General features: G+C 38.2%; 5 protein-coding genes, 1 long non-coding RNA gene and 3 other non-coding genes across 14 annotated transcripts; 4 read left to right on the top strand and 5 right to left on the bottom strand.

The window, feature by feature from the left end:
* Window positions 1–1114: 1114 nt before the first annotated feature.
* LOC121648225 lies at window positions 1115–10676 on the bottom strand. Its single transcript, XR_006011928.1, has 4 exons — window positions 10522–10676; window positions 8986–9177; window positions 7040–7326; window positions 1115–1482 (listed from the first exon to the last, which is right to left on the bottom strand). It is a non-coding gene; the product is annotated as an uncharacterized LOC121648225 (long non-coding RNA).
* Window positions 10677–14190: 3514 nt separating this feature from the next.
* On the bottom strand, window positions 14191–14263 carry trnar-ucg. Its single transcript has one exon. It is a non-coding gene; the product is annotated as a tRNA-Arg (tRNA).
* Window positions 14264–14508: 245 nt separating this feature from the next.
* On the top strand, window positions 14509–23227 carry polg (polymerase (DNA directed), gamma). Of its 4 annotated transcripts, XM_041997188.1 has the most exons (24): window positions 14509–14751; window positions 14842–14940; window positions 15068–15662; window positions 15813–16008; window positions 16099–16266; window positions 16374–16520; window positions 16609–16688; window positions 16809–16991; window positions 17155–17297; window positions 17434–17557; window positions 17662–17886; window positions 18345–18462; window positions 18911–18988; window positions 19122–19247; window positions 19351–19511; window positions 19602–19655; window positions 19736–19853; window positions 19966–20101; window positions 20191–20437; window positions 20537–20650; window positions 20725–20899; window positions 21196–21404; window positions 21489–21649; window positions 22284–23227. In XM_041997188.1, exons 3-24 carry the CDS (start codon window positions 15091–15093, stop codon window positions 22346–22348), a joined length of 3600 nt encoding a protein of 1199 aa, XP_041853122.1. In that variant the 5' UTR covers window positions 14509–14751; window positions 14842–14940; window positions 15068–15090; the 3' UTR covers window positions 22349–23227. The 4 variants fall into 4 exon arrangements, with proteins under 4 accessions (XP_041853122.1, XP_041853125.1, XP_041853123.1 ...); XM_041997191.1 differs by having other exon boundaries at window positions 14509–14940; window positions 15121–15662; XM_041997189.1 differs by having other exon boundaries at window positions 14509–14940; window positions 18911–18964.
* fanci (FA complementation group I) lies at window positions 21979–31860 on the bottom strand. Of its 2 annotated transcripts, XM_041997186.1 has the most exons (38): window positions 31800–31860; window positions 31552–31668; window positions 31370–31439; window positions 31080–31210; window positions 30603–30756; window positions 30450–30507; window positions 30277–30318; window positions 29953–30076; window positions 29724–29809; window positions 29489–29621; window positions 29339–29416; window positions 29117–29253; window positions 28736–28916; window positions 28544–28631; window positions 28320–28450; window positions 28173–28243; window positions 27900–28014; window positions 27675–27797; window positions 27417–27485; window positions 27228–27329; window positions 26968–27156; window positions 26362–26483; window positions 26107–26268; window positions 25793–25972; window positions 25528–25694; window positions 25370–25440; window positions 25111–25227; window positions 24987–25038; window positions 24777–24904; window positions 24219–24284; window positions 24012–24108; window positions 23747–23931; window positions 23605–23661; window positions 23464–23523; window positions 23284–23355; window positions 23000–23095; window positions 22756–22857; window positions 21979–22527 (listed from the first exon to the last, which is right to left on the bottom strand). In XM_041997186.1, the coding sequence occupies exons 2-38, from the start codon at window positions 31630–31632 to the stop codon at window positions 22462–22464; spliced, it is 3963 nt and encodes a 1320-aa protein (XP_041853120.1). In that variant the 5' UTR covers window positions 31633–31668; window positions 31800–31860; the 3' UTR covers window positions 21979–22461. The 2 variants fall into 2 exon arrangements, with proteins under 2 accessions (XP_041853120.1, XP_041853119.1); XM_041997185.1 differs by having other exon boundaries at window positions 31552–31826.
* A 912-nt stretch (window positions 31861–32772) lies between these two features.
* trnar-acg lies at window positions 32773–32845 on the top strand. The gene has a single exon. It is a non-coding gene; the product is annotated as a tRNA-Arg (tRNA).
* Window positions 32846–34527: 1682 nt separating this feature from the next.
* Window positions 34528–47764, top strand: ces2b (carboxylesterase 2b). The gene is made up of 37 exons (XM_041998225.1): window positions 34528–34668; window positions 36515–36707; window positions 36791–36932; window positions 37146–37279; window positions 37389–37542; window positions 37661–37765; window positions 37874–37972; window positions 38102–38245; window positions 38349–38426; window positions 38506–38653; window positions 38741–38890; window positions 38975–39047; window positions 39124–39287; window positions 40038–40230; window positions 40314–40455; window positions 40669–40802; window positions 40912–41065; window positions 41184–41288; window positions 41397–41495; window positions 41625–41768; window positions 41872–41949; window positions 42029–42176; window positions 42264–42413; window positions 42498–42570; window positions 42647–42810; window positions 44045–44237; window positions 44321–44462; window positions 44717–44850; window positions 44960–45113; window positions 45214–45318; window positions 45425–45523; window positions 45644–45787; window positions 45923–46000; window positions 46504–46651; window positions 46738–46887; window positions 46973–47045; window positions 47122–47764. The coding sequence occupies exons 1-37, from the start codon at window positions 34596–34598 to the stop codon at window positions 47306–47308; spliced, it is 4848 nt and encodes a 1615-aa protein (XP_041854159.1). The 5' UTR covers window positions 34528–34595; the 3' UTR covers window positions 47309–47764.
* Window positions 47765–47878: 114 nt separating this feature from the next.
* fbxo31 (F-box protein 31) lies at window positions 47879–55638 on the bottom strand. Of its 2 annotated transcripts, XM_041998226.1 has the most exons (10): window positions 55117–55638; window positions 52418–52489; window positions 51957–52043; window positions 51519–51595; window positions 51186–51353; window positions 50975–51049; window positions 50757–50866; window positions 50443–50596; window positions 49874–50250; window positions 47879–49633 (listed from the first exon to the last, which is right to left on the bottom strand). In XM_041998226.1, the coding sequence occupies exons 1-10, from the start codon at window positions 55535–55537 to the stop codon at window positions 49411–49413; spliced, it is 1764 nt and encodes a 587-aa protein (XP_041854160.1). In that variant the 5' UTR covers window positions 55538–55638; the 3' UTR covers window positions 47879–49410. The 2 variants fall into 2 exon arrangements, with proteins under 2 accessions (XP_041854160.1, XP_041854161.1); XM_041998227.1 differs by lacking the exon at window positions 51957–52043 and having other exon boundaries at window positions 55117–55636.
* A 507-nt stretch (window positions 55639–56145) lies between these two features.
* On the bottom strand, window positions 56146–56218 carry trnar-acg. The gene has a single exon. It is a non-coding gene; the product is annotated as a tRNA-Arg (tRNA).
* A 7674-nt stretch (window positions 56219–63892) lies between these two features.
* LOC121647575 (BTG3 associated nuclear protein) lies at window positions 63893–99441 on the top strand. The gene is made up of 13 exons (XM_041997117.1): window positions 63893–64174; window positions 65818–65896; window positions 66265–66374; window positions 66519–66718; window positions 66916–67005; window positions 67114–67286; window positions 68293–68532; window positions 70710–70868; window positions 73073–73194; window positions 74066–74137; window positions 77497–77541; window positions 91824–91964; window positions 97052–99441. Exons 2-13 carry the CDS (start codon window positions 65827–65829, stop codon window positions 97166–97168), a joined length of 1539 nt encoding a protein of 512 aa, XP_041853051.1. The 5' UTR covers window positions 63893–64174; window positions 65818–65826; the 3' UTR covers window positions 97169–99441.
* The last annotated feature ends 22455 nt before the right edge of the window (window positions 99442–121896 follow it).

Below are 121896 nucleotides of genomic sequence, written 5' to 3'. Positions count from 1 at the left end.
TGCTTTTAAGCTTGTCATCACCAATTCAAAAGGCATAAAATATGTTTTTTACAACTAGCTTAACTGTAAATTAAGATGTGTCAAACATTGATGCTGTATTTGTCTTTACAAACAGCCATGAGGTTATCAGGCTACAACACTTCAAAAAGTTCTGTATTGGTATATCTTGTTCCCCCCACATTAATAAAAATTAATAAATAAATAAAAGGCTATGCTGTATCAATTTTATAACTATTTAAACAGAAATTCACATTTTCCCTTTAACGTTAAATAAATAAATAAATAAATAAATTCAGCTCTCATTTGTAATAAATGCGCATTTTAGTTTATCCTGACAAATCTGGGCGTTTTGCTTGTTTATACACAAAGGGGCGGAAATAATCCCCCGTTGACCCCGCGCGCGTGTCCATCTGTTGTTTGACTCCGGACAACAGATCAGACGGACACTGACGGAGGTCCGACTGACACCAAGCCGGTAATCCCAAAATTAATCGTCCAAACTGCGCCCTGCTGTGCGGTGACACGTTTAATGGGTCAAAGTAAACACAACAATAAAAGCCAGATTAAAAATAATTAAAATATTTTTTCTTTTTCTTTTTTTTTAAAGAATATCTCGTCAAAGCGCAGCTTTTGAAATGCTAAAAAAGTCTCTCTAGTAAATAAAACTCAGACTGTTCCATTACATTTTACTGTGTTTTAAAAGCTGCAAGAGTTAACTATTTTTCCGTTAGTCTGCGGGGTTTTTTTCTACTCAGCGCGCGACTGTCTGCTCCTCCTAATTAAAACTTAATGAAGGGTCATTCTGACGCTTTCTCATGCCAGTCTCACGCACCTTACCACGTTAATCCTCCACAAAAGAGAGAGGAGTCCTGTCTATTAACTATATCTACACAATATAAATTTATAATTGTTGTTATTTTTTAATATAAACTGTATATAACATATATAAATAGGCTATGTTTAGCATGCAATCTATGTAATAGTCATGGACCGGACTTTAAAACTACATTTTACACACAATCTGTGACAATCCAAAGTCACAAACTGTTTATTTCTAATTAGTCATCTAAACGTAATGACTCTCTTACTTAGAAGTATCACTTAAACACAGAGATATATCCATAATTTTTATTTCACTGATATATCACTCATAATAGTACATTTTGTTATTAATACATTTATCTTATCAAAACATTTAACTTAACCATAGAAAGAGAAAAGGGTATTTATTTAAAAATTAAAAATACACATGCATTATTGAGTGTGCAATAAGCAGGAATAATCAAGTATTTATTTACAGTTTTTATCCAAACTTCCCTATTGTTTCAGTATCTTCAGACATATTTTGACTTGTACATGTCAGGGTACTACAGTACATTGGGATAATAATCTCATAATCTCAAATTCATGGTCTGCAGAGTCTAGCTAGACTGATGACTTTTGTTGAAGTTGGTCGTTGGTGTGCCAGCTCCTGGTCCAACCCTGAGAAAAAAAAGAGAGATCCATTAACATAAAAATAAAATTTAGCTTTGTAAACTTAGCTAACAATTTCTCACATTTTTGAGAAGATGGATAAAATGAAATACTGTAAAGATATTTCTTTAGGGATAAATTGCATTGACAATATGACATATTGGTTCATACAGAACCACAAGTTAAAGCTTTATTAAAGTAATGCATTTCCAGAACTTGCAGTCATAACAAAACAAACATCTACAACATATATATATAATATATTTTTAAAAGGCTACTGGGGTATAATGGGTCCTGAAAAGCATAAATGGTAACGGTAATTTAAAAATAATTCTGTCAGGAACAGAATAAAAATCTATTAAGTTTCTGGAAACTTAACCTCTTGGTTTTTTGCAAATGTCAGTGAGTCTTGTTTTGGCAATAGACATTTGTGGTTGTGTATGTTTTTTCGTCTTGTACATCAGACGTTGGAGGAAGTGTTTCAGCAAAACAAACTTCCTTTTCATGCACAGTTAAAAAAGGCCTCTGTGCTCTGCATGTTGTTCTTCTCCTCCATTTTCAGGCTGTATGCATGGAGGGATCTTAAGGCTTTTATCCCTACAGGAAACCGGCTCGAACTCTTTCTCTGTCAATTTTCACCCACTCCCCAATTCAGATGAGCCCTTTCTCCCACCAACCCCACAATGAAGGATTTGTCCTCATTCTCTTTGTCCACCTCTGATATCTTTTTTCGACTGCTCCCTCTCTGCAGACAGCATGCAGCGTATGCAAATACGTGCTCTTTTATTCGCCAGACTCCTCCCCTGAATGAATGCCACCTTAAATGAGGCCACACTCGCGCACGTTTACAGAGGGGCCATGGAACATGCACACATTACAATCGGTGGATTTGAATGCCCACTCTGACGCGCAGTCAGTCAAACATCAAACGCTGAGCAGTAAGAATGAGCAGACACAGAAATATATGGTTAACTGATGCAACAGCTTATTCTTATCGACATGTTCAGCCATACAATCTGGAGAGATCAGTAACGGGGGGTATGACAGGCAACACAGGACTGCACTCACTATAATTAACTGCTATTAATTTTTCTCTTTTATTTTAAAGAAAGAAGCTCTGATGACGTTAGTTCCATTTAAATTGCACACATATTGTCTTATAATGGTTTGGCTTATGTGAAGTTAATTTTAACCAGTGCTTCAATATCTCAGCATGCACTGGTACATTAAGTATCTTGTTAGCAATAGAAACCACTTTGGTCTTACAGAAGAGGAAACGTTTGCTGTGACATTTCACTATAGCGATATTAAGACTACTTCTGGTGAAATAGCTTCACCTCACTGCAAGATAACGAGACCTTTTATGTGTTTTAGGATGGAAGCAAAATGTAGCTGAGAAGCTTAAAAAAACTGTCAGCTTGCAACACAAGAAGTTTTTTCATTTGTCACAAGTGTTTTAACAAAGTAATTATACATTAGGTGAGACAGTTTTTAAGATGTGTGAGGCTGAGAACTGAGACACAAGTGGTCTAACAGAATTCACAGAGGAAGAGTTGCAGACTGTGTGACTCTGGATGAATTATGGCTGTGTCTGATGAACATAAAGTGTTTTCTTGCCACTAACATTCCCAAGCTGGCCCGTGCCATCTGTGAGTATATGTGAATGGGTTGGAGTTTGTGTTTTGTCTGTGTGTGTGTGTGTGTGTTGTTGGGGAGGGGTTGACGTCCACTGGACAGCTCTGACAATTTGGCCTTTTCAATCTTACATTACTGAACCGACCGGCCTCCTTTCCATAGCAACCCTAACAGAGGTCAAAGGCTATGTACTCCTCAACCACCTCCTTCTCCTCCTCTTCTTCTTGTGTTCCAGGGTGGCCACAGACTCTGCTAACTCCCTGACTGGCTGCAGATAGACAGACTGCACCCATGAACTTGAACTCGACTTGATTTCTGACATTCTTATCCAGATCTTATTGCAGAATAAAGGGAAAATATGCTTTTTCATGCACAGTCTCCTTTTAAGGCCTGGTATCAAACTCACATTCAGTAACACAGAATGCAATGACACACACAAAAAAGAGGTCACATCAAGGATTCCATGTTACTACCTCATCTCCTGCTATGATTACAAAGGGTTGCTGTATTAAAGGCTCAGTCACCTAATTCTCCACTACTTTCATTGGAGCATACAGGACCCCTACTCAGGGATGCCACGGCCAACAGACATAATCTGAAAAGCCTGGGATGTAGGAACTTCTCTCCATCTTTCTCTAAGATACTTAACGCTGGGCTTTGTGCTAGATTAGTCTCAGCCAGTGTTGCATTAAAGAGCCCCAATGAGCTTCGCTTGACCCACATTGGACCTCACCCAAGACTATGGGCAACCCATGAGCTGGGCTTTATATATCTCGGTAGAGCCGTTAAAACATTAATAGTGTCCACACATAGTGAGGAGGTAACCCAGGAGCTATGTGGTATTAACATTTTATCACTACTATGGCTGCACCCACGCAGAATGGGAAGTGAGCACTGGCTACTGTCACTTCATCATGTCATACATTATGATTCCCTGCCACTGAAATCCCACATAGCAAAAGCAATACATAGTTAATAACGAATAACAGAAGTAAGGGAGAAGAAAGGAAGGAAAGGTAATCATCTCTTTCTCTGCCATTTTCTTCAGGGGAAATACATTTTTCTGTCAAACGTAAAGTTATGTACAGGCAGGAGGGAGTGAAGAGTGAGGAATGAATATCTAAGTAACGGTGGCTGCAGTGTGCAAAGGAAGATTCAGGGGCATCCAGGTCCTAAATCCTTCTGTCATGGTGTCAAAGCAGCTGACCTCACTCTCCAGCCGCTCTGGTTTCAGACTGTCTTAATTGAAGACTCTTTGTTTCAGAGCAGATTAAAGACAGCCGTTAAGCAGTTTTACTGAGGGTTATGAGACGCTGCAGGGTATCAAAAAACAAAATTAAGAGTACTGATTTCTTTTCACTTGTTACTTCCTCCTAATACTGAATTTGAGTGAGAATTTCAGCTCTCAGTAATCATCAGATAAAAGAATCTGTGCGTTTGTGCACGTCATTCATTTTTACATCCCCTAAACAAATGGGTTTGCGCTTCTTGCAGACGTGTTACGAATGAATACATTTTCCTGACAAATGTGCTTCAGTCACCATCCCTGTTTGACCACGCTGTCTGTGCAAAATGCCGCAGCTACCGTTGCAAAGCGATTTCTGAACACACACATGCACACATACACACTCACACACGACTTCAATTTCCAGATTGGTATTGCAGGCAATGCACAAGCTAGCAGGAGCTGACTTCATCAGCAGGTAGCCTGACGCTGGTGGCTCAAACATGTCTGCCCATGTGCTACACCTGCTGCCTTTTTTTCATGCATATTCTCTTTAACACTTTCTTGATGAGCTAGCATTAAGCTTTACCTATCAACACCAACCTTCTTGTCCTCTGTTTTCCCTAATGTAGCACACACAGTAGCATGAAGAAGGCTACAGTTCCTCCAACATTAATTTCTTGACTTGCTTCCTCTCTTTTGTCAAATCTGCCTGAAGCAATATGCTGTACATCAGAGATGAGCAACACAAATGCAATTATAAAGACAGCTCTGAGTCTTTTATATGAATAAAGAGAGGGAATAATCCTTTGACATGTGGGCTGCACATCTTGTGGAAGCACACATACAGTATGAGGCCCATTAATAATCATTATCCGCACAGGTTACATCACTCAGATTCTCAGGGCGTACCCACTACCTTAGCTGAGTCATTCACCAATCGTCTTGTTGGAGTTTCATGATGTATGTCTTTTTATCTTCTGATACAAGTATGTAGGTTGTTTGCGTAAAGAACAATTTGCAACCTGATCGTAAATTGTGATAAAATAGACAACTACAGTGGAAATTAGGGGCACTGCAATGATTTAAATACATTTTTTAGTAAAAATGTGACCATTGCATTGCACCTCTGATGCAGTCCAGTGACAAGCCGTGATTTAGTGTGCCATACATATGAATGCATGCTTAATGCCTGGGAAATCCCTCTCATTTAGCAGAAAATGTAGCATCTCCATGTTTTTCAGACATGCAGAGAAGCTTGAATGGACTAATGAACAGTCAGGTGGCACTCCAGGGTCTGGACTACCCCCCCCGCCACATTGCACACATATCAAACACACATACACTTCCCCACACATTAAAACTCAGTGGCTCACCCGACCCCGGTGATCCGCACGACAGTCTAATGTCTCAGGCATCTGCTCATGTCTAGTCTGGAGGGTCTTTCCCACCCTGCCCCCCAGCTCGGGCCCGCTGCACCACCAGTTCCCACAATAGTGGGAAAGCAGGCTTTTCGAAGGGAATGGCTGGGGTGGGGGGTTGACGGGCGGGCAGCTATTGAGGGGGGTGAGTGAGAGAGTGCGGGGCTGAATGATAATGTATAAATGCACGGCACTGTTCATTAACACGCAAGCACTGCAGCTGCACATGTCGGCCGTGGACACACATGCTCACGTGTCTCGCTTTTCTGCTTCAGGTTGCTGCCAGAGTCGTCGGGGGTACAGGGCAGCTCCACACAACGATAAGGAGGGTTGTGTCTATGTGTGTGTGAGATTACAATCACATTGCTGGTAAAGATCTGAAGAGTTGATATTTGGCAATGTGATTTTGTCCATGTAAGATTTTTAAAGAGTGTGACATTTTGACTTTGTGATTTGTTCTCTATAAAGTAATAAATATTTAAGTATTGAAATGATAAAGCAGAGAGCTGCAATTAACATTTAAATGCAAAGAAAAAATGCTTGAAATTTTTGCTCAGGTTGTGTGTGTGCAGCTAAGTTGCTTTAGCAATTGTAAAATTTCACTTTCACCATGGAACTTCTGATCCACATGGCACACACATAGAGGCCTGCATGGATGCACACATGCAGCTGCAGATTGTACTCAAATAAATACCATAATTATACACAAAAGTTTGCAAAATTATAAGTAAAAATGAAAAAAATGTATGATTTCAGAGGGTTTCCTTTTAAAAACAATTATCCAAGCACCCCCATCGTTTTACTTTCAGCATCTGAAATTTTCAACATTTTAAGATACTGTATTAAACGTCACGATTTCATGACAGTTTTGCAGAAATTAATTGATTAAGTTCGTTAGGTGGAAACAGCATACATCGCTGCCTGGTGTGCATCAGGGAGAAAAGAAGCACCATGATAAGAGAGGATGGCAGATTTCCTTCAACCAGTGCCAGCTCATTAATTTTGTTTGCTACCCAGCCCCCTCCCTTACCCGCACCACCAACTACCAACACCCATCCTCACCCACCACCCCCCCACATCACCCCTTAACTGCTAATTAGCAGGAGCAGAGCACAGAAGAAAAGCGAGAGGCCATGTGTGACTGCAGGAAATGGAAAATTCTGCATAACCCTTCCTCATGATCCCTTCCCCCATCACACACACAGTCACACACTTCTCCCCGCCATCACCACCCCTCTGGCCTCCAACGCCACTGGTACCAGCAGAAAACCATGATGCAACTCACCTCCAGTGCCAGCCCAGCCATTTTAGTTGTCGCGGCAAACATCTCCCAAGATGGCTCCTCTGAGCGCGCCCATACTCCTGGGATCTGGAGAGGGTCTTTGTCCGCCTCTTGGCACGAGCAAAGTGTCTCTGTTGGCAGCACAGATGGCATCAGGAGCTCCCGGGTACAACGGGGGAGGGTGGGAGGAGGTGGCAAATCCGGACCAACCGTTTTCTTCCTCTCTTCTCAATTTTGTTTAATGGCGGGTCTGTTCAGGCATCCCGGATCTTTCAGTGTTATTAGGGAAGCTGTAACAGGGTCAGAATAGAGAGGACAGAGGAATACACAGCATGTTATACATTTCAGGGTATCAACACAGTCTTTTGATTATGAATTATTTATTCAATTATTTTTTTTCTTCCCTTAAAGAAAACACCAAATAGTATACACACCCACTGAATGACTGCACTATAAATCAGCCCATTATAAAACTTTTAAAGCTCTCGCCAGTCTATTCAAAGAGCAATTCCCTCTCGCCATGTTAGTGTTATTCAAGGCATGAGTGTGTATTCTGCTGCTATACAAGCACCAGAAGAATCCCTCGCATTTTAAAGGTACAAAGGTTAAATCAATGATGCCTTGGACTATCCCATACATAAAGCCTTAAGTGTTTTTTCCCCATTTGTTAAGAAGGAACCGCAGGTTCACACACTACATATAGCAGGGGAAGCTCTGGAAAAGACTCGGATCACAGCCTTTCCAACATCTGACTGTGAAACGACGCAATTAGCCCAGGTTGACAGCAAACTCTACTGCAATAAGTAATTAAGAGAATGAATGAAAACCCATCTCACGTTGTTGCTCTTTAAGCTTTAGTGGCATTCTCCAGGCTAAGCATCTGCACCGCTATAGTTCTGAAGTACCAAGTTGAAAAGTTCAGCTCCCATCCACAGGATTGCCCCGGCCTTCTCATTGAGATGAGACACAATGTATCCCAAAGACCTCAAGACTTGCTACTGCTTTAAATACAGATGCCAAATGTGTGTGTTTTTTTTTCTTTTACCACTTTACTGAGTTAGAAGGTCTATAGACCATGAACAAAGAATTGGCTTCCTCTTTCTTTCATCTAAGTAAAGTTACAATTCAAACTGGGTTTTCTTTTCTAAAAGCAAAAAAACATAAATCAAGAGCATTTGAGCTCTGACTAGGCTGGAAGGCAACATGCTAATGTGTCCTGAAAGAGTTATAGCTCCAGAAGCCTTTAAGGGGGATCCCGGAGGCTCAACATAATAGTTAGCCTACTTCACTTTCTAAATGTGACCGACTTAAACGAAGAGCTGTGACAGACCATTTTTAACTAAAGTAATCATGTCAGTGCAGGAAAAGCACAGGTGTAAATAATAAATTAACTGTATCTGAATTCCTCCCACAAGTCAAAATATTAAGATATTCACACCTTAAATTAGTTTGGGACTTTTGGAGTTCTTTTGGAGTCTATACTGATCCCTTCATGTTGCAGAGGGTGAATGTTCTACTGTGGGCCCTCATTCAATTTGTGAAGCTCATATAAATCCTTAGAATACACTGTACTTAGATAGAGTTAAGGTATTTGGGATAAGAAAGCAAATATAAACAAATGCATAACTGTTTTCTTAAAAAGACTCCTTCAGTCCTTCATCACATAACATGCACTGCTGCTGATGAAAGACAGATACATTTTGGTCATGTGAAGAAAGAAAACATTTTGCTATTAAAAAAATTAATTATAATTTTCATATATTATATATATCTCTATCTATCTATCTATCTATCTATCTATCTATCTATCTATCTATCTATATATATATATATATATATATATATATAAATGTGTGTGTGTGTGTGTGTGTAATGTTAGATGTTAGTCCACCTACATTTTGAACTTGCCATTTGGTATTTCTTGCATTATTAGCTAAACTTTTTCTTACCTTTTTCGGTGTAAATCCACCTGAGGAGCCTCGTTTTGTCTTGGTAATGAACACAACGGTATGGAAGTCATTTCTACTTTCGGTTATCTAGCTTTATGACAGGCATTTAACACTCATACAGCTAGATAACCAAAGACAAAAACAGACCCCCTTTCTCACATAAGCTGTGGCCCGAAATCATTTTGGTGTGATCTACAAGGAGGCAAAGCAGCATCAGAAGGCCTGTATCAGTTACACACATTTCCATTTCCTTCAAACTGTTTATTATTAAAATAAAATGGTGAAGTTATAGAAGAAAGCAGATGCATAAAAGCAAAAAAAAGATGATTATATAATTTGCTGGTTTTAAATACAAATGTAGGAAATGTATTATTATTCTATTATAACTTTAGTCTATGTATATATTAAGTAAAGACACATATTGAAGATAGGCCTCGTGCAGACACATAGCTACTAAATAAACATTTATATATTTTTATGCAGCTACCAAAACGGGAGCTACAGGCTTTGTCATTACCAGAAACTTCTGCATTGGATATACCCTTAAAGCAGACAGATTGACTTTTTTGTTTTTTCCTAAATTTTAAATTTAGTTTAAATTGTCATTTGAATGTTATTTTGCGCTCTAAAATAATAATAATAATAATAATAATAATAATAATAATATTATTATTATAAACCTACTGCACTGCAACATATTAACCACTTTGTGGGCCTGTTCAACTGTGTAACACGAACCTTTTACAGTCTTTTTTGTTTCAATAATATAAACTCTTTAATCAAAGGAAAACATGTCATCCAGAGGAGCTCATTACACATAAACGCTCTTAACGAGCGACTGGCATTCTACAATATCTTGATTATTTGCTCTAATATCATAAAGACGTTTTAAAGTTGAACATCTTATTGACCAATTTTCCAAAAAACGATTATTTTGTCTCACATGAGGCCAAACTGACGGCCTGAAAACATGACCATGAACCTGACATCGCAGAACAGGAGCCTGTTTGATGCAGCATGCTAAACGAACAGCTGACTTCTAAAACTAAATAAAAAATATACATCAATTCTTCTTAATTTAAAATGAGGTGGGGTTTAATATATTTTAATTTGCTCCTGGCTCTTTAGAGCCCCTGAGGGCAAAGAATCCCCACTTTTAATGAGAGTTGTGATTGGCCTACTTCTTCTAAAACTAGACTATTTCACATCACAAGGATTAATCCGCACAAGCCATTACAAAAGCAATTAGTTCCTAATCATAATAGAAGGACGAGGACACTTTAAGATTCTGGCAATTTATATAATAGGAGGTTTTGTCTATTTAAAGACCATACACATATGCTTTGCCTTCATTCACACGAACCATTGGGCGTTTCTAGCGTTTCAGTAACACCACTAATAGGTAAACTTAACATTTATCTTCAGTATCTTAAAATTCTATGCAAAAGACAAATAGACATAGCTTTTGCATAAAATCAAATCTGGTCAAATCTGATCATGTATGCCCACTTGTCCATTTCCAGAGGCGTTTCTTACCTGTTTTAGAAGCAGAGCAAACTCTGAAGGTACATGTCCTCAACTTTAGGTAGCGCTGAATGTTCCAGGACAATTCTTCTGCGTTTACATCGGGCCCTTGTTGAGAGCTAGCGGCAAAGCCCTCACATGTGTCCAGCTCCATCCTCAGTCATCCAGCTTCTGTCTCTCCACCAGTCTGCGCGCTTCCTCTACTGTCTGACATCCAGCTCCTGCACTGACGTCATGCCAGGACCAGGGAGGCAAACTGACCAATCACAGAGCCCTCCGGTTCCACAGAATCAGAATATGTGAAGACGTGTCACTTCGGGTTGTTTTACGAGGGTTATCCTTACATAGACTATAACCAAACAATGCAAAGATAAATGTTCTTTTCACCAGCAAAGAACAAAATTTCATTCTAGATAATGTTTGCTCTAACACTGAAGACAAAGACACCAATGCTATAAAATAGGGGGGAAAGTAGTTTTAAAAAACAGACAAACAAAAGAGTCCTAAATTACAAGTTTATGCCAGAATAATCCCTCCTTGTGTTAGTGTGCTAGCATGAGCCAAAGTCAAAAAAAACTTTATTTCTCTGTACAGGGTAATTCAGTTTGACAGTCCTCAGTTCATAAAACAATAACCACCTTTAAAACTGAAAACTGAATGTCACTAAAACCCCAAATTAGCATTGACACCGTATAAAAGCCTACCAGCAGGCCATTGTAGATTTACACGTTTCACAGAGCTTCACAAACTTGTGTGATGTGTGATTTCTTTCCAAATAAAAGATCTTTGAGGTCTGAGGCTTTTGTGGCAAGTGTGGCAAATTATCTCAGGGACCATGCCCAGGACTAGCATGACCAGTTCCCTCCAAAACTGTGGTGGGCACAAAAGAAAAAAATAATTTAAAATTAAGTCCAATTAAATATATTCTAATGTCCCCATGGATATTATCTTTTTTTTCTTTTACAAGCTGAAGTGTTATGGTGCTGCAAAAAGAAAGAAAAAATGCATATAAACAAAAGGCTTATCATGGCATGTATAAGGCACAGACTATAAAAGCTAGATTGATATTGTATTTGCCCTAGAACTGTTTAAGATAAAACATTAAATAAACAAAACAATATCAATAAGAAAAATGTACAAAAATTTGGCATTAAAACAGAAAAAAAGCTAAAATGTACTAAACTAAGTTCATGAAAGTTATAAAAAATAAACTGCATGGCTAAATGAGCATGAATCCTTACTTAACAGCATGATTCTGTGGGAATAAATTAAAGTTTAAAGCAATTGCTTTTGCACTTACAGGCTTAACGTAACTGGTCAAATTTAGAGAATGTGATGTGAAAGGGGTCATCAAGAATCCTATGAACTAATCTGAGCACAGTACACCTTTGGCCTTAAAGAATCATTTTAACGATTTAATTTGGACGTCCTCTTTACCCACCACCTTTATTGCTGTTTTTATGGCATTTACTTGGACAAATAAGAATCCTGTACCATCCTACCAGAAAATACTGCACCTTTAAGAATGAAAACATCCCTGGGACCAGTGATAATATATTAGATTAACTTCCAGTATGAACTCTAATAGCCTAATTAAAGTACATAATGACTAAATTTAAGATGCAAGATTTGGATAAAGCTGGGCTTCTCATTTTCTCTAAATATTCCATTTCTGTGGAGTTCTTACATTGTTGAGTTTGCAGATAGATTCCAAATGTTATTCAGCAACCATTTATATATGAAACGACTGTCTAGACCCAAATATGGAGTATGCAGACCTGCTGCCTGAGGTATTACAATTGCACAACCAGGGAAGTGAAAACGGGCAAATATTGAAAGACTGAAAGTAGAAAACCTCATTTTGGTTGTAATATTTGAGGCAAAATTGGGTATTTAAAGAAGCAGAGTGGAGTGTAATTTCAGAAAGTTTAAAATGGAGACTTTCAGCTGTCCTATATTTGAATTATAGTTAACTAAGAGTAATTTTTAAAATGTGTCCCATTCCTTTGTGTGCGTCCATGCTTGTATACCTGTTTATTCATGTTCACGTGGCGCTTTGACGCTACATGGCATATACTGCAGATTGTAACTGTGTATTTTCCTCTGGCAATATTAGACTGACATCGATAAATGCATGCTTTTATTGACATAACAGTGTATGCAACATGTGAAATATATAATCCACAGCATGAGACCGAGGCATGCACAAAGCACAAAGCATTTAAGTTGGTGTGGAAATTCTAAAGTCACGGCAGCTCTGCTTGTCTTTCTCACACACAGACAGAGCAGAGTGTCTGTAGAGACTCAGCGGGTAACCTTCACAGCAATCCAAAGATGATGTCTTGCTGAAAGAGAAAAATATATGATTGTAATGTTCCCTAGCATATTAACAGGACAAAAAGAGTTGCTGAATGATGTAGTCACTCAAATACTGGAGGAGGTGCTTCAGTCACTTAGGGGAAATACTGGTGGTAACTGAAGGAAGACAGAAAGATGCCTTTGAGAGGGAAATTCTGTGACCTGGCTATCCTAGATATAGAAAGCATGCATACAGACATCTCAGCAGCCGCTAAATCCACAGTGAAAGAAAAGAGGTGAAGAGGAATATCCAAAAAATGACAATATAGATCATGTACAGACAACATACAGCCTGGGAAACGCAAACTGTTCTCATCATTGTCTTACTTTTTTTTTTTTTATCTTAAACACCATCAAGTTTTTTCATCCTAAAAACACAACACAAAAGCTTGCTTTATAAGTGACAACAACAACAACAATAATAATAATAATAATAATAATAATAACAATAATAATTATAAAACTCTAACCAGAAATACTTTCCAGTAATATGAATTAAATTATTTCATCCCCTTTAACTTCATGACCTCTGGTTTAGGCTTTCAGTATGTTTCAGGCTTATGGCATCTCTCTCTCTATAACCCCAAATCCTGAAATGTGGCCATGTGTCTCAACTAACATTATAAAATTGCTAAATCAAAAAAGAACTCTGCAGGTTTGAGTAACTTTTTATTGCAGCTGTTTGCAAACTGAGATTTGTTTTCAATGTTTCATGTGATTAATAAGTTTAAGTTTATGTTCAAGCTTATTTATAAAGCACATTTAAACCTTGGTTGGTCAGAGTGTGTACAATAATAGCAAAAACAAACTAACAAAAACAACAAAACAATGGGAACAATAAAATAAATAATCATTCTCAAAAATTAGCAAATAAGACAAAGCTGGTGCTCAAGCTTGCTTTAGCTTGAGCAAAACAAAGCCAGTTCTAGCTAAACAAACATTTTGCATGACGGGGTGACAGCAGCTCCTGCAGTCTCCGCGCCCTCTTCTGCTCGTCAGTAGCAGTAATACGCAATCGTTTGTTATAAACAATTAATTTTAAAAAAGGTTTTCTGATTCAAGGTACTACAAAACATTTGTAGGTAATTAACAGGCTTTGTAATAAAATATATTCTATATTAAAACTGTCCAACATCCTTAACGGCAAGCGTGGTTGTACTACGGCCCTTGGGTGACCTGTAACTCTAAAATGAGGTCGACTTCCACACGTCCATTTTACATTTCCATCAGGAACCTGAATGCTGTCGGTCTGTATAGCTAAATTTTATTGCTCTATGCACAACAATAAATGTTGCGGCCAAGCAAAATGTAAAACACAAAATGCGACCGCGGCAGGACTCGAACCTGCAATCTTCTGATCCGAAGTCAGACGCCTTATCCATTAGGCCACGCGGCCATTGGTATAGCAACAACACGTCCCATTCTCCTTTTCACATCACAACATCACCTCTGTTTGCTAGTTTTGATGAAATGAAAGGGGGAAAAGTGGATTTGCAGATAATGATAGTTCTGACGAAGAAAGGCTGTACCGCTAAACACACAATATTCATCCCAATACTATTATTTCATTTATATTTATAAGTAGCTGAATTCATCCAGACCGCGTGGGGTCGCTAAAGGTTGGCCTCAACGCTATCGTCTGCTTCACGAAGGCCACTGTTTCTCTCTGGTTGTATTTTACTTACTTGTTTTTTTTATGTTAACGTTAAAGTCGGCCCATAAAACCGTGGCTGTTTTTTTTCGTTTTGTTTTGTTTGCATATACAGCATTGCTAACATAACTCGATCGGGCGGCTAAAATAGTTTGTTTCGTTGCACACAAATTAGCATGTGTTTGTAAACACGCGGGGGTTTGGAGGAAGAGCTGTTACATGGATGCAGAAAAGTGAGTCAGGTATTTTTCTGCCAGTGTAATTTAACCTTTAACTTTTTGAGTAACATTATCTGAATAACATATTAGTGTTATACACCGAAGGATGAGTGATGGAGTCTGAGACAAAATAATCAGAAGCCCACAGAACTTCTAAGATTTAATTGAACGTATTGTAAAATTCAGTCAGCAAGACTGCAACAGGTAAGTCACACATCATGAGATCATAATTTATTTGTAGTATAAAGATACAGTTGTTTCTCCTATTACTTCTTACTAAGGTGCAAGCTAACATAACAAAGCTGAATGATGTTGTATCTTTGTCTACCAGCTGTTGGGAGAAGTTTCAATGAGATGCTGCATTTATTACGTTGTCCTCTGCAGAGGACTTTTTACTCTCTACAATGGAGGTGCCCACGCTCCTTCTACTCCACCAAGCCTCACTCACTCCAGGGCGAGGACTCCACAGAAACTCGCCTGAACCCCCTTAACATCCAGATGTTGTCCAGAAATCTCCATGAGCAGATCTTTCGTGGGGTAGAGCCAGAGTACAGCGAGGAAGCTGTACAGCGCAGCATAAAGCACTTGCAGAAGCATAAGCTGTGGGGAAAAGAAGCTTCACTCTTGCCAGATGTTGAACTTAAACTTCCTCGAATGTATGGCAGTAATATAGATGAGCACTTTCGCATCTTGGCTAAGAAACAGAATATTCCCTACCTTGAAGCTGCCGCCAAGCTAATTCGGGCAGAGCTACCACCCATGCCTCAGGAATGGAGCTGGGAGATTGGCTGGACACGCTACGGATCCAACGGGGAGAGCCAGAAAGTTGATTTCCCAGAAGAGTCTGCATTAGTGTTTGATGTGGAGGTGTGCATGATGGAGGGGCAGTGCCCAACACTGGCTGTTGCTTTGTCTCCTACAAACTGGTAAGAAACAGAAGAAAATTGCAAATAATATGTAAAGTGAAGAAATTGTGGTCATGTGTTTACTCTAATGGGTTTCTGTTGTTCACTGTTGCTAAATAGGATGTGTATGCACAAGTGCGACAGTGTGATTATAAGTCTCTCACTTTTTAGGTACTCCTGGTGCAGTAAGCGTTTAATTGAGGAGCGATACACCTGGTCAAATCAGCTGAGTCTCGCTGACCTGATTCCACTAGAGACACCTTTCAACTCAGCCCGTCCTCCAGGTGGTCAGTGGAAGGAAAGGCTTATAGTGGGCCACAATGTCAGTTTTGACAGGTCTTACATAAAGGAGCAGTATCTTCTAAAGGTTAGTATCACCTTACTTTGATCATATATAGCATCTCTGGGTTGCACCTTTTTGGTATTATGTAGTTAACTAAAAATAATGTCCTGTAAGGGTTCAAGGGTACGCTTCATGGATACCATGAGCCTCCATATGGCCATCTCAGGGCTGACAGGGTTCCAGCGCACACTGTGGATGGCCAACAAGCTGGGTAAAAACAAGGGTCTTCAGGAGGTCAAAAAGCACATCAAGAAAACTGGACAGAAAAGGGAAGGCTCAATGGTTTGTGTCCTTAATTTAGTTACAGTTTACCGGCATTCCTTTGGATATCAGCTTCTATTGCTTCTGATGTTAGCTAAACTCAGTGTGACATTATGTTTTATGCCCAGATCGGCTCCTGGGACTGGGTGAATATTAGTAGCATTAATAATCTGGCTGATGTCCATGCTCTGTATGTGGGAGGCCCGCCACTGGAGAAAGAGGCCAGAGAGATTTTTGTAAAGGGAAGCATGATGGACGTCAGAAACAACTTCCAGGTAATATTTATACGCAAACATAATTAGACTTGTACTTTTCATGAAGTACAGTTATGCAAGATTTATTTGCTTTTGCTGCCATCTACAGGAGTTAATGGAGTACTGCGCTAAGGATGTTCAGGCCACACATCAGGTCTTCACAGAACAGCTTCCCCTCTTCATGGAGAGGTTGATAAATACCAACCCACAAACATTTTCAATATTTTCACTGTCTTGTACTGATTTCTGCAGTTAGGAATATGGCATTGCATGTGTGTCATGTTATTCTAATGTTCTGTGTTTCATAAGGTGCCCTCACCCAGTGACACTTGCAGGGATGCTGGAGATGGGCGTGAGCTACCTTCCTGTCAATCAAAACTGGGGTCGATACATAGAAGATTCTCAAGATGTTTACGAGGAGCTGCAGAGAGAGATGAAGAAGTCTTTGATGACTCTTGCGGATGATGCCTGCCAGCTCCTGCAGGATGACAAGTAAAATGTGCACTGATAATGTACCATGTTTTTGACTGTATTATACAATTAGACATTTTTTATGTCTGTGTGTGACAAGATAAACTTTTAGTTGTATTTATGCAAAATGTGCAGCTCTGTAAGTGATTTAGAAGCTCTTGCTAATGTAACTTGTGTTTTTAAGGTACAAAGAGGACCCCTGGCTTTGGGATCTTGAGTGGGATGTGCAGGAGTTCAAGCAGAAGAAAGTACCAGCTAGCAAAAAGAAACACTCCAAGGAAGGAGCTGAAACACGGATTACCACCCCTCTTCCTGACTGGGAAGATGGTATAAGCTCAGACCATGAAGCATATTTAAGAGGCCAATTTTATGTTATCTTTTTAAACTGGTGTATTAACAAAAAATAAAAAAAAAGAGATGATGAATTTACAGAGTGGATCAGTCATCTGAGCTCTAATGTTAGACCCAGGTCCACCTTCTGAGGAGGAGATGGCTGGCCCTTGTCCCAGGAGGCTGGCGGTTGAAAAACTAAAGGAAACAGTGAGTCGACTTCCAAAGAGAAGGCAGCATCTACCAGGACATCCAGGGTAAGATCACTCTGAAGCAGTTACCTGATATTTTTTGTCTTAGATTTTCCTCCATTTGCCACTTCAGGTGTAATTCAGTGCCTCTTTGTTGTGACGTCCTTCAGGTGGTATCGTAAACTGTGTGAGAAGATGTCTGAGGAGGACAGCTGGTCACCTGGAGCCAGCCTCATCAGTCTCCAAATGCGACTGACTCCCAAGCTGATGGGTCTGACGTGGGATGGGTTTCCCCTGCATTATACAGAGAAACATGGATGGGGCTATCTGGTACCAGGACGTAGGGATAATCTAAATCCACCAGAAGAAAATGTGGGACCTATGTGTCCACACAGGTATTTGGCTGACTACTCTGAAAGTAAACGTGCTTTCTGGTGAAAACCTAAGCCAAGCAGGATAAGTCATCTTCATACATGCACTGCAGCCATTAAAATCTCTAGAATTACCAGTAGACGTTGCTTTGTATTTATCTTTACTGGAAACATGCATATGGGAGAGATGCCACTTCAAAAAGTTATGTTTATGGGCAAGTTGGGGCCTCATTCCCTAGTATTGATATGTTGGAGTATTACTAATATGAAAGTACATCTCGGGTTGAGAACCACTTGCTGTCAGTTGTGTGTGTGTGTTTGTGTGTGTGTGAAAATGGTAACTGCATTCAAAGTCAGCATTTAATACACTGGACAACTGTTTCTTGTTTATGTTTGAAAGCAGCTATAGCTGGCTGGTGAATTCTGCTTATTATGTAACCTCAGATTTTAGGTAAACGCGTTGGCCTGTTGTCTTTTCACAGAGCTATCGAGCGTATTTATAAAGAGTACTGTGAGCAGAACAGCAAAGTGCAGCCTGAGTATCTGGACGTCAGCCCTTCAGATGACCTCATGTGGACTGACAGCACAGTGTGGGCAAAGGTGCATAACCTTATATGACTCAAGTATTGTTGTGCTTGGCATTATTTGCATTTCTTTGTACTTATATACTATATATACAGTACCAGTGAAATGTTTGGGCACACGTTCCCATTTAATCCATTGGGAAAGTGTGTCCAATCTTTTGACTGGTAGTGTAAGTCAAACCAAATAGAAGTGAGTTCCAAACATATGCTGATGGCAAATTATTATTTCCGCTTAGTGGTATTCCCATAATTAGAAGTAATTCAGATTTCAGCTATGTTTTCAATACAGATAGTAATTAGCAGTAAGTAATGCAGTTTGGTTTTATAGGTTTAGTTTAATAAAAATATAGCATATGTTTGTGTGACTTCAGGTGGTTTACATATTTTTTTTCCATTGAATGTTGGAAATAATCAGGCTTTGAAATATGCATTGTGACTGATATGTTGCTTTGTGTCATTTTAAGGTGGAGGAGTTAAGTTCCTTGGAAAGTCTGTCAGAGAAAAATGGTATCGAAATGGTAAAAAATGAGAAGCAAAAGAAAGTGAGCATCATTTCATAGCCCTAAACACTTCATACTGGATCATTAAAAGAGCTCCTTCTGCAGCTTTGTTTTTATCTGATCTAGCTTGGTTTTGGTTGTTTAATAATTCCTTGGTGCATGGGATACTTTATAGTCTCAACAAAAACCCCAAGATCCACACTATTTGCAAGAGGAGAAAAGCTGCCATTATCACCATGGAAACGGACCCTACAATGATGTAAACATTCCAGGTTGCTGGTTTTTCAAATTGCCTCATAAGGTGAAGGTCCATTGTTTACCCATGCTGCTCTGAATAAAAAGCACTTACCGCTACATAATGTTTATTGAGTGATTTTTATGGGACTGAATCTTTGTGTTCACAGGATGGTAATCACCACAATGTTGGAAGTCCATTTTCAAAGGACTTCTTGACTAAGATGGAGGATGGCACTCTCAGAGCAGGAAGAGGTGGAACTAATGCAACACGGGCTCTGGAGATTAACAAAATGATATCCTTCTGGAGGAATGCCCACAAACGTATCAGGTACCCGCCAGTTTCCACTGTAGCTATTCTGATAATCAATAGATTTATTTATGCTAAAAAAATAGTAAATACCTATCTTACCTCTTGTAGCTCTCAGATGGTGCTGTGGCACAGAAAGGGAGAGCTTCCTCGTAGTGTCAGCAGGTTTGTGGCATTTTAGCAGCAATCATGAAATCAAGTACTTTTTGTGTGTAATAAAGCAAGAAACGCTCTATCTTCCAAAGACACAAAGACTTTGATGAAGAGGGCCTGTATGGTGCCATATTACCTCAGGTCATCACCGCTGGGACAGTAACTCGAAGGGCTGTGGAGCCAACATGGCTGACTGCCAGTAATGCTCGGGTAAGAGGAACAGGAAAAAAAACCCTGAATGACTTATTTAACTGTTTGGATGTCAATCTTGACTTTTGACGATGGCGGAATTTAGTTAGCATTGCCTGTATTTTATCCTCAGAGGGATCGGGTAGGCAGTGAGCTGAAGGCCATGGTACAGGTACCACCTGGGTATCACCTGGTGGGATCAGATGTAGACTCTCAGGAGTTATGGATAGCAGCAGTACTTGGAGAGGCTCACTTCGCCGGCATGCATGGTAAAATGAATCTTGCATTCCAGAAATCAATATTATTTATTATTGGTTATAAATGCACTTAGCTATGTTGTTAACTGTCTGTTGTTCAGGTTGTACAGCGTTTGGTTGGATGACCCTTCAGGGAAAGAAGAGTCAGGGCACAGATCTGCACAGCCGTACTGCTGATTCTGTGGGCATCAGCCGGGAGCATGCAAAGGTGTTCAACTATGGACGCATATATGGTGCAGGACAGCCCTTTGCAGAGAGGCTCCTCATGCAGTTCAACCATCGACTCAATCAGACCGAAGCTGCCAGTAAGGCCAGGCAGATGTATGCCTTAACAAAGGGTATACGCAGGTAAGCTCAACAGTTTGAACACAGTTTAAATTAAGATATGTTTAGCTTGTTGAGAACTTTTATCTCTAATCCTGCACATGTCTGTTGTTTCCTTTTCAGATACACTCTGTCAGAGGAGGGTGAGTGGCTGGTCAATGAACTGGGCATAGATGTAGAAAGGGAGGAGAATGGAAGTCTCTCACTGCAGGAGTTGAGGAAGATCAATCAGCAGTGGTAAGACAGCAAGCAAAAAACTTAACTGCAACTTCCTGTTTGGACCCTTGTCATTTTCCCTGTGACCCTCATAGCTCCAGCTCTCGCAGAAGAAAGTGGGATATTGTTGGCAAGCGTGTCTGGGCCGGAGGTACAGAGTCAGATATGTTCAATAAGCTGGAGTGTGTAGCTCATTCAGCCCAGCCAGCCACTCCTGTTCTAGGCTGCAGGATCAGTAGAGCACTGGAGCCCAAGGCAGTAAAAGATGAGGTGAGAGAGCACTAACTCCTCTGTTTTTTTTTTTTTTTCTCCATAGTAAATAACCCACTTTTCCATCAGATTTAGGATTAAACCTTTCACTTACCTTTTAAAATTATTATTCCTAATTAATAGTAAATGTTGTGTAAAGCACTTTGGTCAACTATGTTGTTTTAAAGTGCTCTATAGATAAAGTTGGATTGGATTTCATAAACTCTCCTAACAGGATGAGATACATTGTTTCTCTGAACTTAAGAGAAACCATTACTGCTTTGTCTTTAAGACAATACTGCCTTTTTTCCCTTCAGTTTATCACCAGCAGAGTGAACTGGGTGGTCCAGAGCTCTGCGGTGGACTACCTCCATCTGATGTTGGTGGCCATGAAATGGCTCTTTGAGGAGCATAACATTGATGGCCGTTTCTGCATCAGCATCCACGATGAGGTGCGGTACCTCATTCGCAGTGAAGACCGTTACCGAGCAGCACTGGCCCTTCAAATCACAAACCTGCTCACAAGGTCTGCTTACAGCTCAGTACATGTTCACTCAGGCAGAAAATCTCCTGTAGGGTAATAGTTTTCATTTCTGTCATTGTTCTGCAGGAGTGTGTTTGCGCAGGCACTAGGCATGCGGGACCTTCCCCAGTCAGTAGCTTTTTTCAGTGCGGTTGATATCGACCAGTGCCTGAGGAAGGAGGTCAACATGGACTGTGTGACTCCCTCCAACCCCACAGGTCTGGAGCAAAGATACGGCATTCCACCTGGTGAGTTTGGGACATCATTTTTTTTATTAAATATTCACTCATTTCTATCAGTTTCGAGTGTAGTGAAATTAATTTAAAATATGTTTAATACACAAAGTGCACTGGAAACAAAAGGGGAAATAGTTGCAAATCCTGAGGATACTTAAAAAAAAGAGCAGTTATCCAACCATTGCCATCCAAAATAAAACTATACCAATCTCAGTAACGATCAATAATATTACTCCTGATATCAGACTCTGAAAATTCCACATATGTGTACTGTAAATGAACTGGATTGGAAGGATTAATGAAACACTTTACTCAGTTTGGGTGTAAATCTCTCCAGGATGCAAACATACACATTCTCCTGTTTAATTCAGCCATCTAAATCACTGTCTCATACAAGAACAACTGGTCTTTACAATTAAACTGTGAACAGTTTCAGACAAAGAAAGAAAAGAGCTTCTTCATTGTGATTCCTGATGAAACAGAGTCAGGACATCAAATTAGTTGATAAATCTTTTATTTTAATCTAAAGTAGAACTGCTTGTGTTGTATTCAGAAATGCATTTTGTGATTAATACAACTTTTCTTTTGAATAAAGTGAATTAAAACAACTAAATAATTTTAGTTAATGTGTGCCAACTTCCCACAGGAGAAGCCTTGGACATTTACCAAATCATCAACATAACTAAAGGCTCTTTGAACAAAGGAAGATAGCCGTTTATGGACCAGACTGCTATTCAAACACACAACTGCTGGGACACTGTTCATCCGGTCAACTTAAAGATGGAAGGAATTAGGATGTGTCAAATGGAGGAACCTTATTCAGTTCACTTTTTTCTCTTTTTCTTTTTGGGTTCCTGTGTCTCCTCTGTGTCCTGCGACTCTGTGGTCTCCTAAAAAAAAAAAAAAAAAGAACAAGCAGACACTAAGCACACCTAGCAAAAACAGGCTGCTCACACCACTTTGTTGACTTTTCCAGAGTTGAAACCAGGGGGTTTACCAGGAGGGAACATCTAAAAAAGTAAGCTCAGTCTGGATTATTGGTCAGCTTTATTAACTAATGTAAAAAGTTAAACTGTAAGAAAAAAACACAGCTATGGTCCTGTCGAGCTTACACTGACCTCCTGGCTGCAGTCCTGTTCCTGGAGAGCTGCATCCAGAGTAGCTGCATTGATGCGGAAATCTCTTGAGGTGCTCAGCTTCATGTACTGCATCAGATTTACCTGGAGAGCATTTGTACAGACATCAGGAAAGCAATGTAATGTTCTGTACAGACAGCATACAGGGGACTGTAAATTTTTGCTAAATACTTTTGAATTTTTACAGTATCTGTCAACCATCTTATGGATTTCAGCTAATACAGACCTTTGATTTCTTTGAGAGTGCGATTAGATACTTCTCATACTGTTCAATGCTGAAGATCAAGTTAGGAATGGCCTTTGTCTCACGCAGAAGCTTTGCCTGCCAAGACGGAGAAAAGGCCAGGTTTATAAGAAGCGATAACCTCGAATGTGCTTCACACAGATTTGTTCAAAGTTGACAGTTCTTTATATTTTTGCAGCTAAAATAAAAAAAGGAAAGATAAAAACTGCAGATGTCTTCTGATAATCTCCATAACCACTGCATTTGAAAGAGGTTACTGTCCTTACAGAGGCAGCGATGTTCACTTCATTCCTTCTTTTCTTCTTCTTGTCATCTGCACCTCCACTCATGTCTCCGCTCTGACCACAGAATTAAGCAGCTCTTAAAACCACAGTACAGCTCAGGTTGTTTCTCATGTCCATGAACGGCAAAAACTAACAAGATCATTGAACTGAAGCTGACTGTACCTGTGCGAATGTGATGAAGATGTAGCACTGTGGTGTAAGGTGGGAACCAGATAGTTTGATCTGCACAGAAGAAACATTAAATCAGCATGGCGTTAGAAATGGCCTCAAAATACAAACAATGGGACAATACATAAGACTTACCAGCTTCTCAAAGCGAGCGGGTAGCGCACCGGGCCGACTGGCACACCTCTGGATGTACTGAAGATGGAAAAGGGAAGAAACTATCACATCAATCAGTGTGTTCTGATATTATTCTGATATTATTGACTGAACAGGTACGTACATATTTGACCAAGGTGGTGAGGGTGGTGTAAGTACGACTCAGCTCTCTTAGTAGTGAAAGGGTGCAGGTTCCTGGCAGGTGGGCCGTCTGGACCAGCTCATTTAATGCTGTCAAGAGAGTTCCCAGCTGTAGCGTCACAGCTTTCTCAACTGCATCCTGTTGGTCTGCAGCCTGGGTGGCCTCACCTATGTATCAAAGACATAAACATCACAGAAATGTTCATCTCCTGATCTCTAATAATTAATCCATGTTAAAGGTCTCTTACCTGTGCCAAATTTATCAGAAACTGTCTGATTTTTCTTTGTGGCAATAAGCCAATCCACTTCATCAAGCACTCTGTCAACTTGAGACAAAACAAGCAGCTGGAACAAGATATTTAAGAGGCAATTAAAGAAGGTGAACTCTCTCAGCAAACAAATTCATGCAAATAATATTGAAGTAAATCAATCACCTCCAGTTAGAAAACACTTACTGCTGCTGCTGTTGCAGTTTTCATGTTGACGATGGCAAAATGGGACTGGTTTTCCACCTCCACTTCCTAATTATAGAGAAAGGAAAGGAAATTATCTTAAAAAAAAAGGCACATGAATGTTTGTTGTATTCTTGTTGTAAGATTGTTGTGAGTAAATCACTTATAAATATATTGTTTAAACTTCAAAATAAAGGGTAAAAAGTAGGGTGGCTGTAATGGTCATTACAACAAAGTTGAAAAAATTTGTTTTGGAAAAATCAGTTTTACTGGAATAAATCTGAGATAGCACGACATTCAAAAAGTGTCAACTTCTAAAGCAAACTAAAATAAAAAAAAAAATCATGTTAATAGCAAATTCACTTTAATCAATCAGCTATCTTATAAACAGATTTCTGCTCAGAGAAATACTTTGTAAGTTCTCAAAATACGGCCATTTCTAGTAAAAAGTAAAAAAAAAAAAAGGTGGGGATGGATAAATGCAGAACTCCACACTTTTAAACTAAGACACAAACCACAGTTGCTACATCATCTCTTATACAATGAAATCCAAATTTCTACCTGATCAATATCTCCCAGTTTGCTGTGAATGTCTTGGGACAACTCCAGTAAAAGGCTTACAGGACTCTTGTAGAGGACGTGCAGGTTGAAGAGGAGAGAGAGCAGCCCCTTACAGAATGCAGAATCCTCTAAAAAGAGAAAATACTCTTGAAAACACCAGAAGACCTCATTACACCCAAAACTAAGGCACAACAATAAGATGCAACTCACCAAAACTAGTCTCTTTGCAGATTTTTACAGTCCAAGTGGTCATCTGAACAAACTGTCGTCATAAGAAATCTTTTGTTAAAAAAATAAATAAATAAATAAAAAAAGTAACAACACTGCATCTTACCTGTTTGGAGGAGGGATTTAGTTGGCGTGAAAGGACACTTAAAATGCTGACCAACAGCTGAGCTTCTTTGCTGTTGAAGTCCTCCTCGCCTCCACTTAGCTGGGTAAACAGCGCCCTCTGTTGACAAGCAAAGAAAGCAGAAAATCCAGCTGCTTATACAGTGTCCACATTTACGTGGATTCTGGTACAGATTTATTTTTTTAAATAATATTTTATCTGATAAATGTTAATACAGGAAAAGATTTGTTCACATCTGGACCTGAAACTGTCGGATGTAAAAGTAGTTCATCTCTGTGGCATCATCTTGCTCTGGATCATCTTGTGCAATGTCTGTCAGAAACATAAAATATGATCAACTCCTGCCTCTTTTTCAGTTGGAAATTTAAGAGGTTACAGTTTTAACAGTTCATGTCCAACCCATAGCAGAGAAGAGTTGGGCCATCTTGTCCGGGTAGCGCTGCTGGCTGGTTGTGAAGATTCTCAGCAGACCCTCCAAACACAGCTGGGCCAAGCTGGAGCGCTTCTCTTTCTTCCCTGCCTCTTCCACCACACTGGGGATGTTGGTGTAACGCCACATCAGCACACTGGGAAGACATTTGGACAAACATGGTTACTGTAACATACCATCCAGGAAGTGTCACAGAAAACAAAACCATGAACAGTCAAACTGAGGGATTTCAACCTTGTCATGTCACAGAGGAAGCGGAAGGTCCTGTCTGGGTTCTGTCCATCTGGACCGTCTGTATGTCCAGTTTCCTCCAGCTGCTGTATCTTCTGTACAACTACACTTAGTGCGTAACGCACAAACTCTCCATTTGAGCGGAGCACTGAGAGAGCCTCCTCTCTGCTTTGACTATTGTCTCTGGAAAAAAGAATGTCACAATTATAAAATAATTAAATGTTTACATGGAATTAGAAAAAAATGTGTCCTTGCATTGTGTTGGTATGTAGTACTTAAAATATAAGAATTCTGCCAAAGCTGCAGGGAGCTTTTACCTGAAGAGCACAGTGATGAGAGTCGATATGAAGCCCATAGAAAGCAAACTGCGGGGGGTCTTGTGTGAGGGCAGTCGACCTTTTCCAGATTTCTCCTTCAAGATTTCAGACAGCTTGTGGTAGCGGCTAAATAACTCAATAATCTCCTCAAAGTGGCTTTTACTGCAAAAGAGAGGAAAGTTCATATATGTTTTAAAATAATCCCCACTGTGACAACATTGCTGCAAATGCTCCGGACAAAGAGGCTGTTGTTACTTGTAGTTGGCTTTGATGAAGTTATACTCCATTAGGACCTCATAAACGCCCATCACCAGCACAGCATAGATGTTATTCTTCACTCCAACGCTGGATCCCATTGAAAACTCTGCTGACTTGTCCTATTAGAAATATAAATAGCCTTAAGATGATACTTCCAATAGGCTAAGTGTAAATGTATAAACAACACACTGGATCTCTAAAAGCCAATGTCATGTTTGTTGTTCTAATGCATGGATGCATCTTTAGTATAAACATGCACATTTGAAATTAATCTCAAATTTCCCTTCCTCAGACTACTTATATTAATAAAGTAACAGATTATCAGCCCATCATACATAGTATTTCCATAGTAGATGTAACTCAAGTGAATCTGAGACGTGTTAATGTGTGAATAATGATATCGTTCAGTTACGGAGTGGATTTTTGATTTTATAGAATCAGTCATGTCCTGTTTGTTGATCCACTGAAACTGAGATCTGATCACAAGCTGTCGCCCAGGACACATGTGGGGATGGATTGTAATGTCAAGTGTGGACACGTATAATTAGTGCTGCCCACTTATGACTGGATCATCCAGGAAAGATGTTGGCCAAGTGTCCATACCAGTTCAAAATCCTCCAGTTCACACTTGATCATGCGTCGTGTTGTGCTCTCTAGGAGTGTCTGCAGGTCAGACTGATATCCCTCCTCCTCTTCCTCATCATCATCACTGTCACCAGCATTGGGGTGTGCAGACTGCCGCATGTTCTGCAGCCACAGCAGGCAGTGTACAGTACAGCTCACCAGATGAGCCTGAAGCAGAGCAAACAGTTGAAAGGGAAGCAACTACTGGAAAAAAAATCATACAGAGCAGACAAGAGTACCAGAGGCTCCTGGAGGTAGACCTGGTCTCCATGAGCAGTGATGCATGGCTCTAGTTTCACAGGGGGCAGGAGATCTTGTTCAGGCTCGTAGTACCGCCTTAGCTAAAGATGCAAACATTTGGCATACAGGTCTTAATGCAAACATAATGTATAGAGAAGTATTTGCAAAAACACTTTTTACAAACATACTTGTAGCAGGAGGGTCTGCATGATGGAGCTAGCAAGCTGAGAGTTGCGACGGAGAACATCATAGAAACCCTGAAAAGGACAAGAATTTCCTTCCTTAGTCTGAAATATGACAAGCATTATGCCCTTAGAGCAGTTCCTTCAGTCTAGTGAACAGCTGAACGTCAAATGTTGCTTATAGAAAAGTTCATTAAATTCTTCCAACATTTAAGTTTGAAAAGTATCAAAGTTAAAATAATCTAAAGAAGAAGGACCTCTGACCTCATAGAGCATCAGGCGCACATCGGCCTGCTGGCCAAGGCAGCGACGCAGGCTACTGAGGATCTCCAAGCAAAATGCTTCGTTAGCAGCGGAGTTGTAGCGAGAATGAACATCCACTTGGACCTACGCAAGAAGTGAGAAAGGCAGCGTTTGTTTGACTAAAAAGGTTTAACGCAGTACCTCAGGTGTGGACACGAGTTTGTAAGGATGATGTGGAGTTAATACCTGGCTGGAGGAAACTGCCTGACTACACTGACTTGAAGCCAAGCTGCCCAACACTTTGAAATTTTTCAGCAACAACAAGAAGCCAGTCACTGCAGACTTCCTGCCATCCAGTTGGCTGGTAAAGACATTTTACCGGATAAAACAGTGTTAGTAATTATCTTTACGAGGTTTAAAAATACCCTTTTTACATTAGGCTTTAAAACACTTTGATTAAACGTGACCGATTCATTGTGCCGATTAAATTAATCTGAATAAGAGCAGAGTAATACATACCTGGAAAACATGGCCTTGCGAAGAACCAGAATTAAAGCATCTTTCAAGGACATGCTGACTTTGAGAAGAGGCTGTAAACATAGGAAAAAGATTAAACAAGAAAAAGAGCTGCACTGTACACATGAATCCACCTGCCTGTTTATTTACCTGAACAGCTTTTAGCAGACCTTGAACAGTGGTCAATGGCAGGTACGACAAATTGTCGAATGTCTCGATAACCTTGGAGGATGACTCCAGGAGAATCATTGGTGCAGAGACCGCAATGTCTGAAAAAAGCTCTGGTGGTGCAGAAACATGAAAACATCATAATTATCGTCATACCACTGATTAGACACTTATTGAAACTTCAATCTGTTTAAAAGTTGTTTTACCTAAGTAATGACTGACAGGGGAGGCTGTCTTTGTGACCAGTCGATTTAAGACCTGCTCCAGTATCTCTCCTCTGATAGGCTCATGCATCTATTGTAGACAGAAACATGCCCCAGTAAGAAAGCATGACATCATGTGGTCGGTATCAAGCATTTACATGGTGATAATTATATCAAATGAACGCCAAATGTTACCTTAAAGCCCTGCAGGAGAACCTGTCTTCCCAGCTTACATGCCTGCTGAGTAGGGGTCCGGGCTACACCAAGTGGACCGTCTGTGCTCTTGCCAAAAGGTCCAGGTTTGGGTCCAAATGTGTCCATGAGGAAGAAGCCCAGCTGCACTAATCCCTGAGTGACATGATCCCATCCAAACACACTGCACAGGAGGAAAAAGTAGAACCAAGACAAGTGGTTAAATAATCAAATTGTGGTTGTGTTAAAAGTAATGGCTCACATAATGTCATTTCTTTTATTATACTGTCAAGGATGGATACTTTATTATTATTATTATGACCGGCATTTTGTGTTTAATTTTTGTTTATGTAAATGGACTGGTAGATCTTTAATTATGCAAACCTGTTCTTCACTGTATCGAGTATCATCTGAGCCACGCTACAGTTTCCCAGCAGCAGGCCCTGCAGGAACTTTGACCCTTGTTGCAGCTGCTCATCCTTGAAGCTCTTGATAACTCCTCCTTTCAAAAGATCAAACACCTATCCATAACGGGAAATGAGAAAAAAATATTAAATAAGGATAAGGCCTCAAATGAGCACAGGAAGAACATCAAAGCTTTCTCACCTGCTCTTCATAACGCTGGATACGAGCTACTGAGAGCAAAAGGGCAACACTGAAAGGACATAAATCTCCATAGGATGTCTGCAAAAATACATTAAAAGGTTTATGGCAAATACCAAACAACTTTTGTTAATAAGCACAATTGCAAACAACCTTAAAGCTTTTAAGGAATTCTCTCCCGAGCTCATGGTCCAGTCGTATGGCGAAGACTATATGGAGGATAACAGTGCCTTCCACGTGTCTTAGCTGGTCCTGTGGAATAGACTGGACTTCAAGATCCAAGCTCCTGAAGAAGAGGGAATAAAAAGCTCACAACCAGCAAATGACAAGTGTGTGTTAAGATTTAGAGTGAGTAAGCTATGTTATTTAAAGGACACAAGTTACTCACTCTCCATGTTTCTGCTCTTCCTCTTGGCGAATATCTTGATCCTTAAAGTAGCTGGTGATTCCATCCAGGACCTGTTTCTTGCAACCCTAACAAAAAAGCAAAACAAAAGCAACAAAAAAATGCAGGAGAAGTTTTCTGGTAATTATCAGAAAAATATAAAAACAACAACATAAAAAAATCACAGGATTTTATGCTACTGAAAATCAGGCTGTTGTCTTAACACACATACCTTAGCAGATAAAAGCAGCAGCTGGTAAACCAATGGAGGGATCTCCTGCAGATCCATTTTGGTGAACATCCTTAGTACTTTCTCCACCAGAAACTGCAGCTCCTCTGATGACATGGGGACATCCCTAAAATGAGGCAGACCCACAAAAAGTTAAGGCACAGAAAACAAGTAGTGGCAGATATTACATAGTGATATTTTTATGACAACAAAAACACACTAAACACTGTACAAGACACAAAAAGGGGAAATGATGGGGGGATGTTGTGATGAAGTCTTATTATTCTAATAGAAAACATGCAATGACCTTATACTGAAAGTTGTTACCTGAACATGGTTGTCAAATGTATAACACACTGTGGGTCCCATCTGAATGGACAGAAAACAAACAAGCAAAAAAACACATGACCTTCATTTTTACCTGCAATGATTTAAGCTTAAATTGGTAAAACCCTGTTGAGCATACATTCACAGACAGTTCAGATCTTATAAGCCCTCACCTGCTTGAGCAAAGGCTGTTAATCAGCTGTTTCTTGTATTCCTCCCCACTGAGTTCCCCTATAATTAAAACAAAGCATCGCTTTGTAGATGTTTTGGATTGCATTACACTATATTTGATACAAAATCTGAAATAAAAGTTAAATTGCATTTACCTTTGCCATATGACAAGGTTTCACAAGCAGCAAGGGCAGTAAGAATAGTAGGAAACAGCTCCAGGGATTTCCCACTGCCCATTTTCCCCACTTTAATAGCGTCAACAAACAGAGCTGCCAATTGTGCAAGAGATGGTCCAGACAGAGCATGAGTCTGTGTATAAAATTGATAAGCAAAAACTGTAATTAGATAAATGATCTAATTTGTATTGTTGCCCTACTGTACATGTGAAAAAGGGAAACTAAGCTGGTATTACTTATATAACTCAATAAACTGACATAAGATGAAAAAAATGACACTATTTCTTTGTATAATGAAACACTACAGTACCCTACTTTAATTTGAACATCTAACTTATGCATTATCCCCACTCATCAACCCACCTACAGTGGTGACTTGTGTACATATTTTAGATAATATTTTAAAAAATCAGAACAATCATATTATCAGTGCTTTTCCTTTTCTTTTTTTACTACCTCCAACATCAGCAGTCCGATGATATCAGCTGCCACCTCTGTCTGAAGGTCCCCTGACTCACATAGAGGGATGCAATGTTGATACACAAATAGTCTACGATTTGATCCTTCAGTGGAATTAGTTGGGGATCCTAAAAAAAAAGATGAACACAGACCTGATTCTAACTGTACACCATGCTTTACACATTACTTATTCATACTACAGATAAAAATTAATAAAATGAGATTAAGCAAGTAAAGGTGTGATGGTCTTGGAAACAAGTGACATAAAACAGTGCAGGGATACACACCTTTTAATATGCCTTTAATCACGGCCCCGACCTTGCCCTTTAGTGCGCTGTTGGTTATTACTGTAATAAGCTGGAGAAAGATATGATAAGCAATCAGTTAACTGATTACTACCTAAACCAGGACCGTGGCTTTTGCAATGACACAGCAAAATGCGTTTTCTCCAGATGCTAAAATTACTTACTTTGTCATTTGTCAGGGAGGATAAGTACTTCTGAAGTTCGGTGGTACTGTCTTCATCTGATAAAGAGACGATTTTATCCATTTTTAGCCCTCGTTGTTCCACCTAAAACACCGGTGACTGTTAAACGTAGAGTAGACGAAAAATCAGCTCAGTCTATTCTAAACCTCGAGAAGTTTGTCTGCCTCGCAAGTAGAAAAATGAACCATTATATTACTTAATCTGTAAGAAGAAATTGTTTTCAGTGTTACCAATAACAGCCATAATATTTAGCAAAATTCCCGCCAGTGGACACTTCCTGTTTTGCGTCGTGGTTGCCAGGTTCAACTTTGACTGTCCCCTTCACCCAGTTTTAAAATCCAGACTGTATTCGATCGATTGGCAACATTTTCAGTTAACTGAGATATTTAACAATATTTTTTCTGAATTGTGCACAATTTTTAAACTAAAGCGATACACACTGTAGTTAATATTTAATAATTATTTAAAAAGCTTGATTTCTTCGGACCTGCCAACCGCATTTTATTGGTACGACTCTTTGCCATCGAGTTATTACATCTAAATGTCCTTTCAAACATTTGCACTTGCTTATTTTATATGCTTTTCGGTCATTTTGAATGTTGTCGTTTATCACTGCTATTTAGTTTTGTAATTTATTATTTCTATTTATTTTATCTTTCGGTCTTTTCTAACAATGGGTCCGCACCATTCTCCGCCCGGGCGACTCGACATGTGTGGGCGGAGTTGGGTGGAACAAATGAGTCGGTTTGCGGACAAACCTAGAGGATGTTCCAACTTAATAAATAATGTCAATGTGTGGCCTTTATTTAAGTTCAGTAGATAACTTCGCATTAATATGATTGAAATCTCAAATGGATACTGTTTCACTTTGCAGATTACAACCTAAAAGAAACGTGTACATAATTATGGCTTTATTGCAAACTTTTTATTATTATTAAGATTATTATTATTATTATTATTATTACGAATAATATCGCCCTGAAAGATCCATGCCTCTTGTTTAGGCAAACGCCTCTTTCTACCGGCAAACGCTGCCCCCTCCATTTGAGCGGCGAACTCCTCCTCCGCTCGTCACCGCTTCTCCCCGGGTCATCGTCCGGCTAACGGTAAACGAGCGGACCCACTACAAACAAACAGGAAAAACAAACAAGAACATTGTAGACATTTATGAAAAATGTTTGGTGAATTATAGCTGTATATCCTGGGCCAGTGGCGCAATGGATAACGCGTCTGACTACGGATCAGAAGATTCTAGGTTCGACTCCTGGCTGGCTCGAATGGATATTTTTTATATCGTTTAGGCTTCACAAACTATCCAAATACAGTGGTTCCCAACCTGAGGTCCGGGTCCCCCAAATAGCACAGGAAGTCCCTGAGGTCCTGAACATTCAGAACCACTGTGATTAATGCCAACACAATGTAATTTTTTTTTAAAGAAGTAAGTCCACATTTTGTTATTATAACTTTGGCTTTATCATAGGACTCACAGGACTCAGCCAGAATACTTTGTTCATGGTGAGAATCTCACTTTTGAAAGCATAAAAGCAAACATTCTTTCAGCACGGGGTGGGCAGGGGATCAATGGCTTTTTTGTATTAGGGAGAAATGATGTCAAGCAGAGAGTTTGTTGTTCAAAGGTGCAGCGTGATAGTTGGTTCAAGAATCATTTTAATGTGCAGTTATCTACTGGTATGAGAATGAAGGGCCTAGACACCGTGGTGAGACAGAGGAGGGTAAAAGGACAGGAAAAGTATTCAACAGAATAAGAAATAAAATTATTATTAATATTGTAGGAGTCATGTTTTATTTTGTTTCCCCTAAACCACTAGGGGGTGGTGTTTAATTTTTTTGTGTTCTGTCTGTGGCATATAGTGTGACTGGGGGTTCAATCAGGGGTTTAAGTTTTTGTTTAATATAAATGTTGCTTAATGGAAACAGAAGGAAAGAAACTATGAAGAAAATAAGTAAATGTGTAAAATCAGATTAACATTTATTTTCTTATAAGAAAATAAATGTTAATCTGATTTTACACATCTGAAGGAAGCGTGATCATTACACCAACTGAGTTTATTTAGGAACAATGCCAAATAATTTAAACCAGCAGCGTCTTAGTGGGACATAGTCGCTACAAATATTATTTTTTTATTATTATTTTTATTATTATTAATAATAAGTATTGAATAACTTGTACAGCAAACCTACAATGTGGTCCCATGAGTGCATCACATCCTGTGATAGGGGCTGAGGGTATATTGGTAGACTGGAGAATAAATCTCCATCTCTATTGACATTTGGTTAAACATTTATAGGTACAGGGTTAGGGGACATTTGTTGCGCCTACAAGCAAATATTTTAAATATTTTAGCAACCATGTCCTCCCTAAACAAAGAAATGAAAAATAAGGTGATCAAAGTCAAGAAGAGTTTACACAGCAAGTTGTTTTAATTGGTTATTGACTAACAAAACAGGCATTTATACTCTCTCTCTACTGTAACTACAATGTAAAGTCAGCAGGATGAATTTAAAGCTGTGTGAATGTGCGTTCCTTCTAAACACAGAGGGAAGAATATCTGATGAATATCAGCCATCAGGTGAACAGATAAAATGCAGGATTAGAATCTAAGCCTCTAGATTCGGAGGTAAGATAAATATTCACAAACCGCACAATAACTTCCATCCATGCACCTTTAGTGGTTCATTATCTAGATATTTGGAAGTCAATAAATTGGAGCCTGCACCCTCTGCTGCCGGGGCTTAGAGGGTTAACATCTGTTATATATATATATATATATAACACATATGTACACATATGCCTGGGAAAGTGAGTATGGAGTTGACCTAATTACCTGTTGCTTTGGTGGAAAAAAAAGGTGCGTACTTACGTCACATCCACCGGATAACTCTCTTTTTTTTTCTTTATTGTGACATCGACCAAAGTTTAGTGCGCTTCAGTGGAGCCAATAGTAGTATACTCGCGGTTCTTGGCAGAAGTCCGCAGTGGCGCAATCCGCTTGCAGAGGCTGACCATGAAGCCCCACGCGAGACAAACTTGCTTCCTTATGTATGTTTTATTTCTCGGTGTCACTGCAGATCTGCAATGTAAGTAGGATTACTTTTCAACATTATTTATATCAGACATAACATGTGGAACTTTACGCTGTGGTCTTCTGATCCAGCGACGTTCGTGGCTGATTAAATGTGCGGTGAACAGAGATTGTCCTGCAGGGATCCTGCAGGGCATACATATTTCCCTGTTCTAACTCACCCGGTTCAAATTAAATGGATCCCAAAGTTTACCAAGTTCTGTTCAGTGACTTATTCATTTGAATCCAGTGTGTTGAAACAGGGAAACATCTTAAACTTGCAGGACTGTAGCGCTCTAGGGTAAGGCAAGGCAAGGCAAGGCAAATTTATTTGTATAGCACATTTCATGTACAAGACAATTCAAAGTGCTTTACATAAAACATTTCAGCAGGGTGCAGAAAGCAATAATCATAATAAAAAAAAAAAAAATAGGACTTTTATATCAGGTTTTACATTGCATAATAACAGGGATGATTGGATGGTTCTTTATAATACAAATTCAATACTCAGCTCTCATCTACATGTAACTCAAATGGTTCAAACCAATTAATTAAACCAGGTGTGTACAGACCCAGCCCGAGTAGGTGAAAGAGCAAATATGTTCGTTCACACACTTCAACCAAATGACCTGCAATCATGTTTGTTTGGCTCAGAACTTAAAAGTCTATATTAATGACATTATTATGTTTCAGAGTTCAAAGTTTTACGACTTTTTATTTTCCTCTTCAGCCAAGTCTGAAGTCATAAATTAGATCAGAGTGATATGGAATTGTTAACAGGATTAATGTAGTAGTTGATTAACTTTATGTTCAACTTGTGAATTGTTAATTTTACTTAGTTGCTGTGAGTTTTTAAGTTAATTTGAAAACACAGAAGACAGGGAACATAGTTTGTGTCCTCACATGGCTGGATCTAACTGTTCAAATACAAAAATAAAGGTGCCAACAATGGGCCTAAGTTACCAATATCTTAACTATGGTGTAAGATAGCTGTCAATTAGGGTTTGTGTGCACAAGTGCACGTCCGTGTATTTTTATCTTAAGTTATGCATAAATAAAAATGTGTAAATTCTCGCCTGTGTAAAATCACACATAAAATGTTTATTTTAATAATATTAATAATAATAAGAAAATTCTTAAGAAACATGAAGCTGATCAAAAACACGTTCACGTCTTTGTTCTTAGATTAATAAATGGCAATTTCCTAAGTTGAAAGGAGATGCCAGCTGGCTCTATTTGCAAAGGTGAACTCATGAAAATGCTGATAAAGAGCATGAGACTAAAGGGCACGGACACAGAGGTGAGACAGAGAAGGCAAACGTTAACAAACAGAAAGAAAAAAAATGAAACCTGGTTGTCCTTATTTTTAAAGTGTCACACACATTGTTATAAATAATAATAAGATCAGTTTACATTTATATTAAAGCAGAATTAATTGTGTCCTGCAGTCTGGTCCTATGACTGCGTTAGGATGCACATCCCTAGGATGTAGTGGCTGAGGGGGAAGTGGTACACTGTAGGATAAATTTCCATCTCTCTGGACATACCTTTTACAAACCAAATTGCTACCTGCTGTGTCCAAACATATCCAGTATCATTTTAAGATATCTGTAGTGCACTCAGTGGTGGAGCAAATACGTGCATCTGATGACATAAAACTGCTTGGTGAGGCTAAAGGTTGGTCAGTGGTGTTATTAACCCTGATTTCAGGGCACAACCAAAGTCTCTCAATTAAACTAATTATGATAAAAAAAAAGTCATGGTTGTAGAAAATGTTAATTATTTAAAGATATAAGATATATATATTTAGATTACAAAACTACAAAATGTTACATTTTGATTGATATTGAATATCCTGATAGCACTGGAAGTCCACACCAAGCTCGGGAGCCTGAGAGGCGAGTATGTGAGGGTAAAGGGAAAGAGCTCGGGGGTCCACGCCTTCCTGGGTGTTCCATTTGCCAAGCCCCCCGTTGGCCCCTCTCTGAGACTGACTGCACCTCAGCCTGCAGATGCATGGGAAGGAGTGAGAGAAGCCACCAAGCAGCCACCCATGTAAAACACGTGTGATTCAGTTTGGTACGCCACAGTCGGAGGAATTCAGTTCAGTGCTTACTGATAAAATGTGTCTTTTGTAGGTGCATTCAAAATGTGGAAGCTGTTCAAGATCTGCTTAAGAAAATGGATGCCGGGGTGCTAGATCTACCAGACATTTCAGAGGACTGCCTTTACCTCAACATTTACACTCCTGCAAACAGAGCCAACAATGCCAAACTTCCAGTAAGAACCCTTTGCTCCAAGTTTCTGTTCAGTTCACTTTAGTTATTTTGTTTCAGATTTAATTTTGAGAGTTAGTTTTTAATGATTTTGAAGAATTTGTTAAGGCAGAAGAAATGGTAATGCTCTGATTTCAACAGGATTAGTTCGTTGTATGTTTTAGGATTACAGTTGTTTGTCTGACACTGTTTGGGGAACCTTTTATTACTTTTCTAGGTCATGGTGTGGATCCATGGAGGTGGCTTTGCTATGGGATCTGCTTCTATGTACGATGGTTCTGCCCTGGCTGCATACCAGGATGTGGTTGTGGTTGTAATCCAGTACCGACTGGGACTTCTGGGCTTCCTCAGGTAACTGTGTTTCTAAGCTCAGTTAGAACATGCTGTAGTTTTATTCTGCTGTTTTTGATCAGATTTGTGCTACATGTCAACAAGAATTCTGTAACTGTGTTGTATCCAGCACTGGAGATGAACACGTGTCAGGGAACTTTGGTCTGCTGGATCAGGTACAAGCCCTGAGGTGGATCAAGGAGAACATCCACAACTTTGGAGGAAACCCAGATTTAGTCACCATATTTGGGGAGTCTGCTGGTGGAGTGAGCGTTTCCCTCCATGTAAGAATAAATCTGATGATAAAGTTAATTTTTAATAGAAAAAAAGTCACTTATGTCATTGCTTAAACTTATGTCATTGCTTAAACTTTTTTATGTTACCTGATACTTGAATCAACAGCTTCTTTCACCACTGTCTGACGGACTGTTCCACCGTGCCATTGCTGAGAGTGGTACGGCTGCAATGGATTTACTTGTGGGTGGTGATCCTGTCCCAATGATGCAGGTTAGTTATAAATGTTTATTTTTGTGTGTGGAAACACTCTTCTTGGTTTTGACAATATCACAGCGTAGATTTCTCTTTTTAAATGAATGAGATTACTTTTGCTCTCAGATGGCTGCCAATTCATCTGGTTGTAGCCTTGAAAGCACAAAGAAGATCAGTGAATGCATGAGAAGCCTTGATATCAATACCATCATCACACTTGCAAAGGTGAGAAGCTGTTAGAAACACTCATGCATCAAGACTTTATTTGTCTTGTGCAAGATTTTTTGGCATTTTCTCTCTTAGAACTGTTTTTGATGTGGTTTCTACTTCTGTTTTTACACATATTGTCTGAAGGATGTGAATTTGAGATTTAATATATATGTTGATGGACACTTCCTGACAAAACCTGCAAATGAGCTGTTTGAAAAACATGAACTCATCACTGTGCCTTTCATGACTGGCGTTAACAACCACGAGGGGGGATGGATTTTACCTCATGTAAGTACAATATAGCTTCTGATCATTGATTTCATGAAAAGTTGATCCATGTTTTCTTTTGCACATCTGACATGCAAATTGAATTTGGGTCTTCTTTGTTTAGTACTTTGGTCTACCAAACTGGTCAGAAGGGATGGATCGGGAGCACGTTGTGAACTTTCTGTCAATGTTATATCCTAATGTAAGACAAAGTCTGATATTAACCTCTGTCTTTACTTCATTGTGATAAAGTTTATTTGACAAGTGTTTCTTCTCTGAAGCCCAAAGATGCAGTCATGAAAGATTTGATTGTAAATGAATATGTTGGGACTGGTGAAGATCGTGTGAGAAACAGAGATGGATTCACCCAGGTGATGGGAGATTTGTATTTCACTATTGCAGCAATCAAAACTGCAAATGCTCACAGAGGTAAATTTTTATATAAGATTATGCAAATAAATCAAACAGTCACTATTTAATGCTAATGGTTTCAACAATCCTCTTGTCTACTACCAGATGCAGGCGCTCCTGTATACCTGTATGAGTACCAGCATCCTCCGTCATTCCTACGGTCAAAAAGACCAAGCTTTGTTGGGAGTGATCATGGAGATGAGATGTTTATAGTGCTGGGATCTTGTTTCACAACTACCCATGTAAAATTAACTGGTAAGTGAGCTTTATAAACACCATGATATCTGCATTGTGTATTTCCCTCTGGCGTGCAAAGGTTTGGCAACTTTATCATTTTAGATGGGTGCCCTGAAGAGGAGGAGGAGCTTAGCAGGACCATGATGAGCTACTGGGCCAACTTTGCTCGCACTGGGTAGGAATGACTCTTTTAAAATAATAGTATGCACAGAGTGAACATCGGTTCTTTGATAACTTGTTTATGTGTGCAGATCTCCCAACGGGGACGGCCTTGTCCACTGGCCAAAGTATGGAGCAGATGAAGAGTACCTGTCCATTGATTTAAAGGAGCAGGTAACTGCTCAACACCTGAAGAAGAACCAGTTCATCTTCATGACTGAAATCCTGCCAGAGAAGATCCAGCAGCATAAAGAGGGTATGAAGCACAGTGAGCTTTAGAAATAGGATTTAAATTACGGAGCTAAGTGGAGCTCGACTCCCCTGAAAAGCAGAGTAGATCATCTAAAGACATTCAGCTGATACTTTATGGGGGGAGCCCTAAAAATAGTCCACTTTCAGGTTACATTTATTTATCCATAAGGTTGATGTATCTTGGAAAGAATAGCATTAATTTGTCAGTGTTGTGTGTTTATTTACTTAATTTAATTTAATTAAATCTTCCAAACAACGCAGGTGATCCTTTCTGTTTACTTCAGCACAGTGGACAGCAGCATTGTTTGTTTGTTGTGTGCTTTGAGTGTCCAAACAATGGCCGCTTGATATGAAATGTAGAACTGAAGTGAAAAAGAAAGCATCCTCTGAACTTTCAACTCTTGTATTAAATAAACTTTAAAAAAAAATCTAATGTTACCCACACTACCAGTCTGAATAGGTGAGTGTGTAGATGGATGTTTTATTCTCTACTCTTCCAACCAATCGTCTGCATCAATAAATTGATAAATAGTCTATATATGAGGACATGATGTAATGTCCATGAATCCAAACATTGGTGCAAACCTACCTGTCACCTGCATAGATCTTTTGCTTGTTAATCATTCAGCAACAACCCCAATGTTGCCCCTTTAGAGGAGCTGTGTTTCTTTGCAAATATAAAACATTTTTTCTGGGAAGTTTGATTTCAAAACTGCAACATGTTCAATTTTGATTCTGTTTAACATCCTGATAGCACTGGAAGTCCACACCAAGCTCGGGAGCCTGAGAGGCGAGTATGTGAGGGTAAAGGGAAAGAGCTCGGGGGTCCACGCCTTCCTGGGTGTTCCATTTGCCAAGCCCCCCGTTGGCCCCTCTCTGAGACTGACTGCACCTCAGCCTGCAGATGCATGGGAAGGAGTGAGAGACGCCACCAAGCAGCCACCCATGTAAAACACGTGTGATTCAGTTTGGTACGCCACAGTCAGAGGAATTCAGTTCAGTGCTTACAGATAAAATGTGTCTTTTGTAGGTGCATTCAAAATGTGGAAGCTGTTCAAGAACTGTTTAAGAAAATGGATGCCGGGGTGCTAGATCTACCAGACATTTCAGAGGACTGCCTTTACCTCAACATTTACACTCCTGCAAACAGAGCCAACAATGCCAAACTCCCAGTAAGAACCATTTGCTCCAAGTTTCTGTTCAGTTCACTTTAGTTATTTTGTTTCAGATTTAATTTTGAGAGTTAGTTTTTAATGATTTTGAAGAATTTGTTAAGGCAGAAGAAATGGTAATGCTCTGATTTCAACAGGATTAGTTCGTTTTATGTTTTAGGATTACAGTTGTTTGTCTGACACTGTTTGGGGAACCTTTCATTACTTTTCTAGGTCATGGTGTGGATCCATGGAGGTGGCTTTACTTTGGGATCTGCTTCTATGTACGATGGTTCTGCCCTGGCTGCATACCAGGATGTGGTTGTGGTTGTAATCCAGTACCGACTGGGGCTTCTGGGCTTCCTCAGGTAACTGTGTTTCTAAGCTCAGTTAGAACATGCTGTGGTTTTATTCTGCTGTTTTTGATCAGATTTGTGCTACATGTCAACAAGAGTTCTGTAATTGTGTTGTATCCAGCACTGGAGACGAACACGTGTCAGGGAACTTTGGTCTGCTGGATCAGGTACAAGCCCTGAGGTGGATCAAGGAGAACATCCACAACTTTGGAGGAAACCCAGATTTAGTCACCATATTTGGGGAGTCTGCTGGTGGAATGAGTGTTTCTTTCCATGTAAGGATCAATGTGATGATAAAGTTAATTTTTAATAGAAAAAAAGTCACTTATGTCATTGCTTAAACTTATGTCATTGCTTAAACGTTTTTATATTACCTGATACTTGAATCAACAGCTTCTTTCACCACTGTCTGACGGACTGTTCCACCGTGCCATTGCTGAGAGTGGTACGGCTGCATTGGATTTACTTGTGGGTGGTGATCCTGTCCCAATGATGCAGGTTAGTTATAAATGTTTATTTTTGTGTGTGGAAACACTCTTCTTGGTTTTGACAATATCACAGCGTAGATTTCTCTTTTTAAATGAATGAGATTACTTTTGCTCTCAGATGGCTGCCAATTCATCTGGTTGTAGCCTTGAAAGCACAAAGAAGATCAGTGAATGCATGAGAAGCCTTGATATCAATACCATCATCACACTTGCAAAGGTGAGACGCTGTTAGAAACACTCATGCATCAAGACTTTATTTGTCTTGTGCAAGATTTTTTGGCATTTTCTCTCTTAGAACTGTTTTTGATGTGGTTTCTACTTCTGTTTTTACACATATTGTCTGAAGGATGTGAATTTGAGATTTAATATATATGTTGATGGACACTTCCTGACAAAACCTGCAAATGAGCTGTTTGAAAAACATGAACTCATCACTGTGCCTTTCATGACTGGCATTAACAACCACGAGGGGGGATGGATTTTACCTCATGTAAGTGCAATATAACTTCTGATCATTGATTTCATGAAAAGTTGATCCATGTTTTCTTTTGCACATCTGACATGCAAATTGAATTTGGGTCTTCTTTGTTTAGTTCTTTGGTCTACCAAACTGGTCAGAAGGGATGGATCGGGAGCACGTTGTGAACTTTCTGTCAATGTTATATCCTAATGTAAGACAAAGTCTGATATTAACCTCTGTCTTTACTTCATTGTGATAAAGTTTATTTGACAAGTGTTTCTTCTCTGAAGCCCAAAGATGCAGTCATGAAAGATTTGATTGTAAATGAATATGTTGGGACTGGTGAAGATCGTGTGAGAAACAGAGATGGATTCACCCAGGTGATGGGAGATTTGTATTTCACTATTGCAGCAATCAAAACTGCAAATGCTCACAGAGGTAAATTTTTATATAAGATTATGCAAATAAATCAAACAGTCACTATTTAATGCTAATGGTTTCAACAACTGTCTTGTCTACCACCAGATGCAGGCGCTCCTGTATACCTGTATGAGTACCAGCATCCTCTGTCATTCCTACGGTCAAAAAGACCAAGCTTTGTTGGGAGTGATCATGGAGATGAGATGTTTATAGTGCTGGGATCTTGTTTCACAACTACTCATTTAAAATTAACTAGTAAGTGCGCTTCATAAACACCATGATATCTGCATTGTGTATTTCCCTCTGGGGTGCAAAGGTTTGCCAACTTCGTCATTTTAGATGGGTGCCCTGAAGAGGAGGAGGAGCTTAGCAGGACCATGATGAGCTACTGGGCCAACTTTGCTCGAACTGGGTAGGAATGACTCTTTTAAAATAATAGTATGCACAGAGTGAACATCGGTTCTTTAATAACTTGTTTATGTGTGCAGATCTCCCAACGGGGACGGCCTTGTCCACTGGCCAAAGTATGGAGCTGATGAAGAGTACTTGTCCATTGATTTAAAGGAGCAGGTAACTGCTCGGCACCTGAAGAAGAAGCAGTTCATCTTCATGACTGAAATCCTGCCAGAGAAGATCCGGCAGCATAAAGAGGGTATGAAGCACAGTGAGCTTTAGAAAAGTCATGTCTGTAGAAAGAGATTCAATACATCTGTATTAATTTTTCACATTAGTGTGAATTGATGGCATTATCTTCAGACCATACTGATCATTTTTTACATATTTAGGATCTCCTCAGTTATGTTTATTATAATGGAATATTTTCACTTGTTAACTAGTTTGTATTCCTGAATGTTATTCTTATTCTTATTCTTATTCTTATTCTTATTCTTATTCTTATTCTTATTCTTATTCTTATTCTTATTCTTATTCTTATTATTCTTCTTCTTCTTCTTCTTCTTCTTATTATTATTCATTGTCATTTTGCATTTACACAAAATGCTGTCTATGGACGCATGAAAGGCTTGACATGGACTAGTTGACTGGTGTTTAAAAAAAAAAAAAAAACTGCATAAACCCTGATTCTCACAAACTAACCAGGTTTTTCAAATATCCAGTACAAAGCAAACAGCTTTTTATGTATATTCAGTAAAATGCTACACATTTTGGTTATTTCATTATTATCAAAATCTAAATGTAGAAGTGAAGTGAAATTCCTGAAAAAGAGAGCATCCTTTTAACTTTCAACCCTTGTATCAAACAACTGGTCAAAAAAAAAACGAAAGAAACTTATCACAATATTTTCATAATTTTCTTTGTTTCTTAATCACAAATTGGTTTGGTTAGAGATCAGTCACTATACCTTCCTGCAGGTAATATGCACACGCACAGCTTTCTAACAGTCAGAGGTTATGTGTAATTTTCTCCATGAAGGGCCATTTTTTTCTTTGTGCTTTTTTGCGGATTCCAGCAGTGTTGCAGTCCACTTCCAGATGAACGATGACAACACTAAGGAAACTCGCTTCCTCATGTCTGTTTTAGTTTTCTGTGTTATTGTAAATCAGCTACTGAGACAACTCATTCATGTCCCAAAATATCAACAAACTACATATGATGCTCCATTTGCAAGTTTGTATATATTAGACAAAAGATGCAAATCTGACTGCACTAAAAATTAAAATGTAAAGCAATTACAGCTGAAATTGTTAATGTGTTCTTGTCCTTTATCTGATCTTGTTTATGGGGGTTAATCTATAATAGACTAACAACAACCCTGTTGCACTTTTAGAGAAGCTGTGTTTCTTTGCAAATGTAAAACATTTTCTCTGGGAAGTTGGATTTCAAAACTGCAACATGTTCAGTTTTGATTCTGTTTAACATCTTGATAGCACTGGAAGTTCACACCAAGCTCGGGAGCCTGAGAGGCGAGTATGTGAGGGTAAAGGGAAAGAGCTCGGGGGTCCACGCCTTCCTGGGTGTTCCATTTGCCAAGCCCCCCGTTGGCCCCTCTCTGAGACTGACTGCACCTCAGCCTGCAGATGCATGGGAAGGAGTGAGAGACGCCACCAAGCAGCCACCCATGTAAAACACATGTGATTCAGTTTGGTACGCCACAGTCGGAGGAATTCAGTTCAGTGCTTACTGATAAAATGTGTCTTTTGTAGGTGCATTCAAAATGCGGAGATTGTTCAAGATCTGCTTAAGAAAATGGATGCCTGGGTGGTAGATCTACCAGACATTTCAGAGGACTGCCTTTACCTCAACATTTACACTCCTGCAAACAGAGCCAACAATGCCAAACTCCCAGTAAGAACCATTTGCTCCAAGTTTCTGTTTGGTTGTGTTGAGTTATTTTGTTTCAGCTTAGAAAAGTTTTTAGAGTTGGTTTGTCAAGATTGTAAAGAATTCATTAAGGCAGAAGAAATGGTAATGCTCTGATTTAAACAGGATTACATCAGATTCCAAAGTGAGATCCTGGTGTTTGTTGCTATTAGTTTTATGTTTTAGGATTACAGTTGTTTGTCTGACACTGTTTGGGGAACCTTTCATTACTTTTCTAGGTCATGGTGTGGATCCATGGAGGTGGCTTCAATATGGGATCTGCTTCTATTTACGATGGTTCTGCCCTGGCTGCATACCAGGATGTGGTTGTGGTTGTAATCCAGTATCGACTGGGACTTCTGGGCTTCCTCAGGTAACTGTGTTTCTAAGCTCAGTTAGAACATGCTGTGGTTTTATTCTGCTGTTTTTGATCAGATCTGTGACACATGTCAACAAGAGTTCTGTAATTGTGTTGTATCCAGCACTGGAGACGAGCACATGTCAGGGAACTTTGGTCTGCTGGATCAGGTACAAGCCCTGAGGTGGATCAAGGAGAACATCCACAACTTTGGAGGAAACCCAGATTTAGTCACCATATTTGGGGAGTCTGCTGGTGGAGTGAGCGTTTCCCTCCATGTAAGAATCAATCTGATGATAAAGTTAATTTTTAATAGAAAAAAAATCACTTATGTCATTGCTTAAACTTTTTTATTTTACCTGATACTCGAATCAACAGCTTCTTTCACCACTGTCTGACGGACTGTTCCACCGTGCCATTGCTGAGAGTGGTACGGCTGCAATAGATTTCTTTGTGGGGCGTGATCCTGTCCCAGTGATGCAGGTTAGTTATTTATGTTTTATCTTTGTGGAAACACTCTTCAATGATTTTGAGAATTTTACATAACATGTGTTTTACTGTAAGTGCATGAGGCTTTATTTGCCTTCAGGCACTTGCGAATGCATCTGGTTGTAGCCTTGAAAGCACAAAGAAGATCGGTGAATGCATGAGAAGCCTTGATATAGATACCGTCATCACACTTACAAAGGTGAGAAGCTGTTAGGAAATTCTGATATACTGAGACATTGATTGTCCTTTTTTTCATTTTTACTCTGAAAGGTGTCTTTCATGTACTCTACTTATCTTTTTACACATTTATTGTCTCAAGGATCCAAAATACATGCTTCCTTTAAATATTGATGGACATTTCCTGACCAAACCTGTGAATGAGCTGTTCGAAAAACACGAACTCCTCACTGTGCCTTTCATGACTGGCATGAATAACCACGAGGGGGGATGGCTAATGGCTAGTGTAAGTGCTTAAAACGTATTAATACATTTGTATGAAATGAGAACTTATTAACTCTGAGCAGTATATCACAATCAGATCTCATGTTTCCTTGTTCATATCTGACATGGAAATTTAATTTGGGTCTTCTTTGTTTAGTACCTTGCTCCTCCAAACTGGACAGAAGGAATGGATCGGAATAACATCGTGGACTTGCTGTCTATGATCTACCCAAATGTAAGAAAATTTCTTTTTATTTAGCAACACGAATCCAAAAACAACAACAATAATAATAACAATAATCGTAATAGTAATCACAATAACTGTGATAGTAATAATAATAATAACAATGGATGACACTACTAATGACAATAATAATAATAATAATAATAATAATAATAATAATAATAATAATAATAATAATAATAATTCAGAGTACTATGATGATAGTGTTTCCATAACACAAAGCTCTATATAGCCTATATGTCTATAATAATGCAATTATCATTAGCATTTTTTAATAATAGATCATTAGTAATAATGGTTATACTGGTAGAAATGGCTACACTTGTTAAAAATATATGCAAACAAGTACCCATTCATTTATCAGTTACTAACAGGAAATAGATACAACCACGCCTCTTCCTACTCTTCTTTTTTGTTTTAGTCTATTCAATAAATTCTTTTCCTCACTGTTTTGAAATTTCTTTTAACAAGTGTTTTTACTTTCTTTTCTAAAGCCCAACGATTCATTTATCAAAGATTTGATTGTAGAAGAATATGTTGGGACTGGTGAAGACCGCGTGAGAAACAGAGATGGATACACTGAGATAATTGGAGATTTTTATTTCACTCTTGGAGCCATCAAAACTGCAAATGCTCACAGAGGTATTTTTTTTAAACAGGATTATGTAAATAAACCAAAAAGCCACTATTTAAAGCTAATGGTTTCAATAATCCTCGTCTACCACCAGATGCAGGCGCTCCTGTATACCTGTATGAGTACCAGCATCCTCCATCATTCCTGAGCAAAAAAAGACCAAGCTTTGTTAGGAGTGATCATGGAGATGAGATCTTTATAGTGCTGGGATTTTGCTTCACAACTACCCATGCAAAATTAACTGGTAAGTCCGCTTTAAAGATGGCATGATGTCTGGTTTGTCTGTTTTATTCTGAAGTGCAATAAGTTTCACAACTTTGTCATTTTAGATGGGTGCCCTGAAGAGGAGGAGGAGTTTAGCAGGACAACGATGAGCTACTGGGCCAACTTTGCTCGCACTGGGTAGGAATAACTCATTTAAATTAATAGTATGCACAGAGTGAACATCGGTTCTTTAATAACTTGTTTATGTGTGCAGATCTCCCAACGGGGACGGCCTTGTCCACTGGCCAAAGTATGGAGCAGATGAAGAGTACCTGTCCATTGATTTAAAGGAGCAGGTAACTGCTCGGCACCTGAAGAAGAAGCAGTTCATCTTCATGACTGAAATCCTGCCAGAGAAGATCCGGCTGCATAAAGAGACCATGGAGCACAGCGAGCTTTAGAACAGTCAAGTCTGTATGTGGAGACTGAACACAAGTCTTCAGTGTACATTTACATAATTTTAAAGATGCAAAATTTAAGGCATTACTGTTGTTCACTGTTTTTATATCATCTTAATGATCTTGATTGTAATGTAAAATGATCACTTCTTCTATAACTTTTATTCAATACTTTTCATAATTTTATCAAATAAAAATACTACCAGACCCAGGTGCTAAAAACAAAACAAAAAAAAAACTATATGCTTTTTTCAGTCTTTGAAATTTCAAACCTGTTTCTGTGGAAAATCAAGTTATTTATCATAAACACTGATGTTCAGAAGTAATGTGATAACTTGTGCTAACTTAATAATCATTTCAGTTAATGATAGTTTTAGACAAGTAAGATTTTGCATTTTAATATCATTTAAGCTACTATCTTCATTCTGATTATGCAAAATTGTCACTTTTTCTTTTTTCTCAATAATTATACTTTTTCTTTCCTATATTTTACCAAGAAAGTTCAGAGTTGCCAGAGTAGTATAATAATAAAAAAATAAACCAAGGTGACAAAGGGGCTCTTTTCATTTTTTATATTTTTATTTTATTATTGAGAAGAGCGCTTAAGCTGAAAAGCTCCCTGAAGTCTGATGTGAGCAGTTCAATAAGTCAAACTTATATTTTCCATAAAATCAGGCATATGGCATTGATAATAGTACAAAGCAAAACATTTCAAAGGCAAATCACTCAGACAACTGGGTTTACAGACAGAAGAAAACACAAAGTTTAAATTAATAAAATGTGGCAAACTAAGATTACTTTAGCAGACTTTTTTCCCCTTTTTTTGCAAATGTTAGTAAAGCTGCAGTCTGGTACAAAAGTGCTGGCCTCTGATTTTTAATGATTCACCAAACTGCCCAGAAAAGTGCACTTGGAGTAGGAAAGCTAGTGGGAATCATCATCGGGCCGTAATGAGACATACAGACATTCACTTTGTACTTTGAGATACACTTTGAGCCATTAAAATACTGATCAGCTAGCCTTGTCTCAAGTTGGATATCAGTGGGATAACTGGCGGGGATCGTTTCACAGGTATTTAGCCAGGCAAACTCTGTGTCAGCCATTAAAGCAAACAACAAATCCACAACATTTGAGATTATTACAGAAGCACATAAACTGTATAAATATGATACTTTGATTAATTCAAGCTTATGTATAGGTACATCTTTCCAGCTTACATTACGGCTATTATTTGCTGAGTGTAGTGACATTAAGTGTGCCATGAGGGAGCAAGAGTCAAAGCATATCATAAAAAGATAGATCTTGAGTTCAAAGGGCAAAAACATATGAGGCAGCCCAAAAGTGGCTGATTTAACTGCAGGGTTTGATAAGACGGTGGGTTAGTAATGAGAAATGTGTCCAGTTGTAAAAAATACTCCATGTTTCTATTACATAGATTAATTAATTGAATGCAACTTCACACTTTTTTTTCTCTTTTGGTTATACATTTGTCCTGTTTTTGATCTGGCCAAGAGAAAGACCTGAGGTGGCTTTTTTTTTTTAATTCTGATGTCTCTACAGCAGAAAATTAAAAACAACTGAAAAGCAAAGCATGCTGCTTTATGAAAACATAATCACATAGAGGTTATGAGCACACAGTGATTATTAGAGCTAAATAAAAGCAACATGCACTTAGATATGTTGGGCATTGAAATGAGTGTGTTAGACTATACTGGTATCTGCTTCACGCGCTACTGAGTACAGAATTCTTTTTGGATTCACAGGCACAAACTGTCTAATCTTTATTAAGTGGGATCATTCTTTCTTTTCCTGCAGTGAAAAAAAAAAAAACAAAAACAAACATATATGTGACCCAGTATCACGCTAAACTGGAATATTAAGGCCATACCCAGGTGAGGTGACAGATGGTGACATGGTAGGCCCTTCATTGTGCACATATGGGAACAGATAGGAGTTATCCAGGTCAGGGAGATGAAAGCAGCTCAAGTTAAAACAGTAAAACCCAACATGAAACAGTTAAAAACAGAACCTGGAGAGTTAAGGTCATCAGCTATCATGTATGATGGTTGTGTTGTATTGTGGGAGGAGACTTAAAGCTTGGTGCATCAGGATGTCCATGACTGCATGTTGCGCAGCATGGCCTCAAATCGCTCCATGCACGGGGCATGAGCGTGGGGTAGGTGGTCCGTCAGGCGACTGTACAGACTGAAAGACTTCAACTCCAGCCAGATGAAACCAAAACGGTCCTCGTCAAACAGCACAAAGAGCCCCGGGGTGCGCTCTGGACTTGTAAAGCCATGCCCAGCAATCAAGCCTGTCCCATAGAAGCTGAAACAGAGATGCAGCACATAAGTAATTTATCAATATTTTGTTATCAACTTTCCTTATTAATTTAGCCTGGATCACACCTAGTCTAACAAACCGAGGGATAAAGACATATCAAAATAGTTTTATCAGTTGATATGTAAGAAAAAGGCACTTTTTGAAAACTCTTGCACCAATCTTCTAAATGGATATTATAGCAAAGTCTTGAGTAAATAATATAATGAGTATTTTCTCCCTCCTTACCATTTCCTGCAGGTACGAGGGTAGACCTCATTGCGAGCCATGACCCCCAGAGGCAAAACAAAGGGCTGGGATTCAGTGGGGTTGTTGCTGCTGCTGCTGCTTGGGCCAGACTGGCAGCTATCTGAACAGGCACCGTGGTCTAGCTCCAATGCATTTGCCACGCTAGCATCACCACAGACTCCCTCTGCTGCACATCTGACTGTATCTGAAGTGTCATTTGCCTGCTGTTCCTCCTCCCTCTGTACCACCTCATGTATCCCCAGAATGAGCCGCGACAGCTCTTCAATGTTGCGCTGCTGATCCAGGTCTGGCAGGACCACAGGCCGACTCAGGTCAACATCCAGTGTGAGTTGCCCAGCGGGAACGTTGGGGTCTCCCTGCAGGAAAGAGCAAAGTTACAGTCTGGGCCACAAATGTATGCGTTTCATCTGAAAAGATTAACAAGAACGAAGTCCTTCTGTAAGAATCATCCCAGACATGTTGAGAGTAGTGACTTTAAAACACAGGAATAACTTTCATCGATCATTTATGAAAGCACAGAGTTTGACAATAATTATCCACAAACTTACAGTGAGTTTGGTGGCTCTTGCAGAGGGCCCATGGAAACTGAGCATGACAATCTCCAAGCCATGACTGCCGTAAGTACCTTTAAACAAGCCTGGCTGCAGCAGGTCTGAGGGCATGGCAGGAGGCAGGTAGATCCGCCGATATGTCAAGCAGTTACTGTCGAGTGCAAAGTGCAAGAAAACCTTAGATTAAATTAACCTAATTCAAGACATCCCAGTCATGTTTATCTCGCAAGCTAGAAGCTACTGAGAGCATTACACTCAGTTACACTTGATTAAAATTACAGAGAAAGCTTAAGTAAGGAAAAGAGTCATACTCATATTGACTGGTGTAAATGAACTTCATCAGGATGAGCTCCTGCATGTGTTCATGGAAGATTTCTTCCAAAGTACGACCCCATTCTTCCTCCAACCATGTCCTGAACTCCTATAGAAACACATGCACATATTTACAAGGCTTTGAATTTCAACATTACAGAGCACAGAATCATTTAAACAGACCATTAACTGGTTTACTGGTAACAGCTTGACTGACCTCTTGTCTGCCTCCTGGCATCCGGTGATGATCAGTCTGGTTACATTTAGTTGAAAACTCATCCTTCTTTACTGTCTACAAATAACACAATAAGACATGCATTAGTGGATAACCTACTTTCAAACTAAAGGAGGATTGTTGTCTTTGTTGAGGAACATCTTCCAAATTCTTTAGAGTTCTTTTCTTGGTATGTTTTTCTTATTGCCCGCACCTGTATGTCTCCTTTGTGGGGACCTTTGTGCCCATACATACACTCCACAGTGGCTTTTTTGCTTTCCCACAAGTGGATACGGAAGAGGGGCCGTCTTCTCATGGGATCCTCCACACGGGGGTCGTGAGGTGGCAGATACATCCAGCCGATGATGAACAACCCATCCACCTAAATGAAAGATGATTTAAATAATTTATCCTGCCTTAGCTTCTGTTTATTTTCTGTCATAAATGGTCATTATACCTTTTTTTGTACCTTTTCACACAATCAAAGTCAATAAACGGTTATACTTTGTTCCTGATTTACTGCAAACATATCGTGAGAAGCACTTACCACAACATTGAGCAATCCACCATAAGGACCTATGTCAGGCTGCCAAAGCCCCAAAATATGTCTGTATGGGTGAAGCACTGCAGCACAAGAGCACAGCATACTTATCATCACACTCACTGTTTTCTGAGATCACTGTGCATGGATAAAAACACCAAAGGACGTGTTAAAACCGACTTATTCTACTTTTAATAAGATTTAAACCCAAAAGGAAGAAATCAGAACTATGTTCCTGCTAGCCAAGTTTCTAAGCAACACACAGCACACCAAGTTATCCCGCCTTCTATTTTATAGTTAATATGTGAGCAAACAGTGCTGAACAGAATGACTATAAAAAAAAGAAACTACTGCTGCTGTTTGTTTACAAATTCAATCAATAAAAAATCCTCCACACACAACCCGCCATGCTACAGCCATCCACTCGGAGGCTCATGTACATACAATGTGCGTACACGTCTCTATAGTCCATGTGCTCGTAGTCCGGGAGGAGCTTCATAAAGCGCCCAGACTTCACCCGGGGGTTGACACCTGCACAGGCACAACACAGGTATGTGTAGGGCAGCCATGGGGCAAGGCGGGCTCAGTGCAAAGCAGCACTGTGATGTATGCTCCAATGTACCAATAAAGCTCATTCAAATGAGCCTTTGGCTGATATGCTTTGCACAGCTGATATTTAAAAAGCACAATATACCCAAAATCTCTCCAAAAGCAAATATCAGAGAAAACACTGAAACTAAAAGTTACAGAAAGTATCACATGCTGTTAATCACAGTAAAAATATCCTCACTCTAACTGGACAGAAGAAAATGTAAGAGCAGACACATCATGACCTAAATGATAAGGAAGAAACCAGTTACTTCCCTGGATTAGATAATGAGTGACATAAGAGCTGTGAAACTGACGTTTTACATAGAGGTCCTGGCTGGATGCTCCTCCTGCTTCCAGCTTCCTCAGATCCTCCCCCATGCCAAACTCTGCAGAGCCAAAACCAGAGAAACAGCAACATTAAAGCCCAATCCCATTTCACCCCTTACCCCTTAAAACGGAGCTAGAAGGGGTAGGGCTGAAAAGTCGAATTGGGACACCCCTTAAATCTCACTACTAACTGTAATGGAAACTGCTACACAGTTAGTCACATTTTAAATAATTAGTGATATAATTTGCAACTAGAAAAGTGTTTTAAAATCCAAATAATAAAAGTGATGTTTTAACTTTGAAAAGGGATCAACTAAACAAGCAGACAAGCAGTCCAAAGTTATAAATGAGGATATTTTAATAATTCTCATCAAAAGTAGAAGTTGTTGTTGCCAATAATTTTTACTTTTTCTCTAACGGTGCATTGTTCTACTAAGTAAGGTTTAGTTCTAAATTTGAAAATAAGCCCCTAACTTTGTATAACTTACCAAACCTAACTAAGCTAACTAAAATATGCATTATTCTTCATGTTTTTATTCATGTATATTCATTGCACCTTATTGTTGCTCTGCTTAACGCATAGAAATGTATTTCCAGCTCACTGTACATGTCTTGAATCCTACTTGTTATGTGACTTTTCTCAACATTCCTCAGGTGTCTCTTATCTCAGATAAAGTCTACAGTGAACACGCAACCTGGTGGTGTTCTGATATTTAACACTCGTGCTGCAGGTCAAGTTGACTTTGGTTATAAATTAATCTACACAGTCACACATCCATTAAAACTGTGACAGTAAACTAGATGATAAACAATAAATGACTCAAAGTCAGATCATGCTGAGAGAAAAAAATGCCAAGTACATGGTGCGATATGTCATTTGTTGTTTTCCCTCTTTTTAATTCTTATTAGCCAAGTTTAATATATAGTCAGGACCAGACCAGAACAATGTGTTTTATTACATTCCCACGTGATTGATTTAATCTTAAAACAGTAATATTTAAATATGGAGTATTCAACAGAATATTACATCTATTAATTTAAAACAAAAAATACATTTGCTTTATTGTAAAGCAATAATAAATATTGAAAAGAGAAAAAAACAGGTTTCTTAACACAAACAAATCATTGGTTTCTTTAAAAAAAAATGCTAAAAATTTCATTAATGCACTTCATGTAAAAAAACAAACAAAACCAGTTAGTGCATTTAAATGAAAATGAAATGAAAAATAATTTATTATACTCAAAAGGAAATTGCAAGTTAAAATATTAAGTTAACATTAAAATAGTTTTTTAAAACAAATGTATTGAAATACACAACAACTTAAAAGTATGTTAATATATCAATGACATTAATGATGTGAAAATAGCCTTTACTGGCCAGCTTTGTGGTTCTACGTGTGTAGGATCTTTAATAACTTGGCTTTACTCATAGCCACTATTAGGACTGATGATATGACCCCCTCCCCAAAGAGAAAAAACCAACCCAAAAAACATGTCTGCCATAAACATTTACAATTCTGATATAATAGTATAACAGACCATTAGATATTTGCTTTATCCCTAATACCAAGCAGCTGTCAGGACTTAACATCTTCTTGCCAAAAATCTTGATAAAGCTTTATTTTCCCTGAGGGCTCTCCAAAGGGATTAATAAAGTATTTCTATTCTATTCTATTTATTTTTTCTTATCAGCAGCGAATCAAAAATTGAGACTGAAATAACAAGAAAGGCTACATCTTACCCTGCAGTTGCATGTCACATGTTTTGACTTTGGTTATGCTTTCATGTAAAATGGTTAAGAATATTAGTTATGAAAACTCCTCTGATGATCAGAAAGATGGGACAAAAATGAAAAAGTCACTACTTTTGGTCTTCACTAGCATCCATTGCAACTAAAGAGCCAACGGATTTATATTAACATGCTTGTTTTGCTCTGATGACTGGATGTGCACTTTCTGCTGAGGCGATGTTGCATAAACATAGTGGTAAGTTAATTTGGTTTCACAATGAGTGCACTGTACAGTTTGATATGGTCTCAAACAGAATACATTTTATTAATCGCAAATTTTTCTTCATCACACCACCAAATCAAAGCTGCAGCCTGTTGTGTGACACTGACATTTATCTGTGTGAAACCCTCTGATGCACAGAATAAAATTGTGTATTGAGAAAATAATATGCTTAGATTATTTTAATTTGAGTTACTAATCATCTAATCATATTTATTTGTTTATCCATTCATTTTTTTAAAGTAAACTTAATAGATTGTATTTTTTTCTACTCTCACAAGCTATTTTCAGCAGCACTATTCAACATAAAGTATTTAAAAAGTGTATGTGTTTAACTCTTCTTATAGCTAAATGAAATATTCATGCAATATGAGGCATTGCTGAGGGGAGGGGCCACTTAAATGATAGGACTGGGCTATGAACATGTCAGAATGGCTGACAGGACCCGTTACAAGTGAAAGGCAGTGGTCTATTTACTTCTTTAAATAACGATGCAGCTACCGTCTTTGCGTGTTGCCTAGAGACAGATCAAGAGAAATGCTTTCAGAATAACATATTTCTGTGAAACTGATAAACATGACTTGCCAACAAGAAGGAGTCATCGAGTCTAGTAAACGCATATTTATATGTGATTCAAGGTTTATATGTCTGTGTCATCGGTTTTAGGTCTGTATTACCTGCCATGCATCGCCTTCTCCAGATGGTTTCCGTATTGAGAATTTGTCTGAATTTCTTGCAGACGAGCGCGACATTAGGTAGAACTATTCCGGGAAGCAAGGAGAATATTTCCACTAAAAGCTCCGGTGGTAATTCGGATAATGACTGGGGGTGTGGAGGTCCTGTGCTTGTTCGATCCCGACAGCTTCCTCTGTTGACATGACCGCTGCCATATTCACAAGCGTCACTCGGCCCTGCAGTGGCGACGACGCGCTCCGGGCCTCCGCAGCTACCTTCATCGCCTTTCCCCTGGCCCTCAATCCGCTCCCCTTCTTCCTCGTCCATGTCGGAGTCGCTGCCTTGATCCTGCTGGTTGCTCCGCTGTCGCCTCCGGCACCTCCGAGACTGACCCACTCCGCAGAGCCTGGCACAAACAGCCATCCGTAGTCACCAAATAGGCAACATTACATCATTACAACATATCTATCAACTGCAGTCTAGCTCATCTCCTCCTGTCCTCGCGAGCATGGGCAGAGACATTTCTTCTGACGTCACACTATTCACCATAGAGCGTAGTATTCTTTATTTTCTAACTACCTTGTATACAGTAATGTATTACGGATCTTACAACAGGGTTCCACACTTCACAGCGTGACAATAAACCTGCAGTATTTCAGAATATGCATGAATATGCGCTTTTAGCTATTTTATATTATTGCTGTAAATTTTTACTGACATGCACGCATAATCAATAAAAAGATTTCCTATCTGGCAAAATCATTACCAGTAAACATACTGGGATACGCCAATAAGAAATAATATTTATTTATAAAATATTCCACATATATAAACGTAGAATACAAAATGTGCATTATAATGAATTCTCCAAATAAGAAGTTACATATTAAATAGTTAATATTTTCATAGGAAAAAATTGTTCTAATTGTTTACTAAATCAGTTTCTAAATAATTTAAACTGGCGACTTTGTATATTTATGCAAACTATTTACATCCTACCAAGTTACCTTTGTGGTAGGGGGAAAAAAATTCGAGCCAGCCAGGAGTCGAACCTAGAATCTTCTGATCCGTAGTCAGACGCGTTATCCATTGCGCCACTGGCCCGGATATATCATGACGTAGCCGTGACGTCATATATCGGACTCACCTCAGACGTTTACTTGTATTTCTGTAATAGCACTGGGTTTCAATGAATGCATCAAGTTAGTGGCATACTACCATCACCTCCAAATCTGCCCCCAATGTTTTTCAAAATAAGAGTCATGCATGATAATGGAGACAGACTGTCTTGGGAGCTGCACCGGAAGTGTCCCCACAGTGGAGATCTGCAGCCAGACTTTATTGTGGGATGTAATTCCCACAAGCATAAAAATAAATGAATAAATAAAATCAGAAGGAAATGGTAAAATAAATTAGGTAGGCTCAGAAACATAAACTAGGACCTCACGTTATATTGTATTATATAAAATGAATGTAATACGGTCACAAGCAAACCTCTGTGGAGATTTACAACCAAACAATGGCTGGGAGCCGTCTTTAAAGTAAAATAATCACATTTTAAAAGGTAGAACTTTGTGTAATAAGATATCAAGGAGTGGTAAAGGTACACTATTGCTGAGTCAAGCTCTTGCAATCCCATTCACAATCCTTGAGCCCTTGCCATTTTCACCAAGAGCCCATCTTGGAGCTTTCTCCCTGGCAAGATCACTTATCAAGTCCTTGAAGTCCAGCTTTCTATTCTATCCAGCTATTTTATTATATAGTATCTCGAATGATGTAATGTCATTTGTAATAATATCACAATCATTATTTCTGGTGGCCTCCCACTATTTTGTTTTACTTAAAGGTGCTTTCAGTGATTTCACCAAAAATGTCAAGGGAAATTGATTTGACTACCAATACTCCACATCATTGTCTCCCTCATGTAGCAACACCTGTCTAATTTATCTCAAAATCTGTAGACTCACAAGTGAAGGCATTAGATTACTGGGGAAAACATGCTATATGGTTGTTGCTAGTTAATCTTCTACAAAAATTAAATATTTCTCTGATTGGATAGAAAGCAGTCACCCAGTCTGCACACACTAAACATGTGCTCTGTTCTTACTACAAAGCAGGACGATGACCTAACCTAACATTACAGTGATAGCTGAGGGTTTTCTTAATCATTCAAATTATTCTAAAATAAATAAAAACACTTTTTAGTTATTCTTATTAATTCAGAACGATTTTTTTTTATTATATAATGTTTTTTCTCCACAATAATCTATTAATTCAACACTCAGCTGCTCACCTCTTTCCTCAGGGGCCACCAGGGCATGTTCAGGTGGGGCGGGAATGGTGGGTCTGTCGGGCATCTGCTTCAACTGCTCTTGAACAAGCCTAATTTTTTTTTCTTTTTTAGCAGAGCAGCTTGCTAATCGTTTGCTTGCGTTGATTATTTGACAAAAAATTGTGAAATTAATCAATTCCAGAGTTTTCTTCTGAAATGTGAGCTAATATGAGAGCAAAGTGAGCTAGCTTACATGAACAAAGTTTAGAACCGACAACAATCTGTTCCACAACTTTTCATCAGACAAACAAACTGACCCATCTTGCCTCTGAAAGAACTGGGTACTCCGTCTGCCCCTCTGTTCTCTCTCCAATCTCAACTTTTTTCCCCTTTTCTTTTAAACTTCCCGATTTTTGAAGCTTTCTGCCATCTTAGCATCCACTCGCTGTCTGCAGCTGACGGACCAGGTGGACTGAACCATTTAAGGGAAATAGGGGGGGGGGGGGCAGGCTCAGAAACTAAAATCTAACTAAAATGTTTGCGTGGTAAAATACGGAATTGTTCTTTATTTGACAATGAAACGTCTCCTCTCGACATTGTATTGGTTCAAAGGGACGGTCTATCCATCCATCTATCCTTGTTCCGTATTTTCATAAATGTCCAACAATACACGTCAGTCACGCAAACGTCAACACTAAATGGAACAATTATGGACTAAATAAAACACGGGGAATACTCAGCCCGCGAAATTATTGTGGCCGGAATCAGGCAGGACCCCCTCCTTGCTGCCTAGAGACAGACACCACATACCGGCACAACACCTGCGTCTTTTTAAAATGTCCTCTGCACCTGAGACTGATCGGTGTGGGACATCATGTCATGATTGATCCATGTCCGGAATTTAGGATGATGAGTTTTTAAAGTCGAGTGAATGATCACTTATTTAATATATAGTGTTAGCCATTATAAATATTATGCATATGTCCATTTAAAGCAAATGTCAGATTAATGGATTAACAGTTAATAAATAAATGTTGTTCAGAGAAAACATTTATTTTTAAAATATAACTTAACTTTACCTTTAAAAGTTGCATTAAGTTCTCAATGTATTTAGTTTATATTTTAAAAATTCATTGTTATAGATTATACAGTATCTCTTTAACTAAGTCTAGTGATTGTGCAATAACTAAGTTGTGTGCATATGGTATTTTATTATATATTTTCTTCTTGTATGTTAAATAGGGATGCATGTTATTACAACTTCATGGAGCCTAATTAACAGTGCTCTATATGCAGTAATGTTGCACAATAATCAATGTGTTGATTAATAATAAAGCATTTCAAACTTTAGGCCTAACTAACTGTCACTAACTAACTAACTACTAATAATAATTAATAATTAATAATAATAATAATAATCTCTAAGGATGGACTTTGAACAAACAAAATAAATTGCACAAATTTTTGACTTTTTTTTTCTCACAGCTCACTCTCAGAGGAGTTTGAAGGTTAATAAACAGGACAAGAAGCATTAAAGCTTCTGTATCAAATACTACCCAAATAGCTGAGCTGATCTACTTCACCGGTTTTGACATCTTTTTGTATATAATATGGTTCTGATCCATGTTTACTTAATCAGAGTCAACAGTCAGAGAATCAGAGTCAAACAGCTACCACCAGTAATCCTTGCTGCCATCGATAAGGTAAAGAAAACAGCTTTAATGGATATAAAAATCTCTGCTCTTGATTTAATAAAGATAACAAAAGCCAAATGTAAACAGTCCATGTGCTCATATACAGATACTTGTTTAAATGGAAAAGGGGAACTGATGGAGCTACACAGAACTGATTGTAATAGCAGGCTCAGTCATTTCAGCTGGACTTAAATGTTTTTTTTAATGTTTAATCCATTTGAAATGACTGCTATTACAACTTGTGCACTGCTGGACAATTCAGAATTTTACACTATGTATTACAATGAAAGTTTTGTTTTATTAGCCATCCTTCCTGTTTATAACTTTTTTTTTTGTTCTAAAATGTTCATCCAACATCCTATTGCATTGTACATGCATCTTGTTGAGTGTCACTACATTACAATTTAAAGTATTTTATTATAGTAGCTGTGTATTACGTATCTGTCTCCACCAGCTGCAGTTCTTTCAGGAACAGGCGCAACGGAGGCTGAAGAGCTTGCGGCTCTACGGGCAGAGCTGGCAGAAGCCAGCGGAAATCTGTGATGGAGGGTCTCTGGGTGTAATGGACAGGATGGCAGGAAAAGCCAAAGTGATATGCATAATCATAAACGTCACACACATGTAAATAGTTATTTTTTCATTGCTGTATTTACTATAAAAAATAAAAGACTGTGAAAAGTCAGAAGTATTCAGTTTATGTAAGTTAGGTGTGGTTTGGCCACATCTGTGAAATATTAGCTAATAAAAATATTAACCAATAATAGCTTTGAAATGTTAAATAATCCCTCTTTGCTCACTACGTTTTAAGTCTTTATCCTCAAGTGTCTGCTACATTACAGTTTATCAACTTTTTAAAATGCACCATATCACAGGATGAAGTTTATCATGTTTAACGAAGGTCTGGCATCAAATAGTTGTGGGCACTTATAAAAGTCCACACCTGTAAACATTTCACCACCCCTTTTTACATTTTAACCTTCATATACTGCTAATTTTGTGTGACTATGTCCTCATAATTCTTCTAAACCATAAGTCAGTCACAAATCGCCCCTTCAGTGATGCATTACTCCTTCACCTTTGCTACTGATAGATTCCATAATGCACACAAAGCATAAAAGCAGGTGATGAGATCTTTATTTTGCACATAAAAAATGAACAAATGATTTAATTGTGTACATCATGTATACATGCATGTTCTGTCTGTCGAACTTCCAAAACATGAGGCTTATTATGAAAACGTGTGTTGGGATTTGTTGGAAGGCACGAGGTAAAACATCAAGGCTGCACACACTCTACCTCCTTCAGTCTAATCTAATCTATCGGCAGCAGGTGCTTGTGTCCATTCTCTCCAGTGCAGCTTCAGGTAGCGACAGATGGACTGAAATGTCTCTCTGGACATGAGGAAATTCTCTATCTACTGCTCATCAGTAAAACTGGGAACAACCTTTTTTCACCAGCCATCAGTTTTGCTCTGGAACTAGCCAGACGGTAAGGAGTGTTGTGCAATGAGCCGCAGCAACGTCTGAAACGTAAACAGAACACGGCTTACAATAAACCTGCTGTCTGAAATATTCACTTAGTGTAATATGCTTAACGCAAACAGTAGAATACTCTCTGACATGTTCACAAAAAACATGGTTTTGTTTGAATCAAAAGAGGGGAATGGTGTAAGAATTTTTACTTATTATGCCTTATATACATTATAATCACACCAGTGATTATTTCCTTTTATTATTAATTCCTTCATTCATTCATTTGTTAGATGTATTCACACTGATTGTTCCTATATTACACTTCTTACATTTTTCAACATTTTATCCATTTGTGCATGCAGTGTATCTTCTGGTTTGTTATGAAGCAACCAGATCCATCAGGTCATCAGGGTCAAATCTACTTACTGTTCCCAGAGTCAGAACTAAACATGGAGAGGCAGTGTTCATTTTTTATGTTCCTCACATGAGGAACAAACTCCCAGAAAACTGCAGGTCTGCTGAAACTCAGCAGTTTTAAATCAGGGTTTAAAACTTTTCTATTTGCTGCCTTTGTTATGGTCTGTGTGTTTGTGGTTTAGTTTTACTGTCCTGTGTTCATTGTCTTGTCCTGTTTTATTTTGTAGTTCCTTCTCTGGTGTGTTGCTTTCTGGTTTATTTTCCTTTTCATTAGTACACCTGGTTTGATTTGCTTGTTTGCTTCACCTGCTCACTGTTAGTTCACCACTGTTTTTATATCCCTTGGTTTCAGTTGTTCTTTGTCAGATCATCCGTCTTCTTTCCGTTGTGTCTCTCGTGTCGTTTATGTAAGTGCTCAAAAATGCCTCCTGCCTCTCCGGCCTGCATTTGGGTCCTCACATCGTACAATCCATGACAGCCTTTTGTCAAAACAACTGTTAATTTCTCACACTGGAACCTTTATTTCTAGCATTTTTCTGTTTTATTTGAGCTTTTCTGCTTTAATTTGATTCTTTTTATTTCTTTATAAAGTTTGTTTTAATGCATTTTTTGATGCTTCCTGCACCAGCTGTAATGCTTTTAATGTTTTATGTAAAGCATCTTATATATGAAATGTACTATACTAATGAACTTGCTTTGCCTTGGTATTGGTTGATGGTGATGATGTCTTTTTTTCCCCATTTATTAGGTTTTGGTGTATCCAGCTGAGTTGTGGTGGCAGTACTTTGTTTGTGGGGGTCGAAGCTGTGCAACAAGTTGGGTGCCAAAAATTGCACAGGAAACTGGAGACGTTTGATAAAGATATCGTGGAATAAATATACAGAATAGTAATATGTATGCTTTCATGCTTTCAGCATTGACATGCATAATAATAAAAAGATTATTTTGATGACAATGAGGATTGGCTTAGACGGACCATATGGTGGAAATTGCCATCAGGCGACAGCACAGAGATTATAGACTCCCAAAAGCTGTAGTCGTCACCAAAGTAACCAGTCACAGCAGCATTAAATGCAGATGAACAAAGAATGAAAATAACTTCTTTACTGATTGGATGATCACGGTTCAATTTTAGTGATTAAGGAGGCTGGGATAATTATAATACAACAAAACTGTGTTATTTTGTTTCCAAACTTCTTGCATACTGGCCACATGCAGAGGCTTGCAGTCCATGTCTCTTCCTCAATGTCTTGTCCTGCTGTAACAATGACTGGTAGAGAGCGGGTTTATTAAAATGAGAAGTTTTCTTTCTGGCACTTAAGAAAGAAGAAAAAGAACAGACACCCAAATTTCCCTGAGGACTCTCCAAAGGGATTAATAAAGTATTTCTATTCTATTCTATTCTATTCTATTCTATTGTCCATCAAAACTGATTCAAATGGCCAGAAAATTGTGATTTTGGGGGGGAACTGCTCCCAAAAGACAATGAGAAACATATATATATATATATATATATTACTAAATTCTGTTTTATTCTGAGGCAAACCAGCAAAGGTAAGACATTTTATATGTTTTACAAATGTGAAGCATAAATTGGGCCTTCTTTTGCCTCTGGTTTGGTGAATTTGGTCATAGCGAGATGAAACAGTTTTGGAATCTGTGAGATTTGTGCTTTCAGTAGAGGAGTTATTATCGGTGTTCATGCCATCGAGTGGACACAGGGAGCCATCATTTCTGTTTACATATGTTTTCGGACTTTGTGTAGCTGGTCTTTTAATTCATTTGTTGTTTTAACTATGTTTGGTGGTCATAGAAGTGGTTTTACTTTCTGTTGATACATTTCAGTCAAGAATAGTGATTAATCATGATTCATTTTAAAGCTGTGAGTGCCCATATATTGTTAGTAGTACCCGTGGTCATCGGTCCATGTCCCCCATGCTGGAGTAGTGGCTCCAACGGATACCTGGAGAAACATCAAACATCTCCATCCAGATAAGTGCAGTCCTAGGAACAGCTCCCAGGAGGACCAGAGCTTGAGATGAACAGCCACCAAGGGAAGATAGGAGGGTGGGTGAAGGTAGAGTTTTGTTTATATATATATATATATATATATATATATATATATATATATATATATATAATTTTTTATTTAACCTTTATTTAACCAGGTAAAAAAATGTTTGAGAGCCAGTTCTCATTTACAAACATGACCTGTTTACAAACATGACCTGGCCATGTTTGTACATATACATACATATACATAGACACGTGTGTGTGTCACAAACAGTTAAAGATATTCAATTTTTTTGGTTGAATTTGTGAAAAAAGTTAAATTTCATGCTGAAAGTTCATGTAATATATTCCATCTCTCACACACACACACACACACACACACACACAAACACACACACACACACAAAAGACTCAAACAGTGGCTCTACCTGCTGGTAGATTAATTTCTTCCTTTCTGACCTGTCTTCTAGTCCCAATCCTTATCCCTGAGCACTATCATATTTTGAACCGTTCAGTGAGAAGGCTGTATCTGAAGTCTGAAATGTATAAAAAAGAAATCTGACAAATTGTGGTAACTTAATAATGAATTCAGTTATACTCTTAATATCAGTTTTTTACAAGTATGATTTTGTATGGCAATATTTCAGCTACTCTCTTCTGGAATACCATTCCGATTATGCAAAATTGTCACTCTCTTTTTAAAAGATTTAATAGCTCTGCTTTTTCTTTCCTTTCTTTTGACAAGCGACTACTGACAGCCTGGGACAGCTGGTAAAATTTAATGTTAAGAGTAAAGCTAATTTTCTGACGTAAATTTGTACATTCAGCTGGGCTGCGTAGTTACCTGCGTAGTTACCCTAAGTATCCTAAATTTAACTACACGACAGTGCCATATGTGGTTCAATAATCCCTACAGTCATTTGAGGTCATAAAATAACCAGCCAACCATAGTCAAATACTTTTCTCCGCTTAAATTATAAAGTGAAGAGATTTTCCCCAATGTCTCTCCAGTTCTCCTGCTAAAACTGTTCAGGAGTTGTAGCGCGGCCTCTACTGTCTGGTGATGACTGAGCCTTTGTTGAATGAGGAACCCTCAAGTGAGAAGCGCACGAAGGCACGGACTCATCTCTCGCGAGGAACGACGCCGTTATCGGAATCTCTACAAACAACACGAGAATTCGTCATTCACACGGTAATATAACCCAATCTAAGGTGGTGCACATGTCGTGTGTGAGCAGTGGCCGAGGAATCCGAGTCAAAATGATATTTAATTGATCCCTTCAACTTTGAATGATTTTTGCATTGCGTTTCAGCGGCCTTTAGGCCTAGCTAGCATGCTACCAAGCTAGCTTAAATAGCTCACAAATCGGATTGTGCCGCCTCAGCTAACATTAGCCACGAGCTACTTGTTTCTACTGCATAGCAGATGCAAAGTAGAATGATTTTTGTTAAAATGCATGTTAAAAACAAACATACATAAACAGGATACATAAACATTACTGTAGCATTACATTATACATATAAGATAAATTCATTTTCCGCCCGTAGTTCGTTGAGGGATACCGCCCAGTTAAGTAGCTGCAACGTTAACAAATTCCAAACATTAATAAGCCTTTTTAATAGTGTTTATATGCACCTCTTTATATTGCTTAGTTCTTATAGCACAGGATGGTAGAAAGTATAAAACTGGTTGTGTCTATGCAGCTCCCAGAGCTAATGTTAGCTAACCTAAAGTTGTAAAGACGTTAGCATCTTTTATATCCAGGACAGCTGTCACTTATCATGCAAAGTATTTTTTTGACTGGTTTGGCCACAAATATTAATCTGCAGAAGGTTGAATAATCATAATCATATACTCATAAACTCTAACGGTCTTATAGACCGAAAAACCATTAAATCATAAAACATATGTCAGAGTAATTTAGTATAAAAATCATCATTGCATCAGTAACACTGATGTAAACATAAATGTTGATATTGGTATCTATCACAGTGTTGGGTTTAAAAAACAAAACAGGATTTGTATTTACGTTTCTAAGTGTATGGCATAAAATAATAATTAAAAAAGACTCATTCCAACATGTATCCCAGAAATAACTTTAACAAGAGGTTTTCTCACTAAAACTCAAACAAATCAGACTTCATCAAAGATCGTTTTCTACATTAGTAAAGGAATATCACTATTATTAATGTGGGCATATTGTCTGGTCTTTCTTATGAGGACCTTCAAAGCTTGGTTGTACCTCTGTAATTTCAGTAGGCATAAAGAATGTTGTGTATATGTCACTTTAATTTTTTTTTACAGCTCATGTCAAAAAACATTTTTTTTCACTCTGTAATAGCAAAGGTTTTGTTAACAGCTCCATCTTCAGCCCTTCATCATCGCTTGCTGCTACATTACTACATTGTGGTCACCAAAATCTTGGCTGCATTACCAGTAACATGATCATGTGCTTTGTGGTTGAAGAGATAAAAGAAATCTATAAACTTGAAGCTGAAAAGGTGCCTTGGTTTGTGGTTTTACATTAAAAATATGAGTGAAATCATTATTGTTGTCAGTGTTGATTGAAGCAGAAGTTTTGATGCCCAGTCAGATGCACTGGAAGAGGACAGCAGGTAGAGATTTTGTAAATGGCGTTGTTGATTTTCTTTAATGAAAAATGTTAGATTTTCATTCAATTTAACGCTTTTAAAACATCATTTGAATTGAGCATCTTTGGTGCCCTTCACTATAAAAGCCTTTCTTGATCAGAAGTAGTAGTATATGGAGTCAGAGATGACTGAAGCAGTTTTACTTAAAAGAGCAATGTATATTGTACTACTGTTCTTTTTCAGCACTGAGCTATGTCTGAACAAGAATTGGATGAAATTGTGCAAATAACAGTGGAGGAGTTTGACCACGAGGGCCGTTCTGGTAAGATTTCTGTGAATAAATGTCTTTTTTCTATACATTTTATTTAGGATAGAGTGAATTGCAGAACATGACATTTTCTTTCTTTTTTCCATATAAAATCTAGTTTTCTGTTTGGCAATTGCAGCACTATAAATGTAGACATTTAATCCGTAATAGATCTCACATTATAGATTAAATGTAGTTTTAGGGCTAACTGACTTAAAGCTAAGTGTGTTCAAATTATTGAAACATTACACGTGAAATTGGGATTCAGAACATACCAGTAGTCTTGCTAACTGGAAATCTTCAGCCTAGATGCTCTGTAGTGAAATCAAACAAGGTAAATGCTGTGTTGTTTTAAGGGTGTTTGTTTGTTTAATTCATACCAGACATGCTGGACAATCATGAAGATGACGAAGAAAAACCACAGAAGAAAAAGAGGAAATTAAGCAACAACCAGGAGAATAACAACAGTAACCAAGACCTATCTTTTATCAAGGTACCACATATGTGTAAAAAGGAAGCTGTTCAAATCCCTTGGAATTTGTATTTATTTATGATTTTTTATAATTTGATAGACATGGTTCATTAATTTTTCGGAATATCTTGTTGATTTGCTTCGTTTTATTTTTTGTGCTTGCAGAACCTCTTGGTTTCATTCACTGGATCAATCAGCCAACGCCTGGAAGCAATTGAGTCAAAGCTGCAGTCCTTAGATGCTACATGCAAAGCCCTTGGACGCAAACTTGAAGCCATGGTACCATGTGCTAAGAGTCCTATCCAGGTTCCTATGGTTGCAGGATCACCACAGGGTGCCACTCAAACTTGGAACAAAGTGCGATGGTAAGCTCCTGCTATTTGCCCATTATGTATTTTCCATCAGTGAGTCAAACGGGTTAAATGACCAATATTGTTTATAGTTGCTTTACAGACTTGCTTCACCTGTTTTTTTTTTACAGTAATCTACAAAAAAAACCAAAATGAAAACTTTTTTCTTATTTATTTGCCAATTATTAGTTTGTTTTGATCTTTTCTTTTAGTGTTGTCCCACAAACAAATGTAATAGTGAACAGGGAACACCAAAAGAGCTCAAGCCAGGAAGACACTCCACTGGAGAATCTGCTTAGCAAGTGAGTAGCCCACTTTTGTAGTGAACTGTATAAAGCTGTAACCAGCTTTTTTTCAGATCAAACAATCAGGGTCTGTCAGTGTTTTACATGAAGTGTTTGTGTTTGCAGCACAGTGACGAGAAAGCGTCAGAACACAATCCTGGTGAAGGTGCCGGGTCCTGAAGAGAGTCAGGAGGAACAGGAAAGTGGCTCGGAGGCCAGTGATACTGTTTCTAATGGTGGTCAGTCAAGTGGTGTTCAAAATGGCCCAAATATCACACTCATCACACTCAATTCAGAAGGTACGACTCCACGCTGCTGATAGACATACAGATCCACACATGCATATTAATCCTTTTTCGTTTTAGCCTGTAAGTGGATATGGACGAATATATCAGCTGTGCTGTGTTTGTTTACAGACACCTTTTGTGAATCCTGACTAACATCATCATTGTCATGAGCACATCTTTCTTTTACTATATCAGAATAAACTGCAGTTTTCATGGCTTATCTGCACCAACATGGCCTTGTGATCTATATCAAAACAGGCAAATCAGCAGTGCACATTAAGTATAGCAAACATCAATGGTCTTTGTGTTAACTCTTCAATGCACAAGGCAGTTTTGGTGGATTATTACCTTGCACTTTGCTCAGACTTCCATTTTTTTTAATTAATGCAGTGTTTTATATGGATTATACGACTTTCTTATCTTCATATATAATGCAAACTAAGCTGTTCTGGTATGTTATTCCTGTCTCTCTTTATTGATGCAAGCTCTGATTGGTTGTTCAAGGTTTTAGAAGATTACTTCAGTGCTTTTGACTGTGCCAAGAATGAATGAGCTCATTTTTGATCGTGCAAACCTAAATGAAGTCCACATTGTTTCTGTATTTGCTGTTATTGTTGGTTGAGTCATTTTTTTTTTGTAAAGTAAAAGGTTTTGGTTAAAGGTTTTGGAAATGTGGTAGTCAGCATTAGATCGATGGTACCATTGGTCTCATGCATTGCTTGTGTGGTATTGTTAATAGCTCACATATGCTGTGAGAAAACAACAGTTTTGGCTGGAATACGCTCACTTCTTTTGTATAACCACATGGGTGCGCTGTTGTATTACGTCACCATACCCAGAGTCTGTACCTTTGTAAAGTGCTTTGCAACCTGTGAACAAAACCTTTCACAGACTGGATGTATTTGGCTAACAGGCTAAGATTTTAACAACTGCCCCACATCACACTGACAACAGATTTACTGAAAGAGAGCTTTGTACTTTGTGTTTGAACAAGAACTGTCCCTCCTCTGTTTAATAGATGATTATCCAGGCGGTACCTGGTTGGGAGACGAGAACAACGCAGAGATGCGAGTTCGCTGTCCAGTGTCTCCTGCTGATATGCTTCATATCAGCACAAACTGCCGCACTGCAGAGAAAATGGCACTGACACTGTTGGACTACCTGTTTCACAGAGAGGTTCAGGCCATGTCAAATCTCTCTGGGCAGGGCAAACATGGAAAGAAGCAACTAGACCCGCTCATGATCTATGGTATTCGCTGTGAGTATTGAAGCTGTAACCTATCACTGCTTACAGGGGTTTGCTTCACTTTATTTCAGATTTGTTTGTTTATTATTCGTAATCAAGGTACACAAAAGTTTCTTATTGAAAACCACCTGGGGTTTAAAAAGTGTTACAGTGCAAAATATAAATGTAAATTGATTTAAAGAATACAAAATTAATTACAGGATAAAATCTTAGAAAATAAGTACTTGGAGAGAGTGCTGTTAACTCCAGCATGAGTCCCATGAAAGAAAACAATATTCCATAACTGGCTTTTATTTACAATTTGGGATTATTGATCAGTGATACAGAGAAAAATGTCTACTTTTCATGTTCATAGGAGCTGCTACAAGATCACTCCATCCATTGTCTATAACTTTTTATTCCAATACAACTGAGCTGATTGCTGCCACAACAGTTGCAAGTGAGCTGTTTGCCATTATGTGATGGTTAAATTGGTAAAATGACCCCTTTAGTAACTGCAAAGCCATTGTCTGGTAATGGCGTGTATCTCATGATCATTACGTGATGATGTCTGTGTTGTTAAAATCAAATTAAAACATTTTGATCTGCAGAAGTTTAAAACTTCCCCCCCCATACAACAATAAATGACCTATCTGAGATTTTCCCACAGTTCATCTCTGTTCCATTACAAAGCCACACTGAATAAGACAGAAATAGACAACAGTCTGTATTCCCAAGGTAGCTAATTACAACATGCATTCATCATTGCTCATAGTCATTAATGTACAACACATTTTAGTACATACCAGACTCTAGATGACATGCACATGTCTAGTAGAAAGATCTGAATGGAGGCAGTCTTAATTTAGTGCAGTCTTTGATTCCTGATTAAGAAAAGTTGAGGCTTAGATGGCAGACAGATTGATCTGTATTCAAGTTCTTTGGTCATATATTTTAAATTTATTGGGTTCATATTACAGTGTTAAGAGAGGCTTTGTCAGCTGCAACCTTTCCTGCAGAGTTCGATTTATACCCCAGAGAATAATTTTTATTTTTTTTTGTAAATATGGTGTATGTGAGCATAAAATGGTTTTAAACTGTCTGGACAGCATGTCACATGATTGGATGGTGCTTGACCACTTGAGTCAGACATTGTGCTTCCCCTTTCTAGTGATCTTCATTTTGTCATTCATTATCAGTGGTGCTTGTGTAAGCATCACTGAAAAATCTTGCTTTTATGCCCCTTTTTGTAACAAAAATCACAGCAGGACAAAAACAATCTTGACTTTTTCCTCTGGGTTTCGGCTTTCTATTTGAACTTTATATAAATGAGTTTGTATTATTGGTTACCTTTTAGGAAGTTTGTATCTGTAGTTACGTGCAGATTTGATCTGACACGGGTATGTAGAGGCTGGAGCAGAGCCAGGTTACTTTTAGGTGACTCATTCTATCTTTCTTAAAATATTGAAAAGTAATGAAGGAACACCTGCCTTTCTTGCCTCTACAGGACCCTTCAGGTGCAAAAAGGCTGGTGTATGCTGTCATCTCCATAACATCACATATCTTTTAACACTCCCTCCTTCTTAATTTCTATCCTTAGGTTGGAAAGGTTGTAACTGCATTGCAAACTTACATAGAAATGAACTGTCAAGTGGTTCTTGCCCTCTTAAACAGTTTAGAATGTGTGGTAGACAGCTACTAAATACACCTGCATATATCTTCAGGGAGCGGGTGAGGGACAGTCCAACCTGTATTAACTTGCCAATGGGTGTGGAGAAGAAAACAGAATCTGACAGAATTTTCCTTCATTTAAAAAAAAAAAAAATTTAGGCATTGGTTACAGATGGAGCAGTTCTATTAAAAATATCTTGTTCTATATCCAGTTACAGTAGACAGCTTTAATTTGTCTAGTTTATATATCTGCTAGTTCAAAGATAGCATTAAGTCTACTTTTACTTTTACCTCTACTTTACTAATGCTTTTGGTATTCAAGTATTATCACAAATTACTTCTAGTGCAAAGGGTAAGCACTATCAAGCATGCTGACAATGTAAAAAGTTTGCTTAAACCTACCATGAAGCTTTCTATACAATTTTTTTTTATAAGATATAGTTTATGCACAACCCTCAGATTTTATTATTATTTAGGATTTCACTCATAACATGTCCACCTTACCTCGTATACCATTTAACTTCTCAATATCCTCACAGGTCACTTATTCCATAAGTTTGGCATCTCTGAGTCGGACTGGTACCGGATCAAACAAAGCATTGATTCAAAGTGTCGGACTGCCTGGAGACGTAAGCAGCGTGGCCAGAGTCTGGCAGTCAAGAGCTTCTCCAAACGAGCACCACGCAGTACATCTGCAGGTAAAGTAGATATATTTATTAGAGAACTGTAAAACTTTGTTTGTCAAAACCATGGCACTAGGTATTTTGCAGCCACATATTTACAGCACATATATGGAGTGCAACTCATTTCCTGTGAATTTTGCTGCGTGTATGCACAGGTATGGCTTTTTCTTCAAACCACTTTTTATGCTTTATATACAGTTTTTCTGTTAAAGACACTACCAGAATGCTACTCTCAGTTGTCTTATTCAGCTTGTAAGCTTTGATACATTTCTGTTGTTCTTTCCTACTTAAACAAGGTGCATAGTTGCGAAAATCAAATACAGACCCACATAGAAAATAATGCCTTATTTTTTTGCTTTGGTAAGAGGCAGCTTACAGCACCGTTGGTTTTTAAGGTTTTGTTTCTTTCAGTGAAGCAGTCCGTGACTTATGGTTGTAAAGCTCTGTTAATCTTGCTGTCAGCAAAATCAGATCTGATTTATTCAACTTTGAACTTGTGCAGAACGAAATATCAAAGTAGCATGTGTGATGTGTTTTCCTTTTTCCAACTTGGAAAGTTCAGTTAGCGTTTACTTAATTGTTATAACAGCTAAAGTTTTATTATGGTTGTGTTCAAAGAGGAGTATAGATAGGCAAAGATTTGTCTATTTTTTTAAATACTGTTTATGGTTTAGTCCACCTAAAGGCTGTTTATAAGTGTTACACAGTGGAAACTGCATGTTGTCATGAGAGCTTCAAGTTACCCAGTTTACTCAGATGTTTTTATGATAAAATGTCTGCTTTGCACCAAAAAAAAAAAAATAAAAAATTAAATAGTCCTGCTTTTCACAGCAAGAAGGTCGCTGGTTCGATTCTCGGCTGGGGGGAGCTTCGAACCTTGAGGGCAGTGGCCTTTCTGTGTGGAGTTTGCATGTTCTCCCCAAGTATGTGTGGGTTCTCTCCGGGTTCTCCGGCTTCTTCCCACCGTCCAAAGACATGCATGTTAGGTTAACTGATGATTCAAAAGTGAGTGAGTGAGTGAGTGAGTGTGTGAATGGTTGTTTGTCCCCTATGTGTTGGCCCTGCGATGGACTGGTGACCTGTCCAGGGTGTACCCTGCCTCTCACCTGTTAATGCTGGGATAGGCTGCAGCTTACCCGCGACCTGTCATGGAATAAGCGGTACAGAGAATGAATGAATAGTCCTGCTTTTCAGGATTTCAATTCATGCATTCAGTCATAAAGAACCCAAAACCTCTTTGTTTCATCTGTATTAAAGCTATTTCATGATCTGAGCCCAAAGTGCAGCAGATGTTCAGAATCTGCACACAATGCCTGCTGTCCTTCCGTCCCTGTGAGCTATCACCTCTCACCTCTGACCAGGGAAAAGTTTGACTGCAGGGGAAACCCAAATATCCTGTGAATACACACAAGGGGTGGATTGTCAGGCCCTGCCTTTTTAGGCCACACACACCCCTGAGTATTCAACACAAATACTCGTTCAGATGGCGTATCCACCAGCAGAGTGAACAGCCATTGTGTCCTTAATCAAATTATATGTTAATGGTTTGAAAGGATGCAGTTCTTCTGATTTTAAAATCATAATTTATCAACAAACCATTACATACAGACCAGCTATTTAGCCTTCACAAGCCACCGGACTTTTCACTCCTCATTTTGTAAATGAAAGTGGAGAGAATTATGTACATGATATAGACCACAGCTATAAAAATGAAAGATTTATAAAAATGAAAACTAAATTTTCCTGTAACGTTCAGGCATCTCTTGTTTGCAATATTAATCTACTTTCTCCTAAACAGTGTTTTTTAATGTCTTTTTATTCTGATATCTTACAAGAAATGGTGTGGTTTTGTGTCGGTGTCTCACCCGATTATATATCTTTGGGTTGGCGTGGATTTGTAGGTATTGATGAAAGGCCCATGACACATGGATTAGTGGGTGTTTAGACTGAATACTTGAGTTTATGTTGGCCTGCTCGGTTGAATGGACCTTGAAAATCCCTCTTGTATATTTAGGTACTGATTGAATGAAAACAAGACATCACCCAGCAACTGTCATGGAAATTAGCCAGATTGTGTTTTTATAAAGGTTTATTATGGCTTTTTCTGTAACTGTGTTGGCAGTGTCTGTTCTAGAGACTTTGTCTTAATTTATTTTTGTTTTGGAATCAGTTGTGTTTTATTTTTCACAACTGAGCCGACTGCTTGTCGTCCTGTGCAGAGGAAAACATTACAGATGAGGCGGCCCACATTGAGACTGCTACCCAGCAGACCTTGCACTACGCGCTGGCCAATCAGCAGGTCCAGTTCCACCGCATTGGTGAAGACGGCCAAGTTCAGGTGGTGAGTTTCATAACCCAGTCTCCATCTAAATCCATAACAATACAATTTTATTTATTGACAGCAGATTTGTTTTCCTCTTTACAATATTTTTCTTACATGTATTTTAACCTTATCTTTTCCTCTTTTTCCCCACTGATTACTTGTAAGAGTTTCATAGAGTACAAATACTAATGTACTGGAACAGTGGCATTTAAACCATTCTTGGGAAAAATAGATCAGCTTAAATCAATGAAGGAGTAAATCGTGCTTAGTGCTGGGCTGGTTTTGAACCGATGTTGTGGCTGTACGTCCCATTCAGGCTCACTTCAACATGATGGTTGTGCTGTTTAAGAGATTCCCTGAAATCACCCAAATATTTAATTTAATGCACAGCAGAGGGCTAATTAAATTGCCCTAATCATAGATAAAGGTTTTGAGGTTATATTGAATCTTAGTTTTAAGTTTAAAGTTTTAGTCTATAAATGCAGACAACAGCTAGTGTTGTCTGTCACTGCTGGGGTACGTTCAACATGGAGTTCTTTTCTTTGTGTATGAATTACAAAAGCAAATTTACCAACTAAAGAAAGCTAATGTTGATTATTAACATGGTTTGACTGAAAAAAATTGAACAACCACTCACGCCGATGCACACCTGGAATAATGACTGGTCTGCAAAGCTCATTTCATACACTACCAGTCAAAAGTTTGGACACACTTTCTCATTAGATTTAATGGGGAAGCCTTTAATTGTTATTGCCAGAATTCTCTCTTCTTGAAATCAAGCTTTATAACTGTTCTATAATTATGAGCAGATGTTCCCGAAATGATGATTGCTTCTTCAGATTTGTGTAATTCTTCCTGCCTCAGTTGCTGTCCTTTATATGCTTTGCAGATTCCACAGGGTCAGTTGCACATTGCCCAGGTACCACAAGGAGAAGAGGTGCAGATCACACAGGACAGTGAGGCAAGTGTTGATATGTGCACACGAGAGAGAGGAAAGAAAACAGTTCACCAGTTTTCTTGAACTGTCATTGTTGGCATATTGAATTTTTCAAGAAATATGTAACTCAAAATCAATTGTCTGCAAACTAAATATAACTTACAGTTAATTCATGCTTAATGTTTGTGGGAAAGAAAATGAGTGGCATCTGCATTGCTGTGGGGAATGCCAGTTTGTGGATGGTTTGTAATTTGGTTGACTTATGACTATATAGTGTCTGGTGTTCTTTGACTGCTTTAAAATTATCTTTAATATTCATATGAACTTGAAGATTCATGCCTCATCCATCAGATTTATTTTATTTTGTCGGTTAGAGGACTTGTTATTCTTCTTTTATTTTTCCAATAAAACTTTGAGACTGAAGTTTGAAGAAACCAAAGCAATTTTTCTGTTGGAGTGGCGGGAAGCATTGAAAAGAAGTAGCTAATCTGTCTGTGGGAGGATTTCTATTGTTACTGTTGCTTTTCATCCTGTAAGAGAAAGTGGAAAGTTTGACCAGCGGTTAAGATTATTTTCTACGGTTTTGGGATGTGGACGGTAAAACAAAATGAGAATAACTCTGTGAAGAAAGAGGAAAAAAAATGTTAATACCCAAGTGCTTGACGTTTCCAACCCTTGGGAAGTGAGATATGAGTTGCATAATCCACGGCATTGTTTGAAAATGGAAGGATTTATGTCAGTTGATTGGATATTTTTGAGAAGTTATTAATCATCATTTGAATTGTTTCCTGAACTAAATTGGTTGGGTTTGGCAAGTGTAACAAAATATAATCAAATAGACTAATTTAGCATTAATTTTCATTAATAAATTTGCTTTGCATTGAAAATATTATGGATTGTTCTCTCTGCCATATTGTATAAGGGGTTTTATAACAACTGCAGATAGGGAGGGAGATGTGTAGATATGATGGTGGCTTTGGGTGGAGTGTGTGAACTTTTTATCCACTGGATCAACAACTCGCAAAAGCCAAATTTATGTAGAGTGAATAGAAATGTCCTGTTACCTTGTTAAATGCTTTATTGGCACCCTGTGATGCAGGTTAATAATTTGAGATTGAGGAGAGATATTGATTGGGGTAAATAATTTAATTTGTTTTGTTCTTTTAGTGGAGGCCTGTCTGATTGGGGTGGATTAAAATAAGAAGTCACTGTTTCTATTATTGTTGTCAAAGCTTTTCAAATGATTTTAGGTTTATGTTCATTAATAAAAGGAGTCTGTAGCTAACAAGATTAATTTGATCTTTCTTTGGTTTAAATGAGATCGTTATCACAGCTCTGTTTATCTGGTGGGTGGTATTTTGTACTCTAAATTTTAACTAGTTTGTTGAGTAATGCTGAAGGTGTGTGCCAAATCTGTTTGTAGAATTCAGCAGGAAAAGAACAAAAAGAAATGAGGCCCAGGTGACTTATTGTTTGGCATTTTAAGAAAGGCTTTATGGAGTTTGTTGTTTCTTTAAACAGTTGGTAAGTTCAGATTTTTTGGTCTTTTTTCCTATTCTAGTAGGGTTTGCTAAATATTTTCCCTTCAAATGTTTTGATATCTCATCTGTTGGATGATAAACTGTCTTTTTATGAATGATTTGTTCCAGTTGGAGTTTGCTGTCCCTAAGTACAAATAAAATTCGATCATTAGGGTCTGTACAACAACTGCCTGAAAGTACTTTAATCCTTCAAACTGGTTCTACAATTACATTTCTTTATTTTTTTGTCTGGGTGATGAAATATAATTTATACAAATTTCATTACAGCGCATAATGAAACCTGCCAACCAGGACTCTACTTAGAGAGAAACGTCTCTATGAAAGTCATTATTTAATTACATCAATTTCTCATACAGCATTCAGATTTATAAATGTTTTATTAAAAGTTCAGATTGTAAGCTAGTTTACCTCTACATAAAGGAATAAATCCATTAAATCAGTTAAATAATTGAGCTAGGAATCATTACCATTTACAGGATGTGCCTTTTGAGCGTTGCATGTTCCTGTTGGTCGATGAAAACAGTATTGTGTTCCCAAGCAGTACCTAAAAACATTCTGTTAAGACATGAAAGCAAAAGTTTCAGTCAAATCTGTTTTTGTTTATACAGTATATCTAACGGCTTATGCAGAGGGCTGTGTTTCCACATAAAGCTCAAGTGACTCATGTCTCTCATCAGACCTTAATGCATGCACACACAACCTGCTCATAAAATCATAATTCAGCTCATACCAAGACACTAACTGCATAAGAGGAATTCCTGCATCAGCATCAATGTTAATGATTTTTCAAGGATGCTGCAGAGAGATTTATTTCAAGATGCCAGGCTGTGTGCACATGTACATGTAATCAAATACTGTAAATGATGCATGCCATACATGTGTGACAGATTGACATTTGTGCTAAAGCAATTGACACCTTAACCAAGTGTTTTTCTCATTTCTTAGAGAGAGAGAGAGAGAGAGAAACTGAGTAAATTGGAGGCAGGAAACCTCTAAGCTTTTCCTGTTCTTTGTGTCTGAGCCCAGATCTTTTTTTCCTCTCTTCTTCTTCCTATTTCATGATATTTGTTTTTTTTTTTCTTTTTTTTGGAGTTCAAAGCCTAGCAACAAAATCCCTCTTCTGCCAACTGCCACTCAAAGAATGTGTTTTCATGAGGAATAGGCCTCTTTTATCACAGAAATTGGTTTTAATGTGCTTGCAAAGGAAATGAGCTGTTTCAGGGATTGCACTGCTCTCTGGCTTCATGACAGCTCAGACAGTATTGCATGTATATATTAAATGCAATTAGCAAAAGAAAAACGTAAACTTGAGGCTGGCTCGGATGACGTCCTTTCCTCATATGTTTCTGTTAACATCACTGCAGGCTTCCAGATTTTTTTTAGAATAGTCACTACATTGTAAGCAGATTAATTTTGTTTACATAAGCCTCAGTTTAGCCAGAAATAATACAGCTGTTGACTTGAATACAAATGCATATCATTCAGTTCTTATTATGAATAGTGTAAACACTGCCAACTTCTCCATGCTGTGTAAGTCAGTGCTGCCTGTGCATGCAGGGATAGGCAGAGATGTCAACGATGACATTCTGCATTTAATTGATCAGGAGATCTGCTTAAAACTGTTTGACTTGCATCACCTTGTGACAAAGTTATTAACTTGCCACGCTGGTTTATGCTAATAGAGGGCCAAACAAGCAAATTGGATGTGGTATTTTTTCTCATTTCTTTATATATTTATTAGTTTTTCTTTATGGGTTTACTTGTGCAGTTTAAACTGGCAATCTGAATGTGCACACAGTGATGCATCAGTAGGTAAACTAATATGTCCTTTTTTCATTTTAGGGGAACCTCCAAATTCACCAGGTGCATGTTAGTCAGGATGGACAGGTAAGAGTGCATTTGTTATAAACTAAGCAGATGTTATAAAACAACCATTAATCCATAATTTCAGTTATTAAATGCATGACAGCATGATTGGAATCAAACCTTTGCTGTGATGGTTAAAGCTACAGTATGATCTTTAAGCTTCGTTTAATCTTGGTGCAACACCTTATTGATATTTGACATTAATTTACTCTAAGTTATATATATATATATATATATATATATATATATATAATATAATTTTTTTCATTTACTTTTTATTTTATTTATTTTTCTCTTTGCAATTTTATCCCTCAGCATGCTCTTCTATTTAGTTAGACATAATAAACACATGGTCATGTGAAAAATAACTGACACCCTCACATATTAAGGCCAAGTTTAAAACAAAAATAAAACCAAAAAAAAAAAAAATTCTTCTACATACCTGGTTATAAAATTAGCAGGGCTTAAAGTATTCTGGCATCATTCCTGATCTCAATCACAGTTAAGTTCTACAACAGTACCATTAGAAAAAGACTTTCAAATATGGCTTGTTTGAAAGGGTAAAAAGTAAAATGTGAGGCCATCCGTAGGACAGCTAAAGCTCGGCCCAAACTGGGTCCTACAACCAGACAGCGATTCTAAGCACTGGAAAGTGACTTTTGTAGAAACAAAACCAGTTTGATTCTACAAGAAGAAGTTGTACTTTTGGAGATACCTGATTGTACACAAGTTAAAAATGTGCAACCAACAGCCCCTAACAGCTCTTACTCATGGATACATACACCTACACACTCCCACTAATGGTTTTCGTGTCCCTGCTGTCTGTGATATTCGTTCACTACTCTTCCCTCCTCCTTTTTTTGTCTTTGGACTGGAGGTCCTTCCTGTTTTTCTGTTCTTTCCTCTGGGATCCAAATTGAGTCTCGATCAAAGCCGAGCTGGTCTGTGTACGACCGTTGCAGGCCACATATGGATGCCTGTAGACGGCTATAATTTCTCATTCATGATCTGATCCTGTTTGTCTAGAAGCAAGGATTTAGGGAAGGAAATTCTGTCTCACGCTGGCTGTCTGCTGGTGATTCTGTTTTCTGTTATTTTGGAACAACAGGTGTTTTATGTAACAGCTGTAAAAGGTTGTTTTGTCATGAATGGGGCTACACATATTCACTGTTGGAGTCAGCGCTAAAAATATACATTGTTATTTGTTCCTAAAGATGATGAATCACATGCTTTCTTTAAGCGAAAGAAGTCAGTGAGTCACTGACCCCTCTTCAGTTCATATTATGCTACATTTATAACCACACTAGCATCATGTTGGCAGGGTGGTGTTGCCAAAACAGTTGACTACAATCTGTTCAAAATTGGATATAATTGATATACAGCATCATTTTACATTTACTCAGCAATCACTGCAGAGTGTAAAATGGCAACATAACTTTCCAGATTAAATTAGATTAAATTTCAATGTCTCTGAGGTATTATACAATACACCCTCACATACACAGCCTCTTTTGTTTGAAGGCACCATACACATAACTACTTACTGTCACGGTTTTTACTGCCTCATATCCAATAAGAGGAATAATATTTCTCTGTAGATATGCCAGTAAGGAGACTTGAGAAGCTTGATGACATATTGAAAGTAAAAACCTATTTATCCAGTTTGTAAATGTATCTTTTTTTTTTTATTTGCTAAGTAGTAAAGGAGATTATAAGGTCAATACTTTTTAAGGAACAAATTGAACTCTAATGATAGACTCAAAAATTAAGCTCATCATCTCTAATTTTCTATAATATGTAAAAGAGATGGAGAGGAGTTGCAAACCACCCACCAACTGGAGCCGTGTGCTTTCAGCAGCTCAGTCCTTCGTTTTATAGTCTGATTATGATCTCAATCATTTAGTTGCCTTATAAGTTCAAGATGCTATTGGCCATCTTTGTGTGCAAACATTTATTATGTGTAAATACATCTGCATTATATGGGGATTTTTGTGTTTTTTTTTTTTATTGTTGATTGCTTGTTAAGCTCTGTGCATTTTTTTCATTTCGCTGAGGTAGTCGCCACATATCTTCACGCCCTCTCTTCCTCACATGCTCAAACACACATGTATGCTCATGTCCTTGGATGACTTGCTTGCTGAGCCTGACAGCAGCATTCCTCTGTCTCTCTTTAGGATCTTAAACAAGTTTTGGCCCGAGTTTGGCTTAGATTTTGTGCCACGGTACACATTTCCAGCAGTTATTTGTATGAGTTCATGAACTACTCTTGCAGATTTCCATCTGCTCTGTCAGGTTTAGCTGCTCTGTGAGGTTTATGCCTGGGCATAGGCATTTTGCATTAACAAATTAACACAGCCTGAAGCTATAATTTCTGATGTGTTAGCCTTAGTTTTTTGCTAAACAGACACCACCGTGTCCCACGGTATGGGAACTAAAGACTGAAGCAAGGCCTCTGTTCGCTTTGCAGTGTCTGGAAGTTGAGTCCAGTAAAAATGTATTTTCCTCTTTTTTTCTGAAGCTCATACTTTATATTTGCTTTGGCAATATATATTTAACTTTGCACATTTAGTCAGAACAACTTATTCTTTGAACCTCTTGATGCAGGTCGACTTGTTCATACACATGCAGTTGAACACATCAATAGCAGTGTCTGTTATCTTCATATTTTCATAGAACAAAGACCCTTAAAAAGGGCAAAGCAACTTTAAATCAACCAGTGCATCTAATAAAAACCCCCAAAAATCACATAGATACTCACAGGAAATTGGTTAAAAGCAAGCATGATAGTAGCATTAGCACTTATTCAAGGAGATAAATCACTTGGAGCAGGTTTGGTACAAATAACACACAAATCTAATGTAATGCCCTTATCATGACTGCTCTAGTGTATCTTGGAACAGAGTTCCTTTGGAATACAAGACAAACAATAAAAAGCTGATGTTTTTCTTATGTATGTTTTCTTAAATGTTTTAATTTATTTAGATTACACAGACTTAAATGAATTAGTCCATGCATGATGTCACTACTTTTGTAATTTGGCAGAATGCTGCTGAACTTATGTTGGTGTAACCTGGCGTTCACACCCTACCAGTCCTCTCTTTCTTTGTTTTTCTGAGACTATTTCCTCCTCTTTTTTTTTTTATTTTTCCTGTGGTAAACTTGTGGTTATGCCTGTCTTTTAAATGCCATACCAAGTTGCTTCAGAGTACATTAACTATCACATGTGGCCCCTCGGGTCAAATCTTGGCTTCATTTAGATCCACTACCTAAAACAAAAATTGTCACATTCTTAGGCTTTTTCCAGCTTCAAACAGATCTTTTTTCACTATATGACTTCTTCAAGGATCTTGTAAGCTGTGAGCATGCTTCTTTGTTGTCATGTTTGTGTCATTTTGCAGGATTTAATCCACTGAGATCAAATGCCAAAATCCACACTGATGTGGCCTGACTGGCATTCCTCTGCCAGAGCTTTGTTCATTATGTGGATGTATCTGGCCAGAGACTTAATACTCCAACAGCATTGCCAAAATTTCAATTAAAGTATTGTTTTTCAAAGAGAAGATGAGTCAAAATCTAGCTATAGAAAACTGAACATATAGTAGGAGCAAAATGACAATTATCTTTCCCCACTGGGAGCGGGTGCAGATAGTTGCTTGTTTAATTATTTGTTTTGGTGCCAAATCAGTATTCTGGTCATGGGACATGTAATTAGTTCTTATAATGTCAACAGACAGTGCTGACATCTCCCTGCATTGTTTTTATATTCTAGGTTTCCCCAGCTACAATAACATTATATGATGAAGAGTAATGTTTATTATTTAGTTTAGGTTTTCCAGAGTTTGTGGCGCTCAGTTCGTCATTGTTTTCCCAGCTTAATTCCAGATGATAATCTGTTTGGGCCTATTCCAACTAATATTCTTTCATGTATCACATTTTTTGTCTTGGGGGGGGGAGAGTAAACACAAGATTAACTACTACAAAGTAAAGTATAGATATTTATGTGTTGTCTTGCGTTATCACTAAGACCATTCTGCATAGACCAAACTGCATTTTTAGAGAGATTTCACGTTTGTATTAACAAATACTCCTGAAACTAGTGCTTTTGTTTTGTAAAATGTAGTGTTCAAAATGTTCTTTGTTGTGCTTTTCCAGTAGTCTGCCATTATTATTCATGCTGTACACAAAGTAAAATAGTAATAAGCATATTTTTCTTCTTTTTATAATGTTCCATAACAAATGTGAATTTTTTTAGCAAAAACATTTGTCAATGGACTTTGGAGCCTAAATAAAGGACAGTTAAAAATTGGATCCAGCATCTTGAAGAAATAGATGTTCTTGTTGCCGAGGAGACAGGCTGTTTTAAAATGTTGAAAGGGCTGCAGACTGACCTCTGTGTTGTATACACTGTGTCAATCTATCATCATCTCTATAGCCACTAAAGGCTGTTTCAACAGAGCAGTGTGTGGAACACATCTCACTAGTCACTTTGTGTATTTGTCTAAGGGCTCATGTAGACAACAAATTTTTGTAGTATGGCTTCAGATTTTTGTGTCTGTTTCCATGTGAATCTTTGGCAACTGAACTCTGGACTTACTGCAACTGTGCCAGTTGAAAGTTATCACTAAAGTGGTCCGAAGTTCCCCATAAAACCCTCTAATGCAAACGGAAGAAAGAAGGCAGACCCATGAAACTATAAAATAAGTAGTCTTTTACTGCACTCCCTGTCTTTCATAGCCTCTTATCTAGTGCCCTCCTCTCTGTGCTGTGATCTTACCCTGTGCTGATGCAGACCAAATGGGGGATTGGAAGATGAAAGGAGTGAGTGATGAGAAGGAGGGGAGAGGGAGAAAATAAGGGGTAGAGGAAAGTAAAAAGAAAGAGGCTGTCTGGAAGACACGTCTTGTCCCATCGAAGATTAAAAACTAATTCCAGCTGAGCTAAAAATCGCACAAAAACTGGTAGTAATTTGGTACCAGGTGCAGCGTAAAAACACAATTTAGGACTGTACCCTGGATTGCTGAAGCTTTGCTTGGCTCAGACAGTGGCCTCAGATGACCTCTTTTTTTCTTACCACTCTTTGCTGTCAGTCTGGTTTGTTAATACAGGCAATTCACAGAATATTCAGACCCCATTTCCAGATTTATTTATTTCAATGTTTTGTTTTAAATGTGTAGCTGTATTTAAAATGACTACATAATCAAATTATATCTGTATAAGTGTAGACTAGCCTGTGGAAGCCTTTTCTGGCAGCAGTTGCATTTGAGGGTCTTTTTAGGTAGGTTTACCTTTCACTATTTGGATTTGGACAGCCTGTGCTAAACACATCAGTGCTCAAACACTCACTCCATGACACAGAGATTATTAATTTGCAACATTTTGATCCAAATTGGATCTTTGTCAGGTCAAAAGTTTTGGCAGTTTGTTCCATTTTTCAGGGACAGTCAAAGGCTTTATCTAAGCCACTTTAACTCAAGATCCTGGGAATTAGGCAGAGTTTACAGTTCTTCTTCATGCTGACAGGTCTCATAGAGCCTGTGGTTGAGAAGTAACCCCATGGTGATATCCTGCCACAGCAATACTTCACTGCAGGAATGGTGTTAGTAAAATAATGAGAAGTTTTTGGGGTTTGCCAGAAATGGGACTTGGAGTTCTTCCACAGAGCTCAGTTTTTGTCTCATCTAACCTGAAAATCTCTGGAGTAATTTCAGTGCCATATGGCAAACTCCAAGCGGGCTGTCATGTATTTTACACAAGAGTTGTTAGTGTGTAGCCACTCTGCCATACAGACCTAATTGATGGAGCGGTTCCATCTTTGCAGAAGGGTCCTGGAGATCTGTCAAAGTGGCAGTGAGGTTCTTGGTTACCTCTCTGACTAAGGTCCTTTTCGCATGGTTCTCAGTTTTACATGTTGGCCATCTATACGAGCAGTCCTTGTTGTTCCAGACTTTTTTTGAGAACACTGTGCTCCTGGTTTACCTAAAATTTAAAAACTGGTTTTTAAACATGCTCTGATATGAGCCTTGACACAGTTGACTGTTGGAACTTGGAATCATATGCAAGCAGGTATGTGGAGTTTTAAACTATGTTCAACCAACTGAAAGATGGATTACTGGACTGAAAATGGGGAATTAAATAAGCTATAGCCACAGAAGTCATTGCATGTTGAAAAGGGCTGAATGCCAAAAAGAAATTCTCCCCTTTCGACCACACAATATCTTTTAATGACAGTCCTTTTCTGTATTAACACCCAGAGCTGCCATCTATGGAAAATCAGTGTGTCCTTTTTCTGCAGGACAAGTAAATTCTGGTAGTAAATTGTCTATTATACACCTGAGTAAATCATATTTATAAAAAAAAACACTACTTCCAGGAGAAACAACATATGATGCATATTATTATAGTTGTTCTCTATCTTATAGTTAGACCTATTTGATGGATCCCGGCAGCAGATATCTAACACTACAATCAGATTTGGGCTGACACAATCCTTCAGTAGATGTGGCCCTGGGAGTGTAAATTGATGGTTAAAAAAAAGAGGTCTGTGAAAATTATTTACAAAAGCAGGAAATGAGAGAATGGATCCAATAACACCTACAGAGAAGCAGATAATGGTAAATCCCAACTGAGGAACCTGACACATCTCAAGAGAGCTGTAAGGCTTTACCAAATTCACTGATCCTGTCAACAGCCTGCATCGTTTATCGATGATGGACTTGAATGTCAGCCATCAAGAGCTTAAGATGTGTTTCTCTAATGTCTGAACACAACCCCACCACTTCATTTCCTTTCTATAGTTGAACTTGTGCCACCCTTTCTTGTCAGCACATGTTTCTGTGCATCTGTTGCACCATTCCAAGTGACACTGTTCATGGTCAGTGTGGGAACTGAGTCACAGAACAGAGTCCAGCTCGGCACTTGTCCCACTTGCCTTGTTGCCAGGATTTGTAAGAACTGCACCTGGAAGAAAACAATACTTTTTATGTTCAAGTAAGATGAAAAAACAAGACAATCTTAATCAAATGAAGCCTATAACATAACTGAGTTGAAGAGATAACAGATGGATTGTTGTTTTTTACCTCATGTTGTACTTCAAGTGCTGATGTTCTTGTTTGTGTGAAAACAACCAGAGACATCAGCTACACTGACAAAACTCTGGCAATGTTAAGACTGTTGGTGTGGATTTGTTATTTCTAAACACAAAGCAGATGAGCAATGTAGAGGCTTAACCTCATAATATTGGGGTGCAATATGTGGTGGAGTCAGACTGCTGGCCTGGGTTTTTCACTTGGTCTCTTTCTCTTTTTACTTAAGAATTTTGCTTCTGATGTGTGATTTGCTTCTAATGTGTAATTCACAGCATTCAGAGAGGATGAAATGAAATGAAAAGATAAAAAGATGATGCTTTATGACCAATCTTTTGTATAAGTGGGATCAACCTAAAAATTCAAGGATTTAGATGGTGGCTGACGTATCAAAGGAGTGTTTTGTGTCCTCATGGCTTTATAGCCTGGAGAGAAAGAGTCAAAGATGAGGAAATTCTTTAGTTCTAACTGTGAATGTGGGCACACATGTTTGTGAGTCAGCTTTTCAGAATAATGCAGATAAGGGTACCCCCACGTAGGTTTCTTTTGTCTTTATAGGCATAGTTGAGGTTGCTGGATAAGTAAGAGAGACCAGATGTATTTCAATGTGAGTCATCATCATCATCATCATCATCATCGACCTGATATGACCCAGAACACAGAGCTCCATCATCAGCTTCATTGCCGCTTGTGAATTGACTCCTGATTGGTTATAACCAGTCTCAGATAGCATTGTTGTCATTCCCACCACCCATCTTTCTGAATGTTAATGTGATTGTGAAACAGAGAAAAATTAAGATAAATGGAGATGGGAGTTGACCCAAATATCATCCTACTCATGCTCGAAAGCGTGCTGGCAGCTGTGAAAATGAATGTGCCCAATAAATCTGATATCTTAATGAGTTAAAGAATCCAGTGAGCTACATACTGATTTGGATGATGGATGCAGTCCACAGAAGATCTAACCCAGAAATGTTGAGCTTCTGGCTGCGGTTTTATCAAAGGTGCTGAATGTGTTTGAGTTTGCTTCAAGAGCCGTTCTTTGGAGGTTTAAGTTTAGGTCAGGCAGTCACAATGCGTTTCGTACTGTGATGCTATTTCCAGTCCATTTCTCTTATTTACTGTTATTTGAAGTGCCAGAACTGAAAGCCGAAATAAGTTTCAGGAAAGGGATGTTTGATTTAAGAAATGCGTTGGCCTCTTGATGCTAGATGCCTTGTTGTGATGGGTGTTTCATGTAGTGTGATATTTTGTCAGTCGAGTTTTACAACCCATGTATATCATCTCGTCTGGCTCCACTGAATCAAACAGAATAATTGGAAAGATGGTAAAGTCAACATCTTAAGTCATAAAATCTACTAACATTGTAAAAATGCTTTAGTCAGTTTGGCACACCAAGTCTGTATTTGTGCTAGAGAACTGAGACAGCTTTCAATGGCACTTTCTCACTTTTCATTTTTAGGCAGCCAGAGTTTTAAAGATGGTTGTCATCGGTCCCCTTCTGATTTGCTACTCTGGATCAAGTCAGGCTGGTTTTGTTGTAAAAGCTCTGTGAGCTCTGTCTCAGTGTGACTTTGTGTTTGCTGGTTTTAGATGCAAAGGAGGGTTTGATTCATTGCAGGTGTTGAGCTGTGATGCAGAAACAGTGTCATGTTGTGGGTGGAGATAGGAAGCTCTCAGGTCACAAGTTTATGTATAGCTTTATGAAACAATCATGCATTTCAAATAAACATTTAGGAGCTGAATGAAAAAATACATTTGAGAGAGAGAGGAAGAAAACTACTCTCATTGTCTGACTTCTAGTTTAACTACTGCCATTATTCACTGTTATCTAGCCTACAGGCTCAGAGGTAAAATAAAAAATATAGGTAGGCAAGAGAATAAACAACTACAATAATTATTAATTTTCTCTGCCCACACAAAACAAGGTCTTTGATAGCTTCAGTTTAAATGTTCATCTTCACAAAGTGCAGCCAGTTCTCACTCCACTTGGACCACACCTACCTACCCAGAGCTCATGTTTCTGCTTGGACATCTGTCCAGGGTTGGCAGTTGCAGATGTTGTTGACGGCTGTTAAAGCTGAGAGGAAGTTCCAGGCACTCCTAAGTCCAAATGTTTCTCTTCTCATTTCCCTGTTTTGGTTTAGATTTTTTTTCCCTAAGATTTAAAAGAGGAGGCGGTATTCCTTTGTGCATGATAGGAACCAGATTTGTATAGGTCTCTTTTCTTACAACATAAAGTGTGTATGGATCTTGCTTGGTCTGTTTGGAGGATCAATTTTCAGTATACAAAATCTTGAAAAGCCTACTCAGACATGGGTGCACAATGGCACGTAACCCAAAGGACAGCTAAGTTCAGATGAGACCTCCCGCAATGTCATCCTGCACCATTTGGTGCTTTGCAGAAGCTGACTTTCTGACTGTTGTGTTGCTCTGAGACTATGACTCAGCAAAGGAAGAATTCCGAGTCATGTTTCTGAACAACCATTTTTGAAGCATTGATTATTGTAGTTTACTACTTTTATGTAAAGTGAATGGTGAAAATGACCTTTTAAGCTTCACTGATGTATTAAAATGGAGACACAGTTTAAGCCTTGCTTATCCAGGGTTATTTTTCTTCAGTCTTTAAATCATAAATGTTTTTTCCATTATGCTGGTGGTGTTTTTCATTTTTGTGTCTTTTCTTTCCAATTGCTGTATTTCTTTGGTGTCCTGGATCCATTATTGAAAGCATTACAGCATCAGCAAAAGATTTATTTTTTCTTCTTTTTTTATCCTCAAGTCCATGGCTGCTAACAAAGCTTGCAGAGAATTTAAGATTGTTCAGTGCTCTTTCTACACTGCTCTTCTGCAGTATTGTAGCTCTTTATGTGCCTGTCTGATCTGCTATTTGGCTTTATAGCATGGTGATCACCAGTCAATCCTTAAAGTACCCTCAGCATGAAAAAAAATTGCATGGGTGTTTTAGTATTTTATTGTGCACATATCAACCATTTCAGAATTGTTAATGCAAAGAATGAGCTATTTATCTATCAACCCTTTTCAGAGCATGGTACCTTGGTTTTGTTGTGGAAATATCTCTGAAAAATGTGCTTTTAGTTGAAAGGACAAGCTGACCCTTTTCAGCTTCTTTAAAGACTCAGTAATCTTGGATCATCAGGGGCAGTTTGTTTTCTCTTGTCAGAAACCAGTAATTTGTTCAATACGTTTCAGAAATGACTGTTTTTTTATTTAAGAAGCCCAGCGTGGCTTTGTGTCTTTGCCACAAGACTGAAGCTATGAGTCCAAGTTCTAAAAAGGCTTGAACAGCAAGTGATACTGTTTCAAATGTGTGTGTTGTGTTGGCATTAGATGTATGCACAGATTTTAGTGCAAACAAAATGGGTTTACTGAATGCAAAGGCAGCCAAGGGGGGTTGATATGCTTTGTGTTAATCCATTTGTTCAGTTGGCAACCCAAAGTATTCATTTGTTGCTTCTTCAGCTGCTCAGATACACAGTTACACAAGCAGCTACAGTTTGCGTTTTCCAACTCCCACACATCTCACATACAGTAATATGTACAAAGAGAATCTATTAGCAATTTAGCCTCTGGTAGCAATAAGGGACTTTGTAAGCATCATTACCCTTCATGATCCTAGCTGGAGATGTTTTTTTGAAGTGATGTATTTCTGGAAAATGTAGGGCAAACCTATTCAGCTCAGTTCCTGGAGGACCACTGTCCTTTGTCAGGTGTGTCGGAGTATGCAAACATATAAAACCTGCAGGTCAGTAGCCCTCCAGGGGTCGTGTTGAATAGCCCTGACACGGGGGGCTTATCAAAAGTTTTATTTGTTTACAAGCTAGGGTAACTTCCAGACTGGTTCATGCACATTCAAGAGTCACCATCACCACTTTTCTCGCCCCCTCAGCAAACCAAATAAAATTTACCAATCAGAAGGCACTTTTTCCGGAGGATAATTTCCCAGGAATAAGCTCTACATAATTTTAAAATAATAAATGAAAATTAAAAAATTTTATCTCAGAGGAAAATTAATTACAACCTATTTGGAGTTACCCAAGATAAAGAATTAAATGAGCGGAAATAAACATGCCAGGTCCACTTTAAAATTTGAGGTCAACAATAATGCGTTAAGATCCGCTGACAGCCTATGTTGTTGACTAATTGAACCTATTAAATCTAATGTATTGAGCTACACTGAATAATTTTTTATCTGAAATTAAACTACTGCTATTACGCAATCAAAGCAATTTTTTTCCTAGTGTCAACAAACTTGGATGCTCCCAAAAAGCCATTTCTTACCTTGTTTTTAAGCTTATTTTCTAAAGTAACAATCAATTAGTTGTTCATGAACCCTAATGTACAAGCAGAATTATCTTTACCTCATTAAACTTTTTTTTTTGATGCAGCATTGTGATTATTTTTACATCATCGCCAGTAAGCCTAATGATGATTATGTCTTATTAGCTGAATGAGAGGCAATTATCATCAGTACTCACACAATTACTTAATTGAGCTCAGTTGTCTTTTAGATGAACTGTCAGCCTTGAGGTAATTATAGAGTGCAAATTATTTATAAATTTATTTATTTATTTATTTATTTGTGGTCATCTCTTTTGTACATTCACTTTCTGGTTGTTTTGAACCGACTTGTACTTTGGCTGTAATGCTATTATGCTTTAAAGAGTGGAGGCAAGTTGTTCTGTCAAAGAAAGTCGTGGGACAGGATGTGAAGCCGAGAAGTTCCTGTGTAATCGCTGCAGAGATCTCACACATTGTTCCAACTCTGTAAATGCTTTTGTGAGTCTCTGTGTGCTGCTCCTCACAGCTGAGAATGCGAACTGCTCTCAAATGGAGGTTGAGCCTTTAATTGAATGAGACAAGTGTTTACGATCTCAAATGTCAACCATAGCATCCCTTAAACCCCGGTAATTGTACACTTAGATACACCCGTTGGATTGTACTGAAACATGCTCGAGTTCGCCCTCGTACTCACAGATTGCAAACACAAACCATTGGCAGAGGTCACTTTTGTTGCCTAATAGAACAGTGTGATAGAGTGGAGATAAAGATGCTCTCTACACGTCTCCCATGAAGAAACACTTAAGCAGCTGGTTTTGAGTTTGGTTTTCTCACTGTTCTCAATGAGCTGTCTGAACATTGTTTGCATGAATGTAGTCTCTTAAGGGATATTGTCTGTTATAAGAACCCTGTTAAATTTTTGGAAAGTCAGTTTTTTTTTTATGCTAAAAAATGTTTCAATACTTTGAATGCCTTCTTTTTAAAAATACATATTGCTGAAGCCATTAAGGGCGGGTTAGGGGGTACAGAGATTGTCTGTGTGAATGCTAAGCTAAGTGGCTGCTGGCAGACAAGATGTATTGATATTCTCTTCTAACTCTTTGCAGGAAAACAAGAGTGAATGATCCTTAACTGTGAGATTATCATTTACACCAGTGGTTTCAAACTGGGGGTCCCAAGATAATTTTAGGGGGTTGCTAGATCATTGTAAAAAAAAATATATATAGCCTACATTTATCAAATATCAAATAAATTATTATTAGGGCTAAAACTGTATGTTATCTTGGGGGTTGTGACTCAAAAAGTTTGAGAACCACTGGTTTGCACCAACACTCCAGGGTAATGTTCCAAATGATCATGTTTTATGGGTCACCAAACACTGATTAATTTGATCCAGCTGCAACAGTCCCCAGCTGTATCAAGAGCCTAACCCAGTAAGCTCCCATCCAGTCTGTTCTTGAAGTGTCCTTGTTGTGTGATCGGATGAGTCAGGCAGACCTCTTTCACTAATGGCTTCCATGAGGCTGAGTGGGCCTGGCACATTATGGAGATGAGGCAGTAGAATTTGCGGTGAAGCTGGCAAATTTTCTCCCTGGTGAATTCAAACCGAACCTTTGAGGTCAGTCACCACCTCAGAACTTCAAAGCAGCAGAATGGCGAGGAGTCGTGAGACAGTATGGGGATCAGGCATCAGATGGGTTACAGGGTAACAAACATCTTCTGCATTTGAGTTTTGTGAGGTTTGGGTTTGTCTGCTGAATTTCTGTCTGTTAACTGTGTCTTTCTCAGTCAGCTCACCAAGCACAGCTGGAAAGAGTCTGAGTGGAGACAGAGACCTCACATAAAAGAAATACATATAAGATCTGAGATAGTAGGACAGACCTGTGTTCAGTTCAAAGGCATGAAATGTGGAAAAATATATCATTGAGGTTACGCTTCCACCACATGTAAGAATGTCTTACTTATAACAGTTATCACCCCCCATTGAGAAACTTAATGTTGGAACGTTCCAGGCCACAGCGGTGTACTAGTAACATGTACTAGTAAAAGCTGAGTGAGGGTTTCCCTTCATCTGTCTCTGTGTTTTTGCATTGACAGGATAATTGCATATTCATTTGTATGGCTATTATCACAGGGTAGTTATGCACAGCACTCTAATCACAGCACACTGCTAATCGCATGTCCGTGTGTGTATGTTTGAGAGAGAAGATATGTGAGGATACACATACAGCTATGTGTTTGTGGTTGCAGTGCATAAAGATAAATAACCTGCACAAGCTAAACGAATAACTGTCAAAACCCCTGCTGCGCCCCACTGGTATGCAAGTAGTGCACCAAAACTGCCTAACATGATGGGAAATGAAGATCTCCTGCAATGGCTCACAGAACATCTTCTACCAATTTAGTCTATTTCTTTGTTTTGTATGACTTCATTGAAATGAACCCAAATTAAAACTAAACAGCATATCATGTTTTGGAACCCTGAAAACAAAACGTAATTGAATTGAATGGACCATAAAGCATCTCTTTAATTTGATGTATAAACAGAGGATGGGAAGAGTGGTAATGTTTATGTCACTCATCCCACCACATGGCTCTTTCCTCACTGCAAAATGTCTAGCTGCACTGGTGTCATTTGGCTTGTGCTTAATTATGGCTGTAATAAATAAAACAAAAATACTTTAGATGAGACATGCATGAGATATTTTGGTGATTATTTTTATTTCACTTTTGTTTTGAGTTGAATTTGTTGTAAATATAACTGGAGTTGATCTGATTTAAATGACCACATGCAGCATATTGGGAGTGTCTCATCACATTTTCAGAAAACAACAAAGTATCTCTACTGATAAAGCTGACAAAGGGCTGACAACATCAATTACAGTTGACTCTTCTGCTCTCCCTTCTCAACCTCTCTAGGTGCTACGTGGAGCTCAGCTGATAGCTGTTGCATCAGCTGACGGAGGAGCAACGACAGTGGAGGGCTCCTCTCTCCCACCTGATATCCAAGTGCAGTACGTCCAACTAGCTCCAGTTGCAGATCACGCAGCAGCCGTTCAGGTAAAGAAAACAAAAACAAAACGAGGACTCTGTGTTCACAGATTGTTGTTGCTGGGAGGTTTTCTAAGTGCCAAAGATGAAACAGATCCCCAGTGTTAATTCAGTCCAATCTACCATTTTCAGCTTCCCCATAGGAAACAGCTGTTTGCCACCTCTTTCTCTTATTTTAGAGCAAATGGTGTAGATCAATAGCCATATTAATCATAAGTGGTTCCATTTATTTGACCACTGTTCTCCAGATTTATACATTTTCGTGCCGCAAAATTGAACTTGAATGTTTCGTTTCTGAAACATGTGAGCCTCTTGATAATACTTCAGAGTTCTGTTGCAACTCGGCTATATCAGTTTTGCTGCTGGGTAATCACCTTTTTCCGTTCTGTTGTGGCAAGTGGAAGTAATTACACAGGTTTATCTGCTGTTTCTGGTGAAGCTGCCTGTCGGAGCAAAAAAAATCTACTTTTTAAGCCAATTCAAAGTATTTTGTCGTTCAAATTGACAGCAACCACAGACAACGCACCAAATAACCTCAAGTAATGAAAAATGGGAAAGAAATCCAAATAAGATCTGAGTGAACTTGCTGAACTATGCTCCAATTTACTTGTGAGTTCTTAGTTGTTGCTTGAAATTATGTACATGGCCCTTTATATTTGATTTATTTATTGGGTTATAATGAACAGATCCACTTTAAAAATTCAGTTATTGTGAAGAAAGGTTCAGTAGTACGATTCATTCCTCGACCACTACAGCTATCCAAGGATCTGAGAGTGAGCATTACAAAATCAGAAAAGACCACAAAAACATTTTAAAGAGCTCAAAAGATAAAACTTTTTACAAATGGAGTAATACCAGCTGTTCTTACTCCTCTTAGCAAAAGATATCATACAAAGACATCAATCACTCAGGAAATAATAAATTGTAAATTTCATTAAGCTTAGATGAGGTTGGGTGATACAACAAAGCACAAAGAATTAATCAATAATGAAAGGACTGAAAAAGAAGAAAATTTACTATTTGAATTCTCAGAGGTCATCCAGTTATTATGCTGTGGCAGGACCTGCCGAAGGGCCGTTCAGCTGAGACATCCCAGAAATGTTAACTAACCAAAACAGGTTTGTTGAAAAGAATAGTCCAAAATTTCCCCCAGTGTCTGAGAATTATTGACTCATAAGCAGCTTATGAGGAAAACCGATGATGGATGTTGCTGCTGCTAAAGCAGGATCTTATGAAATTCAGTATTTCTCTTACTTTGACTGTAAAGGATGACTCACTATGTTCGGTAAAGTGCTGATGTGTTTTTACTGTAATGGCTGTTTTTCTGTACAGTTACTACTGAGATGTTTTCTTAACACAATATATGCTTATCAATTGATCAACCTCATATTGATAGTGTAGATCATACTGAAATATTTCACATAAAATTATTGTAATTTCATAGAAATTAGAGTAATTTATTTACCTAAACGACTTTGAGTTAGACATTTTTTCTTCTGTTTTTGCCACATGGCTGCTTAACTAAAGCACACTAAATTTTCAGGCATTGTGGCAGGTGTTTCAACAAATACTAATTAAACACGAAGAAGAACACTGGAAGGAGTGTTGCAACTAGAAAAGTAGTAATTAGTAGAAATGCCTACAATCCCGTGATGATTGAGGTTGTTGAGCAAGAACCACATGTTGAATCAGGATAGTGTGCAGGCACATGGCGGGACAGCCTTTGAAGTGGTCACTTAAACTCTGCAGGGGATTTAAAACAACAGGACTCTCCCATCGTTCTCTTCTTTTGTTTTCTCCAAATATGTTGAACATTAAATTTTATTTACTCCTCACTGCTTCTTTCACGTAAGTACATGCTACAGGTGTCCTGGGAGCTGAGACGAGTCTGTGTTTTAATTTAAAGATTGTAAAAATTTCAGATGATTTGTGGCTGAGAGAAATGCTATTCCTGTCTGTGTCCTTGTTGATGTTGAACTTGAAATGTGCCTGTTCATATTCACCTCCTTGTCTGACATGCGGACAACAAATGTGCTGATCAGCCATGCAACACATCTTGGAATTTCCCCCTTTTGCCCACTGTTTGATCTTGTTGTCTTTTTGTTATCCACAGTTGTCTAGGTAACTGGTTCCTTGCCTGGAAGAGTGGGAAGATAGCTATATTGATGACATTTGTGGGTCTATATCGCAAATTGATAACCTTGGGATGCTATTTGCATATTCACGAACTTGCGCAACAAGCAGCACCCTATGTGCTTAATTGAAGATTCATGCTCCTTGTCAGCAAATCGGCACTCATGCTGTTTGTTTACTCAACTGATTTGTTTGAATGAACTTTTAGATTTGAAAGACCTCATTTTTCCATGTTGTTTGATTGTATACAGATCTCGACAGAAATCAACAAAGCTGACGCAGGTCAGATCAGTCATCAGTGTTTATTCAGTATCGCCTGGATTTGGACCATATGGATGCGCTTGATGACAGAATAATGGCACTTTATAACAATGAAGTGTCTGTTGCCCAAATCAAAATGTAATACAGCATGAGTGGGATGCAAAATAACGTAAGGTGTTACAAGATGCACCATATCTGCTCAAGATGATTTGTTTGTTATTCTTTTTTCATAGAAATGGACTTAATAACAGGGAAAGGAAGATAGGACAAGACGCAGAGCAGTGTTGACCAATTCCAAAGACAGATGACTTGGCCAGCCTGGTACAGGGTGTGTTGTTATCACAGTTGGGTTTTGTTGTCCGAGAATGTACTCATTGTTGACTGTCAGGTCAAACTCAGGTCAGAGAAAAGTTAGCTCTGTTCTTTTTATTTTTCACCCATTCTGCAAAATGTTGAATCAAGAGACCGTCTCATCAGTTTCCAGACATGTGTGAGCATTTATGCAACTTACTGAAAAATTACTCAGTCTGATGTATTTATTTGTCTCTGAATTTTCCTCGTTTATTCTTTAATTGTTTCCATTACTTTGAGCGACCGTGGGCTAACACACAAAGTTATATTTTTGCATTCCAAGAGGAATTTCTGCAATTTGGTGATATTGTCTGGCTAATTTTTGACAGATGGTTTACCATCGGCTTGACTTTAAAGAATGTAAGCACACATTTTTAAAAAAGTGCCGCCCTCCCCCCTCCTTACACACACATAAACACACACACAGTTATATGTACATACAATTTTAGGCCTACATGGTAGAATAAACAAAATAAGCTGCTCTGAACTATTGTCCACTGATGACACTGAGTAAATGCAGCTGGCTTCTTTTTATCTAAACTAAAAAGCTTTGGATGAAATCTCAAACATTCAGACTAGATTAAATTATTTTTGGCATTTCACATTTGAATCATGGGGAGACGCACTTCCAGTTCGATCAGTTATTAATCACCAGTTGTGAAGGAAAAGGAGGGTCCTCCCTGTGACACTTGTTATGGATAAAGTCTGACTTTTACCTGGCCTCTTTATAGCCTGTGCTTACAATATGTTGTTATATTGTGTGAACTGCTATGTTGCAGCTGCACTCCAGTCAGAGCTGTTGCATAGTGACAGCATGCGGAGCTGGAGGGAGGATTAAATGTTGCAGGTGTCTTTGAGGAAACCTTTGGCATGTATACGAGGAAGGAGTGAGTCACTCTTCATGGTCATCATCCATGCCTGAGTCATGAACCTCACATCTTTTAAAGGGTTTTCACACGTACAATACATTCTGGCTCACACCAACCACAGAGACAGTCAGAAAGCATCAAAATACAAATAGCTTGTTTCTTGCCATATCTGACTCAACCGACCTATTATTTTTATTATTGGAATAAATATTTATTACTAGTGAATAATATATGTGATTTTGAGATTTAACAGTATCTGACTTTCAACATGGCTGATTCAGGAAAAGCAGGCGCCAGACACAAGTTCACCTGTTAGGAGCTGTTAACTGATACACACACAGCACTCACAACTGTTAGACATACATGTCATGCATTTAAGAGCAGAAAGTTGCTGAATGCAGAAAGGAAACGGGGCTGACAGTTTCCTGCACATGGTGCTGTTTCTGACGTTTCAACTTTCAGCTTAGGTCAGGTCAGGTTGGGAGGAGTGGGCTGGTGGGAGATACACGGGTATTTGGTTTAGAAAATGCAAATCGCTGTATGTTCAGGTTTTCATCTTTTAATTGTCACACTCAGCTGTTCACAAAGTATTTTCGATGTTAGTGCTTGTTTTTATTTTTTTACATGTCAACATATAATGTAAAAGGGGTCGTCCTTAGTGGAGGGTTAAACAAACATACCAATGCTCCTGAAGCATGTTTGTACAGTGATGGTGATCAGTTAGGTGCTAGCACTAATTTAAAGGTTGGTTCACCCCAAACATATCATATACATGTTTTTCTTTCTCTGTTCTCTCCTGCTAATATTTGGAGTCATTGAGAATGTTCAGTGAAATTAAAGAAAGATGCTTTATTAACTTCCCCAAAGGGAAGTTTGTGTAAAAATTTGTGTAAAAGCAAAATAATATGACAGAGATTCAGAAGTTGAGAATAGTTTCTCAACTAACATTGTGTGTCCTGTGGGTCTTGTTGCCTTTTCTAGTAAATCTCTCATACATTATGTTAGTGGCCATAACTTGTGAAATAAGAACAAGGAGAAGGCCACTGATGGGTTATACTACAAACTAGGGCACTTGTTATATTGAGCAGCGTCCAGAGACGTTTTTGCCTGAAAGACAATTTTTCCACATCTGATCAAGACACATCAATATCATTATGTTGTCCGAAATGTTTTAGGCAGCTTTTTGAGTCACTGGGTTTTGATTTTCTGGACATGCACACTGCTATTGCATTTCTTTAAAAGATGCATTCTGGCACTTGGTGGACTACAAGATGAGTACCACCCAACCAGTTATGTTGAAGAGAAGACTGGTCGTTTTTATTGATGGAAAAACAACAAAAAAAAAAGGTGTAAATGTTAAGGCAGGTCCTTGCAGCCTAATTCTAATCATAATAAGTTAAAGCAAGACGTCACATAATTGGCATGTTTTATCTTTAAGAGTTAAGTAGCTTCTCATTTCCTTTCTCCTTTCCTGTTTTACAGGCTGCTGAATTAGCCCCAGCCCTGCAGGCTGACATGGAGGTGAAAGAAGCCATCCGAGGTGCCATCCATGGAGAAAATGGCGAGGTTGTCCAAATCGTCACCTCTATGGCCACCTGAGAGCCCACTGGGTCCATCACAGACCTGAACTCTCTCATTCAGCCTGGCCTGATGTGTCTGTTTAACAGTCTGACAAGTGGTCAAGTAGAAAGTCTCTCAAGAACCATTGAAAGTTACTGATGAAATAAAGGGAAGAAGCTTTTTTTTAAGTTTAGTTTCTTTTCTTCCTTGCAAACTTCCCATTTCATGGTCAAACAGGTGTCACAATGTGGAAAAGTTCAGAGAGCTTTAAAAGACCATGATACTCCAAAATCAGCTATGGTCCGTCTGGTGTTTTCATTACTAGAGGGGCCTGGCCCACTGCAGAATATACAGCAAGCCATCAGCCCAGCACTTAATCAGCTCAAATGCTTGTTCACATAAGCTTTTTGGAAAATGGTGGAGATATTTAGAGTCAAGCTGTTTGGCAAACTCAGAAATCCCCAGAAAGGGTTTGCAAAAGCCCAGAATCCTCACTTCAGACAAATGGCATTTTGCTCTTTCTCATCATTTCTGGACACAGTGCGCTGCAGTGGAAAGTGGATTTAGATAAGGCCAGCTACTTTTGGTTGTAATCACAGTAATTAGAGTTCTTGTCACTCATTGTAATTCAGTCCATACTCTGTGTCTTAGCTGTGAACCCCACCCTCTTCTACTTTGTTCATCTTTTCATATTCCCTCAGCCCAGCTGTTTTTATTTTTATTATTATTATTATTCCGTTTCATGTATGTAATTGTGACATGTTGAAAATTTTGGGAAGCTGTAAGCTTGGAGGTACAAGACCATAAAAAAGAGATGGTGCCAGTGGTAGACAGAATCAGATGCTTGTAGACTGCCAGGAAAACCTTGAAGTTGTTTATTTCCCTCTGTTTTGTCTGTGTGACAGATCCATTCATGTGAATAAAACATTTATGTGGTTGCCATAAAAGTGTGCATTTTTTTCTTTTGCCGTCTTTCTGTATGTCCTAATTTCCAAACTTGGTCATCAATTTGGCTTTAAAGTTTTCTGAGACACAACTTTGTTTTGATCCACTACAATAGGACAATTGCTGAGTCTGAAATGCTGGTTTTGGTTTGAGGTCTTTGAGGTTACATGTTGAGCTCATTTATTCACTGTTTTTGAAGAAAATATGTATCACATTAACTTCAGTAACCATAATATTAAGCTACTGTATTGGTGACAACAAAATTGAGCTTATCAGGATATATGTTAAGGCTGCCGTTAATATGTTGTCCTCATTGTTTAATTTCTTTTAAATTAAATTTGTGCCCACTACATGGTTCAATCTTTCTTTAAGAAAGACGTGTTGGAGTGATGCTCCTCTAATGATGAATATCCTTGCGGCCAGACAGAAGAGAGATAAGCAAGACACTCTGAGACTGAATGTGTTGATTTGAGTACGTTTCCCATGCTCAGTGTGATGTAATAGTATATTTTGGAGTGGGATAAGAACCAGGCGACATAATGAACTTGATAAAACAACATCCATGGTCTTGGCTGCTTCCTCTTGTTTCCTTTGAGTCTGTGATTGCTGTCTCTTCACTCTTAAGCTGCCTTCTCATCTTGTATGTTCCACTTACTGCCTTTTCTACATTTTCCTTCTCTCCCACTGACCTTGTGTTTTCCTCTTTCTCTATTGGAAACCCTGTTAAAGTCAATTTACTCCTCTTTAAAATTATACACAAAGCCAGGATAAAATTTCATGGGATAGTCCACTGGGCCCATCCTTTGCTGTAGCTGAGTTCAAATGTTGTCACGCTGCCAATGATCCTTCCATTAAATCTTGGACTTGGATGGGTTTTATAACGCTGGGCTCCATCCAGGAATGAGAGTGATAACCATAGTAACCGGCCCTGTCGCTGGCTGCCTCTAAGATAACCTGCTGAAAACAGGAGTGAGTGATGGAGGGAGAGATGAGATTGCTTGGAAGCAAAATGCATGTTTGGAGAGGAGTGGATTGACAAGCTGAGACTAGTCAGGGTATCATTCCCTTCCTTCTCATCAGCTCTGCTAACATCTCATGCAGCTTACAGGTTCAGGTCTCTTCTGCCTGACCTCATCTGCATGCTTTACCTTTAATGAGGTTTGAGGAGTTCTGTTGGGATTTGCAAAGACAAGTGAACGTGTTTGTTAGAGGAAAAATATCCAAACACAATTTGTATCCAAAATCATAAATCAGCAACTGTTATTGTTAAGGAAATGGAGCTCTCCAGAGCCAGTATTTATATGTTTCAGGTCAGGAGATGGATTCCACCAGTGTAGCACTGTTGCAGTAGACACGTCTCACAAGGAAAACATCCCAGCACTTTGGTTGTGTTTCTGTGGCATGTGAACATAATATTCTACTTAATTTTGAATTATGGGAATTCTGGAAATATGTGGTTGAATTAATTATAAAAGGAAACAACAACAGAAATAGATCAGAGCCTTGAAAATGTGTTGTTACAAGCATCACTTGGTGCAGACATCACAAGGTCCAGAAAGTGTTTAAGTAATTTAACTGCACAATTGGTTGTTTAATAAAAGATAACAGGTTGTTATATGTATTAATAAAGAATGGTAATTCATATAAAAAGAAAGTATGGTATCAGAAAGAAAGAAGACATCAGCTGCATCGAGAACACTAAAGCATATTCAGGATAGAGCAAAGGCTTAAAGTTCAATACAGACTCTGCTCTGATTTAAGGGAATTCAACTTATAATTAGAGTAGAGATTTAGGAATTAACTTTAGTCCTCTTTTTCACAAACTGCATGTAATTTGAAATCTTTGGTCTCTATGTTAAGAAAGATTTATCATGCATGCAATTTATCGAACACCTGAGTAGATATAAGAACTGCTTTAATTCTTGGTCTTTGCACAGTACAAAAATAATCACAGGTACATCATGGCAAAAATATACTAAAAACAAAAGCTGAATTGATACTTTCCACTATTTGTTTTAGCCACTGGCCAATGCCACAGCTAAGTGTCTGAAGAAGGTGTTGGGTTCTTGGTATTAATTCAACATATCTGTGGTTGTTTTCTAGGAATTAAAACCATTATTTTCAATTAATTTCCCCAACATTTTAAATTAATTTAAAAATATTTGATCTATCCCAAAGACAAATTGCAGTCGTTGCATTTGCATTTCTTGTTGTGCTCGTTTCTTTCCTGTGGTGGTCAGTCCGGCTGAGGGCTGCAGACAGTAAAATCTGCAGATTATGTTCACCACAGCTTTCACACTCATCACACCATACTATTGAGGAAGAAAATACTCACATTAAGAAAAATATTCAGCTACAGGAGAAAGTGTTAGAGGATCATGTCATATCTTAAAATTTTGCCTTCCACAGGATATAATCTGGGGATCCCCTTAATTTAGGGGTCAAACAGTTATAGTGGTTTCCATTAGATGCTGTAGTTCTTTTATGTTTTGGAATAGTATGTTTTTCATGATTGTATTTAAATACTGTGTTGTAACTCGACTCAATCATCTACTACTTTTTGTTTAAAACTCTTTATTGATTCTTATATAATCTGCATGAAATATAAATATAACGGCTAATAAATAATCATGACAGTTCCCCATATTTTCTGCCTCCTCTATCTTTTTCTTGTCTCTTTTTTCGTGTTGATGTTATAGCAAACACAGGGCTTTTTGGATAGATGTGCACACGCTGAAAGTGTGTCACACCTGAAAACAAACACAACAAACCAACAAAAAAAACTGAAGAAAAACTAGCCTATATGCAGTTTGTAGCTTCAAAGACAAGGATGATAATTCACTAGGACAGCGGAGGGAATCCCTCTGCTCGTGGAAAGCAGCAAAACTCAGAAGAGGGTGCGCAGAGTCCAGCTGATGGAAGGAGGAGGCGCTCCTTCAGTTTGGGGACCAGATGTGTGAGAGAGGAGGGGTACAGTTATCCCAGGCAACGGTTGCAAAATCCTTCCTGGTCAACAAGTTTTTCCAAAACAAACTGCGAGTTCATAGCTCGGACTTTCGACTCAACTCGTCTGGTTTGAATCGTCTGGGGTAAGTTACAAATGCATTGACCGCTTGTCCGTGTGATTTATTGAAACGTTCATCAGCTCGACGTCCCAAGTTTGAACCTCCTCGCGTGATGACGTAAGGAGGTAGCTACTTTTAAAGATTCAGAGATTATGTCTGATTTGCTCCTCTGCTGTTTTTCGTTCTTGGTTTTTTCTTTCTTGGTGTTTTCTGCTATCTGACAGCCCTTCAGGATGTTTATGTTTCTCATTGTGCCACACACCGTGCCTTACCTAATAGTCACAAGCGTGCAGGATGACAGGAAGCAGGTGTCTCATGTTAGGGACCCTTTACTTCTTTACATAAAACAAATCAAGCATAACAAAGAGCTCAGAAATGTTTCAGCCTACTGTATTTCACTTAATGTGATATACAATAAATCAGATCAAATCAGTATTATGGTCACATGAATTGTCCTTGAAAACAACATATAACCTGCACACAAGTTTCCCTTTTTATTTATTTTTTTTCTTTTGTGAATTAAACATAAAGTGATTTACTGACGAGAGTTATTAACAGTATAGTGGTATTTGTGATGTGGTGTTAATATGAGAGCTTGGTTTAAAAGAAATCATGTCTCAGATGACTTAGAGGCCTTTATATTGAGCCACAATGCCATAAACATCAAACAATACTGGCTGATATGAAGTGTCATAACCAGAGGCATGCATTCCATGAGCTCTGTGGTCTGCTCAAGCAAATTTTACTTAACTTTACTACTGTAGATTATTAGCATATAGTACTATAACGAGCCCATTTCATTCTATCAAATATAATGGGGAAACTACTAGTGTTACATGATTCATTGGAATAACTTCATACCATTCAATGTTTTGTGGCTTTAACATAATGAATAGTTTGTCAAATTTGCAGCCAATACATTGACATTGGTAAGGTACTAAAAAAATCCATGCTGATAACCTGTGGGATCAGTTTAGTCATAATATCTCATTGTGAGGCAAATTAGGGATGGAAATGACTGCATCCCGCTGTGTATTTTAGTTCACACTTAGTGAGCTTTGACAAGAATGGTCCTTTGTTTACACAGACTTTAGGGACTTAGTGAGGTTGTCCAGCTTGGACAGAATCAAACCCTTGATTCCATGGGAGAACGACTGCTTGTTTATTAATGCCAGCAACCTCTCACGTGATGAAAGGGAACTCTAAAAATATGTTTTTCATTAAGAAGTGAAAGTACTGTGAGAGAGACTGTGTTTGATTTACCTCTTCTTATCTTTGTTATGGTTCCAAATATGATTATGCCAGATGTGGCGTGTGCTGCAAGGCTTTGTCTGGAGCCATAAATGGTTGATAAGAGCATGTTTTCCTTCGGTCCGACTGTACCAGAAGGTCAGCCCAGGAAAACAGGGACTTGGAGGTTCCTGGAGTTGCTGAGCACCAGTTTCTGACACTCATCACACCGCCTCTGGTTGTATTCACACACCAACCCATCAAGATTCCCACAGTGTCAATAAGTTCGTACTGCTAAGTGGGTCACTTTACTTAGCGTTGTTTTCCTGTGTTGTAGAGATGCTCACACAGTGCAGTTTTCTTGTTTTTTTCTTTCTGAGTGCTAATGAGGCTAAGCACATTCATACTGGCATACACAAAAATATTAACATATTGTTCACCCAAAAGTCTTCCTGTGTGATTTACAGGATGTACCCTGTGCTATAGCTAAGCTTGGACTCTCAGACTTAGTTATTTGCTGGCTCATCTAATTCCTGTCTGCTCAAGGCAGCATGCAAACCACAGTCACTAGAGGACAAGAGACTGTGAAGACTTGGCCAGTCATCCGACATGTCTAGTTAAACAAGGGAAATAGGAAGAGAATGCCAGAATGAGTGTTCCCAATCACAAAAACCAGCTGCAATTAGGCCTGATTTAGCATGTGTAGCTTAAATTAAAGATGTAGCTAGGTGCCTTTTTCTGACTCAAAGTAATCTGTTGAGTCTTTAGGAGAATCTCATACAGAAGAATAGATTAAGATCATTTTTGTAACTTGAAAGAATTAACAAAAAAGTTCAAGAACAAAGGACAGCTAACAAACATGTTTTTCTGTTCAGAATAAAAGTAATCCAAGGCCCACAAACCATCATAAAACCAGCAATGGCAGATGTTTACTTAACAGTTGACAGATGTTTAGCAGGAACATACTTCTGTAACAACCAGTCAGCTATTACAAATCTCTGTGGGTAGCCATTGTCAGCTAATTAATATTTCATACATTTGCTGAAAGTCATTTACAAATCACTGAGGGGACTTTTGTTTTCCTCGGATGATTAAAGACATATTAGCAAGAATATTTTTTATATGTGAGGAAGAAGTGGAGTGACAGACTGAAGTGCTAGATTAAAATGATTGTAATGTATTTTTTATCTACTGTATTCAATTGGTTTAGTACAACATTATTGTCTCTATTTGGTTTGAAGAGCAGTCTGGATTTTTCTGCAATGTTGGGGGTTCTGGCTCTTGTTTTACACATAGGCACTATATAAAAAATGGATGTAGCAACTATGAGGTCAACTACTGTTTTTTTAGCTGCTGTTTTGTAGCCCTGAGTTCTGCATTTGATTGTTGCCACTTCGGTCATTTTGGAGCCAAGGTGGTCATATTTGGGGGAAAAAAGGTGGAGCTTTAGTAGTAAACTGCACAGATATAAGATCTTTGAAGTGTAATGTCTTCTTAATTCTATAATTATTTTCAAAATGATCACCAGCACTGTAAGTAGAATAAGTTGTGGTATAGTTTAAGACTTTTTTACTTCATATTTGATGAGAGAAGTCTGTTGGAGTCTATATGAGCTAGTGATTCCAAGCTTGCTCCTTGCTGTTGGTAGTTGCATTGCATTTTTTCATTGGCATAATTTATTACAATGACTACGAGCATCTTTTATATTGAGGAAATGCCCATGATGTCATCAAATATGTGAGTTATGCCTCGTTACGGCCCACTGAGTCGTACGTCAGCTCTCTCAGTGGCTATGCACCATTTGACTGGCTCAAAAAACAAAACAAAAAACACTAAAATGAGGAAAAGCTGTTGTGCAGCTGTACCAGAAGATTCAGAGAGAAGTCGATGGTCTCTAACCTGAAAAAAATAAATAAAGACAAAAGCCAAATGGGTTGTTGGAATTTATTAAGAAAATTAGAATCCAGGGTCAGAAATGTGGATTTGCAGTAAACACACTCTTATATATTAGATTTTTAGTTAAATTCATAATTGTAAAATATTTTAAACGTTAATAGGCTATTTAGCATCACATAATCTGTGTATCTGCAATGTTTTTGCATTTGATGGCAAAATGTTAGTAACAGTGCTCCTTTTGTTTAGCATAGTGGATGATAATAAGCAATCAGCATGTGACAATTAGAGTAACATTGTGAAAATGAGATCTGCACAAAGTAGCTGATATTTAAAATTTTTAAATTGAGTTTATGAGTCCAGCTCGTCCCCAATGTTATGAATAATGGAGGTGAACATGAAAAAAATCTATTTAAAACTATAGTGAAAGGACACATTTTAACTGTCTCCCAACTGCTCATATAAGATGGGCTACATAATGCATTTTATACCACAGTTTATTAGTTCTTACAGTTTACTACAAACTTTTGGATATAAACCCTTTTCTCCGGTTAGCTTCACTGATTAGTGGTTTTCTTATGGCTAAACATGGGCTGTTGGGCCCCAACCCCTTGAATTCCCTTCACATGGTGAGTGTGGAGATGCTCTTACTTTTACTATTAAACAAAGTTCTATCCTTCCAGTTTTTAATAGTGCATTGGACAGTGGTTAATCCAGTTTTAGTAGTTTCTGGATAACATTTAGATGTTTTCTCTGCTTGATGCCAATGATTTGACGCTTCTTAAAAAGACTAACATCTTTTCAATGACAGCAGGATGCGTATTTCCACATGGTTGTTTAAGAAATGAGAAGCTATCATTGCATCAGTTGGAGTTAAATAACTTACTGCCAGCTGACAGATAATTGCCCATGCAGTAATTATCCATTAGGAAGCTTGTACCTTATTATTTAGTTAAATTCAGGTGGCAACTTTTTTGGCCAGTTAGAATATTTAAATGGGTTGAGCTGTAAAAACAGGAGGAGTTTTCTAAGTTTACAAATCCGCCTAAAGTGAATTCAGAATTCCCTTTGTCGGGTTCAAGAAAAAAACTAACAAAAAACAAGAAGCAAAAACAAACAAAAATACGTGACATAACCCAAAGTGCGGCCACACACAGGAGACGTTTTGATTGGTCGATGAAGAATAAACACAGGTAAAAATACTTTCATTAGCGACAGCTGTCAGAAAGCTAGCCTGGGAAGACCTCTGTGATGCTGTAAGACATCATTTTAGTATTTTCTTAAATAACACATTGTCTTGACTTAATGCAGTGAAGGAATGGTGAGGAATTTAAACATGACAGCTCCATAGTGATGTGTCTGAATTAACTGCAGGACATATAGGTACACGACCTTTTGGTCTTGTTTCAGCAGAAAGCTAGTACTTGGTCAGTAAAAAGCTGCTTCCTCAGCAGATAGAGAAACAACACTGTTGTGTGCATTGTAATTTGAGTTTCTTCATTTTGGTGGCCTGTTCATCAACACATGCATGCTGGACCATGTAAAACTGATGGCTCTTCCTGTGTTGTATATCTTTGGCTAAAAAGACCTGAGACAAAGAGATTTGCAATTTTTCTTCCTAATAAGCTTTAGGGCTCCGTAGAGACTCGCTGATTTTGGTTATGTTTCTTCTGGTCTAGGATGATGGTGCTTAAGTACAATTTTGATTGGCTTTGAATGTCATTAATTCTTTAAAAGTATAAACTGTTATTATGTGTATGACAGATGTTATACTCTGGTACCTCCAGACTTGTGTGATGGAACTGGAGGTTGATCTGGCAACACTCATGTTAAATTCTGAGCTGTTTATTTCTAAGAATCAATACCAAATCTGACAGTGAAACACTGTAAATGCCCTACTACATGGCAAATTTAAGAATGTTAAAATCTAACTAAAAAATGAAAATTAGTAAATTGTAATTTTCAGCATGTAGACTGGAAACTTGGGGATTATTTGTTTCTTCTAGTGATTTGGAAAACGAAAAACACAAATGGATGAATTACTATATTGTTGCATTTGATTATACCAGACAGAAAGAGAGAGGAGTGTGTGAGTCCTTCTTTAGAACTAGGAATTATATTACTGTACAGTAAAGACAATCAGAAAGACTAACGTAGAAACACAGAAATTAATATGGGAATAAGAAATACATCTAGGAATAAATTAATCTAGAAATGAATAAATAAATGCACAGTTTTTCTTTCTTTCTTTCTTTCTTTCTTTCTTTCTTTCTTTCTTTCTTTCTTTCTTTCTTTCTTTCTTTCTTTCTTTCTTTCTTTCAGTTTATGGACGTGAGGGAGCAAGGGTAGATTATAGTGCAGGTGATGATAAGGTGCAGAGGTTTAGATATTTGTATTTTATATATATGGTCCTGAGAAATTGGATTTTCCTGACATTAACTTTGTCAGTGTTTTTCAGTGTTGACTTGTGTATTTTACATAATTTCCCTCAAAGGCAGGTTACACAACTACCAGTTTTTTTTATTTATTGATAAACTAAATAACAGATATGTTGAAGACAAATTTTTATCAATGTTTGTTGTTCAAAAACACAATAAATAAAAGTGTTTTTTTTCTTTCTTTTGTCTCGTCTTGTGCATCAAACATGTCAAATGATGCATTTTTAAGGTCTGACTTTCCACATCTGAGGTAAATTAAATGCAGAACCCCAGTCTCAGTTTGGTGATTTAGATTTGATCTGCTGTGTTTTCTAGATGTCTTTAAGAGTAGGTCTAAAGATGGTTGTTAAAAAACCCAGTCTTCTTTTAGTTTTAGCAAATTTATAATGAAGTGCAAACTTGGATTGTTCTTTTTTTTTCTTCCACTTGCTATTGATGATTTTGGTTTTCTCAACTGTGATAATCCTCCCTTGAAAGAACAACAGGATTTTATATTCAGCAGTTTTTAACAACCAGGAAAGATTAATTTTAGCTCCTAGAATGAGCCAAAACTAAGATGTCTGCTTTATTACATTGCTTAGGATGATTTCTTTACTTTTTTTAATCTTAGTCAGTCCCTAGAGTTAGTTTCCTTCACTTATTGATAGTCTCCAGCTCATACTGTTCATTTCTCAACAGCTTCAGGGCTCCTTTGCAGCCTCATGTCATTAGGCCTTTCTTTTCAAAAGTAGAAAATCAGAAGCAGATTCTCTCCATAAAATAAATCACATGTTTTTTTCTCTGGAGAACACAGGAGGATGAGTTGTGAACCTCTCAGTTCATGCTGTCTTTTGCAGAATCTGTTGGTGTTTGGGTTCAGCTGGGGTCTAATGGTGTCAGATGGGCAGTGGTTTGGAGTTTTGATTATGATGTAAGTGGAGACTAGAATGGGGAGGAAACTGGAGAAAATGGTGCTCCATTGCTTTCTAGCTCAGATGATTACTGTAGTTTGCAATCAGTGCTCAATCTGTTGTGTTGTAAATGTGCAGCATTCCAACAAGCTGTACTTAATCCAGAAAATGAGGTGAATGTTGTTCTACCCAGCTGTGTTGGCACAGCATCACCTTAAAACATTAAGAGTAAGAGATAAAATCAGGAAACATCCGAAGACCATGCTGTCACTGCTGACTTACATGATGAAATGAATGTGATGTGGTGGGCAGTAGATTTCAGGAGGCCCACTGAGAAATCACATGGAAGCTTGAAGAATTAACAAAAGTCCATGACCTGCACAAAGAGAACTAACAAAACCTACACCCAGTATCAGTCAGCCAGTTTGTTATGAGGACAAAAGTTAGCATGAGTCAGTTTCATATGCTCCAGCCAAAATGATGTGCAGTGACCGCGGACTGTTTCTGTATGTCTGCATCTGAAGACAATTTTTTGATTGTATTGTGTATGTGTGAATTAGGTAGATGATTCGGTGTTGATTATCAAAGATGAGTATGGTAATGTAATACTAAACCTTTGCAGTACTTTATTGCTACCTTAGGTGTTGGTTGTTATGTGTGTGTGTGTCAAGAGAGTGTGTTCATTTTTGAGACTAATTGTCCACCATCTGGTTCAGTTCTTCTTGGTCACATGATGAGTGGGTAAAGGAGTTTGGTTACAGCACGCAGACACGCACACATTCAGTTTTGCTTCCATCATTTCACAGGACATTATATTGACTTATGTTCTTTTCCTGGTGTTTTTGTTAAACCCTAACCACTAGTTTTCTAAATGTAACCCTAACCTAACCTAAATCTAACCCTTCTATAGCCTTAAACCAAATCTTCAAACTTAAAATTGAATTATTTTGGCGACTTGTTTGTCCCCAAAAAATGAGGTGGGTCCCCACAGTGTGACTATTTAAATTGATTTATGGGTAATACAAGTACACAGACTCTTTAAGATTGCAATTAGAATTTCCTGTTTTGTGTTATCCTCTAACCACACTTAAAAACATGTAAACCCAATTTTTTTTTTTTTTTTTTTTTAAGAGATTTTGGTTAAATCACTTTCGCCCCTCTTGACTTGATAAAATTCTTTTACTCATTTGCAGGCTATTATTAAATTGGAAAACTTGTTTTAAATACGCAAAATTAAATCACACTTCACAGCAACACAGCACAGATGTTTCCTGGGTCATTTTTATTCATCATGTCAAAGATATTCAACAGTAATTCTTTCAATCCACTTAGGAAAAGCTTTAATCTTACTAATTCATTCAATGTACTTAATGACCTGTCTATATTGGATGAGTTTAGAGTTTATCAACTCCTATCAAACTGGGGTACCACACAGAGCTTAGGCTGACTTTAATCAATCATAATGTATTATTTTCTATTACCTAACAGCACACTACTCATTGTATGCACAAAAACCGTGGTGACTAATAGCTTTCCATTAAACTTATGAAACGTACACCCTGAGGTGGAATCAGAAGGTGGTAAATTCTTCAGTAAGGTTGTAATTTCTGAGCTCATTTATAAAAAAATAGGTTATGAATCTGTTATTGGTGTTGTCTAGGGATCAACTGTTGTCAGAGAGATGATAACAGATGTGTCCTGGAGAGGAATTAGAAGGGAAGATAACTGAGCTGGCTCTCTTGTTTTGTCTTTTGGCTCAGAAAAATTCCCAGTTTAAAGGTGCTACCTGAACATATATTGACAGAAACATGACACTGGATTCTTGAGAATTTGTGTGTGTGCCCTCTGCACCATGAGTGCAGTGTGTGTGTATTTCTGGTCTGAGCTATTTTACAGGTGGAAGTGTTGTATTATGGGAAGACAGGAAGCCCAGACTACCCTGTTTCTCAGCCACTTCTTCCAGCTTGTACGGGCTCCTTCCGGTGGCCAGAGCACCTCACCAGAAAGGCGTCCAGGGGCAGTCCTAACCAGAAGCCTTATCTAGCTTCTCTTGATGCAGAGGAGCAGCAGCTCCACTCTGAGCTCCTCCTGGATGACTGAGCTTCTCACCTTTTTATCTCTAAGGGAGAGCCCAGCCACTTTGTGAAGGAAACTGGCTGCTTGTAATCGTGTATAATCTCATCACTATCCACAGCTCGTCACCAAAGGTGAGGGTAGGAACAAAGACCAGTAAAGAGCTTTTTAACTACCTCGGCAAACTTAGCCCCAGAGATAGGAGAGCCCAACCTATCTCTGCTTCCTGTCAGTGGGATTGAGGAGGTCTTCAAAGAATTCCTGTCACCAACCCACAACATCCAGAGTCGGAGCCAGCAGCATCCATTCCCCATTGTACACAGTGTTGGTGCACTGCTTGCCCCTCCTGAGCTGCCAGATGATGAACCAGAATCTCCTCAGCTGTCTGGAATCGAATGCACTGGTACTGATACCAGTACTGGGTATTGGTCTGTTACTGGGACAGCAGTGGCTCAGGTGGTTGAGCAGTTTGTCCAATGATTGGACGGTTGGAGGTTTATATCACGCTCCCCCAGTCAATCTTTCATCGTGTCCTTGGGCGAGATGCTTCACCCTCCTTGCCTCCAGTGTCGGCATCACATGAATAATGGATACAATGTAAAAAGATTGGGTGGCTTGAAAAGTGCTATATAAATCTATGCCATTATTATTATAATACTATACTATACTATACTATGTATGTGTTTATAAAAGTGTTCTGATACTAAAGAACTAGATACCAATGTGAAAAAATTAAGGCTGTGAAAATGAATGCGTAATGCAAAAAAGATTAATCTGTGGAAATAACAAATTACTTTTTAAATGCATTATAACACAAGTTATAACTCAATCATGCCATATTAAAAATCTGAATTTGGCATTATTTGGGTGGGAGAAGCTTATGTTGTCACAAAGGTGAACCAAATTCACCAAAAACCACTTTTTCCTCCTTATTTATTAAGTTTCTGACAGTTTTCCAGCCTTACAATAGGTTTTTTGTCAAGTTATTATGGGCGCTATATTATAAATCTGAATTTGGTATAATCTTGCTGAGAAAAGCTGATTTTGGGCATGTAGGTGTCTTGTCACAATTGTGAATATAATAAAACAAAAACCCCTTCATCCTCCAGTTTTTTAGGCTGACCTGTGTGATATATCAGACACTTAACCACTAAGTCTTCGCACCTGACATTCTGGTCCAAACTCCTTACCAGTGAACTGTAATGGAATTTATTAGTATCCCTATCGGTACTCAGTATTGGAAAGTACTCAAATGTAAATACTTGTACTTGGTTTAAAAAATGTGGTATCAGTGCATCCCTAATTCTAAGCCTTAAACAAAGCAACTACTATAAAGAAATATACAGGGACAAGGCTCTATATTTGCTTACTTTTTGCAAACATAGCCTTCAAACACGGGACCTTGTCACTGCTCAAAAAATAGAAGAAGGTGGGAGGTAAGGTTGGCATTTTAAAAATGTCTAAATAGCTAATTAATCCCCACCCTGCTCCTCCATCTTTTCTAATGAATTAAACATATTCCACCTCAGATAAATTTCTGAACTTCCTTAAAGATTTCAGGAAGAGATCTGTTCACTTATGTTGCCCAACAAAAAATATATCATGTGCTACCACAAACTCAATAGAAGCTTTTTTATAAATTCTTCCAAGCCATATCTTACCTGGAGATTTTGCTTGTCAAAAATCTCAAATAAGTTTCCTTCAGCTATGACACAGCCTTAAATTAGATCATATTTTGATGTTCTTAATCTTTTCTGTCTTTTGTCTCCTCTGAAGAAAACTATTTTAGACCAGTGTTTTGTGCAATGTTCATGGAGGCAAGGAACCATTTAATTTTTCTTTCAACTGTCAAATTTAGATTGTGTCCCCAAAAGGTCTTTTAGTCTTCGAGGAAGCTTATGCTTGCTATCCAGAGTGTTGTTACACTTAAACCCATGCAAACTGCATTTAACAGGACCACACAATGTAACATTTGAAACATGTAAGAAATCACCAGTTAAGTAGGAGGAAAAAGGCAAAACACACTTTATTTGTTTTTATTTTATTTTACTTTGATTAACTAACATTGTGTTCTTAGAAAAACCGATTTAGAAACTAGGTTCTTTGACCAAAAGGGTGAATTTCACTGACATTTTTGTGTTCTGATGCTTAATTTAATTAGCCTGTAACAATGAAGTCTAATAGATTCCTGGTTTTTGTTTGGATTTCATAGTTTATTAGTAGAAGTATGTGCATGATCCATTTAATTTGACATTTTATTTATTACTTTTTTAGCACGTTATAGAAAAACTGAGTTTCAAATGAAAGGAAATGAAGATAACAAAACAAGTGACATACATAGATATTGGACTGGACTCAGTTAAAAGTGGAGCTTGCTGTCATAACCTACTCTTGTATAATGATGTTTAATTGGAGCATCTGATGCAAAACACTTTCAGATCTCATTTTAAAGAGGATGCCAGAACAGGCCTGCAGATTTTGTTCACACAAGTATTTTTATTGTTTCCTATCACTCTGAGTTTGAGTAAAGACTCACTTGTGGTTCCCAGGCTTTCCAGGACTAGAATGGCTCCATCACTGTTTGATGCTTGTAGGATGCTTAAACCTTCTTTCACTGATTGTTTTGTCTGCATTTGGATTGATTCATTGTACAACGATACATATAATATTTACTATTATACTCTTTTAAAGATGCACTACAGCATCTACATACATTTTGGTGGCCTGTCCATCAACACATGTTAAACTGCTGGCTCTTCCGATGTTTTATATCTTTGGCTAAAAAGACCTGAGACAAAGAGATTTACAATTTTTCTTCCTGAAACAGAGAACCTAATAAGCTTTAGGGCTCCGTAGAGACTCACTGATTTTGGTTATGTTTCTTCTGGTCTAGGATGATGGTGTTTAAGTACAATTTTGATTGGCTTTGAATGTCATTAATTCTTTAAAAGTATAAACTGTTATGATGTGTATGACAGATGTTATACTCTGGTACCTCCAGACTTGTGTGATGGAACTGGAGGTTGATCTGGCAACACTCATGTTAAATTCTGAGCTGTTTATTTCTAAGAATCAATACCAAATCTGACAGTGAAACATTGTAAATGCCCTACTACATGGCAAATTTAAGAATGGCAAATTTAAGAATGTTAAAATCTAAGCAAGTACTGCCATGGGTGTTCTACGTCAACACTACCATGTTTTCGATCGTAAATTTGGGTGACATTTGTCCAAACTTGAATAAAAAAGCCAAAAAAAATCACCAGAACTTATGAACTCCAAGTAATGATAATATAATATAATATAATATATGCATATATATTATATAATATTTAGGATTGTCCTAATTAAACATCTGTTCACGAAAACAAAATTGTTTGCTGTTGATTTTACTTTTTACATTTGGTGACCTTCTTAGTTGTAATCATCAGCTCTTTTTTTTCTTAAAATCTTTATCTTTTTCTTTTTTTTTAAAAAAAGGTCTCATTTACATCCAACACCCTTTTCCTGGTCTGTGCCCCTGCCTGGTCCCCCCATCAAAAATATTCTAGACCAACCCCTGGTGCTGTCACAGTACTGTGGATGTTTGTATGATGCAAAAAGGAAGTTTAAATCACAGTATTCAGTTTCTTATATTTAATAAATTGCAGGTGCTTTAAATTTCAAATTTACATTGCATATTTGAAGCAATAGGCTGCTTATTTTACAGTAGTTAATATTTACTGAATTGTAAAAATCATCTTATTTGATACAATTAGACATCAGATCCTTGTTAATATTCCCCTCTGAGATACTCACCCACACCTATGAAATCACTTCTTATGCTGAGTGACTGTATTTTGATTAGACATCATATCTTGGTCATTACTGGTCCATGTATGTATTAGTTCTGTGTATCATTTCATCTCTGTCTACCATGATTGCTTCCACATGTCAGGCCCCAGGCTTCTCAGGCCCACACAGGGCTGTAGCATCTGTGGTTGCGGGGGGACCCAAAGCTCATATAAATGAGCTTAGACAGTCATTGAGTCCCTGAAGATTCATCAGTACAGGGGACGCAGACACCTACTGTTGAAGAGGAGAGTCGGTAGGATCATGTGAGGACGGTTAGAGGAGGATAGATGTTGGGAAGACTGTGGAAACAGGGGGATTTAGGCACACACATCCACGGATTTGTTTGGCACTGATGAGAGAAATTTGGATCATGTGTGCTTAGATCAGATGCCTCTAGGTAGAATACCACATGCCTGTGTAAACATTTACTGCATACACACTAAAGGTATTGTGGGTATGTGTGTTTCTTGTTAAAAGAGCTTATATTTATGTTTAGCTTCTGGGGAGAAAGGATCACTCAGCAATTAGGGTGTATGAAATGGTATGTTATTCAAGTGAATTCAGAGAGGCCATTCACATATGATAGTTCTTAAAGACAGGATATGTTTCATATCCATAAAAGCACAGGGGAGCTTTGGTTGTCAGTTCTACTCCAGGTGGAGTGTACATCTGCCTAAATGATCTGTGTCCGGGAAAAGCATGGAAGAAATGGGGAAAACAGCTGTGGGTGTTTGTGGACACACAAAAACAGCCATACCACTATTTTCCACTGAAAACAGTTCGATCAAACGACAGACAGTCTGGCAGCTCGTCGTTCTGGCTAGCTGCTCTGATGGTGGTGGGAGGACAGAGGCGGCAGTGGTAAGGGAGATCTCAGATTTAAGAAAATGAATTTCAGTTGCCATTTCTGGATTTGTGGTATTGTTCTCTAGGGGGACTGACGTTTTCTCCAAAAATATTACTTATTAATCTGAGAAGGGTCTCTGAGCCAGTTGAAAACTTTCTTGTTTAGAACTTGCACACAGTGATGGGATGTGTCATAAAGGTGCAAAGAAACTTTCACATCCCACATGCTCATCCCAGCTTTGATACCGTGATCAGTGCTTTTGTTTGTTCTAGTTATTTGTTCTTCACATAATGCAGAACAGTTGTTGGCACAGTGCTTGTGTTGAGTCTGGTACTACTTTGTTGGGTTGCAAAGTTAACCCTGGGAATATCATGTATGTTTGACTAGGCTCCTGATGAAACTGCTGAGAGCATAGCTCCATTCTCAAATAACAGTGCTGAGCCATCATCCAGCCAGCTGAGACAAATGTGTGAACATTGTCACCCAAACTCACAGCGGGAGGCTAGAGATATTTGAATAAAGTGTAGCGTTTGGGGATGACAGAGTGTCCTCTTGCCTCTGCAGTTTGGTTGCAATGACCTGAACTGCAGAGTTCCCAATGCTTAATTGAGAACAAATTGCATCCTCATGTATTGCCAGTGTTTGTGCCAGTGTTCAATATCTTTTCCAGGGATTCAACCCCTTGTTTGGCCAGGGAAAGTTATGTTGTGTGTTGCACAAACTCCAAGACTGGAGGGCCGTGAAAATCACAGCTTTTCTCTACTACATGCTGAGCAAATCCAGTCCACCTTAATTCACACCATGTGCATAAAACAAGATAATTCTTTTTCAGAAGTTGTCTACAAAGATAATTGTTTGCTGTGGTACAGATGTCCTGTCATTACGAAGTTAGGCTCACATCAGTGTGGGTCTGGGGTCTGACTGGAAACCTCTAATTTTCTGTAGAAGACAAATTTGCCTTTGTGAATTTTTAGATGGGAAGACCACAGTGATGAAAGACAAACAGCCCCTGATTGTTTCAGTGCATGTATGTATTGGAAACAACTGCCTAAAGATGTCACAAGATTATTGTGCACAAAACACAATACATGTGAGAAGAGTTTAATCACTGACCTCTGACACTTTTCATGCTCCACACATGCTGTGCTGTCAGCTGTTAATTCTCAGTAAAATTGTTCTCAGGTCAGTCTGTAAGGTCAGTAAACTGCTAGAAACCTGCAAAACAACTTAATTTATTTAGCTTGTCTTTATTGTTTCCTCTTCTTCATCTGTTAGTGATCTGTTTTATAAATCTCACGTGTCTCTCAGGCTAATCACTCTTGGCTATTGGCACAGAGAAGCACGTTTTGCCCGAACCTTTGTTTGGCAGCATTTAAACACACCCCTTCACTATTAACCCTAGATGCTTTCTGTGGTTTTTTCCTGTGTACATATTGCATAGCTTGCATAAGTGTTCAACTACTGTACTATAATTTTTACCAATATCTTCCATATGCAGCTGTTATATTCTGTCATTGTAGCATTCTCTTCAGGATAATCAGCTTCATAAACTGAGATTTTTCGGGATTTCAGTTACAAAGCTGAACATTGTTATGACTCAATATTGTCCTTGCTCCTTTGCACAAATATTTAAAGAAATGGCATGTCCACATGTGGGATCTATCTAAAACATTAACAGATGATATGCTTCAGGAGGAAGTGATATGTTTAATTCTTAATATGTGGTCTAGTCTATGCTGCCTTGACTTTCCAACCTTAAACTTATCATATTTTGTTGATCAAAAACAAAGTGAAGATTATCTTCATATATCATGTTGAGTCTTGCTGCTGACAAATCACTGGTAATTTAGCTTAGCATTCCACCAGAACAAAAATAAATAAAAGAACATTATTCTTCAACAGCTGCAAAGTGTACAGATGTGTAAACACAACCTCGAATGAATGGCAACCCATGTCATATTATTTATTAAACGAAATCTAATCTTTTATGCTAAAGCTCTAGAGGAAGTTTTGGAAAAATGAAGTAAACCCATGATTCAGTGGTTTTAGCTGTCAGACAGATGGCTTCCCATTTGCCTCTATAGTGCTGGCAAACACTTCCAAACAAGTCATTATTGTTCATTCTTTTTCTAATTACGCTGTCATGAACTTTAACATATACCATGCTAACCGAGACCTGTAGTCTGAGATGCAACTCAATGGTATTTTATAGTTTGTTTGAGATGTGCATGGTCTGGTCTTGAGTTATTGTAGTTTCCATATTGATGGGCAGCAATAATTTTGTTGTTAATGTCTTTCCACCTTAGTATTGTGTTAACAGACCCGAAAGCTTCAGATTAGCATTCAGGTGTTAAACCTCTGCTTTAACAGAGGTGCTCACACTTACTGATAACATAGCAGCACCTTGCTTCCTTATTTTTTTTTGGTTGTTTTTTTCTTTAGTTTTTCTTTGTAGGATTTAACCTTTTCCTTGTTTTCATTTCTTTTTGCCAACCCCTCTCCCACAGATATAAATCACAGATTGTCACCATCCATCTTGACTGATTTTAACTGGAAATAAGACCGGGTGCCTAGCTTTTCTCTAAAATGAGTCATTGTCAGCATTTCCACCAATACATCACTCAATGCTCGAGGCTATGATGGAAGGTTCCACTGCTACAAGTTGACTCAAAAGACCTTGCATGCTCACACAAATAAATGTGTCTGTGCTGTTTGTAAATCTCAGAGTCTTGCTGTCCTCTGTTAAGAAGACTTAGACAACTTTTACCAATATTGAGCTGGTTTTTAGTAAGCTCAAGCTGTATAAAGCTGGCATCTGTTGCCAGGCAGCACTTAATGTTCTACTGGATATGTTGTTGTCTTGAAGTAAATCTGCAAATAAATGAAAACAGTGATTGGAGCACTTTTTAAGAGCACATTTCCCTCCCCCACTTTAGAGAACTGGCACAGATTTAGAGCAAACATTGCAAGCCCTTACTTCAAGCCACTGTGTTTCCACTGGCTAGCTCACACTTTCTGAGTGTGACTGACAACATTTGGTTACCATTGCTTTATGTGCTGTTCCAAAACATTCCTAACTTTGGCTTTTATGTTAATGCTAAACATGGAAACCACATTTATTTTATTAGCTGTTGTTGTGCATGTGTTTTGTGTCTCATCTAAAAGAGTAATCCCAATGTTTGAAATGGTGTTTCCTATCCCTGCAGTGGTTGGGCCTGGCTGTTCTGTTGTCATTTTATTGATTACCATGGTTGTTTTGCAGTGCTTATCTTGCCAGAGCTTGATATTTTACGTTTAAGTCTGAAAGGGCATCCAAGAGGCACTTAAACTGAACCTTTAGATTCTTTTAATGCAGTTATTTTACAGGTTAAAATTATTTTATTTTATTTTATTTAAATGTATGTAAAAGTTTTATTGTCTTTAATATGCCATTTATTTAATAGTTTTTAATGTTATGTAACACTTTGTTGTGTTTACAGTGCATTATAAATAAAGTTGCGGCTGCCAACCACCATTGCCAAATAGCAAATTTTTGACTTCTGTGATATATTTTATAATTTTGCATTTATAACAATAATAAGACTCTTCTTTGTGCTCTTTCTATGACAGGGTGTTCTCAGTCAGCAGAAAGCATTTCCAGAAAGACATACACCTGAAACAGAAAATTACACAGTAAGTACAAAATTAAATAGCTAGTTACATGCAAAGCATGTAGTGTCTGTGTCCTTAGTGCTGCATTTTATGTGTCCTATGTGTCCTGCACACATACTGCACACACATAACTGATGCATAAAACAAAAAGAAACAAAACACGATAAAAATATCTCATATTGTATTTACCCAAAGATTTGTTAATGTTTTAGCATGCATTTGCAAATGTTAGTGTCAGGGACCAAGCAGTAAAGCAGTGAGGACACTGAAGGTAATTTCAAAAACCTGGGTTTTTATTGACCCAAAAATCCAAAAATCCAAAAAGAATGAACAAACTAGCTGGCCATTTAAAGAGGTCAACTAAATTTAACGATACTCAAAAGTGTAACTTAAACAAATCATACTTAACTGAGGGAAAACTGACCTAACAAAATGACACAATGAGGGTAACTTATAGTGGTTTGGCCAAACCAAATAACACACACAGGGGAAAACAAAATGGAAGACAATAACTAGACAAAGATGCCAAACTAACTAAACTTGAACCCCCCCCCCCCAGCCCTTTGCCACGCCTTTCATAAATCCGGAAATGAAGCTTGCGCCACCACAGTAACTCAAAACAAGAAAACACATGTTAAAGCACATAACCTTCCATTGTTGATATGTGTGCACTCCAAATCATCAATGCAAGGTAAAACAAATACAAATACTGTTTAATATTTATCTGCAAATCAATGTATAATGAAAATATGTGAACATTACCATTGTGGTGCTTAAGCCATCACAGTTAGAAATTTTAATATTGAATATTTTTGCACAAAAAACCACATCAAAATCCCACTTGTATGAAAGCAGTTTTACATTAGATTACTTAAATAAAACACATTTTATTACCTTGTTTAGGTCCCTAAAAACTAAAGAGGCTTAGAACATTTTAACCACTCTTGAGTTATTGTGAAGAATGCATATTTTAAAGAAACACATGTGGTCTGTGAACTTCTTTGGTTTGTGAAACTCTTACCCACAAATGTCTGAACACACTCATTCAGCAGCATCTACTTCTCCACTTTTCATGAAGTTTAGTCTGTTCTTGACAAATGTGTCCCAATTAAAAACTAAACATTCTAACATCTAGTGGCGCTCCAGATCTCAGCAAAGGCAAAATCACACCACAGACAAAGAAGCTATACAGTATTATAGAGAAGCTGTTGGTGTTTGAAACACACAACGGGGATGACAACACAGAAGTCAAAGCTGTCGCAACTTTGGTACTTTGACTTAAATTATTGGCCTTGTTATTTGGAAAAGGCCCTTAAAACAGATAGAACAAAAAATGTAATATAATTTCATCACCATTGTCAATTTAATTCCTTCTTCTGCAGAAAAGCTAATATCACTGAGTTTAACTGAATTTCTTTTGACAGCTTTGTGTCTGACTGCCTACTGCTCAAATTATGATTTGTTGCGTTGACTTGTCAAATTAACACAACCCATTTAAACAAAAACGTTAATACAGTGCTGATGAAACCAGACTGTGAAGAGAAACACCATTAACTTCTAATGCAAGATTCTGTCAACAGATCTTTTCATTAGAAGTTTTCACTTGATTTCATGAAGGGTCTGCAGCTTTAAAGAGGCAGTGAGTGTGTCTAAATCCATCGCTGTTGATTGAACCGAAGTGTTTAATGTCAATGGCCTATTTACCATTTATAAAGAAGACAGCTGCATGTAGCCACACATATCTCTAAAATTTTTTTTATTCTGTCTCTTACATATCTTGAATTTTTACAGCAGCTTAAACTTACAACTGAACATCATTTAGTTTTTAAATAAAAATTGTTCAAAATTATGGTTGAACAGGTAACAGAGAGCAGGTAGTCTAAGACCTTTTTCTTGTCTTTTGCTGTGATCTTGTGCTTGTTTCTCATGAATGCTCATAATTTGAGTTCAGGAATGCAGACTGCAGCTTGCATTCCTGAACCAAAATTATGAGCATGAACAACATGAGCAGTTCATGTTGTTTAGAAAGAGCTGCAGGGATTTTTGTGAAGCTTGTGCTGGATTTTATCGGCAGACAGCCTCACACATTGTCAGCACAGCTCCACAGCCCTCCTGAGTATACTTTACTGTAGAAGCTGGAGAAATTCAGAAACAGTGTTGGAGAGTTCTGCTGGTCATACGTTCACCACAGCAGCAGCCTGGGAATCCAGTCCCGGCCACCAGGAGGCAGTTGTGCTGATGTGCTAAAATTGTTTATATAAATAAACTTATAACTGTTTTGCCAATTTCAAGGTAATGTTATGCATTTTTAGCTGTAATGCATGTTTCACAAAAACACATTAGCCTGCATGCTCCATTTAATAACTAGAAAATAATTCACTTTGAAACCAGTTTTATGAACAGCCTCCATCAATCCAGCCAGCCTAAGCAATCTGAATCTCTGGATTGCTACCAGGTTTGATGCATTCCTCTTCCTCTGTGAGGGACAGATAATCTTCAGATTACAGGTAAATACGCAATTAATTCAATTAAAATGAAGGAAATCCCAAGAAAAACACCTAGTTTCAGCTCTGTCTCAACATTTACTTCCCCCAGGACAAACTCTGACAGAAAGTGTTTAGCTGAATATTAACATCTTTTAAGAATATTTTCTCACTTGTAATCAAGATTTACTGATACAATTTTCTTTTGTTAGTACCAGAAGAATTGTCAGTAAAATAAGTAATTTTATTGATACCATTAAGTGAAGTTTATACTTTATTTGTCCTTTTTTTTGCTGCATGACAGGATTGTGAACATAAATATAAAAAATCAAAGCATGCTGACATACACAAGGAATTGGGCTCTGGCCTGGTCTTTATCAGTGCAGATATATTATACCCAATACAATATAGAAAACACGTAATGAAGCATTAGCAGCAAAGTTTACTGAAGCATAACATGAATTGTATATTATAAAATAATGCAATGAGCAAAATCGCCACCACAGGCTCACAACAAATGTTACAACCTTTATCCAGTCTGCTACAGTCTGTGTGAAAGTTTTGTTACAACAGTGCAATCATAATCATAGTGCACTTGCAGCATTGCCAGGGAGGAGGCAGAGCTGTGCTGGGGTCTTTTAAAGGGCTGCACTGTTGAGGTGAGCTTCACCTCTCTCATTCTTAATGGATCATTACCTCAATGTGTGCAGTGATTTATGGGCAGCGTTACAAATGCTGGAAGCAGTTCCTGTCTTGGGGCTGTCATCCACCCACTGATTGCCTCTATTTGTCTGTGTGTCTGTGTTTGTGTATGTGTGCAACATCTGCAACGTGTGCGAGTATGACAGCAGCCCTGCTGGAAAGATTTTTCTAAGTCCAATACAAGCTTTTCTCCTACAGTCTGTCTAAGGGTGGCCAATTGTTTTCCTGTCAGTGTGTGAGAGACCTGTGGCTGACCAGGTTTAGAGTTTCACTTCTGGTAACAGGATACAGTAATGTTTCACTCTGCTTGGTGCAGATGGATTTTATTTTAAATGCAGTAATATGATCATACAATCTAATAGCTTCCTGTGCATCACTAAAACACCACTACCATTACTCTGTATGACTGTAGGCCATTTCTAACCTGATTTTAGATTTTTTTTCTCTGATTCAACATAACATCCAGTGTAAGAGAACACCTGTAAAGAGCAGCAATGAGTTTGTTATTTTTTAGATTTGTCATTTCGCATCCAGTTTTGTGTCTTTCATGTGGGGATTAGATCCCTACTTCTCTTGGGCTAGGCTGAACACGCTGTTTGGACAGCCTGTGTTGTACGCTAGCCATGGTGAACCTCTGCCAGCATCACCTCTCATTCACTGACAAACTACTGTGGAAACTATATTAGCCTGTAACATCTCTCTGTTGGTGTGTATGT

The sequence above is a fragment of the Melanotaenia boesemani genome, chromosome 10, assembly GCF_017639745.1.
Source record: "Melanotaenia boesemani isolate fMelBoe1 chromosome 10, fMelBoe1.pri, whole genome shotgun sequence".
Classification (NCBI taxonomy): Eukaryota; Metazoa; Chordata; class Actinopteri; order Atheriniformes; family Melanotaeniidae; genus Melanotaenia; species Melanotaenia boesemani.
This window is presented reverse-complemented; position numbering and strand designations above follow the sequence as displayed.

What these genes read in the sequence shown, in the direction of transcription:
- polg (XM_041997188.1), top strand. Translation starts at nt 15,091, where the DNA reads ATGCTGCATTTATTACGTTGTCCTCTGCAGAGGACTTTTTACTCTCTA. An exon ending in GCTTTGTCTCCTACAAACTG is followed by an intron (nt 15,663 to 15,812) that starts GTAAGAAACAGA and finishes CTCACTTTTTAG; the next exon opens with GTACTCCTGGTGCAGTAAGC. An exon ending in ATCACAAACCTGCTCACAAG is followed by an intron (nt 21,405 to 21,488) that starts GTCTGCTTACAG and finishes ATTGTTCTGCAG; the next exon opens with GAGTGTGTTTGCGCAGGCAC.
- fanci (XM_041997186.1), bottom strand. Translation starts at nt 31,632, where the DNA reads ATGGATAAAATCGTCTCTTTATCAGATGAAGACAGTACCACCGAACTT. An exon ending in TGCTGCTTTTATCTGCTAAG is followed by an intron (nt 29,810 to 29,952) that starts GTATGTGTGTTA and finishes CTTTTTTGTTAG; the next exon opens with GGTTGCAAGAAACAGGTCCT. An exon ending in AGGCAGTTTCCTCCAGCCAG is followed by an intron (nt 27,798 to 27,899) that starts GTATTAACTCCA and finishes CTTCTTGCGTAG; the next exon opens with GTCCAAGTGGATGTTCATTC.
- ces2b (XM_041998225.1), top strand. Translation starts at nt 34,596, where the DNA reads ATGAAGCCCCACGCGAGACAAACTTGCTTCCTTATGTATGTTTTATTT. An exon ending in GCCACCAAGCAGCCACCCAT is followed by an intron (nt 36,708 to 36,790) that starts GTAAAACACGTG and finishes TGTCTTTTGTAG; the next exon opens with GTGCATTCAAAATGTGGAAG. An exon ending in CCAACAATGCCAAACTTCCA is followed by an intron (nt 36,933 to 37,145) that starts GTAAGAACCCTT and finishes TTACTTTTCTAG; the next exon opens with GTCATGGTGTGGATCCATGG.
- fbxo31 (XM_041998226.1), bottom strand. Translation starts at nt 55,537, where the DNA reads ATGGCTGTTTGTGCCAGGCTCTGCGGAGTGGGTCAGTCTCGGAGGTGC. An exon ending in CCAGGACCTCTATGTAAAAC is followed by an intron (nt 52,044 to 52,417) that starts GTCAGTTTCACA and finishes GTGCCTGTGCAG; the next exon opens with GTGTCAACCCCCGGGTGAAG. An exon ending in CAAGAGCCACCAAACTCACT is followed by an intron (nt 50,251 to 50,442) that starts GTAAGTTTGTGG and finishes TCTTTCCTGCAG; the next exon opens with GGAGACCCCAACGTTCCCGC.
- LOC121647575 (XM_041997117.1), top strand. Translation starts at nt 65,827, where the DNA reads ATGTCTGAACAAGAATTGGATGAAATTGTGCAAATAACAGTGGAGGAG. An exon ending in CTGGAGAATCTGCTTAGCAA is followed by an intron (nt 67,006 to 67,113) that starts GTGAGTAGCCCA and finishes TTGTGTTTGCAG; the next exon opens with CACAGTGACGAGAAAGCGTC. An exon ending in CATGATCTATGGTATTCGCT is followed by an intron (nt 68,533 to 70,709) that starts GTGAGTATTGAA and finishes ATATCCTCACAG; the next exon opens with GTCACTTATTCCATAAGTTT.